Source organism: Chlorocebus sabaeus, chromosome 22 (assembly GCF_047675955.1).
Source record: "Chlorocebus sabaeus isolate Y175 chromosome 22, mChlSab1.0.hap1, whole genome shotgun sequence".
Classification (NCBI taxonomy): Eukaryota; Metazoa; Chordata; class Mammalia; order Primates; family Cercopithecidae; genus Chlorocebus; species Chlorocebus sabaeus.
The window spans coordinates 68,029,232-68,173,410 of NC_132925.1; the positions used below are offsets into that span (position 1 = coordinate 68,029,232).

General features: G+C 41.8%; 3 protein-coding genes and 1 long non-coding RNA gene across 8 annotated transcripts; 2 read left to right on the forward strand and 2 right to left on the reverse strand.

Moving 5' to 3' along the window:
• Positions 1 to 9,042: 9,042 nt before the first annotated feature.
• LOC140709779 (uncharacterized) lies at positions 9,043 to 10,094 on the reverse strand. Its single transcript, XR_012090502.1, has 4 exons — positions 9,947 to 10,094; positions 9,616 to 9,834; positions 9,436 to 9,532; positions 9,043 to 9,252 (listed from the first exon to the last, which is right to left on the reverse strand). It is a non-coding gene; the product is annotated as an uncharacterized lncRNA (long non-coding RNA).
• A 215-nt stretch (positions 10,095 to 10,309) lies between these two features.
• On the forward strand, positions 10,310 to 23,857 carry PROK2 (prokineticin 2). Its single transcript, XM_007984995.3, has 3 exons — positions 10,310 to 10,513; positions 13,920 to 14,045; positions 22,700 to 23,857. The coding sequence occupies exons 1-3, from the start codon at positions 10,418 to 10,420 to the stop codon at positions 22,802 to 22,804; spliced, it is 327 nt and encodes a 108-aa protein (XP_007983186.1). The 5' UTR covers positions 10,310 to 10,417; the 3' UTR covers positions 22,805 to 23,857.
• Positions 23,858 to 38,687: 14,830 nt separating this feature from the next.
• On the reverse strand, positions 38,688 to 41,534 carry GPR27 (G protein-coupled receptor 27). The gene has a single exon (XM_007984982.3). It carries the CDS (start codon positions 41,149 to 41,151, stop codon positions 40,021 to 40,023), a length of 1,131 nt encoding a protein of 376 aa, XP_007983173.1. The 5' UTR covers positions 41,152 to 41,534; the 3' UTR covers positions 38,688 to 40,020.
• On the forward strand, positions 40,847 to 114,510 carry EIF4E3 (eukaryotic translation initiation factor 4E family member 3). Of its 5 annotated transcripts, none has more exons than XM_007984986.3 (8): positions 40,847 to 40,986; positions 66,492 to 66,639; positions 83,674 to 83,746; positions 94,363 to 94,457; positions 97,296 to 97,356; positions 99,854 to 99,920; positions 103,623 to 103,778; positions 109,055 to 114,510. In XM_007984986.3, exons 4-8 carry the CDS (start codon positions 94,432 to 94,434, stop codon positions 109,099 to 109,101), a joined length of 357 nt encoding a protein of 118 aa, XP_007983177.1. In that variant the 5' UTR covers positions 40,847 to 40,986; positions 66,492 to 66,639; positions 83,674 to 83,746; positions 94,363 to 94,431; the 3' UTR covers positions 109,102 to 114,510. The 5 variants fall into 5 exon arrangements, with proteins under 5 accessions (XP_007983177.1, XP_072866030.1, XP_007983178.1 ...); XM_007984987.3 differs by lacking the exon at positions 40,847 to 40,986 and adding an exon at positions 41,613 to 41,743; XM_073009929.1 differs by lacking the exon at positions 83,674 to 83,746 and having other exon boundaries at positions 40,881 to 40,986.
• The last annotated feature ends 29,669 nt before the right edge of the window (positions 114,511 to 144,179 follow it).

A 144,179-nucleotide genomic window follows, 5' to 3' on the forward strand; every position in this document is an offset into this window, starting at 1 on the left:
AATTAATTTTTCAGCCCCCTCCTGCTCAAACCTACACTATCTTTTTTGCTAATTAGTGAGCCAAGGGTTGATAATACTTACGTATACATTTAGCAAACCCAAACTCTGCCAAACTGTGTGAAAAAAATAAATGACTTCAGTGGATAGAGATCCAGGATGCAACCACACACTCCATGGCCATTTCTAACTGTGAGGACAGTGGAACAAGTGATCACAATGACTTGATATATATGGCAGAGACCTTCCTAAAAGTAGTCTCCTGTGTTTTGGAAAGTGTATTTATAACTGTTTCGTAGAGGGGTCCCCACACCTCAAAGAGGAGCCAGTATGGTTGGAAAAAACTAGAACTTCGAGGCAGGAGACCAGTGACCTATTTCCTGCTCTGTCTCCTGGTTCCTATGAGATGAAATCTTTTGGATTATCAGTTTCCTCATCTGTAAAGCGAGTTAGATGAATTAGATTATCTCAGCATTTTCTGTATTTGATTAATGAGTTTATTTGAGATTGGCTACATATTCAAAATGTACCCGATTCCTCTAAATTTCTCTACATTTAGTGGGGTTTTTTTCATTAAGGCTTGGATGTGGTCAAGATAAGGGATTGAGATTTGCCTAGCATTTTATCCCTGGCACATGCAAAAAGTGCTCTGTAATCAAATATTTTGGAAATGCTGAGTTGTACCAAGTTGGTACAACTAGTTTCTTTCTGCAGGACCTCTTGGAGTCTTTAATGTGTTAATACAAATTATGGCTCCTAAGAGGTCTCTATCTGATCACCAAAAAAATCACAATTTTTCTAAGATGAAACACTCCGTGGCAGATGCTATACTAGAGTCCTCAACCTCCAGTGTTAGGCTCACTCTAATTGATCCTGCCACCGAAAAAAAGCAGGCAGGATGCCTTTGATAGACAATTCACCTTATGAGAGCAAAGACACCCAGTCCCCACTTAGAACTCTGACAAATGAACCTGCAGAGCACAAACACGAATGGCCCACTTTCTTACCACTCACAAAAATAGCATCTCTTCTGAACTTGCTCTTAGGGGGATTCCTCTGCGGGTAAACATACCTCCAAACAAAAAGTCACATGTGTAGAATTGTACCTGTTCTCTGCCATTTTGTTTTTAAGTCTTGATCTCTGAGTTGTAAAGAGACAGAGAACAAAGAAAGAGAGAAAGCAACAAAGAGAAAGAGGTGAGAGGGAGGGAGAGAGGCAGGTTTTAAGATAAGTTTGAGGAAAATTCACATCATAGTCATTGTTTCTTCCTTTTGGTTATTGGCTATCTACATGTTTTATGACAATATTTAAATAAAGCATATAAATTCAAGGAGAAGCTGTAATAGTTAAGTATTTGGCGTAAGACCCAACTGGGTGTAAACCCAGCTCTACTACTTAGAAGTTACTGTGATTCTGTATGACATAGTTAATCTCTGTGAATCTTACTCCCTTCCTTTGTAAAATAGGAATTGTGGTAGTAGCTACCCCATAGGGTAACTGGAGGTATTATATAAGATGTATTGAGATTTACTGAGTACTTACCATATGCAATGCACAGAACGAGGCAGCCTTTACATTTAGAAATGGAGATCTTTGTAATTGGTTTGTGCCTATAAATTCCTATACCCAGATGTCTTATTATTTCTTCCAAGTCGTTTCCCTCAGGAAAAAAAAATATAGATATATTGATATATATATAGATAGATAGATATACATATATACATACATATATATACACACACACACAATTCAAATTCAGGGGAGAAAAAAATTAGTAAATAAAATTTGTGTGGACTAACTAATAAATGTTGACCTAAACTAATAAAGAAGTAATTACCTAGCCCTGGTTTTTCCTCTTAAGAAAATTATTTTCTTTCTTTTATTTTTTTGGACAGAGTCTTACCCTGTCACCCAGGCTGGAGTGCAGTGGCACGCTCTTGGCTCACTGCAACATTTGCCTCCCGGGTTCAAGTGATTTTCCTGCCTCAGCCTCCCAGGTAGCTGGGATTACAGGCGCCTGCCACCAGGCTCGGATAAATTTTTTCTTGTATTTTTAGTAGAGACGGGGTTTCACCATGTTGGCCAAGCTGGTTTCGAACTCCTAACCTTAGGAGGTCCACCCATCTCAGCCTCCCAAAGTGCTGGGATTACAGGCATGAGCCACTGCGCCTGGCCGAGAAAGTTATTTTCTGTATGAGACTTTCTGTCTGGAAAGTTAACAAATGTGCTACAGATTTGCATAACAATCTCTTCCTTTTAATGAAGTACATGATACATAGCCTTAAGGCTCATCTTCAATGCTAAAAATAAATATTAAATGCAGTCAACACTGTAATGAATAAAACCTACATCTTTTAGAACCAAATGTTCATCCTGATCCCTCATATTATTTCAAACACATTTTGTACTAATTATTTTTTTAAAAAACGTCTTTCTCTTGAATTAATATTTCAACTATTTAAAAATAGGTAAACTTTATTATACATTATCACTTGAATAGACCAAATAATTTTTAGTGCCTCCGTAGACAATTGGCTTTCAAATTGAATCCTGATGATTTATTTTTAAATATAAAGAGAAATCATCAGATTAAAATAGATGTCTTATTTAGAATTATAAAAGCAATTCATTTTTCACATCACATTTAAAGCATGGTTATTATATTTAAAAGATATTTCAGACTGATATTATGGGTTTGTTAACAAGAAAAGCCACCATGTAATAGTACAGTGATAAAAGATGAAGGGTGAAAAAATAAGGAGAATATCTATTTTACTTTTTTGGAACCCTTCTAAATGAAAAATCATTTAAACAAAGACAAACGGGACCTAGCTAGGAAATTACCAGGCCCACCTATTATGTGAAAATAATCAGAAGTCACATGAAGAACACACATACAAAGTAAGCCCTCAGACAAGCTAGAATCATTTTTAAAACCAGAGCAGGCCAGGCACAGTGGCTCACACTTGTAATCCCAGCACTTTGGGAGGCCAAAGCAGGAGGATTGCTTGAACCCGGGAATTCGAGACCAGCCTGGGGAACAGACCCATCTCTATTAAGAAATTTTTAAAAATTAGCCAGATGTGGTGGTAAGCACACCTGTAGTCCCAGCTACTCGGGAGGCTGAGGTGGGCAGATCGCTTGAGTCTGGGAGGAAGAAGCTGCAGTGAGCCGTGGTTGTGCCACTGCACTCCAGCCTGGGTGACAGAGAAAGACCTTGTCTCAAAATAAATACATAAATTTAAAAATAAATAAATAAAAAATAAAGCTAGAGCTTCATGTAAAAGAGTAACAGAAGTTCTTCTCCTTTATATAGCTGAGATTGTGTCAGGCTTTCACTGCAAGATGGCAGATGGAAGACCCATTTGCTGCCTTTCCCCAATTCCACCAATAGATTTATTGAGCACCTACTATATAACTGGCCATTGAGATGAAAGCACATATAACAAGGTGAACATGCAAGGGGTCCACCAGTGAGCCAGAACTTTGGGCAATTCCCACAACTCAGAAAGCAGATGAATTGCACCGGTAAACAGAGCCTCAAAAGGACAGCCCAGAATAGACCTAGGAAAAGGAGGTGGGAAACAATTTACTCGAGGGGCAATAATGAAACTCCAGGCTCTTTATGATCTAATGCATGAGTCAGCAAACTTTCTGTAAAGGGCCAGAGAGTAAATATTTTCAACTTTGCAGGTCATATAGTCTCTCTTGCAAATACTGCACTCAGCCCTCATGGTGTGAAGGCAGCCTTAGACAAAACATTGGCAAGTCTAGCTGGGTCCCACTCAAACTTTCTTTACAGGAACAGGCAGTAAGTATCAGTCTGCCAGCGCCTGATCTAAATTCTTACCACTGTGGCTACATTACATGAAATCTAAAAATTTTAAGGGGAAAATTGCCTGAGTTTTAGCTCTAGCCACCATCTTCTCTGTACCCCAGGTCTGTCTGATTGCCTTTCCCACACCCAGAGGTTGCCAACACCCGAGCATCCATCTGCACTGTCAATCAGTTATACAAGGTGAATCTTGACGTTTCCTTGTCCAGCCTTTATTTTAACCAATGGTAAACTCTACTTGCTCTACTTTGGGTTTTTTTTGCTAGTTTTTTTTTTTTTTTTTTTTTTTTAGAAAGAGTCTTGCTCTATCACCCAGGATGGAGTGCAGTGGCTCTATCTCAGCTTACTGCAACCTCCCATGTTTAAGTGATTCTCCTGCCTCAGCCTCCTGAGTAGATGGGATTACAGGCATGAGCCACTAGGCCCAGCTAATTTTTGTATTTTAGTACAGGCGGGGTTTTACCATGTTGGCCAGGCTTGTCTCGAACTCCTGATCTCAAGTGATCTGCCCACCTTGATCTCCCAAAGTGCTGGGATTACAGGTGTGAACCACCACATCCAGCTCTCTACCTGTTCTACTTTTTAAGTGAGTCAGTTCACCTCTCTCCTTCTTTGCTGCCAACACAGGTAGCAGAAGCCACCTGGACTGCTGCCGTGGCCTCCCATCAGGCCTGCTCTCAGACACTCTCCAATCTCTTCTCTATATTTTTTGTAATTTGTTCAATAAATATTTATCAAGTGCCTACTATGTGCCAGGCATCTTTCTAGGTACTAGAGATAAATTAGTGAACAGAACAAAGTTTTTGAACATCCCTCATCCTGTGGAGCTTAGATTCTGGTGTATGTGTGGGGAGGCGGGGGCAGTAAGGCAACCAAGAGAAAACATGATATGTAATAGAATATGCTAGAAGGTCTTAGTGCTAGGGAAAAGTGAAATATAAAAGGACTAAAAGGCATCTGGAGTGCTGGGGCAGTTGCAAATGTAAATAACGGTGGTTAGGATAGGCCTCCTTGCAAAGGTGAGATTTGAACAAACATTTGAAAGTGACAGGAGAGTCTGCCATGTTGCTGTCTATTTGGGGAAAGAGCAATCTGAAAAGGAGAAGATCCAGGACAAAGTTCCCAAGGTGGGAGCATGCCCTGTGTGTTCTAGAAACCTCCAGGGGAGCAGTGTGGCAGGAGCGGAGCTGGCAGGAAGACAAGAGGTAGGAGTAGTAAACAAAGTCAAAGATCTGAAGGTCTCTGTGAGAGAAACGAGAAACCACTGCAGGGTTTAGAGCAAAGAGTCTGACTTACTTTAATAAAAAATTAAAAAACAAAAAAAAGGTGTTGATGATAGAATGTAGAGGGCAAGGGTGAATCTGGGAGGCCAGTCTTGAGGCAATGATGGTGACAGTACTCCAGGCTAGAGGTGACAGGGGCTCAGAACAAGAAGGATAGCATGACAGAGCGCAAACTAGCTGGATATATTTTATTAAAATATATTTTTTATTTTATTTTGTATTTACATTTTACTATAATATAAAATATTATATTATCACTAATATAACAAAAATCTACAATATCATATATAAATTTTGAAGGCAAAGTAGATTTGCCTTCAAAAGGCAACAAGATTTTCAGACAGATGGGCCTTAGATGTGAGAGAATGAGAAGGGTCAAAGATGACTCCAGGGCCATCTTTGGAAGGATAGAGTTGCCTTCAACAAAAGGGGTTTGGGGGTTGCCAGAAGGTGTTGGAATGTGGACAGATTGAGTCACACCACAGTGAGGTCTTCCTTATGAAAGCTGCTCATGTCACACTTGCCCTGTTCTTATGATTTTTCTCCTTCCCCAACGAACCATGAAGACCAAAATCTTTAGTGTGGCCTATATAAGATCCTGCAAAGGGTCCCTGTCATCCCTCTGGCTCCATATTTGTTCCAGACTTTGCTTTAGGCACATTCCTTGGGCCACATTGGCTACCCTTTTGTCTGCACTGTCTGGAATGCCCAGCCATCCTCCACATCTGCTGTTTTATTCTTTTCTTTCTTTCTTTTTTTCTGAGACAGGATCTCACCGTCACCCAGGTTGGAGTGCAGTGGTACAATAACAGCTTACTGAAGCCTTGACCTCCAAGGCTCAAGTGATCCTCCTACCTTGATTCTTCAGGTAGCTGGGATTACAGTCACTTGTCACCACTCCTGGCTAATTTAAAAAAATTTTTTTTGTAGAGACGGGGTCTCTCTGTTTGTCCAGGCTGGTTTGGAACTCCTGGGCTCAAGCAATCCTCCTCTCTAGCCTTCCAAAGTGTTGGGATTACAGGCATGAGCCACTGCACCCAGCCCTGTTTCATTCTTCAATTAAATTGTGCATAACCTTCAGCTCTCATCCCAGATTCCAGTATTTGGGTTTCCTCATATGCTCTCTCATAGTGACCCTAAATTTATCTTCTATAATTATAAATTTTTATAATTATTTGATTCATGTGCATCTTCCCATGAGACCCAGGGGGCTGGGTTCATGTCTGTTTTGCTCACCCTTGTACCCCCTATGCTGCACACAGTATCTGGAATGTAGTAAGTCTCAGTTAATACCTGTTGAATGAATAAATTATGGTTTACTACCTACCTAAAAGAAAATATTAGCTTACACATTTACTCACTTTCAGAGTCTTTGTATAATTCTGGTATAAAGAATGCTGTACTAGAAAAAACATAAAGGAAATTACACATCATTATTTATAATAGCAATTACTAATATAATTCAAAGTTCATTATGCTCATTAAGGAGTCCGAGCCATGAATGATTCATTTCCTGTAGAATATAGCACTGCTCACCTGATACCTTGTCTTCAGAAACCAGTGACAGACTTGCACTGTCTGTCCCCTTGAAGACAGACTGTCATGTGGCTTGTTTTGGTCACTAAAAAGTGAGCAAAATTGACAGGCATCAATTCCAGGCAGAGAAAACTGGTGTACAAGCCTCTGGCTGCTCCCTACTATGTTAGTTTCCTGTGTCTGCCATAATAAAATTACCACAACTGGGTGGTTTAAAACAATAGAAACGTATTCTCTCGTGGTTCTAGAGGCTAAAAGTCCAAAATCAAGGGGTCGACAATGCCATGCTCCCTGTGAAGGATCTGGGGAAGAATCCTTCCTTGCTCTTTCAGATCTTGATGGCTGCTGGCAATCCTTGGTGTTCCTTGCCTTGTAGAAACATCGCTCCAATTTCTGCCCCCATCTTCACTTGGTATTCTCCTGTGTGTCGGGGGGGGGGGGTCGGGGGTGGGGGAGTCTCTCCTGTGTCTCTGTATCCAGCTCTCCCTCCCTTTTCTCTTATGAAGACACCAGTCATTGAATTTACAACCCGCCCTAATATAGCATGACCTCATCTTAAGTTGATTACATCCTCAAAGACCCTATTTCCAAATAAGGTCACATCCACAGGTACCAAGGCTTAGGCCTTGAAAATAGCTTTCTAGGGGACACAGTATAGGCCACTACACTGGAAATCATGAAGCACATGTTGAAATGGAGCCTTATTAGTCAGCCCGAGTCCCAAACTGACTGCTGTGAGACAGGCCTGTGTCTCCCAGCTCACCTCATTTCAGTCACGTGGCTCCCAAGTAAAGGGATAGGCTGAATCATCTGCACCAGGTAAAGCTTCCATCTCTCTTGCTTTTTGGTGACCACCTTTAATGGATTCATATACATGACATGAGTCTGTACTGTATATGATCTTCTTGTAACTATCTCTGGACTGTCCTTCATAGGACATATTCCTGTTGCTGGTCACTTACTGAATGCCTGCCATATGCCTATTATTGTGCTGTGTGCCAAAAGGGATGCATAGAAAATTAGACACAAAGATCCTAACCCCAAAAAGTATACAATCTAATATAGTGGGCGGGACAGAAAAGATCTATATCAGCGCTGGCTGAAATTGTCAGGGGAGACCAAATAATGAGACTTAATAAGAGGTAACCCTGACAGAGCTCCCAGTCTGTTCTAGGCACTGTGATAAGCATTTTGCAAGTATTATTAAATTCCATAGGGGTTGTACCCCATGAGGTTGGTATTTTATACCCATTTTATAGAAGAGGAAATAGAGGCTTCAAAAGGTTGTGTAACTTGCCCAGTGGTCACACAGGATTCCAATCCTGATCAGCCTATCTCGCAAACATGGGGTTCTACAGACACTCCTAGATTGCATTTTCATTTAAGCTAAGCCTTGATGGTCTGCTGGAACATGGTAGGCTACACTTTACACACACAAGGCTCATTTCACCTGATACAGTTATGCCTGGGCAGAATTGATCATGTGGCAATATCAACAGTTACAGTAATAGAACAGAAACAATAAACTACTGTTTCATTTCTATTTCATTGTTGCTAAGTTGTCCCTCCTGCCTTTTTTAACAAACTAATCCAAATTTTTCTTTTTCTTTTTTTTTTTTTTTTTCATTTTTCCCTTTATAACAATTGAAGTCAGACTTCAGTTTTCAAACTTGGCCTCAGATACAAATGTGGCATATCAAGAGTCTTCATTTCTCTGCTAAAGCATTAAAACAATTAAAATTTCCAAAAGAAACAACATGAATCTAAACCAACCCTATTTTTAAGTGTTTCCAAACTTGTTTCTTTTTTTTTAAAACTTGTTTCAAAACAGCCTTATGAGGATTGTTTCCCAAACAGCTGTGTAAGAAGCCAGCCACTTTTGAAATCTGATTTTTCCTATGTAGACATATCATATTTTCTATGCTTGAAGAAGCAGGGAATACCCAAGCTGGCATTCAATAGTAGCGAATATGAAATAGACCATTAAAAGAAAGTCATAGGAATGTTAAAATCCATGTTGACTGGTTTTTACATTTACCCGGCAGCATTCCCGAGCTAGCGTTGGCATGGAGACTGGAAAAGGAAACTTTCCACAAGTCTGTCACTTGCTACTGTTTCTACTTAGTCCACTGTGAGTCCAATTTTAACATTTTTTTTTAAGTTGAAAAAAAGCGTTTAACTCCTTTTGTGTTTTCTGTTCATGACGTTTTTTAAACATGAGAACACGTGTGAAAAAGATTTTTAAAAAGCAGCCAAAGAGTGGGGTTTCCAAATATTCAGCTGTTTAACATTCAGATAATTGCCTGCCTTCCCCCCTGCTAGCCCCCACATTTCGTCTGCATGCTTTGGCATAGGGGAGCCCCACAGTCTGAAAGTAACTCTGTCCCAACTCTCCTTACTGCATTTATTAAAGAGGCTGAAAGACGCATCTGCTTTTCAATAGTTTGTGGTTCTTAAGAGACCAGGAAAGCCAGAGGTTCTGACTGTTCACGAAGAAAGTTGATTTCCCAAAACGGGCAAGCAAATTTGGTGTGGTCACATCTAGGTATCCTTGACATCATTTTTGTTGAGGGAAACAGGCTGCAATTCTTGGAGCCAGGCTAGGGTCAGAGATGGAGGGTAAATCTGCCACTTGTTCTTTCCTGGTGTGCCTGGAACCCACTAGACACTCAATTCATGTTTACATGAATGAACGAATCACAATAATGCCCTGTCGCATCTGTAAAACTGAAGGGTGATTTTCCTGGTCTGGAAAGTTAAAGAAAGAAGAGAGAGCTGCGTACCTAGGGCTTACGGGGCCTCAGGCTGGCACTTGAAACCAGGCGTTCTCATTTTCCTTTGGCATCACCCTGAACGGCTGTGCCTGGAGCCGGCGCGGGGCTGAAGAGGGGAGGAAATACATGTGAGGAAAATCAGAGGAGAGGGTCGGGAACAGATGTGGGCATAAAGGGAAGCCATCTGACATGAAAGAAACAAATAGGAGTTCTGCGGTTGGAAGGACAAATCCTTCCACGTCGTCGGGGATGTGGGATTGGGGCGATTTTGCTCTCCCTTTGTTCTTTTCCTCTGCCTTCCACGTTTCCAGGGTATGTGATTGATGTCTGTCTTCTCTGTTAAGTTATTCCACCGTGAGGACAGAGCCGGTGGCAGTACCTGGCACACAGCGGGCGCCCAGTACAGACCTGCTGAGCAAACGAATGGATTCAGGGGCTGCTGTGTCTCCCTCACCCACCCCCCGCCTCCTATGTGCCTGTAGCGCTGGGCACGTAGTAGGCGCCCCCTAAACATCTGTACAGCAAATGAGTTGCAAGTTTTCGGCGCAGAGCACGTGGAGTTTTGGAAACCAGGACAGCAAATGAGTGACTTGGAGACCACAAAAGCGATTCCGGCGCGTGCGAAAGGCGGCGGCTGGGCGACGGCGGAGGGAACGGCGCGGAGCGGGGCGCCCCGCGAAGAGCGCTGCCTGCGTGGCGCCCGAGGCGGGGGCGCGGGGGGCCGCGCGCAGCACGTGCTCGTCTGGGAACCTGCCGGGCCCAGGCGGGCGCGCGTGTGCGCTTGGGGCGTGGGGTGTGTGCCCGCGCCGTGCCCCCCGCGTGTGCTGCCGGGCGGGCGCCGGCGTGAGTCACGGCGGGGCTAGCCTTTATAACGGCCCCGAGGCTCGCGGGAGCCGCCGCGCCCGTCCGCCTGCCGCTCCGCGCTCCACCCAGCGCGCCCCGGCCCCGAGCCCCCAACCGCCTCCGGCGGCCGCCCAGTCCCAAGGGCGCCATGAGAAGCCCGCGCTGCGCCCCACTCCTGCTCCTCCTGCTGCTGCCGCCGCTGCTGCTCACACCCCGCGTCGGGGACGCCGCCGTGATCACCGGGGTAAGCGGCCCTGGCGCACCTGTCTGCCCCTGATGCGCGCCTGCGATGTGCCCAGGGGTCTTGGGACGGGGACCCTGAAGGGCAGGCTAGAGGCAAAGGGAGGGTCGCCCTGGGTGGGGACACCTGCCCCAGTCGCCCCTTGGTGCGCTTGGGAAAATGCCCAGATCCAAAAGCAGCAGACGGCTGGGGACACTGGGCGCGTCCTGGAAGAAAAAGTGACAAGGATGTCGCCCACCACCTTTATTACCACCTTCTCCCACTTACTTCTCCCTCATCACCCACAGCCTCACTCCTCGCATTTTTCTTCTGTTAGGCTGAAAGAAGTTTCTCTCTGAGTCTTCTCAAGTACTTTTGGAGGCGCTCCAGCGTCGAACCTTAAAATTTGACGGCCCCTTCCTGAAATGCGAAGGACCAAGACGAATTCCCCAAGTGCCCAGAGTCTTAATCCTACAATCAAAGAGTTTGCTCCCGATGCGTCCTCCGCAGAAACCCTTTGAAATCGCTTGGTCCAGGGCCATGTGAGCGCTTTGAAAAGCAATTGTGGGCGCTTCCTTCTGGGTTCCGGGGCTTTTCCCCACCAGGGTCTTGAGGTCTCCCCATAAAAGTTTTAAATTTCTAATTCCTGGCAAAGCACCTCCAGTGCTCCAGCATAATGATGGAGTAGGTTGCTGTGTAGATGTTTAAACTTAGAGATGTCTTCGTCTTTTTTGTAAGCAGGAACTAGTTCGGTTCTCTCCCACTCCCAACAATTTTGTGTGGATCTGAAGAATTGGGTTTGCAGTACAATAGTAAATAGTCTGGTTTACATTAACAAGGCGAAACTGCTATCATTTCCTGGTTGTTCAACTTCTTTACTGTTTTTTTTAAGCGAGGAATTATTTCACACCTTCATTAAATTACTTCAAATATTTAAGTGCACATAATAGGATTTACATAAAATGTCTATGTTTGAACTGTTGATACCTAGATAATAAAATAACATTTGATTTTAAAGGAAATGTCATTGTCTTGAGAAAATCAGGTCCTATTTTCTCTATATTAGTTATTAGGTTTATAGAATTTTGGAAGTCTTTATGCTATGACAGCATTTGTATATATCCAACAGATTTTTAACTGTAAGCTCTGTGATATTTATTAGAAAAGAGGTTTTTAAAAAAATTACTTGCATAGCTTTGCCAGTCCATGTGGTTGAAAAAAAGTTTTTGCAGGTCTTTCTAATAAATGAGAATTGAAACATGATTGAATTTTTTTCTCCCTCTTCTCCTGCTGGCTCATTTAAAGTTTCTCCTAATCCTCTGAGCCCAAGATCCCTTTGCAATATAAGTATCTTTTTGTTCCATTCACAGGACAACACTATCTGAATAGATTTGCAATGGGTTAAGGATGAAGGGCATTAGGAAACAGCTGTCTAATTAAAAATATATAAACCTGTGCAACTCTTTGTAAATTTTCCAAGAACTGAAGCTTTTGTTACAAAATAAAATTTTATCACATTGGCTGTCTATCTGTTAGAGAGGCTTAGACTGGGCTTATTATATAGTTATGTGTGCTGTTTTTGTTGTTGTTATTTTAACTCAGTGTTACAAAAAGAGAATTTTTTAAAATGTCTCTAAAGCAACAGGGCAATAAACTGCAGTTATGTCTCTATGACAGAAATCATCTGGATTCAAATGAAAAATTCAGTAACTTATCAAGATATATTGTATATAGCATGTTAAACATCCAGGTGATTGAATTTTAAAGGATTTTGGCTAGATGTTTGATTGTCTCATTAAAAAAACTCATGGGGCCTCAAAATTCAGGGTATTGAGCATCTGTTGAAATAAAATACTGGCTAAAACTTCCATCTTACATCTACAGTTTTTTGGATAGTGTATGTAGGTATTTTGAAATTGATTTGTATGCCCACATAGATTTGTTAAAACTATATTGTAAAAGATCATTGACTAGACATCTTATTTATGGGATGCAATGGCTACATTTACATGATTTCTGGCATGCAGATAAAAATTGGAAAGTTGAAACATTTATATATTGTCCTGTAAAATCCAAACACCTCATGATGAATCCAAAAACTCAAGGTGAAATTTTTACCTTTTATCCAGATACTTGTTTTAGATAGACTGAGAGATATATTCCAATAAGGGAAGTAAATGAACTTTAAAGTAAAATGGTTGGTTACTTTTAATGAGAAATAATGTTAAGAATGTGCCCATGTTTTTATGTCTTGAGAAGTTATGACTGTACTCAAAACTAAGAATTTTGAAGGACTGTTTTAGTTGTTTCCACTAATTATACATTTAAATTTGTGCCTAAATGATAGAGGTTTTAGTTTCTTACATATATAGTACAGGATGTTTTTATCTTATCACTACCAAAACAGATTACTGCCCACGGTTCAAACAAAGCATTCTATTTTTTGTTGGTTCTAGGAAAGAATAATAGTTCTTCAGATCTATTTTCATGCAAATAAATTTAGGCTTCATTATTTATTTCTATTTAGTAGAGTATGGAAATTCCTCCATAGTTGTTTCATTCCATTGTTTCCTCCATTGTTTCATTGTATGTATTTACAACTTTTACATTGAAAGCAGGTGCCTTGAGTAATTACTATTGACAATTGCACCTGTCACTTGCATTTCTTAAACTGATGGATCTTACAGGATTGTTAGCTGGTTTTGTAATGTGCATATATGTTTATCCTAAGCCAGTAATTTACTCTTTGCAGCTTATTCACCTGAAGGAAGAGTAACATAAGGCAAGCATCTTGGTCTGTCCATTCTCAACCTATGAGACTTCTTTAAAGAGAAAATAATGAAAAAGCAAGTCAGTGGTGTGAGAAACGTCAAGTCTCATGAACCAAAATGCAAATATTTGAAAGGGAAAATGAGCACTTCTAAAATTTACCTCAGTGCCTTTATGGGTCTGGAGTGTTTCATGCCAGATTTAGAGACTATTTAAATCTCTTTTTTAAAATTGGCCCCAATGTATTCTGCAGTTAATAGTCATAAAATCTTGTGATTGGATTTATGTAGTTCTTAATGGCCATGTGTAGTGTAAGACTGATATAGTCTTGTTCTTCAAGTTCAAAGCCAATTCAGCCATAAAGCGCTGGAAAAAGAGAGCTGATTTCATTTTTTAAAAACATCTTATGTTTATTTAAGATTTTCATAATCTAGGGGCTAGAATTTAGCCCAATTTCAAAAAAATAAGAAATAACTATTCTGATCAGATTGTATTGTAGATATATACAAGTAAATGAAGGTTATCATTTTTTAAAATATATGTGATTATTAAAGTTGAAGTGTTTAGATATTTAAAGGGCATTTTCACTGCCAATTTTTTATTTCCTTAGCCTGAGTCTTTCCTGTTATCTATATTTATCTGTTTGTTTATTACATTTCAGGCTTGTGACAAGGACTCCCAATGTGGTGGAGGCATGTGCTGTGCTGTCAGTATCTGGGTTAAGAGCATAAGGATTTGCACACCTATGGGCAAACTGGGAGACAGCTGCCATCCACTGACTCGTAAAGTTAGTATATATATGTGTGTATATATATATATATATATATATTTGTATTCATGGTGATTCTACTGTGATAGCTGCAAGCAAGGTCTGTATGACATGAAGGACCGGGTGATGTACTCGACAAACAAATGAATATTGGACGTTAACAAGGATAACAGTGGAAAACTAACCCCTCTCCTCTCCCCTTTCATTTCAAAGAATTGTATCCTCTGTCTTTCTTATTCCAGTGATAATTTTCATGTTATTGCTCTCATAGTGTTAGAAGCATTTTACCAACATAATTTCCAACACATGAATTTGCTTAAAATTTATTTAGAACAAAAATACGTATTATACTTTAGTATGCATCTTTGCAGAAATCGGAGTATAGAAGTTGTTGAAAAGACTGCTTTTAATATTAGATCTACTGATAAGGCATAAGCTCTGCGTTTTGGGTTTTTTTTAAGAAAATCGATTATACAATTACTCTTGTATGTTAGTTTAAACATTCTATATTTTGACTCTACCTACAGGATACGTTGTTCACAATTTTAGAGATTGATGATATTTAATTTTCCAACTTGCTGTATTATCTGTCAACTCAATATCACAGTGACCTAAACAATACTTTTGAAAAGTTAGTAACAATAATGGCATGATCATAGGATGGCAGGATTGGACAGGGCTTGAGAGGTTGTGTCCCCAAGGGTTGCAGACCCACCTGTCTACAGGGGTCGGGAAGGTTTACATTATATGAGGAAGCGGGTGGGTGGGAGGCAGAAGGCATGTGGAACTGGAGAGTTCTTGGCCTTCTGATTAAAAACCTTTGAAACACAGTGAGGCCTCAACAGAGCCCCCCAGGAATGCCAGGTTGCGTTGCCTTCCTCTGGTTCCACCTCCGCATTTTTCCCATCAGTAAAGTGCCTCCAGAGGCATTGCAAGTCCTAGGCCAGGTGGTTTGCAAGAGGTTGAGCTCAGTCTCTTCAGAGAGTTCTTTCTACACATTGTATACTTTCTTTTAAAAACAAGTAGAATGTTTTCAAAGCAAACCAAATTCCGTTTTCTGTCTTATTTTTTCACATGTGATTTAGGGTTTTAAAATGTAATACAGCCAAACATCTTTCCTGTACTCCACAGTCCCAGAGAATAGTTAATATTTTGACCTCCTCGGAGTGAACAGAATGAAAGAAATTGTGGCCCCTTGACCCAGGTTTAGCTCTGCAAGCCGTAATGTGGATTCCAGCTGTTTGGGCCTATCTAAAGACTGAATTTGCTTTTGGCTTTCCTGTGGTTGCCTTGTGAAATGCTTCCTGTTACATTTAAACCATCCCTCCTGTGGTTTTACCATGCAAGACTGCACTGTCATTAAAAAACATGACATGCATTGTTTATTCTTGGACAGAAGAGGTTTAAAGTGTTAGTTGTGTGTCTCAATGCCAAACTTCCCTAGAAGAGGGGCCACTGGCCCAGCTGCCTTTAGCATTGATCTTGTTATTTTCAACACCCTTATTGAATTATGAGTTATCTTTTGTACACTTAAGTCATTGTCTCTGAAACATTTACTCTTCACTTTCTCCTTTAAGAATTACATTGTTTTTGGCTTGCATAGTGGCTCACACTGTAATCCCAGCAATTTGGGAGTCTGAGGCAGGCAGTTTGCTTGAGCCCAGGAATTTGAGACCAGCCTGGGCAATATAGTGAGACTCCGTCTCTATAGAAACATTTTTTAAAATTAGCTGGGCATGGTGGCACATACCTGTAGTCCTAGTTACCAGGAAGGCTGAGATGGCGGGCCAGGGGGGATCAGTTGAGTCCAGGATGTTCAGGCTGCAGTGAGCATGATTGTATCACTACACTCCAGCAAGACTCTGTCTGGAAAAAGAAAAATTGTGTTGTTTTTATACAGTATTAGTATAGTTTCACATGCCCTAGATGTTAGAATCACATAGCCTGTTTACTAAAACAAGGGAAAAGTGACACTTCCCGTGGAACTATGTTTGTGTTAATAACAATCATAATTGCACCTTGTTAAATACTGTGACATACCGGATCCTCTATATTAAATGTTGTATATATACTTCTTATTTAATACAACAAGCCTATACACAACATTAAGCCTCAGAGGGGTTCAGCAACACAGGCCGTGAGTAAACAAGAGACACTCAACTTTATTCTTTGTGACACTCTATTGTTTATGTGGTCTTAATCATTACACGCTTCTACCTCCATGAAAGTAGTCGTTGAGTTTAATTTGAACACTTTTTAGTCTAATTAACCAAAACTGGTTTGTTTGGATAATAGAGACAAAATGATCACTGGAATGAGTGATAACAGTTCAGACTGGGAATTTGTGCCATCCGATAGTTTTGAGTGTTCCAGTCCTCTGCAATATTTAAAAGAGAACCGAATTCTTTCTCCCCAGTTCCTAGATAACTTCAGTTTCAGGTTTAGTCCAAGATTAATTTTGAAAGTAAACAAATGCAGTCTTCTTTCATAAGCCTGGCTACATCTCTTTGATTTTGTTTTTTTCATGGATCCAATAATGAAATCTTTAAATAACAGAGTATGGTTTTCAGATGCTCACTTGAAATGTATTTCTGGAATTTTATTTTCTAACTTTTCATATTGGTTGCTTTTTTGTCTTCAAATACATTTTCAAATGTTATTTTGACGACCTATTTTAAGAGTAGGTCCCAGAGTTGCTACTTGTTCCAGATGAAATTTACCTATTGTAGAAAAAAAATCTAGTTTCTTCCAGAATATCTCTCAGCTGTGTAGTCTTTTCAAAACAACGCAAGGAAAAAAAGTCTTTCCTCAATACATTCTGATGAACATTATGTACAGTATTCAATTGTGCTCTGAAGTTTAATGGCTCATTAATAGACAGTAAAAATGTTGACACTATATAGATTGTTTTTTCATTTTGTTTCAGCTTAGTCATTAGCCACCAAAAATCTGTTTATTTGGGTCAAGTGAACAGTATTTGATGAATGAAACTGAGAACCATAGGTAGGAGTTGATAGCTACTGAGGTCAGTTTACTGTTTTATTTAAGATGTACCAATTAACTTGTAGAGTTTACAGTCCCTGACAGGCTATTGTTTTATAATCGTATAGTTTTGAACTTTATATTTGATAATTTTAAGATAGAATAAAATATATGAGTTCACCTAGGAAACACAGTATGCATATTTTCTAAACACATTTTAAAGCAAATAATAGCTTTAACAGGTATTCATTTTTCTCAATTTTTTTTTTTTTTTTTTGAGACGGAGTCTCACTCTGTCACCCACGCTGGAGTACAGTGGCGTGATCTCAGCTCACTGCAAGCTTTGCCTCCCGGGTTCACACCATTCTCTCACCTCAGCCTCCCGAGTACCTGGGACTACAGGTGCCTGCCACCATGCCCGGCTAATTTTTTTTATGTGTGTGTATTTTTAGTAGAGGCAGGGTTTCACTGTATTATCCAGGATGGTTTCGATCTCCTGACCTTGTGATCCACCCGCCTCGGCCTCCCAAAGTGCTGGGATTACAGGTGCATTTTTGACAATTTTTTAACAGTTAAGAATGACTTACTGAATCATGCCTATAGAAGAAACTTTCTGTTTAAAAAAAAAAACAAAACAAAACAACAACGTTTCTATTAATGCCTCTACTTTCCAAAGTTTACATAGAAGATTAGCCATTTCCTTCCCATTTTGACTAATGTTTAGGTTTGAAAGCTTTGAACACTTTTTAGTGTTCAGTAATTATGCGACTAATACTTTAATTTTTACTGCATGTTGTTTTCTGAATTTGTTCAGTTTGAACAACTATGTTTCCTTCAAACAATCTTGTTTTAAATTTTGCTGCACTTTTTATGTGAACATTTTTAGCACCAGGATTTTTTAAAAACTTCACTTTAAAAGTTGATCAATATATTTTCCTTTTCTGAAGGAAGAAAATTCAAATAAAAACCTGGTACTTGTTTGTTTTTTTAACTTAATATTTTAAAAATTATTAGTGATTTCTATTTTAGAACCAGCCTATAACAAAACATTGTAAACATAATTATAATTTCAGAATATGAAGTTATTAAAATTTTAATATATTTTTAAGTAAAAAAATTTTAAAACATGAAAATATAACTAATGCAACTAAAAATTTGCAACAGATGGGGAAGAAAGCATAATATGCTAATTTTCTCATCTTTCCTATCATGATGTCAAGAGCTACTGTCTATTATTATTTCTTGGGATAGCATCATAGCTGTGTTTTATAGGTTCAATTCAGCAAAAGGGCTTACAAGACAGAAATAGGCTTTAGTCTAATACAGGTTTTCTCAACTTTGGTACTACATACTCTTTGCCCAGTTTCTCCCAGTGGTGACATCTTGCAAAACTATAGTACAATATTATAAGCAGGATATTGACATTGATACAGTTAAGGCACAAAACATTTCCACACTATAATGATCCCCCATGTTGCCCTTTTATAAGTGCTAATTTCTCTTTAAAAGTGCTGTAAAAGAGTAAAAATCATGCTTTCTCAAAGTGCTGGATGTTCTGCCTCGGTAACTTCTAGAATTTGCTGTTTGGAATTCTAGGCTATTGGAAACTTTGCATTGAGTGTTGGTTGATTCTAAAGTAAACCATGAAGTTTGGACTAAGGGGTTCCGGTGTGCATCTTCCGTAAGCACTTTCTCATGCATTTGTGATTATGAGACACGCCTGTTAGCTTTGTCACTCAGTGTCTGTAAATCTAGAAGTGAATGGGCCAGTCAAGAAATTGACAAGCATCTACTGAGTGTATAATATCAGAAATCATGGCTTTTGGCCAGGCACAGTGGCTTATGCCTGTAACCCCCAGACTTTGGGAGGCCGAGATGGGCGGATCACTCGAGGCCAGGAGTTCAAGACCAACCTGGGCAACATGGCAAAACCCTTTCTCGACTAAAAATACAAAAATTAGCTGGGCGTGGGTGCACGTTCCTGTAGTCCCAGCTACTCGGAAGGCTGAGATGGGAGAATCTCTAGAACCTGGGAGGCGGAGGCTACAGTGAGCTAAGATCACGCCATTACACTCCAGTCTGGGCGCAACAACAGAGCAAGACTCTGACTCACCAAAAAAAAAAAAAAAAAAGGAAAGAAAGAAAGAAAAAAGAAAAGAAGAGAAGAGAGAAAAGAAAAGAGAAAAGGAATCATGGTTTTTGTCATTAGGAGCTCACAGATCTGAGTGAACTGGGTTTGAATGAGAAAAAAGCACCTCAGTATCAAAGACCCTGCAGTTCAGTGTAATCATTATGTTAGGGTCAGTCAAGGCAGATCCAGATTGATGTTCATACGGTCTCGGTGTCCTTGATTTAAAGATTACAAAGTATTTTTTGAAAGTTTCACAAAAACAGATGACCTCGTGAACACACTACCAGGGTCCCTCCTCTAGGTCCTGGACTAGAGGCCTAAACATGAGAGGGGCTTTGGCCTCTTGGGCTTCATGGTGAGTCCATCTCTGAGTTTGGTGGTGTGAGTTACGTTTTGCCTGCTCAGAGCTGGGCAGGGTAGTGAGGGGAGCCTCGGGATCTGAGACGGTCATCTCACTTCTGCCCTTTGGGGAGTTTCTAGTCTCTGTTGGGCATTGCAGGGCATGTGATTGGCACAGAGCAAGTATTTCCTGAGTGTTTTCTGTGTACAAGACTAAGAGCTATATGCTCATGAGTAAAACGGATATGGTCCCCTCTTTAGAGAGTCTGGTGTCTGGGCTTGGTGGTGTTTGAGAAGAGAGCAAATTCTGGAAGAAAGCAGGACCGTGTTTGACTATAAGCATTGTCCCCTCCTAGCTGAGTAACCTCAGTCCAGGACCTTTGTTTCACCTCAGAAGGAAGTCACTTACCTCTGTCTCAGACAAAGCAAAAATCTGGTGCTGAGGTTTGGGATGACATTCATAAATGATGCCTTCTGAGAACTGACCCATGGCACATAATCCACGTGATTTTTCTTTTCTACCAGGCCCAAGGTACTGCCCACCCCATGTGACAGTCCAGAGAGTGATCATAGTGTCATGATGCAGAAAGCAGAAGGCTGTGGGCACCCGTAAGCAGCTGAAACAATTTTACTGGTGTTCTGTCTTGTATTATTAAGAGGGAAGCACCACGATGATGTACACCCTCACCTGTTTTGCTCATCGTTGTATGCTCAGCACTTAAGATAGGGCCTGGTATGTAGGTGGCACTTAGTATCTGTCGAATGGGTAAATGAAAGAAACATACTTGGTGATCTCCGTTTATAACAGTTTAACATGCTCATTATAGGTGTATTTCACTGACACATTTCAGGCTCCTTTTACTTGGATATAGCTCTCTGTGTCTGTTTTTCTCAGCCTCAGCACTATTGACATCTTGTGCCAGATAATTCTTTGTTGTAGGGGTTGTCCTGTGCCTTGTAAAGTGTTTAGCAACATCCTTGGCCTCTACCCACTAGATGCCTAGAGCATCCCCCTCCCTGCCCTTAGTTGTGACAAATGAAGACATTTGCAGACATTGCCAAATGTCCCCTGGGGACACAATCATCCCTAGTTGAGAATCACTGGCCCGTGCACCAGTTTTAGGCTTGGCAGAAAGGAAACTTAAGGTCTCAGGGTCAGAATGGGCTATAAAGGTAATTGATGATCACTTCTCATGCTATCCACTTATAATTGTCTAAGCCAGTCCAGCTGTACTCACCTCCTCTGATGTGTTCTTGGTGGCAGCAAAAGAGCCAGCCCTCAGTGTTCCCTTTGACACACAGTGACAGAACCATTCTGAGCGCAAGTCTCTATTAATCCAGTGGCGAACATGTCTGCATGTAGATGCTGTCATTAGAACCTGGGAAGTCATGACACAGCAGGAGGACAGAGGAACTGGGATGGCTTGGCTGTATCTTGCTCCACTAGTTCACTACATACATACCCTGCCCTCCCATTGCCTCTTTTTCTTCCCTTTGTATTTATTGATCTCAATCATCTCCCTGGCCCTTCCAGAACAATTTTGGAAATGGAAGGCAGGAAAGAAGAAAGAGGAAGAGAAGAAAAAGGAAACAGGAGGTAAGAAGAATGCGAGTGTGGTACCACCGAAAGACATGCCCAGAAGAATTAGCCTTTACATTGTTGCACTACCATAGAGTTGGGTCTGTCCTATCAGTTCAGCGCCGATATAAGGTTGGAATGGTTCTGCCACTGTCTGTAGACAGCTTTGGTAATCTATGTCGATATCTATATGATATATACAAAGAAATCTATCTGGAAGGCATCTAAACAATGCATTTCAGCTTTTCTCATAAGGACAGATCATTGATGTGGGGTGGCCCGTTTTGGTGGAACAGAATAAGAAACACACTAGAATGATGTTGAATAAAGCATTTGAGTTTGGAAGCAGGAAGAACACATCCCCTGCCATGTTTAAACTATGGAAACATCTCTGAGATATGAGTCTGTAGTCACTCGTCTCTCTCACTTTAGCCTGAATCAGAGTCACTTGCCATCTGATTTCACAGACGCTCCAGGCCTGGGATTAAACTTTCTCCATATAACTTGTAAGACAGGCAGATTCTCAGGAAGGTGCTGTTCCTTAGGGGAGGGAAAATAACATTTGCTGTCTTTATTCTAGAAAGCATACATATTTGGAGTGTACACCATTTGCCGCTGACACAGACAACCACCATGCTCGCTGTCGGTTGACCCTCCTCAACCCAGCTTGGCGGGTGACATGGGCTGGGTTCTTAGAGTGACTCTCAAATGAAGCAGACCTTTCACTGCTACGTGGTTTGTTCCATTTATGCAAATTGAGCTTGCCTTCTTCCCTGATTTTCCTCTGTTCCTTTTAAAGTTTTTTCCCAGCATTTTGACTCCTGGCATCTGTGTGCACATGTATGAATTTATATATTGCTCATTGATGGTGAGTTTATATTTGCTTATTGCATAGACATGGTCATGCCCATGATACCAGCTTCAAGCTTAAGGAGCTTCAGTGATAGGATACCATAAAAAGAAAGAAATGAGAAAAAGTGAAAGGCAGTACAACTTGAGGACTAAAAGCTTGGTCTCTTGGGCCCACTCACTGCTGGCCAAGCTTCAAGTTTTAGATAAGTGCCCTTGGCCAATATACCAGTCTCTCTTTGCCTCATTCTCTCATCTGTAAAATGGGTACAATTAAAGTGCTTGCCATCTTTACAAGGTGATTGTAAGAATGGGAAAGGATAATATATAAAAAGTACTGAACAGGCCGGGTGTGGTAACTCACACCTGTAATCCCAGCAGTTTGAGAGGCTGAGGCAGGCAGCTCACTTGAGGTTGGTAGTTCCAGACCCGCCTGGCCAACATGGTGAAACCCTGTTTCTACTAAAGACTACAAAAATTAGCTGGCCGTGGTGGCATGCACCTGTAGTCCCAGCTACTCGGGAGCCTGAGGCAGAAGAATCACTTGAGCACGGGAGGCAGAGGTTGCAGTGAGCCAAAATTGTGCCACTGCCCTCCAGCCTGGGTGACAGAGCAAGACTCTGTCTCAAAAGTAATAAATAATAAATAAAAAAAAGTACTGAGCGTATTGCCTAGTGGGTAGTTAATGCTCAGTAAACACTAGTTGTTATTTAAATAACTATCTCAAGAATGGTTTGGTGTGTTTGTTTTTGAAACCTTTCCAGCTCTGACTCCGTTTTCTTTTTTATTTAGGTTCCATTTGTTGGGCGGAGGATGCATCACACTTGCCCATGTCTGCCAGGCTTGGCCTGTTTACGGACTTCATTTAACCGATTTATTTGTTTAGCCCGAAAGTAATCGCTTTAGAGTAGAAACCAAATGTGAATAGCCACATCTTATCTGTAAAGTCTTACTTGTGATTGTGCCAAACAAAAAATGTGCCAGAAAGAAATGCTCTTGCTTCCTCAACTTTCCAAGTAACTTTTTTATCTTTGAGTTTTAAATGATTTTTTTTTTTTAATCGGGAATTTTACTTTTGGATAGAAATATAAAGTGTAAGGCATTGTGGAACTGGTTCTCATTTCCCTGTTTGTGTTTTGGTTTGGTTTGGCTTTTTTCTTAAATGTCAAAAACATACCCATTTTCACAAAAATGAGGAAAATAGGAATTTGATATTTTGTTAGAGAAACTTTTTTTTTCCTCACCATCCCAAGCCCCATTTGTGCCCCGCCACACATACACACACACATACATACATACATACATACATACATACAACTTTTGGTCCCTTGCCTCTTCCACCTCAAAGAATTTCAAGGCCCTTACCTTACTTTATTTTTCTCCATTTCTCTTTCCTGCTCTTGCATTTTAAAGTGGTAGGTTTATCTCTTTGAGTTTGATGGCAGAATCGCTGATGGGAATCCAGCTTTTTGCCGGCTATTTAAATAGTGAAAAGAGTTTATATGTGAACTTGACACTCCAAACTCCTCTCATGGCGTGGACGCTGGGAGTGCTGCCGGACCCTTCCTAAACCTGTCACTCAAGAGGACTTCGGCTCTGCTGTTGGGCTGGTGTGTGGACAGAAGGAATGGAAAGCTAAATTAATTTAGTCCAGATTTCTAGGTTTGGGTTTTTCTAAAAATAAAAGATTATGTTTACTTCTTTTTCTTTTTATAAAGTTTTTTTTCTTAGTCTCCTACTTAGAGATTCTAGAAAATGTCACTTGAAGAGGAAGTATTTATTTTAATCTGGCACAACACTGATTACCATTTTTCAATCGGTATTAAGTTGTAATTTAAACGTTGTTTGTAACCGAAAGGTCGATTGTAATGGATTGCCGTTTGTACCTATATCAATATTGCTGTGTAAAAATTCTGTATCAGAATAATGACAGTACTGTATATCATTTTATTTTAATGGTATATCCTTATTTTTGTCATGGGTGTTGTCAGTTTTTATTATAAGCAGATTTCTAAATAGGCTATGTCCTAACATGGAGAAAGACCCCAAGGTTGGTAAAATAGCCCCAGAGATATGTGCATTTTCATCTTACATACAGCAGAATTCTGTTTGCATGGATTTTAAGGTAGTTCAAAAAATAAACAAGGTGTAAATCAGTGGGGTTTTGGAGCGTGAAGGAAAAGGATGCCATGCAAAACTGATGGTAATCAGGAATGGACTCATGGGAGTTAAGTGTATTGACTTGGCAAAGAGTGATGGGAGTGTGTGCCTCGGGTGGTTAGGCAGGGTGCTAGGTGCTACCACATGGTGATGCCAATGTAGGCTGGCCTTGAAAAGCCACCAAGTATTGTAAATGGTTTCAACGTCGCAAGTAAACAGTTTATGAAATGTGTTCAACTGACTAAACTTGCCCATGCCAACCCACCAACCATTTCCAAACACAGAAACTGTCCGTTTTGTAGTTATTGACTCAGCCAGGGTTTATGATTGCACATTGTGTGTAATTTTACCCCTTGAGCTAATGTGTCCCATAAATGTATGGGATTTTGCTGTGCTAATTACCAAACTTGATCAGAAAAGTATTACTTTTGGTTGTTTAGTTTGTGTTCAAGAAACATTCCTCTGCAAGTTTGCTGAAGAAAATTCAACTTCAACAAGGGGAATTATGAGTAAAGAAATGCACTCTGGCAATTTTGTTCTTTGTTTTCATATAATGTTCAAGACTTTCGAGGCTGCATTGGCCAGGTGCAGTGGCTCACACCTGTAATCCCAGCACTTTGGGAGGCCAAGGCGAGAGGATCGTTTGAACTCAGGAGTTTGAAACCAGCTTGGGCAACATGGAGAAACCCCATCTCTACAAAAAAAAAAAGAAAAAAAGAAAAATTGGCTGGGCACAGTGGCATGCACCGTTAGTCCCAGCTACCCCGGAGGCTGAGGTGGGAGGATCACCTGAGCCTGGGAGGTCAAGGCTGCAGTGAACCGTGATACTGTGTTACTGCACTCCAGCCTGGGTAGCAGAGCAAGACCCTGTATATATTAAAAAAAAAAAAAAAAAAAAAAAAAAAGAGGCTATAATGTTGTTTCTTCCAGTTCCTAGGATCGTCTCACACACTTGCTGGGACTTCATAGACCAGAATTTCCACAAAGTAAGGCAAGATGAAAATTTACACGAGAAAACCTAAATCCGCAGTCTACTTTGAAAATATGAATTCCCTTCATTCTAAGGTAGACAGAAATCTTATGCTAGAAGATGATGCCCAAACCCTATTGGACCTTTGGATTTCTTTGCGAACGTTGACTTTCGTGAAAACTATCATTTCTGACTTTATTCTGCCTTTTATCAAAAGCAACATTTTTTTAAACCATAGAAAAGCTTATGCCAAAACTATTTCCTGTAAACCCTCCTATCTCGCTGAGAACCTTCATTCTTCTCAGTATTTCCATGTAGTTCTTTTGTTAGAGCCTTTTATAAAGTCAGTTCAGTGATAGATCAAACACATAACCTGGTTTTCCTCTTCATTGGTTTCAATATTAGAAATCTCATCACCCTTTTCTAGCTTCATTTTTAGAAGGTTAAAGGTGGGGGCCATTTTAATTTTAAAAGCCGGACACTTCTGGTATTCAGTAAGGGTCCCTGTGCAATTCACCGACAACCTTTTATGGTGTTTCCATCTCCGTGTTGCTATGTCTTTCTGATAATATCCTCGGAATTAGTATTTCATCTTCTGATATCTTCCCCAAAGTTGTCAATTCTCAGTACTTCCTTTTGTGTTAAAGAGAACTCAGTTTCTTCCAGCATTTTCACAAATTTTAATTGACAAAAATTGTATTTATTTGTGGTATACAACATGATGTTTTGAAATATGGATGCATTGTGGAATGCTAAATTGAGCTAATTAATGTATGGACTACCTCACACATCTTTTTTTTTTGCATTGAGAAGAGTTAATATCTCTCTCAGTGATTTTCAAGTATACAATATTAACTACAGTCACTGTGTTGTATGATGGATCTTCGTTCCAGGATTTTTTAATATATTTCAAAGATGACAGTCTGTAACAACATGATCTTTAAATAAACTTTATTATCCCCCACTATATATATATATATATATGCATATGTGTATATATTTTTAGGGTACTTTCAGAGTACACATTTCCCAAAATTAGAGATGCAATTATGATGTTGTTCTTGAAGTACGGTTCCCATTTTTTCCATCACCCACCACTCTGAAAAATTTTGATTTGATTTTTATAGGATGAGGCCTAAGTGTTGGGATTTTTTTTAAAGCTCCCTAATTAATTTCAAGGTGCATCCATAGTTGAGTGCCGCTGAGAACCAGTAGAGGACTGTACTCCTATAGAAAGGTTACTGGTACCCAGTGACACTATTTGATGAGACACCTTTCTAGTTGAATTAGAAATGAGGATAGTAGCTGAGTGGCTTTGATTTTCTTACCACCCTCAAAAGTTCCTGTGGTCCTCAGCACCAGTTCCCTTTCATTCTAGAGGGAAACACACAGAGGGGTCCCACTGGAGAATCCCCAGTAGCAATTAGCCCATTTGAAGAATTCACGTGAAGTTCCCCAGGGAAGCAGGCCCCAGTCCAACCTGGCTAGCCTCACAGCTCCCTGGGTTTCATGAGCTCTCACATCCTTTAGTGCATCCTCCCGGGTGACCCAGCTTCAAAACTCCCCAGCAGGCACACCCCTTTCCCAGCCCCTTCCCCATACATCTCACTATTTCATTCTATTTTACTGGGTCCATAAATCATCTAACTGCTTTAGAGAGCCCAATATTGCACTGCAGTGTAACTGAATAAATCAGAATGGTAAGCATTTCAATAAAATACATATTTGTCACAAAAGATTAAAAGCAAAAAAATAGAAAATTGTGCTATAGGTGACACGATTGCTGGCAACAAAATGCAGAGGCTAATGCATATTACGTGCTTACGGGGTATGCATTCTTGTGCCCCTGTGGGGATTCCCTCATCATAAAGCCTGGAACACTGACTCATGCAGTTGTGCCAGCTGGGCAAAACGATGGCCTTCTCCATAGAGTGACAACCATAGTGAATAGTTTCAGGCACTCTCATGTTACTTCAGAGTTTCTCCATCTCAACACTAGTGACTTTCTGAGCCACTTTTTTTTTTTTTTTTTTTTTTTTTTTTTTTTTTTTTTTTTTTTTTTTTTTGAGACAGAATTTTGCTGTCACCTAGCCTGGAATGCAGTGGCACGATCTCTGCTCACTGCAACCTCTGCCTCCTGAGTTCAAGCGGTTCGCCTGCCTCAGTCTCCCGGGTAGCTGGGACTACAGGCGCCTGCCACCACGCCTGGATAATTTTTGTGTTTTTAGTGGAGACAGTGTTTCACCATATTGGCCATGGTTGGTCTTGAACTCCTGGCCTCAAGGAATCTGCCCACCTCAGCCTCCCAGTGTGCTGGGATTACAGGCATGAGCCACTGCTCCTGGCCCTGGTCCACATCATTTATTGTTGTGGAGGACTCTCCTGTGCGTTGTAGGATGTTTAGTAGCATCCCTGGCTACTAGTTCCAGTAACACTCTCCAAGTTTTGACAACCAAAAATGTCTCTAGACATTGCCAAGTGTCCTCTGTGGTTGCAGGTGGGGATAAATTGTCCCCTTTGAAAACTACTGCTTTAGTCTGAAGCTATTTTGTGTCTGCTTGACTTCACTTAATAATAATATGTTTTTATTTCAGTATAAAAAGTTGAAAAGACGGTATTTGAAAAGTTAAACCTCCAAATGTGACAATACAAAATAAGTATCCTAAAAAACAAACAAAGTATTTTGTATCCAAAATAGCGGAATGGGGCCGGGCATGCCAGTGGCTTACACCTGTAATCCCAGCACTTTGGGAGGCTAATCTCTTGAGGCCAGGAGTTCAAGACCAGCCTGGCCAACATGGCAAAACAGGTAGCTGGGATTACAGGTGTACTGGTGCATGCCTATAATCCCAACTACTCAGGAGGCTGAGGCATAAGATTTGCTTAAAGCCAGGAGGTGGAGGTTGCCTTGAGCCAAGATCAAGCCACTGCACTCCAGTTTGGGTGACAGCAAGACTGTATCTCAAAAAAAAAAAAAAAAAAAAAGGTAGTGGAATGGTAACCATTTGATATAATTTACATATTCAATAAAAAATCAGTTATCTGTCAGCTCTATAGTTTACTGTGTTTCAAGGAAGAAATTTTTAGAGTCACTCTTTAAAGTTTAAGATGAAGGGTTCTTTGGAAGACCAAGATGGGTGGATCACAAGGTCAGGAGTTCAAGACCAGCCTGGCCAAGATAGTGGAAACCCCATCTCTACTAAATACAAAAATACTAAATACAAAAATTAGCCGGACTTGGTGGCGGGCACCTGTAATCCCAGCTACTCGGGAGGCTGAGGGAGGAGAACTGCTTGAATCCAGGAGGCAGAGGTTGCAGTGAGCCAAGATCGCACCACTGCACTCCAGCCTGGGTGATAGGGTGTGACTCTGTCTCAAAAAAAAAAAAAAAAAAAAAAAAGATGCTATATAATTCATCTAATATTCATCTAATTTTTCTATGATTGAATTAACCTGAGACCTTGATCTTTTTTTTTTTTTTTTAGGAAATGTGTCTCAGTGTCACCCAGGCTTGTCTTGAACTTCTCGGCTCAAGTGATCCTCCCACCTTGGCCTCCCAAAGTGCTGGGATTACAGATGTGAGCCACCACACCGGGCCAACTTCACATCTTCAGAGTACACTTCTAACACATTTCCACATTGTTTAAATCTAAATTTTAATCATCTTGATTAAAATGTGATATAACTAATGGAAAATTCTTTTGCAGAAATGTATAAGCTTTACAAGAAAAATTGGGGGAAATTGTGCTTTATTAAGTTAAACAGTTGAATAACTGCTGAGAAGTTCACAAATAGAGTTTTCCTACAAACAAGATTGAGGCTGGCAGGAATGCATTTGGTTCATTCTTAAAAACAAACAAGCAAACCAACAAAAACTTTGTATTATTGAAAATTTTAAACATTAAAGGAAGTGTAAAGAAGTCTCATATATCCATCATCTAGTGTCTCATCAGCATTTATCATCTTGATGCTAAGCTGCTTCTACCTCTACTGCCCCACCTACCTCCACCTCTTGTGTTGAAGCAAATCAGTTTTGTCCTTTCTTGACAAGATCCACTGGTCACTATTTCATATGGAAAAGACAGCCAGTCACATTCTGTGTGTTATCAATAACATCTTCAGCCAGTACTCTTAAATATTTGTTCGAGGTATATTTTTGAGATCCAAAGTAGGTGTTTGCAATGGAGGAGCAAAATATTTCAGGCCCAGAATGTGTATGTGAATGAACGTTTGCTCCTGTGTAGAAATTTAGAAGAAAATATTTTGTGACTCAAAAAATTAGAGACCTAGAGAAGTATATGTCTAACTGTGGTGCTGTGATTGGTTTATAGGAGCTGAATGGTGTCTGAAATTATTAGTCCTTTAAACATCAAATGTGAATATTATGTATTAATTTATTTGAATGTGGTTAGAAGAGGAAAAATTTCTACATGGAAGATATTTAATAAAAGTAGTAGACTTTTAATGTCTTCCACAGTTCATTTATTCTCACATTTATTAATTACTTCTCATATTCTCTCTCTCTCTCTCTCTCTCTCTCTGTTTTAGCAGGGTACATGACCACCCATCTAGACATCTAGAGACTGGAGACTGCATTTACCAGCTGCCCAAGTGTGGCCATGTACGTAAATTCTTAGTGATGAAACGTGAACAGAAGTGATCTGCCACATTTTCTTAAAAGAAAACTCCACTTCCTCTCCAATGAGGAGATGCAATAATGATTCTGTCTGCTTTGCAGAGTATAAAGGCAATTGGGGAAGATAGTAGAGCTGACCCATCAACGTGGGTCCCTGGATAACCAAACGGCAGTCACCCCATATCAGAGAGAGACAATTATGTCACCGTTGTGGCTTTGTTAAAGCACTCCCACCTTTACTCTAACCAATAAGTGGGATCATTCTCTTCAAAAGTGCATCATGTTGTTATACTTTATACTTCATTTTGTTATTTTTTTATTTTTTTTGAGATTGAGTCTTGCTCTGTTGCTAGGCTGGAGTGCAGTGGTGCAATCTAGGCTCACTGCAACCTCTGCCTCCTGGGTTCAAGTGATTCTCCTGCCTCAGCCTCCCGAGTAGCTGGGACTATAGGCACACACTGCGGTGCCCAGCTAATTTTTGTATTTTTAATAGAGATGGTGTTTCACCCTGTTAGCTAGGATGGTCTCGATCTCTGGACCTCATGATCCGCCCTCCTCAGCCTCCCAAAGTTCTGAGATTACAGGCGTGACCCACCGCTCCCAGCCCATTTTATTATTATTTTTATTATTATTATTATTACTATTATTTTGAGATGGAGTCTCGCTCTGTCGCCCAGGCTGGAGTGCAGTGGCACGATCTCGGCTCACTGCAAGCTCTGCCTCCCGGGTTCACCCCATTCTCCTGCCTCAGCCTCCCGAGTAGCTGGGACTACAGGCGCCCGCCACCATGCCCGGCTAATTTTTTGTATTTTTAGTCAAGACGGAGTTTCACTGTGTTAGTCAGGGTGGTCTCGATCTGACCTCTTGATCTGCCCACCTTGGCCTCCCAAAGTGCTGGGATGACAGGCATGAGCCACCACCCCTGGCCTTTGTTATGTTTTAAAAATCGTTTTTGTGTTCCTGTTCAGTGGTTGCCATGCAAAGAGTGGGATCAGCTGGCACACTCACCCATCCAAAACCGGTTTGGATGTTGGGACTGATGACAGGAGGATGTGACAACACTTATTACTCACATAATGGAATGTTCTGGTGAGAACAGGGCAAGCACAGGTTGGCCCAGGTGGCAATGGCAAGGCACTGAGGTTGATTTTCAGTTTTATTGTGACTAGGAAGCAGAGCTGAGCTGAGGGTTCTTAGCAGGGTGGGCTAGCTCAGGTGTAGGGCAAAGGAGAGAGAGAAAAAGAGAGAGAGAATTATGGGGTTTGAGAGCTGTCAGTGTTCCAATGTCAAAATGAATTTTCTTCTTAACTATGGTCCTGATATCTTAATGAGAACTTGCTAACCAAATAGAGAATCTTCAAATGAGAAATGGTTAAACTTACTTAAAAATTTTGGTCACGAGAGCTTCATATTCCAAACCCTAAGAAAATATGTGAACCCATCTTCTTGCAGCCGATGTTTTAAACTCTGAAAGCTGTCGCCTGCCCATGGATTAAGACATTTCAGAGATAGGGAAAGTCACTGAGGCCCATCACAACTGTAAATTTTCTTATGATGCTGAAATGAATTTTAATCTGGCCAAAAGATACCAGGAAAGAAAGAAAAAAAAAGACCAAACTTTAAATGACAAATTTAGAGTGAACAAAGCTGCTTTTCAAACTAGCAAAAGCAAATTAATATACAATTAACAGAAAACTAATTATATCTTTATATAATTGTGTTTCTTTCAATACAGGCAGGTCATTAAATGTGTATCCAAAGGTATTAAATTCTAATATATTTATAAAACTTATGAGGTAACTTACAAAGTAAGAAAAAAATCCTTTGTTAGACCACGTGTCACAATACTCATAAAGGATTAGAGCAATTATGCAAATTAAGTTCTAGAAATAGCTCTGGGTATCCCATAATTCCTCAACACAGATATGCAAATTAAACTGATCGTGACTGCGGGTTAAAAGAATTACACACTGTACATTTACACTCCTTCTGTCACTTTGCAGAATGAGTTCCTGTGACAGGCTTTTTCCTGTCTCTTCTCTTTCTCTTCTGTGTAGGACATTGCCATGCTTATTGGTCAATATTAAGGAAATATATGGAGAATTTACAAGGAATAAAAGGGAAAATAAATCTGTTAAATGAAAAGACAAGAAAAAGTTTCATCTCATGCATTTTAAGCTTAATGATTCCTATATAATTTTTTAATAAGACATGTATTAGGTGGCATTGAAATGTAAATGCTTTTTCAAAGTCCTTCAAAATTATAGCACTTCTTTATCTTCAAGAAAACGAAACCCTTTACTGTTCCCTTCAGGTTCAAAGCAAAAAACAATGTATACTTCTCAGATATCATTTTCTGGCAGAAAATAAGATTTCCATCCCACAAAGCTAGTCAGATTGGCATAGTTTAGATAATACACATTTATCAGGGAAATGTTTAAATATACACTTTTCCAACAGTTTACATGCTTTCCACATAGAGTGGGCTGGCCACTTAAAACTTAATTTATAAATGACTAAATTATTTCTCCTAGAAGCCAAGTAGTGATAGCTTTAATTTATCTATCTCCTAAATGTAACTGAGAAATACAAATATTGCATTTATGCCTTGACGTTGCAACTTAAAATGTTTTTGCATGATTTCTCTATGTAATTTGAAATGACATCAAAACTTCAGGCTTTCAGATATAAAATTTGAGCTGTTTATTTATCTTACATTCTCCGACTAGGATACAGAGTTGGTTGGGTACCTACTGAGCCTTTTCCCTGCCCTCTTTTCTCCTAAACCAAAGCACAAAATACCCTTCCCTGTAGGATAAACCTGCCATTTCCCCCACCCCTCCTTTGGGAAGGGGTTGGAGTGGCACTTTTCAGGGCTACCTGTTTGATTTTTACTCACTTCTGACATTTCTGGTCAATGGCGTCTTTGCTGGCTCTCCTCACAGCATGATTTTATGTAACAAACTTCCTCCAATAAAATGGCCACATTCCTTACCAGCACTTAAACATTTGGATAGAATTGGAAGAAAAACCTTTGAAGAAGAAATTCTGTGTTTTCATTTTGCTTAGAGAAATGTATTTTGGAAAATGGATTCCAGAATGTGGAGAGTACAGAAGGAGTCAGAAAGAAATGTAAGAACCCGGGAGGAGGGAGAGATGGAACCTGTACAATTTCTGTTTCAGTCTTCGGGTGTTTCTTTTTCTTTCCATTGAGTAACCAGAGATAGAATGCCTAGGGATCTTTCTGGACAATCGATGATGATGTCTGATCTCTTCAGTATTCCCAAGCTCTTCATCTAGATCCCTCTTTTGGCATCTACTATGTTCTGCCTTGCTTTATGGTTTTGGGTGTATTTGCCAAGTTTTCCCAATTAGCCTGCTAACTCTTTTTTTGTTGTTGTTGGTTTGAAATGGAGTCTCACTGTGTCACCCAGGCTAGAGTACAGTGGTATGATCTCAGCTCACTACAACCTCCACCTCCTGGGCTTAATTGATCCTCCCACATCAGCCTCCTGAGTAGCTGGGACTACAGGCATGCACCACCATGCCCAACTAATTTTTGTATTTCTAGTAGAGATGGGGTTTCGCCATGTTGGCCAGGTTGGTCTCAAACTCCTGGCCTCAAGTGATCTGCCTGCCTCGGCCTCCCAAAGTGCGGGGATTACAGGCATGAGCCAATGCACCTGCTCTCTCTTTAGCAAGAGTGCGTCCCCTTCCTTATCCCTGTGTCCTCCACTGCCCAACACAGAAACTGGCTTCTTATTAGCTTTCAATATCTATTGGTTAGATGGATTAATTCAGATGGTTTTCTAGATTCCTGTAATTAGATTTATGATATCAAAAAAGTTTGGGCTACATGTGATGGCTCACACCTATAATCCTAGCACGTTGGGAGATCAAAGCAGGAAGATCACTTAACGCCAGAAGTTAGAGCCCAGTCTGGGAAACATATACACCATCTCTACAAAAAAAAAGTTTTTAATTATCCAGGTGTGGTAGCATATGCCTGTGGGTCCAGCTACTCAGGAGGCTGTAGCAGGAGGATCACTTGAGTCCAGGAATTGGAGGCTGCATTGAGCTACCGTGGTGCCACTGCATTCCAGCCTCAGAGACAGAGTGAGATCTGGTCTCAAATAAATAAATAAACAAATAAACGTGCATGGATCAAAAAGGTATCATAGACCAGGCATGGTGACTCATGCCTGTAATCCCAGCACTTTGGGAAGCTGAGGCAGGCAGATCACTTGAGGCCAGGAATTTAAGACCAGCCTGGCCAACATGGCGAAACCCTGTCTCTACTAAAAATACAAAAATTAGCTGGGTGTGGTGGCACATGCCTGTAGTCCCAGCTACTTGGGAGGCTGAGGTGGGAGGATCAATTAAGCCCAGGAGGTGGAGGTTGCAGTGAGCCAAGATCATACCGCTGTACTCTAGCCTGGGCGACAGAGCAAGAGTCTGTCCCAGAAAAAAAAAAAAAAAAAAAAAACGCCTGGCAGGTGGCTCACACCTGTAATCTCAGCACTTTGGGAGGCTGAGGCGGGATCACCTGAGGTCAGGAGTTGGAGACCAGCCTAGCCAACATGGTGAAACCCCGTCTGTACTAAAAATATAAAAATTAGCTGGGTGTCATGGCGGGTGCCTATAATCCCAGCTACTCGGGAGGCTGAGGTTGGAGAATCACTTGAACGTGGGAGGCGAAGGTTGCGGTGAGCCAAAATCGCACCATTGCACTCCAGCCTGGGTGACAAGAGTGAAACTTCATCTCAAAAAAAAAAGGATCATAAAGTGCAATTAAACAGAACTGGCCTAGTAATCTTTTTAATTTAGGTATCTTTTTAATCTTCTGGATTTATTTCAGTTTAAGAAATCATGTCAAATATATCTCATTTTTCTAGAACCAGGTTAAACAGCAGCAGACAAAACAATCAGATAGTTGAAAAATATTAATAAGCCTAATTTTTTAAAACTGTGTGGATCCAGCTCTAGAATATCAGGCATACCTAGCAAAGGCGCCAAGGGGATGCAGTAGTTTCAAGTATTGTTGCAGTTTCTTGTCACTCCAACTAACAAGCTTCCTGACTATTAATGGCTGAAACAATAGGAGTTTTAATTTCAAAACCAGAAGTCTAGAGATAGGAGGTTGCTAATCTACTTAAGCAACTCAAGAATGTTAAAATGGGTGCTTGCACTTTTTATCTTTCTGTTCTGCTATCTTCATTGTCTTGACAGTGTCTCCCCTCATGGTTGAAGGATGGCTGTTGTGGCTCCAAGCATCACATCCTAACACCCCAAAAGGAATAAAGAGGGAAGGGAAAAGAGTTCTCTTCATGGGCTGAGTTAGGCCTGAAAAGTCTTGTCCAAGTTGGGGGAAAAGCATAAAGAAGTTTGCTTTTACTTATATTTACTCCTGAAGCAGCTAATGGGACTCAGATGTGGGTGGGTGGAGGTGGTTTCCCATCGCCTTCCTTGCCCCTCAGGGAGAGAGGGTTCTGAAGTTCAGTGGTCTTGGCAGCCCACACAGGGTGCACATCTGAAGAACAGTACCTTGGGTCAGCTGCATTTTATAACCCCAGCCACCTCGGTGCACACAGAAAACCTAAAATACCAGTAAGACAGTAAGTCTGCCACTTAGCTAGCTGTGTGCTTGGATCTAATGACTTAGTTTGGAGCCTTGAAAATCTTGCAGGGCCTGCGCCAGGCCCATCACCCTCTTTCTGTAGAGGCTAGGAATTCATTCTTTGTGTCTAGTTCTCTCTTTATGCCTGAAAGTTCAAGAGGCAGTTGACGGGGGACAAGGAACAATGGCTTTGGCCCTGAGGAACACTGTATGCAAAGGAGTGGTGGTGTGATGTGGCGTGGTTTGTTTAGGCACTGCTGGCAACTAGGAGTGACTGAAGCATGTCGCAGGGCCTGAGGAGAGAGTGGGAAGAAGTGAGACTGGAGAAGGAGCAGCAGCTGATGGGGTGCACCAGACACAGGAGTGCAGACTGCAGGGAGGTAAAGCATGCACTCTGGGAGCCCAGAGGAGGCGTGACTGAGCCAAGAAGGGCTTCCAAAAGCCTTGGACCTGGATCCAAGATCCCACGTTCAGCCAGGACCTGGAGGTACGGTGGTACAGATTAGTTATGCCTGTGCCATTCCAGTTGTTAAATATTGTGAATTTACCCCCTGCTCTAGAGGAGTTGGTGAGGAATTGTCAGGCAGAAAAGTGGGAATGGGCTTTCCAGGAAGAGTGGAGAGCTGGTATAAGTAATCCAAGAAGGGAGAGATGAGAATCCAAGGGAAGGATGAGGCCAGGGTGGTAGAGGGCCTGACTGTGAAAGGTCTGTGGCAGACAAAGAGGTTTCTCCTCCATCCTGCAGGGCTTGGGAAGACAGGGTGGACTCTAGCCCATCGACCCAGTGATCCATCTGTAAAAGGATAACCCTGAGTCAGCCCTAGGACCTGGGACCCTGTCACCTGTTAGGGAGCAGGGCATTTGAGAATATAGAGGGCTGATGGTGAGACCAAAGACTCGAGAGAAATAATTGTGCCGTTTTATTTCTTTTTAAAAAAGAAAGAGAAGAAAGAGAGGGAGGGAAGGAGGGAAGAAGGAAGGGAAAACAGAACAGGAACAGTAGAAACCAATATGGCATTTGGTAAGGCTGAATAGTGGACACAGAGATTATTATTATTGTTACTGATTTGTTACATGCTCCCCAACTTTGCTTAAAATATTTCATTTAAAAAATGAGTATGTCACACCTGTAACCTCGGCACTTTGGGAGGCCAAGGCTGGTAAACCACTTGAGACCAAGAGTTAGAGACCAGCCTGGCCAACATAGCGAAACCTTGACTCTGCTAAAAATACAAAAATTAGTTGGGCCTGGTGGCAGGTGCCTGTAATCCCAGCTACTTGAACCCAGAGGTGGAGGTTGCAGTGAGCTGAGATCACGCCACTGCAATCCAGGCTGGGCGACAGAGTGAGACTCTGTCTCAAAAGAAAAAAAAAGAATATGTCAGGTGTACATTTAAACAGATACATAGATATATGGTCCTTCTACAAAACTATTTGACAAGATATCAAAAGTCCTAAAAATGCTTTTTTTGACCTAATAATTCTATGCTAGAACATACAGACAAAGATGTATGTACAGGAAGTCTATTTTCTATTGCTTCAAGTATAGTGACAACTGCGTGGGAGGGTGGGGAAGTTGTGCTAAATTAATTTCCCAAATAAAATGAGCAATGTTAATGAAATCTTCCCTAAATACATGGTGCCTGTGCTGGTACAGTAAGTAGAGTACTCTGGACACAACTAACCTTTTTTTTTTTTTTTGGATAATTTTTGATTAATGTAATTAACAATCAAAGTACATATTAATAGATTCACCGATCCTAAAAGCTGTTAGGGTGGCCCTTTGCACCTCCCCGCTTTCTCCTACATAGATTATTTTCTCTGGCCCTTTTGGTTCTCGTTTCCTTTAGCTGGCTGTTATTTCTTGCTACTTTCACCTGAACTCTCACTAGAACTCTTGCCTTCCCCCATCTAATCAGGACTTTAAAACATAAAAACAAAAAACCCAGGTAGCCAAGTTTGAATGCATCATGTCTGAAGTAAATCATGTCTGAACAAAATCCTGGAGGTCTGTCTCCAACCACTTGAGGAACTTGTTGAAACGCTTTTCCCCAGAACCCAACTCAACACGTCCTCATAAGACTCTGGATCACACAAACACTTAAGGTAATATGTACGAATGTTAGAATTGGAGAACCTCTGGTTTATGCATTCTCATATGACAAAACATCCCTTCAGTTCAAGACTATGTCAGGCCAATGGGTCATCTGTGGTGCAGCTGAGCTGCTGCCCAAAGCTGGAGTGGCTCAGGAGTCAGCCGTGATGGGCTGGTTCCTGTGCCATGCCAGGTGTGAAAATCACAGAGACTTGGTGATCTCTGTTTTGGGGTCTTTTTTGAGACAGGGTCTCGAGAGCTCTGTCATCCAGGTTAGAGTGCTGTGGCACAGTCATGGCCCACTGCAGTCTTGACCTCATGGGCTTAAGCCATCCTCTCACCTCAGCCTCCCCAGTAGCTGTGACCACAGGTGCACATTACCATACCCAACTAAGTTTTTGATATTTTGTAGAGACAAGGTCTTGCTATGCTGCTTAGGCTGGCCTCAAACTCCTGGTCTCAAGCAATTCTCCTGCCTCGGCCTCCCAAAGTTCTGGGGTTACATGCATGAGTCATCACGGTCTGGTCCAACTTCTGTTTTCTGAACTGAGATCACTTGGGCAGGTGGAGGGTTAGATGAGGAGAGAGGTACTTCTGGGCTCCTCTGTCTTTGGGTTGGCCGAGGTTTCTGATCAGTGGCCCTTGGATGATTGAGGCCAACCTGGACTCATGATGTGGGGAGAAATAGGGTAACTGTCTCATATTTTCCAAGTATCAGACTGTCTTCACAGACTAACTTCCACAACAAAATAAAATCATGCGGCCTATTTACCAGAGATCAATTAAATTGGCCACACTCTTTTTATAACTTGTCCCCATTGGACTGAACATTTAATAGTTTATATTATGCTCAAATTTCAGTATCTACCAGCCCCACTTGACTGAACATTTAATAGTTTCAATATTTCTACCACCCCCACTTTTACTTAGTGCTTTTATCAAAATGATTTCTTGTACTCGAATTTGATGTTTATTTAAAAGCTTTTTTATGTCATTTAACGAATAGTCATTAAAATGTTCTGTCATCCAAATAAAAAAACAGTTTTAAAGCAATATATATGTCTACTGCTTCTCCCCTTTAAGAAAAGATTAGCAGATTTTATCTTGCATTTTAAATTAAGCCTCCACAAGTCTTGGATATGCTGATGGTCAAACTATGAAACCTGTAACTAAAGAACACGTGCTAAAAGGATCATAGTGCATGTTATCCTTAGGTAACATACTTAGAGGCATGTAACATACTTCGACGCATGTATCATTACAGCCTCAAACAACACCACCACCACAACAAAACAACCACTCCAGAATGAAAATACTGGTATATTTGTATAATGCAAAGAGAAATACAGATATAAATCCTCAAAACGGAAGGTACATTAATAAAAATGTAGCATTATAAGCCAAAAATATTATATAGTACTTGCAGAATTTAGTCTTTCAGTTTAACATTATAATGTCTAACAAAGAAATATTATTTAAATTATAGTTCTCATTATTAATTTAAAACAACCATCAGTAGAACAGCACAGCTTAACCTAGCAAACGTTTTAAGGAAATGCTTTGTTTCCTAGAAGGAGGGTATCATTATATTCCATTCATTTATACCATGAACAACAGAAGAACAATTTTCAAAGTGGAAATTAGTTTCATAAGACAGAATAAAACTGGGCTTCTCAAAGCACAAGCCATTTCCATAAAATTAATTTTTTATTGGCAAAATATACTTAAAACAATTTTGATGTAGTACTCTGCTTCTCAGAGCCCTCCCAATCCTCGAACCACAATCTGTACACACGAACACATGCAATACTGTATTTTTCTCCACATCATTACTAACCAAAACACTTTACTCTTTTAAAACTTACAACTTGACAGAAATGTTTCCATTCAAGATTGCTATAATACAGAGAGCAGTTGTCACTGACTTGGTTTTCAGCAGTAGAAAGTAAACTGGGAATCAAATCTTACTTGTTACTTACTGCTTTTAAAAAATGACCGCCTTGCTACTGACCTCCATCTCTGCTCTTTAAGTTCAATATCAACACTGACACTTTCAAAGAATCGGCGCAGCACAAAGACCCTGCAGCCGGCAATTCAGAGGGCATTTCAGACAACTTTCCCCCCCACTTTCTCCTGCTTCCAACAGAAGATCCTCAAGAAATCTAACTTGTGAAGAAGTCCCCCTAGGTTCCTCTACTTCACTGCAAAATGTAATGCCACTTGAGGTTGTCAAAAATAGCTTCTGTAGAAAACTGGCCATGGTCTTTAGGAAACGTTGCATGAAGAAAATTAGTATAGCCTTTATAGAAAAAGAAAAAAAAAAGGAACCACGCATGGAATAAAAGACGTCAGTACCGGTACAAAAAGACTGCAGGGCCTATTGTCAGGAAGAAAGTCGAGTTAGGAGGACGAATGTGCGGAGCTGGAGTGGGCTGAGCATTCCACTCCTCACCCACCCCACCCACCCCACCCCCAAACCCCCAAAAGGAGTCAGTACAATCCAAGTGTCTGTCCACTTCGAGTCATTTTGAAGGCAGCTTAGAAAATTAAACAGGGGCCAGAAGGAAAAGAAACGACGTCACCGTCCAAGCCAAAGGGAAAGGCTGGGTTGGGGGTGTATGTGGTGGGGCCTCCCTCATAAACCAATGCCTTTCAGGTCGCAGGGATGGGTCGCCTGGGTGGTCCGGGGGCTCTGGCAGCAGGGGAACTGGGCCCTGAAGCAGTCCCTCAGCTCCCTGTTGAAGAGGAAGCACACGACGGGGTTGATGCCGGCCTGCGCGAAGGTCAGCCACACGGAAGCCGTCAGGTAGGCCTGGGGGACGGCGCCGGGCCGCACCAGGACCCGCAGGTAGCTGGCCACGACGTAGGGCCCCCAGAGGAGCAGAAAGAGCAGCGTGACGGCGTAGAACATCTTGCACAGCCTCTTCTCTGTCTTGAATTCTTCCAGCACGAGGAGGCGGCGCGCGCCACGGCCCGGCCCTGCAGGCCGGATGCCCACAAGCGCGGGCGGCGTGGGCCCGCGGCCGAAGCCCGCCGTCCAGTTGGCGGCCGCCTGGCCGGTGGCGCCCGGGCCGTGGAAGGTCCAGTCGTGGCTGACGGCGGGCACCAGGCGCGCGGGCCGCATCTTGCGGCGGTCGTGGATGAAGAAGAGCAGACGGAGGTAGACGAGGTGCGTGGCGCCCACCACCACAGCCAGCAGCAGCAGGAAGCCCAGCGCGCCGGGGGCGCCGTCGGGCCGCTGCTCCAGGGCGCACGGCGCGTCCTCGTCGTCGCCGCCGCCGCCGTCCAGCACGGGCGGGAAGGCCGCTGCCAGCGCCAGCGCCCAGGCGGCACACACCAGCATGGCGGCGCACGGCCAGCCGGCCAGGCGCTCGGCGTAGAAACGGTGGTGCGCGATGGCCAGGTAGCGGGTGACGCCCACGCCCAGCAGCAGGAAGGCGGCGTGGAAACAGAAGAGCGCGGCCAGGAAGGCAAGCAGCTTGCAGCCCAGCGCGCCCGGCGGCGCCCCCGCCGCGGCCGCCGCACGCCGCGCAGCCAGCATGACGGCCGGGAGGCAGGCGAGCGCGCGCAGCCCGTCGGCCAGGCACAGGTCGAGCAGCAGGTAGTACGGGGCGCGGTGTAGGCTGCGCTCCCGCACGATCAGCAGCGCAAACAGCACGTTGCCCGCTAGGCTCACGCACAGCAGCAGGCTGAGCGTGGCCAGCTTGAGGCCCAGGGCGGCCGCCTCGCCGCCGCCGCCGCCACCCGGCTCGCTCGCGTTCGCCATCGCGGCCTCACCAGGCCGTGCGCTCCGCCCCGGGGCCGTCCCCGGCCTCGCCGCTCCCGCAGGCCGCCCGGCCGGCCCTCCGCCGCCCTGCCGGCCCTGGGCGAGCTCCCCGTCCTGCGGGGCTCAGCCCGCTCCCGGCCGGCCCCTCCTGGGCTCCCCGAGCCTCCGCTGCGCCGCCGCCGCCGCCATCTCAGGAATGGTGCGCGCAGGAGGAGGCGGCCACTCCCTGCGCCCTGGGCGCCGCGGGCTTCACTGCGGACAGGGCCGCGCCGCCGCCCGCAGCCCCCCGCATCCTCCTCCGTCTCCTCCTACTTCTCCGCTGCCGCCGCCGCGCCTCTTGGCTCTGCCCCCCGCCGGGCCCGCCGCAGCCGCCGCCGCCGCCGCCGCTGCTGCCGCCGCCGCCGCCGCGGAGCCCCCTCCCCTCCGCCGGAGCGCGCAGCGCGGCCGCCGCCGCCAGCCCCGCCGAGGCATCCCGCACCGCCTGGGCCCGGCTGGGCTGGGGGCGCCGCCGCAGCAGCCGCGGGGTCGGGAGGCGGCCGGGAGGGAGGCAGGGCCCAGGACGCAAGGTGGCGACAGTCGCGTTTGGCCCCAGGTAACGGGGGTCCGGCGGCGGCGCCCGCGCTGGGGTCACGGCGGCCGTGCGCGAGGGAGGTTGCCTGGGCTGGCAGGGTCGGGAGGCCTCAGAGGGGACAGGAATATCTGGAATGAGCCTTCTGCCCGAAGGCTAGGAGTAATTTACGATAGTAATAGTCATCGTAGTCCTAAAACCGCTGATACTCAGGTGCGCACTGATGTGGGTGGCAGTGTGCTGGGGAGCTTGGCAAGCATTATCTCCCTCAACAGTGATAACGAAGTTGGTTCCATCCTTAACCCCACTTTGTACCTCAGGAAGCAGAGGCTTGGAGGTCAAGGGAGTTGAGAGCCGGGAAGTGGCAGAGCTGGGATTCAAATTTCCCTTGGTCTGATTTCCAGTGCTGGACTCACAGCAACTCTGCAGCATCCCCTACTCGCTAACTCATCAGTGATCCCGGTGAAGGACCTATATCAGGGAAAAGAAATGTAGCATTTCATCTTTAAGTGTTTTGGAAGGTGAACCCTATGCCACCTTCCTCCCAGGGTATCTATTTTCTGGGTAAGCCTGAAAGGGCAGCCCCTGTTGTGATTCTCAGACACACTGCATTTGTCTCACAGGACCTTGCACGTGCTGGTGCCTCTGCCTGGACCAACCCCACAACAGGCTTTCTCTCCTTAGGGTCTCCTTCTGACCAGTCTGTCTTATTCTGTATCCCTGCCCTCTAGTCATTTCCTTCTTAGCACTTATAGTTTGTCATTATATACTTTCATTTCTTTTTAAAAATCATGCTCTTCTAACTAGTCTCTAAGCTCTTTGAAGGCAAGGGATCATGCCTCGTTTTTGGTACCACTGTGTCCCCAGTGCTTAGCATGGTAAAGCCAGAATTAGGCAACGCGTTGTTTCTCACCCACACTCATATTTTTTTTCTTCTGTGTGGAAAATTATTTATTGCCTACTGATTACATGCAAGGCAGGCACCTTGATGGGCATTTTCAGGATAGTGCAACATCATAGAGGGCCTTAATGATCAGGCTGAGGAGTCAAAACTTTAGTCTGCAGGCAGTCAGGAGCCCCTGAAAGCTTTTGAGAAGGGGAGCGATATGACTAGGTGTGCTCCAGGAACATTATTCTGGCAGCAGTGTTTAGGAGGGATGACAGAGCAGAGCCGGTAAACCTAGTACAGAGCCTCAAACTTTACTATGTGCAGAAATCACTGGGGACCCTGTTAAAATGGAGATTCTGATTTAGTAGTTCTGGAATGGGGCCAGAGGTTCTGCATTTCTAACAAGCTCCTGGGTGAGACTAATGCTGTTGGTCTGCTGACCTTACTTTGAATAGTAAAGCCCTTGGGGACAGTTTGGATATTTTTTTTAAAAAACTAAGTGATTTTTCAAGAAAATCAGCTATTGAGCACCTGACTTGGGACTCTAAGTAGCCAGCAGCAAGTGGCTGACCAGGCACATCTGTAAATGTATGTTGATAGAAAATAGATTTTGGAGGGTGTATGGGTTAGGAATTGCAGTTTGATATTAGTAGCAAAAAACGTGTACATGAGTTTATTTTATGAAAGAAGAAGTCTGGAGGTCAGTGGTTGCTGATACTGATTTATTGGTTCAAGGACTGAATCTCTGAAAGTCTTTTAGCCCTTCCCTCGTGATCACAGTAGGCTGCTGACACCCCAACCATCATTTCTTCATTCCAGGCAGAAGAGAAGGGAAAAGCAGAACTATTCCAGCCATCTAAGTAGGCCTCTCCAAAGAAGAGCTTTCTAGAAGCCCTACATTATAAACAAACACTTAAACATATCATTGGTTATCATTTGAGAGTGAGCACTTGAGCAAGGGAGGGTAGGAAATGGTTTCTTAGTTCTTTAAAATTAGACCCGCAGCTGTAGAGAATTGGATCCTGCCTTGCTGTGGCCCTTAGCTCTTGGGCTGCCTCTGCCTAGAGGAGGGAATGCCTTCTTAATAACCCACACAAATTCACCAACTCTGGTTGCTTTATGGTAATACTGATGGCAGCCACCTTTTACTGAGCATTTGCTATGTGCCAAGCATTGTGCTAAATTCTTGACATGTGTTATTTAATGTAATCAGTGTAATGGCCAGATATAGTATGTACTGTTACTATCTTCATTTTGCAGAGGAGGCACAGAGGAGTTAATTTGTTCAGGCTTTCACCACTTACACTTACTTTACACTTACTTGAAAGTAAGTGTAAGAGCTGGAAGTCTGACTTAATTTTATTTATTTTTTTATTTTGAGACAGGGTCTCACTCTGTCACCTAGACTGGAGTCAGTGGCATCATCATGGCTCACTGCAGCCTCAACCTCCCAGGCTCAGGCAGTCCTCCTACCTCAGACTCCTGAGTAGCTGGGACCACAGGCTTATACCTCCATGCCCCGCTAATTCTTAAAAAATTATTTGTAGAGGCTAGGCTGGTGGCTCACGCCTGTAATCCCAGCACTTTGGGAGGCCAAGGCGGGCGGATCACGAGGTCAGGAGATCGAGACTATCCTGGCTAACACAGTGAAACCCCGTCTCTATTAAAAAACAAAAAATTAGCCGGGCATGGTGGCAGGCGCCTCTAGTCCCAGCTACTTGGGAGGCTGCGGCAGGAGAATGGCATGAACCTGGGACATGGAGCTTGCAGTGAGCTGAGATCGTGCCACTGCACTTCAGCTTGAGCGACAGAGCGAGACTCCGTCTCAAAAAAAAAAAAAAAAAAAAAAAAAATTTTTGTAGAGATGTGGTCTCCTTATGTTGCCCAGGCTGGTCTAGAACTCCTGGGCTCAAGTGATCCTCCCACCTTAGCCTCCCAAAGTGCTGGGATTACAGGCATGAGCCACCACACCCAGCTGAGGAACTCTGTGTTTAGAATCCATCCTCGTGATCTCCACAAACACTACCTCTTTGTTATAACTGTGAAGAAGGCTTTTGAGTTTATAAAAGCAGTAAACTAACATACACAAAATACTGATGCTCCCGTGCACAGAATTATAACCCCTTTCAAGAGGGAAGGATTTTTCAAAACCATCTAATCCTAACACTTGAATTTTACTAACAGAGAGGCTCATGAGTAGCTGAGTGGGAGGGAGAACCCAGGTCCTCCCACTCCTAGGTCACTACCTTCCACTTAAAATCTTCATATTTTTTGTTCTAATGAGCACATGATGTTCGACAAGTCACTTAACCTCTTGGAATCTCAAATGCGCCCATATATGAAATGGGACATTGGACCAAATGATTTCTGAGAGTCCTGGGCTCTGAAGTTGAGTTTTGGTATAAGGAAATGGAAGTTAAGTGATTATGTCTCCCAAATGGGGAGAGATTTATTTTTCAGAAAAGGACACGAAAGAAGAGACAGTATTAGTTCCTTATAATTTAAAATTTTCTGTGTTTTCTGTTTCTATCTACAGTTGAAAATGCTGCTCTTCAGATTTGATTTAGTCATTTTCCCAGGCTCAAATGGCAGAAGCAGCAGTAGAAAATATATAAATCATGGTTCTCTCGCAGCATTTATATGCCTACTTCTTTCATTATCAACATTTGTTCAGTAGATTAATACTTAAGGAAAAACTAGTAACATTTCATTGGCCAGGATCAATGTATTTTCCTTTTACTGTTTCTAGGAAGCTACAGGCAAGAATTTTAAATACCTTCTTAGGCACCAAATTGCATGCCTTCATCTCAAAGCAAAACAGCTCTACGAGATTTTTTCCTGCAAGAAAATTTCCATTATTCTTATATAATCAAATTACTCCTTTTGGACATGGATCGAAACATAAGTATTTCCCACCCCCACTCTCCAAACCATTTATGTCCCTTCTTTGATGTACATATAGATGGTGTGATTGGTACTAGAAATTCTGACTGTTCAGAGAAACTGGTTGGCACCCTTTGGTAGATACAGTCAAGGTCTTGGGTTCCCCAATCATGAGGACCAGTCTGGCCAGTGTATCCTGTTTAACCTCAGGCTTCTGGCCAGTCACCTGCCAATAGGTACATTAAACACCAAGTTAGAGAAGGTTGATGTGACTTAATTCCATCCCAACTCTTAGAAAAAATGAGCCAAAGTCTAGGCCCAGTGGGTGTTGGATTATCAAAGGACAGCACTCAAGTTGACCTGTTCATGGGACGAAGTCATAACTTTGATGATGAAAATGGGCCTTGTGGTGAGGACCACTCTGGTTCATGTCCAAGTTCCACCAATGACTAGCTGTGCATTGGTGGTAGTGGTACATGAATCAGATTGTACCTAACTGTAAAGAGCCTAGACTGTGGCTCATTGGGCAAGTCTCTTGCCTACTCTGAACATCTGAATATCAAAAGCCCATTGTGGGAAGACTCAATTAAATGAGATTCATTTACAAAGAGTGTAGCACAAGGTGTGCACACAGGTCGTGTGCAATAAATGGCTAACTACACTTATGCATATTTGTTCTTACTGAACTATATAAATGTCTTGGCTAACCATGATTTAATTGACTTTTATATTTCCCACCTCAGCTTAACCTAGCAGGATGCCCTGTACACAATAGGTTCTCAATATGTATGTGGCACATATGAGTGTCAGACTGTATAATCAAGAGTGCAAAAAGTACAGCTGCTTTCTAGAAACCTAATTTCTGACTCTGTGTTGCCATTTTGTCTTGCTGGTGGGGAAAAAAAGGTAGCCTTAGTGCATCTTGGGTTTCATCATGGGTCCTTGCTTTCTCGGAATATACTGTAGTTTCAGGCAAGTGCCTAAATTGCCTAGTATATGGTCATTCAGGATAGTGCGTGCATGTGTGTGGTGGGTATCCCTTCTGATATTTCATCAGTTGTTGGCATATTGTTCCTGTTCTTCCAAGCCACTGTGGTTTGGTGACTCTTAGCTGCCTTGTGCCATACTTGTGGTGTGAGAATCTGGGCTAAGGATGCATTTGATATTAGATGCATCCACAGGCATTCTTCTCAGCAGTATGCCTGAGAAACTGGGTGCAACTCCCCTCTCTCTGAGTACCCTTTTCTTGTCTTCTCCTACCTTCATCTCCAAGGACTCCCTATCTATTCTGGAAGAGGGTGAAAACCTAGTTCTTCTTTGTTCTTTTGTAAAATGTAATTACAGACATCCCTCAGTATAAACAGAATTCGTTCCAGGGCCTCCGTGTGCACCCGAATCCATGTATACTCAAGTCCCATAGCCAGCCCTGCAGAACCTACATAAATGAGAAGTCAGCTCTTCATATGTGCAGGTTTCACATCTCTCAAATACTGTATTTTCCATCCTATTTTGATTGAAAAAAAAAATCACATGTAAACCAACCCATGCAGTTCAAACCCATGTTGTTCAAGGGTCAACTGGAATCAATTTCCCTGGGAAGCTGTGTTCCCCAAATTCAGGTGTTTGGAAAAAACAAAAGCCAGGAAGCCACCTTGCCATAAACCTCTCCTAGTCAAGGAAGCTCAGAGCCTGCTATCCACTTGAATGTTGAGAAGGAAAGGGAAAAATAGAGGAAGAAAAATTATCACTGCATATCTCAAAATATTGTGCTTGCTATCTGTATTTGTTGAATGAATAACTGAATATCTTTATGTGTATATGTATAGCATATTGTCACACTTCATTTAAGCAAAATATGTTTAGTGAAAACTCTTTAACAGTTGGTTTTTTTTCTCCACATGCAAGAGAATGAAGTTGCGCCCCAACCCCACACCATATATTTAAAAAAATTCAAAATGGAGTATAGACCCAAGAGTCGGGGCTAAAACTATAACAACTCTTAGAAGAAAATATAGGAGTAAATTTTCATGACTTTACATTAGGAAGTAGTTTCTTGGATATGTTCCCAAAAGGACAGGTGACAAAAGAAAAAAAATACATAAATTAGATTTCATTAAAATTTTTAAAGTTTGTGCTTCAATAGACACCATCAAGAAAATGAAAGGCCCGCCTTCAGAATGGGAGAAAATGTCTTCAGATAATGTGTCTGATGGGGGACTTGTATCCAGAATATATAAAGAACTCATAACTCAAAAAAGACAACCCAATTTTAAAAATGGGCAAAGACTTTAAATACACATTTCTCTAAAAAGATATGTAAATGGCCAGTAAGCACATGGAAAGGTACTTTGCATCATTAGTCAATAGGACAATGCAATTCCAACCATCTGAGATACCACTTCATATCTACTATGGTGGCTATTACAAAAATGTAGACGGTAACAGGTGTTGGTGATGACATAAAGGATTTGGAACCCTCAGATGATGCTGTTGGGAATGGAAAGTGATACAGCTGCTTTGGAAAATCATTTGGCAATTCCTCAAAAAGTTAAACATAGTTACCTTATGATCTAGCCATTTCACACCTAGGCATTTACCCAAGAGAAATGAAAACATATCCACATGAAAACCCATATGTAAATGTTCATAACAGCATCATTCCTAATAACCAAAAGGAGAAAGCAACACAAAGGTCCATGAATGAATGGATGAATAAATAAAATGTCATATATCCCTACAGTGGAATGCTATTCACTCATAATAACAAGTGCTGGTACGTGACGCTCCAACATGGATGAACCTTGAAAACACTGTACTCAATGAAAGAAGCCAAACACAAAAGACCACATATTTTACAAATCCATTTATATGAAATGCCCAGAACAGGTAAATCCATAGTGATAGAAAGTTGGTTAGTAGTTGCTGGGAACTGGGGGGAAGGATTGGAGAGTGTCCGCTAATGGGTCCAGAGTTTTTTGGGGGTGATGAAAATGTTCTAAATTTAGGTAATAGTGATAGTTCCACAACTCTGGATATCCTAAGAAAACAGAGTTATTAAAAAAATTCATATGAAAGTGAGGTCACCTCTGTGACCTTTGGAGGTGTCTTTATTAAAAGATGGATAGGAACCTGGCAAGTAACATGAACTCCTAGTTATGAACTCCTGGCAAGTAACATGAACTCCTAGCTTTCTGAGTAAGTGCAGATTCTTAAGGTGTGATTTCTTGTGCTCTTACCTGAGGCTGGCCACAGAAATAAGTCATGCCTTGCCATATGATCATGTGCACAAGGATTGCCCCCTTTGGTAGGCCTTAGCATTTACGTGCTTTGGGGCTTTGATGTTTAGGTAAACCTGGGAAGAGAGACTAAGAAAGTTTTATTTAATCAATAGCTTTATATTGCAGCATAGCCTCTGGAAAAGCTGCCATTTTTTAGATCAAAAAATGCACTAAGCTATTTTGCATATATGATTACTAATTTACTCCTACAAAATCCCCTACCCCAGTTTTACAGATGAGGAGCCCTGAGTTTTAAAGCAGTTAACCATAGTCTGTGGTCACACGGCACAAAGTAGAAGAGCAAGGTAAAATTCCAGTCTGTCTGGACCGAAAGCCTGAATTTTTTTTTTTTTTCTTTGAGACAGAATCTCGCTCTGTCGCCCAGGCTGGAGTGCAGTGGCGTGATCTCAGCTCACTGCAAGCTCCGCCTCCCGGGTTCACCCCATTCTCCTGCCTCAGCCTCCCGAGTAGCTGGGACTACAGGTGCCCGCCACCACGCCCGGCTAATTTTTTGTATTTTTTAGTAGAGACAGGGTTTCACCGTGTTAGCCAGGATGGTCTGGATCTCCTGACCTTGTGATTCGCCCGCCTTGGCCTCCCAAAGTGCTGGGATTACAAGCGTGAGCCACCGCGCCCGGCTGAATTCTTAATAAATGTGTACAGAGAGCTTTGTCGACTAATATATAATTGAAGGAAAACCTATCGGGATGATAGAAGTATTAAACTGGGATTGTATCTGCTAGTACAGAATTGAGGAAAACCATTATGCTAACGGTATAGGTGGCAGTATTTTAACCACCTGAAAATAAACACTTTCAATATTGAAAAGAAACAAGGAGTCTACACTAATACGTTATTACTGTTTAAAATGCCATTATTGATATTTCTATAATGGTTTTCTAAGCAAGTCATAGCAACGGCTCCAAGTGAGAAAAGGCCTTTGTAAAAAATGTGGCCCCTCTCTTTTGCATTATATTTACTAGCTGTTTAAACTCCCTCTAGTGGTTAAGTCATGTTGTGATCCTAAATTTTGCATTGACAGACTCAATGCAGCCACCAGGACTAGGGTGCTACTGGGAGTGCCAAAGATAACAGGATCAAACCTATTTCTTAAGCATTCTTTTCATGTGCATGGAATCATGGTATAAATATTGTATATCAAAGCTACTACTGCTATAATCCTTGCCTTCGTCTCCTTTCTCTCTTATTTAATCGAAAATCAAATAGTGCATCGATTATTGATACTTTCTACTCTAAATAATTACAGTGAATATACTTTATAAGGTGGAGATTTTGGGGGTATGTCCATATAAAATGTTCTGAAATATGGAACAGGGGCCTGTAAGACACATCTTTAAGGATGTACCTACTGTTTCTTGAATTGCTAGTTTACCTATTACCTATTTACAATGACTTCCTTGTAATAAAATATGAATGTTTGGCTCTTTTAAATGCCCACCCTCTATATACATACACCTCCCATGTCTCACACTCATATAAATTCTTCCTATGCCACCAGCACCAAGCTTTGCATTGGGTTTTTATTTAGATGAGGTAGATACTCTTTCATTTGCAGAATTGTAACAGTTGTTGAGGAGAGCATCTGTAAAAATAAATCTTAGAGATAAGGCAGACAGATTTTTATGATAAAACAAATCATATAAAAAGTAAGACTTGGACTCGATTCTCCTTAGACCCATGTGAACTTGCAGAGATCTGATTTCCATATCTCAAACATTTGGGATAAACAGCTGCATTTCTCAGAAAAACCCCTGCTACCACCCTTCCTTCATTCTCTTACTTCATCTGGTCTGGACAACTCCCTGCACAGCTTCCGAAGCACGCTCTTCTCTTCTCTCCCTGTGAGACTTCCTGTTCCCTGGAATGAACCCACATCTTTCTCTTTCTCGTTTTATTCTTTTGTTTCATTTCAAGTGGTGTACATACATCAGTAGCTTCCTGAGAAAGCTGCTTTGGACATAAATTTTTTATTTTTTATTTTATTTTATTTTTTTGAGATGGAGTCTCGCTCTGTCACCCAGACTGGAGTGCAGTGGCGCAATCTCGGTTCGCTGCAACCTCCACCTCTCGGGTTCAAGCAATTCTCCTGCCTCAGCCTCCTGAGTAGGTGGGACTACAGGTGCGTGACACCATGACCAACTAATTTTTCTACTTTTAGTACAGATGGGGTTTCACCATGTTTGTCAGGCTGGCCTCAAACTCCTGACCTTGTGATCCACCCGCCTTGGCCTCCCAAAGGGCTGGGATTACACGCATGAGCCACTGTGCCCAGTCAGAATTGAATATTTTAAGACTTTTTACATATCTGAAAATGCTCTTACTTTACTTTCTTCATACTTGATAGTTTGGCTGGGAATAGAATTCTACTGGTTTGGCAATTATGATCAATGATATTGGACATTTTTTCATGTGCTTATTTGCCATCCACCTATCTTCTTTGCTGATGAACCTGCCATATTTTTTCAATAAATCATTTATTTTTCTTATTACTGACTTTTGGGAGTTCTTTATGCATCCTGGAAAGAAGTTCTTTTTCAGATATAAGATTTGGAAATCCCTTTTGCCCCTGGTTTGTGGCTTGTCTTTTTATTCTTTTAATAGTGTCTTTTGAAGAGCAGAGATTTTAATTTTGTTGAAGTTCAGTTTATCAATTTGAATTATTTTATGAATGACGCTTTTAGGTCATATCTAAGAAATTCTTGCCTAAACCATGGTCATGAAAATTTTCTCCTATGTTTTCTTCTAGAAGTTTTATGATTTTAGGTTTTTTATAGTTAGTTTTATGTTCCAGATTAATATTGTAAATGGTATGAGGTGGATTGACTTTCAATGGATTGAAATTCATTTTTTTAATATATGGATATTCAACTGTTCCAGCACCCCTTGTTGAAAAACTTATTGCACCTTTGTCAAAAAAAAATTGTCCATATACGTGTGGGTCTCTTCATGGACTCTATTCTGTTGAATTTATGTGTTTGTCTATCTTGATGTCACACTGTATTCATTATTGTGGCTTTATAATAAACCTTAAAATCAGGGAGCATTATTCTTCAAAATTGTTCTTCTTTTTCTAGTTGTTTTGGCTGGTCTCAGTCATGAGCATATAGATATGTGTTTTAGAATCAAGTTATCTAATTCTATGATAAGGCCTACTGGGATATTAATTGGGGTTGTGTCTAAATCAGTTTGGGGAGAATTGATGTCTTAACAATACTGCATCTTCCTATACAAAAACAAGGTATATCTCTTCATTTCTTTAACTCTTCTTTTATTTCTCTCAGCAGTCTTTTGTACTTCCCAGTGTATAGTTCTTGTATATCTGGTGTCAGAATTATCTGTCAACATTTTTTGTTTTTGATACATTTATGAATGGTATTTTTAAAAATTTTAATTGTTCACTACTACCATAAAAGGAATATAATTGATTTTTGTATATTGACCTCATATTTTGAAACTTTGCTAAACTCACTTATTTCAGTTTTTTGGGGGTAAATTCCATCAGGTTTTCTACATAGATGTGCATCTGGTCTAGAATAGACAATGTTACCTTTTTTTCAGTCTAGATACTTTTTTATTTCTTTTTCTTGCCTTGTTGCACTGGCTAGAACCTTTAATACAATGTTAAATAGAAGTGACAAGAGCTAACCTTACCGGTCTCTTCTCTGATATTAAAAGGAAAGCATTAAGTTTTTATTCAGTTTTTCACCATGAAGCGTGATGCTAGCTGTGGATTTTTATAGGTGCCTATAGATGAGGAAGTTCCCTTCCATTCCTACTTTACTGAGAGGTTTTTGTTTGTTTGCTTGTTTTAAAATCAGCAGTGAATATTGGATTTTGACAAATGCTTTCCATGCATCTGTTGAGATAACCACACTGATTTACATTTTTAGTTTGTTAAATAGAAAATTATATTGATTGACTTTCACATATTAAGCCAACCTTGCATTCCTTAGATAAATATGACTTGGTCATGAACTACTATCCTTTTTGTATATTCTTGTGTTATACTTGCTAAAATTTTGTTTTGAATTTTTACATCTATATTCATGAGGGTTATTGATCTCTAGCTGTTTTTCTTTTTTTCTTGTACTGGCTTTGTCTGGTTTTTACTTCAGGATGAAGGTGATCTAAAAGAATGACTTGGAATGTATTCTCTCCTTTTCAATTGTTTTTTAAAAGTTTATGTAGAATTTTTTTCTTTAATGTTTGGTGGAATTTACTAGTAAAACTATTTGAGCATGGAGTTTTCTTTGGGGGAATGTTTTTAAATATATATTTCATTTCTTTTATAGATATATGGCTGTTCAAGTTATATATTTTACCAAGTACATTTTGGTGGTTTATGTCTTTAAAGGAATTTGTCATCTCATCTGTGTTACAAGTTCATTGGCATGAGTTGTTAATAGCATTCCCTTGTTATCTTCTACATAGCTATAATATAAAATAGTATTGATATCTTCTGTGTCATTTCTGATATTGGTACATTTTTCCCTGAATAGTTGTGCCAGAAGTTTATCATTTTTTTCAGTCTCAAATAACCAGATTTTTACTTTCATTGATATTCTCTACTGTTTTTCTGTTTTCTATTTCATTGGTTTCTGCTCCGATATTTATTATCTCCTTTGATCTATTTAATTTGCATCCTATTTGCTTTATTTTCTAGTTTCTTAACACAGAAGCTGAGTTTATCTATTTGAGATCTTTATTTGGGCATTTGTGATAGAAATTTTCCCCTAAAAACTGTTTTGGTAGAATTCCATGAATTTGATAGATGTTTTTTTATATTCATTCATTTCAGAATACTTCCTAATGTTCCTTTTGACTTCTTTTTTGATCCATGAGTTATAGAGAAGTGTGTTATTTAGTTTATAAGTATTTGGGGGATTCCCAGAGATCTTGCTATTATTAATTTCTAATTAAATTCCACTGTATCAGAGAACATACTTGCATGACTTGAATTCTGTTATGTTTATTAAGACGTTTTGACCCAGAATATGGTCTATCTTGGTAAACATTCCGTGTACCCTTGAAAAGAATGTGTTTTGTATGGTTGTTGGGTGAAATGTTTCATAAATGTCAGTTGGGTCAAGATAGTTGATAGTGTTGAAATCTTCTATATTCTTACTAAATTTCTGTCTGCTTGTTCTAGCAATTATTGAGAGATGAGTGTTGAAATCTCTTGACTAAAATTCTGGATTTGTATTTCTCCTTGCCATTCTAACAGTATTTGTTTCATGTATCTTGGGGCTCTGTTATCAGGAGTAAAAAATATTTAGAATGATTATATCCTCTTGATGAATTGACTCATTTATATTACTAATCGACCTTCTTCATTCCAAATAATATTCTTTGCTCTGGAATTTACTTAGTGTGATATTAATATAGCCTCTCCAGCTTTCTTTTGATTAGAATTAGCAAAATGTACCTTCTTTTTTTACTTTAAAAATTATTTCATTGTAGGATATGCTCATAACATCAAGCTAAGGATCAATGTAACTTCTAATTTTGCTTACAATCTATGCCTGGGATTCTAGGATATATGTGTGTGTGTGTGTGTGTGCGCGCGCGCATGTGTATGTGCATGGATGTGTTTTTTTAATTTTTATTTTATTTTATTTAAGATGGAGTCTCACTCTATTGCCCAGGCTTGAGTGCAGTGGCGCAATCACACCCACTGCAATTTCCGCCTCCTGGTTTCAAGCCATTCTCCTGGCTCAGCCTCCCAAGTAGCTGGGACTACAGGTGAATGCCACCACACCTGGCTAATTTTTTGTATTTTTAGTAGAGATGGGGTTTCACCATGTTAGCCAGGATAGTCTTGATATCCTGACCTCATGATCTGCCCAGCTCAGTCTCCCATAGTGCTGGGATTACAGGCGTGAGCCACCGTGGCTGGCCGGGATGTGTGGTTTTTAATGAATTTTCACAATTCTTTTGTTCCTTTAACAAGTTTTCTCGTATATTCCTGGATAATAGTAGGTGCTCAGTAAATATTTGGTTGTTTTGTTTTGTTGTTTTTTGAGACAGGGTCTTGCTTTATCATCCAGGCTGGAGTGTAGTGGCACAATCTCAGCTCATTGTAACCTCCACCTCCTGGGCTCAGGTGATCCTCCCATCATAGCTTCCCAAGTAGCTGTGGCTACAGGTACGCACCACCATGCCCGGCTAATTTTTGTATTTTTTGTGGAGACGGTGTTTTGCCATGTTGCCCAGGCTGATCGCAAACTCCTGGACTCAAGCGATCCACCTGCCTTGTCCTCCCAAAGTGCTGGGATTGCAGGCAGGAGCCACCATGACTGGCCAATATCTGTTAAATGGAATGTTTGTGTCTACTACATGCAGAAAGAAAAATGCACACTCTGTCCTTTACTTTAATCTATTGTTGCCTTTATATTTAAAGTGCATTTCTTGTAGGCAGCATTATTGTTGGTTCTTGCTTTTATATTCAACCAAATAATGGCTGAAATTCAATTGGGAATATTTAAACTGTACATTTAATGTGAAAATATGGTAAGATTTAAATCTGTCATCTTGCTCTTTGTTTTCTATTTGTCTTAATTGCTCTTTGCTTCCTTTTTCCTATTTTTATGCTTTCTTTTAGATTAATTAAATATTACTTATGATTTCTTTTTATCTCTTTTGTTGGATTATTAGCTATAATTCTTTGCTTTGTTATTTTAGTGCTTTATTTAGGATTTGCAGTGTACATTTTTAACTTACCACAGTCTACCTTCAAGTGATATTATACCTGTTCATATACAGTATAACAATTTACAGTTGCATATTCTCACTTCTCCCTCCCAACTTCTGTGCTATTATTGTCATAGATTTTTCATTTATTCATGTTATAAAGTCCATAGTACATTGTTGTTGTTTTTATTTAAACAGTCCATTATTTTTAAAAGAGATTTTAAAAATACTAAAATTATCTTATGTTTTACCCATGTGGTTATCATGTCCAGTGCCCTTTCTTTCTTTCCGTAAATCTACGTTCCCTTCTGGCATCATGTTCCTTCTTCTTGAAGGAATTCCCATGACATTTCTTTTTTTTTTTTTCAGACAGGGTCTCACTCTGTCACCCAGGCTAGAGTGTAGTGGTGCCATCATGGCTCACTGCAGCCTCAACCTCCCACGCTCAGGTGATCCTTGCACCTCAGCCTCTTGAGTAGCTGGGACTACAGCCATGCGCCACCATACCTGGCTAATTTTTTAATTTTTTGGTAGAGACAGGGTTTCACCATGTTGCCTATACTGGTCTGGGGCTCATGGCCTTAGGCGATCCTCTGGCCTTGGCCTCCCAAAGTACTGGGATTACAGGCATGAGCAACTACTCCCAGACTGTGACATTTCTTATAGTGTTGATTTCCTGGTAGTGGATACTTTCAGCTCTTGCATATCTGAAAACATCTATATTTCTGGGGGTTTTTTTTTGTTTGTTTCATTGATTTTCTCTATTATTTTTCTGTTTTGATTTTATTGATTTCTGCTCTTTATTTTTCTCTTCCTTATGCTTGCTTTGGGTTTACTTTGCATTTCTTTTCCTAGTTCCTTAATGTAGGAATTTCGGCTGTTGATTTGAGACCTTTCCTCTTTTCTAATGTAAGCATTTAGTGCTGTAAGTTTCCCTCTCAGTAGTGCTTTAGCTGCATCTGACATGCTTTAATATGTTGTATTTTCATTTTCATTCCAGGTCTATGTATCTTTGAATTTTCTTTGAGACTTCCTTTTTAACTCATATATATATACTGTTTAATTTTCAGGCATTTGGAAATTTTCTCGTTCTTTTTTTGGCATTGATTTATTTTACATTTGTTAAGTTTTGTTTTATGGTTCAGAATGGTGAATATTCCATGAACTCTTGAAAAAAAATTGTGCTCTGCTAAAGTGCTATATATGACAAATAGATCCTGTTGTCTGATTTTATTGTTCATTTCTTATATACCCTTGCTGATGTTTTATCTAGCAGTTCTATCCATTGTTGAGAGTGGGCTGTTGAAGTTCCCAGCTATAATTTTCTATTGCCTGTCTCCTTTCAGGTCTGTGAAGTTTTTCTTCGTGTATTTTGAGGCTCTGTTGTTTGGTGCACACATATGTAGGATCATTATGTCTTCCTGGAGGGTTCTTTTGTAATTATGTAATGTCCTTTTCTGTCTCTGGTTAACTTTACTCTAAAATCTGCTTTATTTACTATTAATATAGCTACTCTTAACTTTGTTGGGTTATTGTTACATGATATCTCTTTTTTCATTTTTTTCCCTTTCCACCTACCCACATTGTTGTATTTGAAGTGAGTTTTTATAAATAGTGTTTTGTTGCATCACTTTTTTTTTTGCTGTTGTGTATTTGCTTGCTGTTTAATCCACTCTACCTGGTGAAGGTAAAAGTCTAAGCTTCTCACTTGGCCTTGCTGGCTTAGGTAGGGGAAGGATCACAGTTTTTCCTGTTGCATTTGGCTGGCATAGTTATGTCTAAGAGTTTTCTGTCTTGCAAGGCTGCTCCTTTGGCTAGAGAAACCAGACTTTTCTTGTCTATGCTTATTAGCATTTTCAGGTTGCCAGCTTCTCCATCTCTGAGTCTAAGAGATATGAGACAAAAAGAAAACCCAGGGAACTTATTGCTGTGTTGTTCCTTAACCTAACTGCTATGCTGCCTTTTGGCCTCTTTCAGAGTCTTCTTATGTTTGTTTTATATAATGTTCAGGGTTTTTCACTATACTTTGTGGGAGGAATTGAGAAAGCATGTCTTATTCCATCTTCCTGGCAGAGAATCTTCTCCATCATTTTTGAATAGATATTTCACTGAGTATAGAATTCTAGGTTGACAGGTTTTCTTCTTTCAGTACTTTAAAGAGTTTGTTCTGTTATCATCTTGGTTGTATCATTTCCTATGAAAAAATATCTCTGTTTTGTGTTTTTTTTTTTTTTTTTTGGTAGAGATGAGAGTTCTCGCTATGCTACCCAGGCTGGTCTTGAACTCCTGGCCTCAAGCAATCCCCCTGCTTTAGCCACCCAAAGTGCTGGGTTTATAGATGTGAGCCGCCACACCCAGCCTAATTCTTACTTTGTTCCTCTGTATATAATGTATCTTTTTGTCTGCACTGTAGCAGTTTGAGTATGCCCTGCCTTGGTGTGATTTTCTTCATGTTTTTTTGTGATAAGAGTTCATTGAGAGTCTTGAATCCAAGGGTTTATTCCTCTTGAACAGCCACTCTCCAAAAGCAGGTGACTCAACCAACTTTACGGTAAAAATTAGAGAGCTATTAATTTATAGTTGATTTATGATATTTTCCAGGTTCTAAATTGTTCTAAATTGTTTAGTAGGTAGTCATATGTTTTGTACACCAGATATTCAAGCACCTTCTGCCACAGTGCTCTGTTTTGAACATTTAGGGCATAACTTGAATATTTTCATAAGTCAAAGACTCACCTCATTTTCCAGATGATAGAGATGACTTCGGAGAAGTGAAACGTTTCCTGAAGTGCAACTATTAGGAGCACAGGCAGACTTAGGGTTTGAACTCCATACCTCTTGCTGGGTGATGATGGGAATGTTATTTAACCATTTTGAGCCTCCAGTGTGTAAAGTGGGAGATGATAATCATACTTACTAATACTTCATCAAGTTGATATGTGGATTAGATGAGAATAGTTAATGATTCATTCACAAAATGGTAGCTGCTGTTGCTGTTGATTTTTTCTTTAATAGACTTCCTTTTGTAGAGCAGTTTCAGGTTCACAGCAAAATTGAGTGGAGGGTACAAGGAGTTTTCCATGTATCCCATCCTCACATATGCATAGCCTTCTCCATTATCAACATCCCACACCAGATGGGTGCATTTTTTATAATCAAGGAGCCTACATTGACACATCATTATCAACCAAAGTCCGTAGTTTACATTAGGGCTCACTCTTGGATTTGTACATTCTATGGGTTTTGACGAGTGTCCAATGACATGTATCTGCCATTAGAGTATCATTTAGAATAGTTTTATTTTCATAAAAATCTTTGCTCTGCCTATTCATTCCTTCCTCTTCTACACCTGAACCCCTGACAACCACTGATCCTTTAACTGTCTCCATAGTTTTGCCTTTTCTAGAATGTTGTGTTAGTTGGAATCATACAGTATGTAGCTTTTCAGATTGGCTTCTTTCACATAGTAATATGCATTAAAGTTTCCCCGATGTCTTTTCGTGGCATAATAGCTCATTGCTTTTTAGCAGTGAATAATATTATTCCATTATCTGGAGGTACCATGGTTTACTGATCTACTCACTGCTAAAGGACATCTGGTCTCCTTTCAAGTTATGGCATTTATGAATGGAGCTGCTATAACCATCTCTGTGTGGAGTTTTTTTTGTGGACATAAGTTTTCAACTCAATTGGGTAAATATCAAGGAGTATAATTGCTGGATTGTATGGTAAAAGTATGTTTAGTTTTGTAATAAACTGCCAAACTGTCTTTCAAAGTGGCTGTACTATTTTGCATTCTTATTAGCAATGAATGAGCGTTCCTGTTGCTCCACATCCTCACCAGCATTTGGTGTTGCCAACGTTTTAGGATTCAGACATTCTGATAGGTGTATAGTGGCATCTCATTGTTTTAATTTGCAGTCTCCAGTGATATATGATATTAATCATCTTTTTGTGGTGCTTATTTGCCATCTGTATATCCTCAGCAAGATGTTTGCTCAGGTCTTTTGTCCAATTTTAAAATCACGCTGTTCATTTTCTTATTGTTGAATTAAAAAATTTCTTTGTAGATTTTGGAGCTATTGGTATTTTTATTTGAATTATTATTATCTTAAGTGCTTGGACAAGAGTTTCATTGAAACCTCAGCATTTTAACCAGCAAAACATGAAAATGTTTTCTTCTTATTTTTTGGAGGGTGGTGGAGAAATGATCTTCACTTGAAAAAATAAAAATGAAAAGATGTTCTCCTAGGTTACTTTGATTCAGAAAGAACTTCAGGCTGCCTCTTAAGTAGAGCTGTGACTTCATGGGCTCTCCATGCTGTAATACCCTCCCCACAAAATTAGTTTGTGCCATGTGTTTTTCAACGGTTGCCTTATTGAGGAGTGGGAAGTACCTGCTTAGCACAGTATTGCCTTTCTTTGTTAGGAATCTGTGGATTCACAGGGTGCTCTGCTGTTATCAGGGTGGTGACATTACACCTATTAGCAAGTCTCCTCAACTTACAGAGAACTGCTCTGGCCTGGATCATTCTGTAGAAAAACTAGTTACTAATGCTATTGAAGAAAAATATGTCCCATGATAGATGGAGGTATTATATTATCTGATTTCCATTCTCCCACCCTTCACTATGCGTCAATAGATTTACATCATGGGATTCATTTTCATTTTATGTCTTTTTATTTACGCACCAATTCTTTTGCAAGTAATTTTAATTCTTCATTTTATGAGAGTGAGGCTCTGTGCCTGTGTACTCCTATATAAAATAAAGGAAATGATTGTTCTTAATGCAGATTTGAAAGAAATATAATGGATTTCAGCTACACCAATTTCTCCCCATTTAGATGAGATGAACACCTAGTTAGATGAGGAACGTCATTCCTCATATAATTTGAATACATCCTGTTTCCATGACAACTTGTACTTACCAGCTTGCCTGGTAAAAGAAGTGTTTGAATTCTTCCTTTGATAAAAGATTTGACCAAACACTGGGGCCCCAGTTTCTTAATTCCAATAATTTCATTCCAGCCTAGGGCCAGTTTTCTTTTTAACATGGGATGATGTTGAGGATTAGAAACCAAAAAACGATTTTAGAGGTGAATTCATCTTCAAAATAAAAGGAGAGGACTCATAGGCCGAATACTAATGAGCACGAGAAATGAAGATACTTGTGCAGGTCATAGTCATGTTCTGATATCTTCCAGTTAAATTGAATCAACAGAGATGATGCAACAACTTATGAAGATGCTATTTGATTTGACAAAGAATGATTCAGTTACTCATTTCCATCCGGACGTTATAATCAGTTGGCTTGTTTTTTTCACTGCTAATTTATATCTTGCCATTATGGGTGGCTTGTGCCCTCTTACTGCTGAATTTCAATTCTAATAAGGAGTACGGTTTTATTAATGATTTTCCCTCAGAATGAAAAATAGGAAATTATTTGCATCATTAACTGTGCTTTTGCAAACTATGAAAAACACGATACTGCATTTAATTGACAAATTTATGTTTCATATGTTATAAAATATTTCAGTCCAATAAGGCAAGCAGACATGAGCCTTAGGCACTTTAGGAATGATAGGGACTCATCCCAAATTTAGGATAATTTACAGTGTATTTTTGAGTGACCTGGTAGGGTTTGAAAGGACAAAAGTGACTCAGCTATCTCCAAGATCATTGTCAACCACAGTATATATTTGTGACATCAAATACTTGCATAAAGTCATCTGAGGGGTACCATGTTCATCATAGCCTTCATGAGAGCTCATCTTTTGTAATGATGACGTAGTATGATCAATGTGTGCATATTTTTAGCCTCTGGGAATAAGATACTATCTTTCCACAAACACTAAGAAAATTTTAAAGCAAATACCATAAGGTGCAACATGACATTATGTAGATAATATGTAACTAATAAGAATGAACAGGAAAACGCTGAAAAATTAACAGGATCTTTCTGTATTGTGAGTATGCAATTCCTGCTGATGGTAAAAGAAAAGAGATTCGGTAACTGAAGGGATCTCATTGGCCTAAACACTGCACGTGTCCTCATGTTTCCTAATGGATCATTTTGCACAGTAGTTACAGTTCTAAAAATGTCATGCAATTATGATTTTTTTTTAGAAAACAAATAATGCAGCTTCATTTCAAAAATTGCTTTATTTTCCTTTACTAATTGTTCATCAGTTGATAATGGCTTCTCAAACTTTAGTGTACTTAGCTCTTAAGAAGTAAATGACTTATAAAATATTTCAGGCTATACTTTAATGAATGTTTTTAAATCACAGAAGGATTCATTATTCAGATATTTATTGAGTTTCCAGCACATGAGCAGTACTTTATAACAGTCTCTGAGGACCTCAAAGGTGAGCTCCCAACCCCTCAGGAAGCTTGGGTTTTATATGGTACAGGGAAAGATGGTACAGGTGGTCTTTTTGCAGCCTGACTTATCACGTCCTAATATTTTGCCAAGTCAGCTTATATTTTCTGTATCAGGATTTCTTGTGTCATAAATATGATTATTTCAGCTTAAAATAAAGCTTTGGAAAGCACAATACACTTCCTCAGAGAACTGGCTTACAAAATGTTCCCCTAAATGATCTATGAACCATAACTGAAAGCCCCAAACAATATTTTATCCTTAAAGCAGCTTCTTAGATGTAAAGAAATGACTTGCTTGCTGTTGATTTGTCCCACTAGGCTAGCTGTTATCAGCCCACAGTGGGGATTAGAGGCCTCCAGGATGGTTGCTGAAATCCTGTGGAACAGGCAGTGCTCCAGGACCTGCTCCTTGCGTATCTACCACGCGCACATTCAAGCATATGTTTTTGGACTTTCCTCTGATCACTCGCCTCTCTACTGCTCATTGTTTCCTCTCTTAAAAATTGCTGAAGACAAATTTGAGGCCTGCCAGTTCACCCCTTCAGTACAGTTTCTGATGTAAGCCATCTTTGTATCTCTGATTGATTGGCTGGCCAGTAATATTCAGAACAACTCTTTGATAAGAAGCCAGTGATTGACAGTGTTTATTACGGGTTGCACATGATAGCCACAATCATTGGTAATAATCTAAGTGCCCAACAGGAGGAGTTGGTTATATGAATCATTACTCCTCCAATCAGCAGAATTCTGTGTGACTACAACAGAGGTCCTTTAATCAGAGCTCTTAGACTAGCCACAAATCCTATATATTTGAAATCATTGGGACTTTTTTTAAATCACGGAAGAGCTTGGTTACTTCCCAGTGCTCTTTTTGCCAGGATAAGGGATTTCCTCCTGGGAAAGTAGTTTGGGCACTGCCCAGCTGTATCTCTGGGACTCTGTGAATCTCCTGTCCCTATCTGGAGTGTGTTTGGTGACTTACTTGCTGTGAGGGAACTTGGCCTGGCCCTTGAAGGATGGTTAGACAATTTAGATGGTCAGAGGAGAGAAGAAAGGTCTAAGGCAAAAGTGTGAAGATATGAGTACATACGGTGTGTTTACCAAGTGGGAAGTAAGACCGTCATTGATTCAGTAAAGCTGGATCTCCCATGTGCCAGACACTGTGCTAGGAACCCAGAAGACAGTGGTGGAGGGGGTGGGCCCAGGCCTGTCTTCGGGAGCTCATGTTGTGGCAGAGCTGAAAATGCACCAAGAAATAGGGACAAATCTGTTTGGAATATACGTATTTCCATGTATAGCTATATCTCCAAATATATAGATTTAACATATATATTCCAAGTATATGTAAATATAGTGTATAATTATATCTCTCTAAATATATTTGGAAATATACTTGCAAATGCATTTGGAAAAGGGGGTCAAGGTGTAGACGATTTCAAAGGCTAGATTCCAGATTTCAGTCCTCAGCCTATGAGAAACAGGCAGTGCTTTACAGCTTTTGAACAAAGAAGTAATAGGACAAAAGTGCTTTTTAGGAAGACCAATATGCTGTCCATAAGAAAGCTACACTGGCAGAGGAGAAAGACAAGAAATTAGGAGACAAAGCCACAGACTCTTCCTTTCAACCAATATCTGCTGTATACCCAGTTTGTTTCCTTAATAGATGTTGCTGGTGTGCCAGCCTTGGACAGTCCCTGCACTAGGCACTGGGTGGACAAAGGTGGACAAGAGAGGCCTGGCCCTCTCCACTTGGACTGGATATTCTGGTTTGGAAGATCGGCAGTAGATGTGTGCAGCTGACACATGCCCTGAAAAAAATAATGAGGAAGGGGAGAAGACCTGCTTTAGAGTGGAGGCCTAAGGCAGGAGAAGGAGTCAGCCATGCCAAGCAGAGGGACTAGCAGTTCAGGAGAAAGAACAGCATGTGCAGATGCCCTGTGGCCACAGAGAAGCCTTGAGGCAGGGGGAGAGCTCAGCCACGGGTTTGGAAAGGCAGGAAGGATCCAGAAGATGCCTAGTACTGTTGGTCATCAGAAAGTCTGGGTTTTTTTCTGAGAGCAGGCAGAAGCAAACCAGTGTTTGAGGGCTGTTGGTCAGGCTGCTGTCTGGCAGGAGATGAGAGGGTCGGGTGTTAGAAGCAGGGAGACCCGTTAGGAGGTTGTTGCAGTCCTCCAGACCATGCTTGGCTGACTCAGGAGTAAGGACTGGGAGTGGCTGGCACCAGTGGGAATAAAGAAGGAAGAGCAGGCTGGGCACGGTGGCTCACGTCTGTAATTCCAGCACTTCGGGAGGCTGATGCGGGAGGATCACTTGAGGCCAGGAGTTCAAGACCAGCCTGAGCAACATGGCGAAACTCTGTCTCTACAAAAAATTTTCAGATTAGCAGGGCATGGTGGCGTGTGCCTGTAGCTACTGGGGAAGCCGAGATGGGAGGATCGCTTGAGCCTGGGAGGTCGAGGCTGCAGTGAGCCAAGATTGTGCTACTCCACTCCAGCCTGGGCAACAGAGCAAGACTCTGTCTCAAAAAAATAGCAATAATGATTATAGAGAACCAGAAAAGAAGAAGGAAGACCAACACATGGAGTGCAGGCAGATCAGGACGAGAGAACTCAATGTCTGATAGGTGGATGGATGTGGAGAGTGGGACAACCAAACCTCAAGGCCACATTTTCCAGGCTTAGCGACCACATGGACCTCAGTGTCCTCACTGCAAATGCTTAGCACATGCCATTTCCTTTACTCCTTTCTCTTTATTAGCAGCTCTGAACAAGAGAGGCCTGGCCTGGCCCCTAAAAGACCTTCAGAGGTCTTTTGGAATCTAGAGATTAATAACACTAGTTGAGCTTTTTCTATGCGCAACTTGCAAGGTGCTTTATAGACAATGTTTTCTTATACATGGCTTAGAGCAGTCCCTTAACAAGTCCCGCTCTTGTTATCTCTGTACCCCAGATGAGGAATCTGGAGCTCAGCAAGATTAACTTCCCAGAGTCACAGGGTTTACCCATGGCAGGATCTTGGTTAGAGCAGGGATCAGTCTCACTCAGAAGCAATCATCTTGAACCACACCGCAGCCTCCCCTGACCCGTGAGTATCCCAGAATAGTTTCAAGTCTCCCCTACCTCTCAAAGCCATTGCTCTAGGATTGACCAGCTGCAACACACCTTTGTTGGAAGCTTCAGTCAGGGCCTGTGCCCCAGGCCAGACCCTTCCTGTACCCTGTACCTACGGGAACTGAAGACTGCCATCTAGTGGCCATTGCCTTCTTTTTTCTTTTGCTGTTAAAAGAAAGGAAAACGGAGTTCCCACATAAAAGACAGGCCTGCATATTTATAGTATCACACCCTGTAAACAGGAAACTTCTCAGTCTTAGAGAAGGAGCCCAGCAACATAAACAGCATATTGCCAATGAGTTCCCCCATCCATTCAACAAACACTTAAATACACACACACACATTCTACTGGAATGTAGGCTCCCTGAGACAGGAATTTCTTTTGTCTGTATTGCTAATGAACCTGGAGAGCTTAGAGCAGTGGCATTTGCACAGCAGACATGCAACAAATATTTATTGAGTGTGGAATGAATGAATGCCTGACATTTAGTATATCTTTACTATATACCAGACACTTGACATGTACATTTTCTCATTTAGTCCTAATGATAACTCAAGAGATAGAGACCATTAGCATGTCCAGTCCTCAGATGTGGAGACTGAGGCACAGAGAGGATAGGAAGCTTGCCAGCTTTAGGGAGAACTAGCTTTGACCCAGGTTTTCTGACATTAGATACCGTTGTGTTCCCTCCTTTCGAGGGAACCACTGGCCAGTTCCCTCCCATGTTCTGCCTTTATTGAGTGGAAGGCTCCCTTCCCAAAGTGTTGAGACAGAGGCCATCAGTGGAGGGAATGGCACTAGCTAACTCTGGCTGTGTGACTTCCAGTGTCCCTGAACCTCAGGTTCCTCATTGAGTAAAGGAGGAGACTAAGTTAGGACCCCTGCCTTCCCTTCCAGCGTCATCATTCTGCTGTTCCTGTGACTCCCAGGGAGCGGATGTGAGTAGAAGAGAGAGGACCACTTGTTGCTAGGCAACCAGCACCCACCTCACCCATGTTGCCATGGTGATGATGAAGTTGGGCTGATGGGATTACCAGCTCCTTCTAATTGCATATGAGCGCTCAGGTTTCTGTCTCTTTCTTGCCTGCTTCCTTGCTCTGACTTTCTCATTCTTCTGGGAACTGTAGAGAGATTTCCCCCTCTCCTCCATCTGCAGCCTCCCTGAGGCAGCCTTAGTGCAATGGAAAGCAACTGGGAATGGAGCCTGTCTGTGTGTCTGAATAGCTGTGTGACCTTGGGCAGGTTACCCAGCTTCTCTGGGCCTTTCTTTTCTCATTTGGAAAATGAAGGTGTTGGAACAGTGATCCCTGTCTAAGGTTCTTCCCCGCTCTCAAATCCTTTGATGCCTAGGGAGCATGTCAGGGGAGCAGACCACACTGTTACTAGGCAACCAGCAGGCACCCTGCCCAAGTTGCCTTGGTGACTGGATGCTGGAGGGGAAGGGAGTAGCTGCTGCAGCTAATTGCTTAATTATTTATGAGTGCCTCAAGTCCTTCTTGTTGTTTTCATTGCTAGGGGCTGTGGGGTCACCTTCTCTTCCTCTCTTCTGCCACCCCAAGTCGTCTGTGTTGCGTGTCATGCAGTGGGAGAGCACGTTGGTCCGGACCTCAAGCTACCCACGTTCTAGTCCCGCCTCTGTCATTTCCTAGAGCTGTGGCCTCGGGTAAGTCACCTCACCTCTCTGGGCCTCAGTTTCCTCATTTGTAAAGTGATGTGTTTGCTTAGATGATTGCTGAATCCCCTTTCTACCTTGAAATTCTAGTTCCTGCCGTCCAGTTCCCAGATGAGGGAAATTTCCCTAATTTATTATCTTCTAAGAATGATTCTGAAGAGCAATAAAAATAATTAAGTCTCTTACATATTTCAAATAGGAAAGGAATGAAGATTGTGCCCATTGTTCCCTCCTTAGCCATTTTGTATTATCTCTTTTATTAATCTTAAGGTCATTTAAATTTTATCTATTCATATATACCACCTACTTCCAAAAGAAATTTGAGGGATTCAGTGTAAGGTGCATATATGCTATTAGGTCTTTAAAATAGAAGTAGGAATAAATATAAAAATAGTGATGCTTCTTCATTGGCTAATATTGGTGGTGTGATTGAGCACCAAATGTAATTATGAGCGGCCTGGAAGCCAAAGCAAAAAGAGAGAAAGGTATATAATTGCTATTCAGTAAAGAAAAACTGCCAGACTGTTCCTAGTTCTAAATTCTGGAGGGAATTTTTTCATGTGGTACACATTCCTTTTACAGAAACTGCAGATAAAAATTCTTGACTAGCCCTTTTTTTGCTGAGGATATTGTTAAAGGACATAAGGAAGGAGCTAAACTTGACAGTTTGACTAGTTTTAATCATTAGAAAGCAAAACTTCCTCTCTACCCATGCCTTGGAATTTTATATAGATATGTGTCACTTCGTAAATATAAATTTTCAGAATCAACCATTATTTATAAATCAGCTATATATAAATTCATGTAACCACTTTGCAAAGCAATTTGGCAATGTGTATCAAATTTTTAAATGCAGCCAACAATTCTTCTCCAAACTTATTTTGAGATTAGCTTGTGCAGATGAAGAAAGACATAAATATAAAAATACTTATGGTAGGATTATTTATATAAGAAAATGTCTAGAAACCACATAAATGTTGGAGGCTAGTGAATTAAATTATATTACTTCTTTACAATGAATTACTTTGCAGCCCTTAAGATAAAGTAGATCTATATGTTTTGATATGGAAAAATCTTCAAGGATATAATGTTAAGTAAAATAAGGTGCAGTATTGGTATTGAATGCTTCTATTTCAGTTATAAAAAAAATACAGATTTATAACTTAATTAATCTAGATATATGCTTGCATGTGCATACTTGCATTTTTCTGGAAGGAAACTGTTGCCAGTGGTTTCCTCTGGGAATGAAGATTGATAGTCTCGGGAGGGAGGGAGACCTACCAGTCACAGCTTGTTTTTACTATGTGGACTTGTTAGTGTTCCATGTAGAGAGGCAGGAGAGTCTGGCAGTTGAAAGTCTAGACTCTGGAGTGGGAATACCTATGTTCAAATCCCAGCTCTCCCACTTACTAGCTCTGTGACCTTGGGGTTATCTTATGTCTGTTCCTCATCTGTAAAATGGGTTAATAGTATCTTCCTCATTGGCTTATTGTAAGGATTAAATGAGTTATTAAGGGTAAAGTGCTCAGAGTAGTTTAAACAATGCCATATACCACCCTTCTTGGAAAAATGAAAGGAGATATTAATAGCAACAAGATAAATGCATCTAACCAAAAGCACTCTCCTCCGTTTTAGTGTTGGACAGATTTAATAAAATCTGTCATTGCTTCGTATGTTGTATAGAAGCTAAATTTAAAGCACGGGTCACAAAGCAGCAGTCTTGTTTTTTTTTATTGTCACTTTGTGTGACCTTGATTACCTTTTAGGGAGGGCATCTACTCTGGGATTCATGACAGTCTGTTATGATGCTGTGAAGTCCCTGAACTCGTCTTGTTTTGTAGCTCTTCCATCCCAGCGAATGCTCAAGGCATGAACAGAACACATGCTAGGCCAGGTAGAAAGTCAGTGAGGAGATGGAACCCTATGCCCTTCACTGCTCAAGGCCAGAGAGGAACTATCTAGAAATTCAAGTGTAAAGAGGATGTCCATGTTGGTTGCGACATGTGTGTTCACATGCCTCATGCCTTTGCTTTTCTTTTGAAAAAGAAAGTGACAGAGACCTGGGGAGAGGCAGTGTTAGGAGGGTCCCTCCTACTTTGGGCTCAGGAATCTCACCGCCTAAGGGACTTCCTGAGTGCTCAGAGGTACAGGAAGCAGAGCGCTGTGTTCAGAGCTGCCCACTTTCCTCCTTCCTACTCGCAGGTGCTTTAGGGCAGATCTGGATACTTCAGCTGATTTTGGGAAATGTTCTCTGAAGGTAGCCACACGTTAAGCCGGCTTGAGGCCCTCACTGTGGTCACATGGTAGCTCCAGAGGTTGGGATGGGGGCTCTGGCCCCTTCAAATCAGCGGAGTTCGGAAGTATGCTCTCACTAAAAGGAATGCAAAGCCCACCTGCTCCAGCCTCATGCCCCAGTCAGTGGTTCTCCTGTTCATTCTTCTGTCTCGCCCTTTGTTCTGTACTCGCGGGCACTGGAGTCTCTTTATCCATTTGGCCATCGGTTCCCCTCTCCATCTATCTGTCACACCCAACTGTGCTTCCATCTGCCCTCCATCCCTCCTTCCCTCCTCCTGCCATCTGCCAGCCTTCCCTCCATCCTTTTGACTGCTGGTATGTCTGTCCATCCCTCCTTCCCTTGCACCACGTGGGTCTGGAGCTCCATCCCCTGGCCCATCCATCCCTCCATCTGTCCCTAGCCTGCCGCTCCATCCCGCTGCCCTTTTGCATGGCTGCAGAGCCCGCCCGCAGACCGTTCCCAGGTCCCTCTCACCCCCGTGGGCCCTCTAGTCCGTCCCCGGCCGCCACTCCAGGCCGGGCCGTCGGTCCCCTACGCGGGTCCCGCGCCTGTACGGGATCGGCCCTCCATCCCTTCGTGGGCCTGTCTTTGTTCGGCGGCCCCGGCCCGGTCGTGCCTCCCACGGCCCCTACGCGCGGCTCCCAGGCCCTGAAGGCTGCGAGCGGCTGGCGGCAGGCAGCGGGCCCGGGGCGGGGCGGGGCGGGGCGCGCGGGGCGGCGCGGGGCGGGGTGGGGCGGGGCGGGGCGGGGCGGGGGCCGGGGGTGACTCAGGCGCGCTCGCCCCGCGGTCCGCGCGTCCGCCGGCCTGGCAGGCGGGGCGGAGAAAATGGCGCTGCCCCCGGCCGCCGCGCCCCCCGCCGGGGCCCGGGAGCCGCAGGGGTCCCGCGCAGCCGCCGCCGCCGCCGCCCCCGAGCCGCCGCTCGGCCTGCAGCAGCTGTCGGCGCTGCACCCCGAGCCGGGCGCGGTCCCTCTGCACTCGCCCTGGACCTTCTGGCTCGACAGGTGAGGGGGCGCGGGGCTTGCTGCGCACGGCCCCGACCCGGGTCCTGCTGCCACCGCCGCTTTGTCTCGGCGCGGCCCTTCGCCCCGGCCCCGCTCCGCTGCGGTGCAGACCCCGGCCCCGCCGCGCGTCCGCCTGCGCGTCCCGGGACTCGCCCCGCCGGGTCGGAAGCCAGCTTCGGGCCGCGCCGGGCGGCTGTTGGGCGGCCTCGCCTCCGGGCCGGGGGAGGACCGCGCAGCCCGAAAAGTTTCGGCAACACTTTCTACCCCTTGTTCCCTTCCGAGCGGAACGCGGCGTGCTGGCCGGGCCGTGGGAGAGGGTGGGCGAGCTGGGTGGGGGTGGCTGCGTCCCCACTGCAGGGAGAGGGCTGTCCTGCTTACCCCGCGGGGCGCCTGGGAGCTCAGGACACGACCTCAGCTGTGACAGCGCTCGGAAAAGTTGCCCATCCCTTGGGAGGTGTGCGGCGGTGCAATGATTACTGCAAGTCGGGCGCCCCCACCCCGTGTCCGGCCGCTGCTGCCGTGGACTCCTCTTCCAGTTCTTCCTCATCCACTGGGCAGGTATTTCCTGAACACGTACGGTGGAGCCACACACCTGCTATGCGGTGGAGATTCAGTAATGAACAGCAGCTCACCTTGTCAGGAAGGGGGTGAATTATGGCTTTCTCAGGGTACAACCCAGGTGCCATCTTTTCAGAAAGGCCCCCTGACTACCGTATCTAAGATAGAAACCTTGCTCCATCGTTTTGTATTCTCCTGCCCTTCCTTCTTTTTCTTCCTAATGCTTAATGCAGCCGGATTCTATTATATATGAATTTGTTTACTTTCCATCTGTCTCCCCAGCTCCTCAACACTTCCCTCAGTTAAGGATAAAAGAGCAGTGGCTTTTTGTGTTTGGACATTTTGGACCTAGAACTGTGCCTGGTCTCTAGTAAGAATACCAGAAATTGTTGATGAATGAATACACGAATGAATGCAAAGCCCCTTCTTAGTGTCTGCCCTGCAGTGGGTGCCCAATGATGACACCTCAAGGTTGTCCCAAGAGCATTTGGAAATTTTGATGAAACCGTGTCTGCTCTAAGTGTTAGGAAGAAATGTGTGACTGTTCTGAGAAGTTTGCTTGGTACACACAAACGTAGTTTGAAAAGGCTTTGCGTAAAATGATTGCTAGATTTTTTTTAAAAAGTGGTATCTTTTTTTGGTGGAGATAATCTCGTTTCTTTTTTCCTTTTGGGTTCTTATAACACCCGTCTATAAGAATTGTCACTTGCTGCCATTTTCTTTGCCGGAGACCCAAAAAAGTTGAGGGTGGGGGAGATGGAGTGAGTCTTTCAAAACATTTTCACTTTCATTATGGGATGTGAAGAGAGCGTTATACTGTCATAACAGGAGTGCTTTTGGCAGACGTTAGCAGAATGAAATCATGTGTCTGTTTTCATAGGTGTGCTGCAACTGTGCTATTGTTACCTGGTATCTGTTTTCAAGGTGTTAAACCTGGACCTGTGGTCTAAATTATGAATACTGCAGACTGGTGGAAACAGTATCAAGAGAGTTTCTTTTTAACAGGTCTAAAATTAGTTTACATTTAGGAACAACACTTTTAAGGACTCGTCTAAAATATCAATACTACCGATAACGCAGTCTTTTAAGACTAGTAGCTTAAGATTATAGTAACTTTAATGAAGACACAAACTATATCTTACTATTGATTTACACATTTTTGTTCTCTGAAGGTCGATCATCAAATGAAACACATTATTGCCACAGTGTCCAGATCTTTAATAGAAATGGCTGTTAATTTAGAAATTATAATGAGTTCCAATATTGTACATATGAATTCATTTTGCCCGATCAATCATCTCATAATTTTTATTGAACTTTTTCTACTTCTCTGGGAATCCATTACCTTTATGTAAGGTGCCCCTCTCTCCCTTGAGGTTATGAACACATTGTGTTCTAGAAGTTCATTAGTAACTTTTCCCCCCAGGTAAGCAACATTCTAGAGACTGGTGAGGTGGTCAGGAGAGCCCTCCAAGGCAGCCTTCCCTGCAGCATAGCCAGTGTCCACCTGGCAGGAGGACATTCGTTTTTGAGTTCCATAGCATGCAAAGGCCTCTTGCTACTTAAAACTCTCCTTTGGCATCCTACCTTCTGGCCTGTCCTACCTTCCAGCCTACTGTGTGCTGATGAGCAAGTCACCTAGCTGCGCCAAGCCTCACTTTCATTGTAAAATGGGATAGTCATAGGCTATATCTCACGGGGTGGTTCTGAGGATTAAATGAGAGACATGATGTGCAACACCTAACAGGTGCCAGCTGGTATAAGGAGCTTCCTAAGTGTAAACTACTAATACTGTCATTACCATGCTCCCCAGCTACCAACCCCTCCCCATTCCCACACCCCAACAAACAGTCTCTGGAGCAGCTTGTCTGAATTCCATGTTGGGAAGCCAGAAACCTAAATTCATTCCCCCCACTGGATGAGTTGGAGAACTACTCAGTAAAGTTATTAGTATTTTTAATAGTCAGCTCCAATAAGTCCTTATTTGGTTAAAAAATTAGACTGTATGGCTAAGGATTTCAGCATTTGAGGGAGGTAATTTTAGATTGGGGGTACAGGCTGAAGAGTTTTTCTCCCCTTTTCTGGATATTTAAAACTATCCTGTCTTGATTCTTGGAAGCCACTCTGGGTTATATGTCTCTAACTGCTTCCTTTTGATCTTATGGTGACCCCCTTCCCTCTGAGTTTTTTTCCCACAAGACTCAGGCCTCAGGCCTCTTCTTTGCTCCATTTACACCAGGAGTCTCGTCCAGTCACAGTGCTTTCACGTCCACCTGAATTTTGGTGGCTCCCAAAACCTTACACTCTTAGATCCAGTGCTCCTTCCCCTTTGTCTCCATGGATGTCCAGTGTAATACACAACCAGACTCAACGTGTACTGAACTACCTCCTCAACTGCCTTCCCAAACTTGCTTCCTTCTATCTGTGTCTCAGATAAGAGCAGTTAAGAGCAAGTCTATCCTTGCAGTTGCCCGGCCCAAAAATCTTGGAGTCATCTGTAACCACCTCCCACCCCCGTCCCCAGAGCAAAAGCCAGCGGGCTTACAGTAACCCATAAAGCTTTGCAGCTCTTCCTGCCCCACCCAGGATCCTTGTCTCCCTTGTCACTCTCCCTCCTGCCATGCCCTTTCTGCTCATCAGTCCCCTCGCTCTTTCGCCATCATCCCAAGCAGGGACCTTAGCCACTGACGCCCCCTACTGCATGGAGTGCTCTCGCCTCCATCAGTGCTTGCCCTGCTCTTTGCTGTCCTTCAGGCCTCTGCTCACATGTCACCTTCTCAGACCTTCATATTAGTCTGTTCTCACACTGCTACGAAGAGTTACCCAAGACTTGGTAACTTATAAAGGAAAGAGGTTTAGTTGACTCACAGTTCCACATTGCTGTGGAGGCCTCAGGAAACTTACGATCATGGTGGAAGCCAAAGGAGAAGCAGGCACCTTCTTCACAGGGCAGCAGGACCAAGTGAGTGCAAGCAGGGGACATGCCAGAAGCTTATAAAGTCATCAGATCTCATGAGACTCACTCACTATTATGAAAACAGTGTGGGGGAAGCCACCCCTATGATCCAGTTACCTCCACCTGATCCTGCCCTTGACAGATGTGGGGATTATGGAGATCACAATTCAAGATGAGATTTTGGGTGGAGACACATCCAAACCATCTTATGTTCCCTGACCACTGTTATGAAATGGCACAAGCGACCTGACACACACACCCCGAGCCCCTGACCCTGTTTTATTTTCTCCATAGCATTACCACAATTGGCTTATCTTCTCCCACTAGGATGTAAACTTCATGAGGGTAGAGTTTTCGTCCCAGATGCCTTATCCTTAGCTCCTGGGTTGGAGCCTAGCACAAGTCAGCCTGCACTGAATACCATGAACAGGGTGCTGTTGAATTCTGCCTGCAGCGACTTCACCTTCTTCTGTGGTGGCTCCATTACTCTGCTAATCATTTGCAAGTCTCCACCTCCAGCCTTCAGCTCTCTTCTGAGTTCTGGACACATATCTGAAAGCTCAGGAAGTCCACAGGCACTTGAAATGCAGTACTGATTCTTCAGTGACTGAGCCGATTTCTCTCCATTCTCTTTCTTTTCTGCTGACCACGTGTTGGTTAACCATCCCACCATTCAGTTTTTCAGAATTGGAATTTCCATTTGATCCTTGAATCTTCTTTCTCTCAAGCACCCTACTCCACCCAGTTGTGTATCGCATACTGTTAATTCCCCTGGGAAAACTTGCTCCAAGTCTGAGCCATTTTCCCCTCTCCATGCCCTCTCTCTGTGGGTTCTGGCTGTGTCTAATTCCAGTTACCTCCTAGCTGGCTCTTAGCTTCCTGCCTGCTCCCAAGCTCTGCCCCTCTCCAGGCATCCTCCTCTTGGGCTGGCATGGTTAGCCTCCTAAACATACACCTTGTTTTATTCCAAAACTCCTTCGCCATGTGCTTCTGCCATGGCAGCGGATTTTTACTTTATGTCTCTTACCACCTAAGAGGGCCTCTGCTGTGAGGTTATGTGATCCAGACAGTAGGGATTCTGGATCTCCACCACCACTTCTACCAGAGCAGCTTTGAGAGGTGGTGAAGTGGTGGTTGGTTTGTTTTTAGAAGTGGGCCCCTTTAGGCTGGATGTGGTAGTTCATCCGTGCGGTCGCAGCACTGTAGGAGGCTGAGGAGGGAGAATCTCCTGAGGCCAGGAGTTTGAGACCAGCCTAGGCAACAATAGAGACGAGCAATACCTTGTCTCTATTAAAAAAAAATTAGCCAGGCACGGTGGCAAGAACCCGTAGTCCCAGCTACTTGGGAGGCTGAGGCTGGAGGATCCTTTAAGCCTACGCATTTGCTTGAGCCTGAATTTGAGGATTTGGTGAACTATGGTCATATCACTACACTCCAGCCTAGTTGACAGAGTGAGACCTGGCCTTTACAAATACATATGTATGTACATACATATATATATATAAAAAGACCCCTTTAGTTTCAGTAAAAGATTCCCTACCTTTTTTTTTTTTAAGGAAAACTGTGGACTTACAGATTATGGTATACATTCATATATTGCTTTTTAGAAGTGGAACCCACCTCTTAAAATATATAAATATATGTATAAATATATATAAATATGTATATATATAAAAATGTGTGTGTGTGTGTGTGTGTGTATATATATATATTTTTTTTTTTTAGATAGGCTCTCTCTGTTCCCGAGGCTGGAGTGCAGTGGTGCAAGTATGGCTCACTGTAGCTTCTATCTCCTGGGCTTAAGCAATCCCTCCACCTCAGCCTCCCAAGTAGCTGGGACAACAGGCATGTGCCACTACACCCAGCTAATTTTTGTATTTTTTGTAGAGACAGGATCTCACTATGTTGCCCAGGCTGGTCTCAAACTCTTGGGCTCACATAATTATCCCACCTCAGCCTCCCAAAGTGCTGGGATTAGAGGCGCCCTGCCCAGACCCACCTCTTCTTTAACCTTATCACCTACCACTCTTCAGCTCTGCAGTACCACTCAGTCTGTTCACTCTTCCTGGTCACATCAGACTACTGGCCCTTTCCTTGGATGGATCTAACTGCCTCATATCTGTGACTCTGGGGAGTGCACATTACGGTGCCTGGTGCACAGTAGGTGCTGAGTGAGTATTTGCAGACTTTTTTTTTTTTTCTTCTCATTAGAAAGGTGAACCATCATATACAACTGGCACCAACTCCACCCAATCATGGTTTAGCTCCACCAAGCCTGTGTTTCTCAAAGTATATTCCCTTATCCACCCATCAGAATCACCTGGCTGTGCTTGTTACAGTACAGGCTTCCCACTCTCCCCCAGACCTACTTATTCAGACCTCAGTGGTGAAAGGTAGATTTGTAACAAATGCTATAGCTATCCAAACTTGAGAGTTACCGCTCTATGTATTGATCATATCAATTGAGTGTATTATTTACCAGTCACCATTCCAGGTTATAAGATTGCAAACATGACTACACCTTGGGCCTTGTCCTCGCAGGAGGGATATCTCACATGCTGAATGTTTCAGTAGTATCAATGAAGAATTCTGAGAGGTGTTGAGTTCTAGAGGGACCAAAGGGTGCAGTACTTCAAAATACATTTCAATGGTGTGGTCCATAATAACAAATCTGATATGGGAAGGTAGGGCCTAGCTTGACAAAAGGGACCCCCAAAGTCATCCTTATTCATTGAGTTGCCTCCTGGGACTAGGTTGGGGAGGAGACTGGATGGAAGGGCCATGACTGACAGGTGGAGAGTGGCTGGCATCTGAACTCTTCTTGTCTTTTTCCCACTCTTGCCCTCCTGAACCTGTAGGCTCTAAATGGCCCAAGATTTTACTTTTTGTGAGGGGTAAAGGTCCTCTGAGAAATCTGGCAGGGCAAGGCGCTGACGTAAGAGTACTTCCAGCCTTTTCACCTCAGGTCAGTGGTTGCTTCTTGCAGAAAGGTGTGAGGACCTTTCACATCGACACTCAGAAAAATTTCTGGTCCTTACCTGGCACTAGCTGCTCAAAAACATTTCTGCTTTTAATGTTACAGAGACCATTAACTTACTTCCAAACCCAGGGCACGTGGCAACCATTTAGTGATCTGTCATGGGAATGGTTCACAGCTTGGTCTTTCTGAATTTTGTTGTAAACTCTAACACTGTTGTACTGCTCCAACCATCCTCTGTGTACTAAAGGATTAATATATCTCAAGAAAAGAGCCCCAGTTGCTACTGTCAAAGAGCTGTAAGATAGACTAGGAATGACCATAGGAAAGCAGGGAGAAATCAAAATCAAATAAACGTACAGAAATAAAACCTTTAAATGATGTAGATATTTTCAGTAAATGCATTATTAACTGTCAGTAATAGGGCTTGGGCCATTTTTGTATGCGACTCTTGATCAGACAGGAAGCTGGTGTAGCCACAAGCCACAGATCTATCTAAAAGTGATTAAAATGAAATCATCTTTAATGGAGTGAATGGCATACGAGGGGCATACTTAATCATGTAACTGGGCTGTGCAAATTTTCCCTCTGACAGCTGAGCCCGATATTGTAAATCCAACAGGAAGACTAGCATTTAGAAGTTATAGCTCTGCCTTTAAAGTCTTCCCCTTTAAGGTGGGTTCTCTTGGCTGAAACGAAATTATCTCTCATGTAAGATGAAATATGGTCATCACTGGTTTTTTCAGCAAACATTTGTTGTGTGCCTGTGTATTGGGCATGTGTATCCAGTAATTGGATATACTGTACCACTTACTGTTTCAGACAGTTTTTCCCACTTTAACTTGTTAATATGAACTACAGTTTACTCATTTGTGTTAAGCACTGGACTGGATACTGTACATAATTATCCACAAAATGTTCACATTATTGAAGTAGGATATATCAGCAACATTTTACAGATGAGAAAAATGAGGCCCAGAGAAGTAACTTGCCTGAGGTCACACAGCAATATAGAACAGAAACAGGATTTGAATTAGGGCTGTATGACTCCAAGCCCTGGTGTCCCTAACCCCACTGCACACTGCTTTCTTGTGAACGTGAACACAGATGGGACACAATTCTCTCATATCCTAAAATATGGGAGCTGGACAGGACTTAAGAGGTTATCTGGCTCTACCTCTTAATTTTACAAATAAGGAAACCAAGAGCCAGTTTCATGGGAGATGATTAAGCCAAGGACTCCCTGCTTCAGAATTTGCTGAGAAAAGAAGAGAGGCCTTGCCTGAAAACCCGTATTTAAGTGCTTTTACAGAACTGTCCTTCACATTTAAGGATAACTTCTTCTTGATGTCTTTGGGTGATGACAAATGCGTTTGTGACAATAGTGATTTTACATTTGTCTTGTGATGCTGTAGTTCATTAGATTTTACTTTCCAAGTTAGCATTTCTTATGGTAACTTGATTTAGATGACATAGGCCAGCATGTCTCAAACTCTAATGTACATACAAATCACCTAGGATTTAGCAGGTCTCATGGGGACCTGAAGACTGCCACTCTAATAAGCTCCCAGGTGATGCTACCCATTGCCTGGTTGCACTTTGAGTGGCAAAGATGCAGGCAGGGTTCGAAGAAACCTTTTTAGCTTCTTTGCTTTTTAAGAAGCATCTCTGGGTATACATATGGATTGCAAGTGGTGCTATGGCCTGATAAAAGATAGCCAGCTAATGATTAAGATAATTTCCTTAGGTATTTACAGAGGCATCTGTCCCCATGAACTTTCTTAATGAGCTTAGGCTGCAGCAATTATATCCTTAAAAGTGGGGTTTAATGGGGAAGGCATATTTGGGAAGTCTGAATGGAGGATTGTAAGCTGCAGACAGCGGGGGCCATGCTTGGTGCAGTGTGTTTATGACGGTGCCAGGCTGAATATTGGTCATGTAGGAGCTTTTTAGTTTAGGCTAATGACTAAGGGCGTAGTTGTCAGGTAACCTTTGGTGCAAGTCCCACATCTGCCACTAACCAGTGGTGTATATTTGGGCAAGTTACCTTACCACCTTCAGACTTAGTTTGCTTAGCTTTAAAGTGGCGTTGCAACTATTATTTACCTAAGGTGTTTTAATGAGGATAAAAGGAGATCATGTATGCATGTACAGCATGATATGTGGTCTTTCAGTTATTGGCGGCCCAGCATTTCTGGAATAAGAAAAAGGATAAAATGCTTTCAAGCACTTCACTTCTTCCTGGATTGTGTTATTTATGTTACATTTGGGGATATTTTTATTGCCAGGGATTCTAGTGGCATCTAGCCCTCTCCTGCACCTCTGCCTCTGTGCTTTGCCAGCAGTGTGGCTAGATGTATGGTGGGCAGGCAAGAATGACAGGCAGGAACAGTTGGTGGGCCTAAGGAGGGATATGACATAAGATGTGCTATGGGACACCTATGCTGACAATGACTGCTCAGTTATTATTGGGAGTCAGCCTAGTTTAAGGGGAAGGTCATGGGCCTCAGAGCCAGATAGACCAGGAGAAGAACCTAGTCCTGCTACTTAAAAACAAGTTCACTGAGCCTCAGTTTCATCATCTGTGAAGTGGGGATAATAAAACCAACCTGACAGGATTGCTGTAAGAATTAGACATAATATCTGCAAAACCCATTCATATAATAAATGCTTAATAAAAGGGAGCCATTATTACATTAATATTATTAAATAAACAGGAAACCCCTGGTGGAACTATTCAAATTCTTAACCTGATCCATCAAGGGGCATTTATTGTTCCATTGCTGTGTTCTCAGCTCTAGCTATATACCATGGGAGGGCGGCGTATGATTCAGAAAATTCCAAACCAGGGTCCTGATTCCTGGGTTCTGTGATTTTCCACAGCTCTGCCTGTATCTTCTACTAGGAATGGTCATTATCAGCATGTATAGTCCTCTCTCAGCTTTCTTTCCCACCTCCTCCCTCCCAGGAGAATAAAAACATTTGAACATTGTTTCTTTGCCTTTGGGAGCCTGGGGAATTCCGAGAGGAGGGGTGTTAGTTCTAAAACATAAACTATGGGAAAAGGCCTTTTTCTAGAATGTTCACCATTGTATCCCCAGCGGCCATAAAAGGTGTGCAAAACATTTTTGTTGATTAAATAAATGTTAAAGCCCCTGAGACTATTTGTTACATATTGCCAGGAGAGTTTCTTTACGTGGGCACCATGGACTTTCTGGCCAGGGCAATTCTCTCTTGTGAGGGCTGTCCCGTGCACTGTAGGATGTTCAGCAGCAGCGTTGGCTTCTACCCATGACATGCCAGTAGCACATCCTCAGTTGTGACAACCAAAAATGTCTTCAGATATTGCCAAATCTCTTCTGGGGTGCGACATCACCCTCAGATGAGCACCCCTGGTCTGTGGAGACAGGGTTTGGACCAGGAGTCTATTGGGAAGGGAAGGTTTATAACATGAATGAAAGAAAAAGATTTTTAAATCTATGAGAATATACTGTATATATGATACCAGTAAAAATGTTTCCTTCCTTGACATCCATTACAAACATTTACCTTCAGCTGCTATAAGTGTCTACTCAGGTGACAGGGAAGAGAGGTGTGGCTGCTGGCTGCCCAGGCTGCAGCGTTGCCATGAACAGCTTGCACTGCTACTTTAAGAAACAGTAACCGTAGGCCTGGTGCGGTGGCTGACGCCTGTAATCCTAGCACTTTGGGAGGCTGAGACAGGTGGATCACGAGGTCAGGAGACCAAGACCATCCTGGTCAATATGGTGAAACCCCGTCTCTACTAAAAATACAAAAAAAAAAAAAAAATAGCCAGGTGTAGTGGCAGGAGCCTGTAGTCCCAGCTACTCGGGAGACTGAGGCAGGAGAATGGCATGAACCCGGGAGGCGGAGCTTGAAGTGAGCCGAGTGCCACTGCACTCCAGCCTGGGCGACAGAGCGAGACTCCATCTCAAAAAAAAAAAAAAAAAAAAAAAAGAAAAGAAACAGTAACCGTAGATGATACAGCTGCAGTTGAATTTTGAATCAGCAAGTCCAGTACAGACTGACCTGTTTACAGGGCAGATCGTTTAAAAATCTCGGGTTATTTGCTCTTCTGAAATTGATTCTGTGGATATGGCCCAATTTTGCTTGTTAAACAAGTATGAAGTTCAGGCATGAGGTTTAGGCACATTGGTGTTTTTCGGTGACTGTTGGAATCACATTTGACTCACAAAAGGACGCCTTGCCTTCTGCTGGCCAGCCAAGTACTTACTACCATTAGTACTTTCGACAACACTGTTTTATTACTTTGAAGCCTGAATATTCAGAAAGGTGCCCAGCAGCTGGAAAGAATCTTTAAGATCACAGAATCACCCTCCCCCATGAAGAAATTAGGAAACTGAGTTTCTTTGGAGCCTAATATATCTCCTTTCTTTTCTTTTCTTTTTTTTTTTTTTTTTTTTTTTTGAGATGGAGTTTTGCTCTTGTTGCCGAGGCTGGAGTTCAGTGGCACAATCTTGGCTCACTGCAACCTCTACCTCCCAGGTTCAAATGATTCTCCTGCCTCAGACTCCTGAGTAGCTGGGATTACAGGCGTGCACCACCAGGTCCAGCTATTTTTTGTATTTTTGGTAGAGATGGCGTTTCATCGTGTTAGCCAAGCTGATCTCAAATTCCTGACCTCAAGTGATCCAACTGCCTCAGCCTCCCAGAGTGCAGGGATTACAGGCATGAACCACTGCGTGCAGCCCATACCTCCTTTCAAAACTGAGGGGACCTATGTAACTTGCTACAATTATCTCCTGCACTGGAATACGAGTAAAAGACCAGACTGTGGAGACAGAGGCATTTAAAAAGAACCATATAAAGAACCATATATAGTAAATTTTCATCAGTGATTTTTATTTTTCTGTCTAGGTTAAATGGTATTATCCTCACATTGTATTTGGTTAAAATTGACATCATACTATATGAAGCAACATTCAAATTATACTCATTCTAAACCGTTTCAAATTGAAGTGAACTTTAAAAATTAGTTAAAAAAATTTTTTTTTGAATATACAGTTTTTTGAATGAAAAAAAAAATACAAAGTATATTTCCTCCCTTTGCCCCTAGAATCCCACCCCCCAACACACACAGAGGCAAGAAGCCTTGTGTATACTCTCCTGTGTGCTTTGGGGGATCCAGGAATGTGTTTACTGGGCATATGTAGCAGAGCAGTCAGTTAAAGGAAGAAAAGTTGTATTTTAATGTTAAAATGATAGATTTTTCATGCTAACAGTCTATTCAGAAAAAGTTGAGTTTAAAAATTTTTTTCCCCTCATTTAAAAAATAATTAAAGCTGAAAAAGACATAAAATCTATGTTAAATAGCCAACTTAGTATCTATCCAAGTTGATACTTCAGTAACTACAGCCCAGTCAATCCATGTGGACTGATGTATTTCATCAGGGGCCCAGGCATGAACTGTCATTAGCAAGGTATTGATTGAGTACTTCATTCTTTGCCACACTCTTAGACATAGTTATTTTAGGCTTAAAGTCTGACAACAACAAAATGCAGTCATGGTGTTTAATGTGGATTTGCTTTTCTAAAACAATGTCCAGCAAATTGAGTTGTAAATTCAGTGCTTTACGGTAGATTTCTTTATGGGACCACACCTTCCCAGTGCAGGTCCCTTGTTTTCCCCCAAACTAGTCCGTGATTGTGCTTCCTTAGTGACCTTCTGATAAGGAAGCGGTATTCAGAATTGCATTTTTTGTTTTTTTCAGACAGAGCCTCACTCTGTCACCCAGGCTGGAGTGCAGTGGCCCGACCTCGGCGCACTGCAACCTCCACCTCCTGGGTTCAAGTGATTCTCATGTCTCAGCCTCCCAAGTAGCTGGGACTGCAGGTGAGCACCACCACTTCCGGCTACTTTTTGTATTAATATTGTTAGTAGAAGTGGGCTTTCACTGTGTTGGCCTTGCTGGTCTCAACTCCTGTCCTCAAGTGATTTACCTGCCTCAGCCTCCCAAAGTACTTGGATTATAGTCATGGGCCACTGCGGCTGGCCATAAATGCATTTTTGATATTGAGGTTCGACTCTTAGGGAACATTCACTGGTTCATAGTTCAAAGACTGTAGTCCTTGCTGTGCTTATCCTAACCCGGGCATGGGCCTTTGGCTTTGCCTCCACCTCTGAGCTCCTGTGAGTTTTGTCTCTAGTGTGCAGCAGTTTAGCAACTGTCCAGGAAGTACAACATACTGAGGGTCCTTGGGGGCAGTGTCTCTGGGGTCAGTGTCTGGTAAAGAGCATTGCTTTTATAGATTCCAGATCCCAGTGGGTCAGCTGTGATTGAGGTACTTTATCCTCTCAGCAAGCTTCTTATTTCTCACCAACAACCAGATGCAGGCTTTCATGCATTATTTGTGTGATGAAACATAAGCTTAGGCTGATATAATTGTACCCCAACATTTTTGAGCGTGAACTGCTAATTCAATATAGAGAGAAAGAAAAGGTGGCAGGAATTGAGAGTCTTGAACTCCTAAGGTTTGATGGGACTGGTCATTTTACCATCCCAGGCAATGGTGCTTGGTAAAACCAGTTAAATTGCAGTGTTTCTGGTGACTAAACCTGTAGTATGTTGCCATCTAGTGGAACATATAGCAAACTAAAGATTAATGCAGTCTGACCATAAAGTTCCCCTGAGCTAATTAAATCAGCCAGAGAAAAGAACTGAAAGTATTTTCTAAAGGCAAGTGTTTTGGTAACATGCAAATTCATATGAAACCAGAATTGACTTTTCTTAAAGTAGGCAAATGGTCACTCTGTTTCTCAAGAGTGCTTGAATACCACCCAGTTACTAACAAGTTTTCAAACATATCACCAGGCCAGGACACTGCATTTTCATTGTCATCTGTACAATATACAGTTTCTCTTCTAAAGTCCTGGAGAAAATGCTTGGTTATCAGTAGGTTATTTTGGTATGTTTTAAAATGTGATTTTAAGATGTCCATTCCCTTTCTTATTAATACATACTTATCCTTTTTTTCTATTAAATTTCCAAGAATAAATCTGCAGATTTTTAGGAGAAGCAAACACATGACTTCACAAAGTAGGGATTTCACATTTTAAATTCTAACTAGCATCCCCAAAATGTCCAGTCTTGTGGTTTGAGACCTGATTTTTAGGAAGACCTGAAAGATTCTACTGTGGGCTGTTTTGTGAGCACTGACTGCTTGTTTTGTCTTTGTCCTGCTCCTGCTTGCCTAGATCCCTCCCTGGTGCCACAGCAGCTGAGTGCGCATCAAATCTGAAGAAAATCTACACAGTACAGACAGTACAGGTAAGAGCAAGAGAGGGACTAACTGGATTAACACGGCACACATCGGACACTTAATCACCCACCTTGAAATCTGTTGCTGTGCTGGCAGCCCCTGTCCAGGGTTCTGCTCTGGAGTTGGCTCTCGGGTCCAGGTTGGCACAACTGCCCTTGACCAAGTCCACCCCAGGGCCAGCTGAGCACACAGTCAGGTGGCCTGCTCTTCTCTTGGCCACCTGCTGAACCTTTACTACCTAAACCTTTCATAGACCCACACAAAAGACAGACTGCAGTGTGGTTAAGAGCAAAGGTTTTCAAGATCTTTATCTGTGTTCCTGTTCAAACTCCAGCTCTGCCACTGCCTCGCTGTGCCTCTGTTCCCCATCAGTGAGAGGCAGTGGCGCCTTCCCTGCAGGGTTATTAAAGGTTTAGAGGTCACATAGGGAGAGCAGGATAGTGTGGAGCATGAAGATGGAGAGTCTCTGCTTGGTTTCCTACTTCACTTTGCAGTTCCATCATCCTAAATTAGGCATGGATCATCCCCTTTCATCTCTGTAAAATTGGTCTAATGGTAGCACCTACCTCCATGGGTTACTGTGAAGATTGACTAAGATTATGTTTATGCCATGCTTAGTGGAATACCTAATACGTAGCAGATTCTCAATGAGTGCAAGCTCTTAGTTCTATTAGTTCTTTCTCTATCTAACTCTGATGGTGGAGTTGGAAAAACACAACTGAAAAAACACAGCTGGCCAGGCACAGTGGCTCACGCCTGAAATCCCAGGAGTTTGGGAGGCTGAGGTGGGAGGATTGCTTGAGCCTAGGAGTTCCAGAGCAGCCTGGGCAACATAGACCCCCATCTCTACAAACAATTTCCTTCAGAATTAACTGGGCATGGTGGCACACACCTGTGGTCCCAGCTGCTTGGGAGGCTGAGGCACAATGATCACTTGAGCCCAGGATTTCAACACTGCAGTGAGCTGTATTCACACCACTGCACTTCAGCCTGGGCAACAGAGCAAGACCTTGTCTCAAAAAAGAAAAAACCTGATTGACTTAATTGATCCCATTTCTATTTTCTTCAATAGCAGATTCTATCCAGTTTCTCCTGTCTTCTAGTTTAATGGGCTGGTGCAGGTAGAATAAGGCTTTTGAGGCTGCTTCAGAGTTGCATTTTCTAGAAGGGATAGATTTTAAATAGCTTTCCTGTTGTATCCCTAAATCTTTTAATGTCTTAGAAATTGCAATAGATCAACATCTAAATTGTGTCTCTTAGGCAGCCTCTTACATGCAGAAGTAGCACAGAGATCCATTTTTTTTTCAGGCTGTGGTCCCAGTATCTGGTTCAAACTGGTTCAAAAAAGTTGGCATGCATAATTACAAAGTGCCATAAATCTGATTGTAAGGTGCTGTGTGTGGCTACCAACGGCAGTGAGCTGGTTGTGAAGACACTGTCCTGACTGTGGGCCATTTCTGGTGTAGTTGGGGAAGTGACATAAACGTGTGGGAAGCAGAGCAGCAGTGCTGCTGTGCAGTGCCAAGTACAGACGGCACCGCAAGGCAGCACGAGGACCACTGTCCAGAGACATCAGTGTGTTCAGAATCTGGGAGGCCTCCCTGCACGTCTCCTCTTCTGTGGATTTAGGGACTTCTGTTACCTTTTCCCAGCGCCATTTTATAATCCTCAGAGCGCTTGATTTGAAGGCCTGTCCTCATGTAAAGGCTCTCAGAGTCTCATTAGACTTTTCCCAATCCACATGACATTAGATCATCAGGGCTATGTAAGAGATTCCAGGGCTGACACTAGTCAGATGAGGGGATTGGCTTGGTTTTCCTGACCCTGCGAGATAACCCAGAGTATTTGGTAGAGCCCTTGAATCCACAGCATTTTAGGGTCTTCAGGGAGCAATTTAAAGCACCCGGGCAGGCACATACTAGGAAATGCTTTCTTTAAAACTACTTTATTGGGATATAATTTGTATACAGTAAATGTAGATTTCTTAAGTATAACTTTTGACAAGGGTACGTATGTACAACCATCATGCAGATCAAGACAAAAAAAATCTTTCCCATACACCAGAAAGTCTCTTTGTGCCCCTTCCAGCCTCCATCCCCCAAAGCAACCACTGTTCTCATTTCTACCACATTACATTCATTCTGTTACTGAACTTTATGTGAATGGAATCATGCAGTACCATATTATTGTGTCTGGTCCTTTGCACTCAATGAATATTGAAGAATTGAATGAATGAATGAATGAGGCTGAGCATGGTGGCTTACGCCTGTAATCCCCACACTTTGGGAGGCCGCGACGGGCGGATCACTTGAGTTCAGGAGTTCAAGACCAGCCTGAGCAACATGGTGAAATCGTGTCTCTACTAAAGATACAAAAATTAGCCTGGAGTGGTGACACCCGCCCGTAGTCCCAGCTACTGGGGAGGCTGAGACAGGAGAATCGCTTTAACCCGGGAGGTGGAGGTTGCAGTGAGCTGAGATTGTACTGCCCTCTAGCCTGGGTGACAGAGTGAGACTCTGTCTCTTACATGTACACGCACTCAAAAAAAAAAAAGAATGAGTTAGAAGTTAATAAATGAACCACTTTCCTGTAAGGATTCTGTAGGCTGCACATTCTCAGTGGGGGCCAAAGTTGATTCTTGCAGGGGAAGTACATCAGTGAACAAATCTCGCTCTTTTTATGTGCAAAGCATAGATGTCCATGCAGTCCATAAACATATATGATGTCTCTGTGCTATTAAAATTTTGTCATAGGTGATTAGGATAAAGGGCTCTTTTAGGGCCTAAGGGAGCAACAGTGAAAAAATGGCTGATAAACACTGCCTTAAGGATCAGGAAATTCCTTTCTGTCTCAGCTGTGTGTGCTCCCTCAGTTTCTCATCTGTAAAACTGAGGTAATATTAGTGCTTACTCCCTAAGGTTGAGTGGAAGTTAGATGAGATGGGTATATAGTTCTTAGTAATGCTTGGCACTTAGCCCTCAGATGTGGCCGGCTTTTACTTGTGTTACTGGATTCTGTTCCTCAGCTCTATCAGTTATCTGGTTAGGGTAGTCACAGTGCCTTGGTTGATGTCTCATATGTGACACTTACTAGCTTGGACAAGTTATATAACCTGTCTGAATCTCATTTTACTCATCTGTAAGATGGGAATAATTGTGATGGTAATTTTATCATGCTGTCATGAGACTTAAATGACACAATGACGTAAAAAGCCATAGTTAAGTATCCAGTCATCTGCCATAATTTGTCTGTTTCTACTGAGATATCTTTTTATGCTTTCTTCAGTCATATTTTATATCAGAAAACTATACACCACTGCTTCTAGATTATTTATTTAAAGTGATTATACTCTGGATTGCACCACCACTAACAGGTGTATGTGAAGATATTTAACTTATCAGTAACTTTTGAGATTTCAGCCTGCGAGTGTCCTTAACGTCTAATCAATTGTCTTTAGTATTTAAGAGCTGGCCAGGATATTATCTTGCAAGTCATTTGAGGATATGCTTTTGTCGCACTGTTTTTTTAATTTATTCTAGGATTGTATATCAATTATTTTTTCTTCAGAAGCAGGATCTCACTCTGTCACCCAGGCAGGAGTGCAGTGGTGCAATCATAGCTCACTGCAGCCTCAAACTCCTGCTCTCAAGAGATCCTCCCACCCCATCCTCCTCCCAAGTATCTAGGACTACAGCCATGTGCTACCACACCCAGCTAAATTATTTTATTTTTTTGTAGAGATGGGGTCTTGCTATGTTGCTCAGTCTAGTCTCAAATTTCTGACCTCAAGCTGTGTTCCCTCCTTGATATCTCAAAGTGCTGAGATTATTCTCACTCCATTAGCACTAAAAAAACCGCTTCTCCAATTATGTCTATATTTTCCTCCCACATGTGTTTAGATGAAAGGTAAAAATCATGTGATATTAAGGATTGCCTTATTAAAGACATATGTGTCTTTTTACACTTTGAGGCCCTTTAGCAAATCAAAGTAGATGGGTTTGGGAGAGGAATTGTTACCCCATCTGTTAGCTGAGGAGCCTGAGGCTGGAGATAAGTGGCCCAAACATTCAGTGGAAAGAGCCAATCATGCCGTGTCTCTAGGACTGGAACTCCCTCCACTTCCAGTTCAGTTCTTTTACTCCCCCTGATTGAGGAGTCGGGGAGGCTCAGCCTCCAAAGGACCTGGGAACCCCTGCTGAGGACACTTTGATCATACCCAACAATAATTCTCTCTGCCTGGACTTAAGTTCATTTCTACTTTCCTGCCTTTCTTGGAAAATTCCATTTTACATCTAGGCATGTTTTCCAGATGCTTATTGATTCTCTTACTCTTTTGTGAACCTGTCCAAATTTTCCACAGTTCTCATGTGGTTTTGCATCCTCAGGGGTTGCAGTGCAGAATAGAAAATGGCTTTTAGCCAGGTGCATTGGCTCATGCCTGTGATCCCAGCTACTCAGGAAGCTGAGGTGGGAGGATTGCGTGAGCCCAGGAGTTCGAGTTCAGCCTGGGCAACATGACAAGACCCACATCTCTAGAGGGAAAAAATAATAGAATGCGGCTTTTGAACAAGCCTTATTTTACCTGTTGGAGAATGAAGAGCTACCTGCCAGATGTGATTTGCAAGAGAAGTCTCCCTTGTCCAGTTTATTTCGACCTTACCTGCTATAAGATTAAAAATTCCACCCCTGAAAACTCATTCCTGTACAGCACTCTGTCTCGAACCTCAGTTATTTGAAGTTATCACCTTCAAGATTTTGCCACACTTAATCTCACTTGTAGTATATTCTACCCGGTATTTCTTATAAATTGACTTCTTATTTAAATTTGCATAAAACAGAAACTATATTTCCTCTATAAGTGGAAATTCAACATCGTTTATCATAAACAAAGTCTTCATAAAGGGTATATATAACCTATTGAAATTAAGAAAATGTTTCCCCTGCATATGCCAAACTTATCCTGTGTACTGTCGATAATATCAAGACTTCATTTCATTTCAAGCCTCCTGACTGTGGAGTTGTGCAGTTATGGATCATTAAGTTAGGGCTGCAGCTTGCTTTCCAAACCCTTGGGAAATGAGGGCTCTTCGTTCAGAAGAAGAGGTTTTCTAGGTCAGTATTGATCATGGAGGATGATGGAAAGATTGATTCCCAGTACTTACTGCCCTGGACACAGCAGAACAGCCCATGGTGGGTGGTGTCTTGCAATAGAATGACCTGGAGTGAACCCCTTGGGAGAAGGGAGGGGCCTGAGGGGAGAGAGGAAGAAAGCCAACACTGAAAAGAGAAAAAGAGAAGGACCTGCAGCCAGGTCCACTTCATAGTTCTGTCTAGCGCAGACTTCGAATCAAGTATAACAAGATTCTTTATCCATCATTTAGTTTATCCATTATATGCATAATAGGATCAACATCTATAGCTACAATCCAGTTATGAAGAAATATAACTGAAGTTAAATTGCTCGTGTTCCTCCACATTCTCAGTGGAGGCCATTGTGTCTGTGTATTGCGGTGGGGCGAGATTTGACCTTGTTAATTAAAAGTAATTTAGTCACTTCAACTGTGAAACTGGATCTCTTCCAATTTAAGTCTCTTTTGGGGAAAATGACCACCCTCTTCTTCTCCAAATGAACAGGCATATGCAGAAATACCCCTGACCCCTCCTGACCTTGGGCCATGCCTACCACTTCTGGCCCTGCTGTAACCTCGTGTCATGAAGACCCCTGCTATGTACACACACGTCCAGACCCCAGGCCCTGCTGTCTGTAGGCTTTCTAGCAATTTCAAGCTCCAGATTGGAGATTTAGGAAATGTTGTCTGCCTTCCCCCTACCCCAACAGAATGAGGGGAACCTATGAGGTTGTGGCAGGCCCTTCTGGCAAAAATAACCCCTCCTGCCTTCCCAGCTGTTCTCAGACCTGACCGCCATGTTGCTCAGCACTGTAGGAATGAGGACCTTTTCTGGGAGTCTTGGAGCCTCTTGGGCTATGCCAGAAAGCAGGTTCCACACTGCTCTGCTCTAGGCATCCTCAAACTTTGCGTGGGGCTCTCTCCCATCCTTTCAGGGTTTTAACCTCACTCTCCTCTCACTCCAAGCTTTTAACTCCCCAACTCAGAGTTCATTTTTTCCTAACTGACTTTCTATGTGGTGGGAGATTACCCTCACATCCTGTCATATCTCGTTTATGATCACAACTCCACACTTGGGCTCTCTCTTTAAATCAAGTCCTTTTTGGAATTCAAAGGAAAACCCATTTCTCTCTCAGGTACCTACTTTTGTAAATCAGAAGCACTCTGCTTTCAGCCTTTGTGTCTGCTGTGAGTTAAAAACATCCATTAAACTCTTCAGTTGCCTATTTGGTTCAGATGCCTATTGGCCCTGCCCATAAATACCACTGATTCAGTTGGTGGGAAGCCCCAGGCAACTAGTAATACCTAATGAGCAAAAATATTTGTTTTATTTTTTTGAAAATACTCTCCTGCTACACATGCCACAACCTGGAATAAATCCTGTATTTTTTTATTTTATTTTATTTTATTTTTGAGGTGTGTTGGCTGGGTGGTTTTGTTTCTGGTTTGTTTTACAAAACAGACATATCACTTTGTTGTCTGTCAACACATGACATCTTTTCTTCTGAAGAATTTCCAAGTGCATTATTTTTCTTCAGAACATTCCAGTAGGAAATCGAGGAGGAAATTTGCCAGTTTTCTTGGTAATGAATGATTATCTATTTGGCAGAAGACTGTCAGGTGGTACATAGTTGCTCCAATCCAGTACTAATAGATTGGGGATTTATCAAGTGGTCAGCATATTAATGGGTCTAACCGTACTTTGCTTCCTTCCTTAGGCCTTGCAAGTGCTTTCACTTTGCATTTCATCATTACATTTTCCAATGAAGTAGCTGTATCCTTATACAGAGGAGGCAACTTGGGTTTCAAGGGCTACATGACCTGTGAAGGTTATCCTGAGAACCTAGGTCTTAAATCCAGGTATTAGACTCCATTGGACAGGTGTCTTCCTTGCCTCAGTTTCTCAAGATTCTCAGATTGGTGTTCCAGAACATACCTCCTAAGGAGTGGATTGCTGTGGTCAAAAGCTGACCCTCCTGCATTCAACTCAGTTCCCAAGGACTCTTCACTGTGCCCTGTTCACAACTGATGCTCACAGATGTTGACTGAATGAAAGATGTTCAACTTTTATACCTCTCCTAGTCCTAGGGTGATTCTCAAGGCTTTTGGGGAAAAAAAGCATTTAACCATCATTAATAAACATTGTGCTTAGTTTTACTTTTACTGCAATCTTTGATTTGCAAGTCCAACAAAATTAATTATAAACCTAATGGCTTTTGAAATCTATTTGCAAGATTTTATGTATAGTCAAATTCAAGTGTTTCCATTTTCAAAATGTGTTACAGAGAGTATAATCTCAAATTACCAGGCTTCCACTGTAGCAGACCTTTCACTTCTGCAAGGGTGGAAGAGATTTTCAGGAGCTGAATAATGGTAGATTCCTTCCTGTAGGTATTTCACCAGCAGACATACTTCAAAAATATTCTACACATTGGATGAGGTTTGCAACAGGGAAACAGACCAGTTTAATGACACATGTTTTTTAAAATGGGCTTTTTTTTTTTTTTAATGGTGTGACCGGATATTTTGCTCCTATTTTACGCTCAGCACAAATGTACAAATACGTGCTTTAATGAATATGTTAAGTCTATCACTGATCTTCTTGGGCTGTAATCTCTTCCTGTCAAATTTGCCAAGCCAAGCAGAATCAGTTGTCTCTTTTTGTTTTCAAGAGAAGCTTCTAAAGCTCCAATTCTTAGCGTGATCTTTAGTGTTTTTCTGATCTTTGAAATGGAAGAGGTGTTTTGTTGTATTTTTTCAATGCGCTTCAAGTACTAGGTTAAAAAGTCAAGCTTTGACAACTTTTGACAGGGGCATGACGGCAGGAACTTTGGTTTGTGATGCCTTTGAGGAGACTTAAAGTTTGCCAGCACCAAAGTCCTCTTGGTTTTACCTTAGGCAGGAGTTTTCATCTTAATGTTATTTTGTGCATAAATTCTACAGAGGACATTGCCACATCATAACTGGGTTCTCAGGCTGGAGTTGACAACCACCAGCCTCTTGGGAATTATGGGCATCTTACTGGTGGGAAAACATCTTCAACATGTGTCCCTCTTTCTGTGGCTTCATGACCTCATTCCTGGCTGCTAAGATTGGAGAAAGATGTGTCAAAAACATATAGTAATGTCTTAAAAGAAAATAGCTGAGTAGTTAGGAACAGAGGTTTGGGAATCAAATTGTCTGGATTCAGATTCCAGCCCTACCTACCCACCCTCATACCGCAGACAGTCTGAAATGTTGGAATAGTCTTATTTGTACAAAAAGCAAAGCATTTATAGGATAGGTACCTCCATAAAGAGAGATGTGTGTTTGAGGAGCTACTGTTATTACAGTAGCTTTTAGCTCCTCCCTACACTAGCACCGTTTTAGTAGGAGGGAGCCAAGGTGGATTCTCAGTTAATACATCTATCATCCTGTAGTTTTTTGTCTTCAGTTTGATCTTAGAGTTCATCATTGCCACCTTTGCAGTTAATTCAGTGTTATTATTTTTTTAACGCAAAACAGGCTTGAACAACCCAGCAGGATTATCATTCAACATAGATAAAATTCCATTCCACCCGTGTGACTCAATTCATGAGCCCTAGGATTGATTTTTCCAATTGCTCTTTTACTTGTGCTGCTTTCCTCAGACCTACTGGGAGACCCAGATGATCACCCTATGCTTACCTCACCACACAGAACAATATTTCTTATTTACACAGTAATTTGGTGCATAGCATTCATAGCATAGTAATTCTATGACCTACTCCAAACAAATGGGGAAGCATTTTCTTCTTCATAGCCTCAATCCTTGTCCTAATCCTAATGGTCATACCAAACAGTGACTTTTGGGCAGGTTCATCTCTGCCTGATGTCCTTATCTTTAAAAAAAAAAGGATAATAATCGTACCTCCTCCTAAGACTGTCATTAGGATAAATTGCATAAACATGTAAATGTTCATAGAACAAAGCCTGGCACAGAGAACAGCTCCAGTCTTTGCCAAGACTTCCTGTTTTTCTATTACTTTATTATTTTTGTATAAACTATTTCTGTTTACCAGTTGCCCTGTGTCTTAGTTCAGGCTACTATAACCAAATACCATAGACTGGGCAGTTTTTTTTTATTTATGCAACAAACCCTTTTTTCTCACAGTTCTAGAGTCTGGAAGTCTGAAATTAGGGTGTGAGCATGGGCACACCAAGGTGAGGGCCCTCTTCCTGGTTTGTGCATGGCCATCCTTTCCTTGTGTCTTCACACAGCAGAGGGAGGGCCGGCTCTCTTCATCTTCTCATAGGGACACCAAGCCTGTCATGGTGGCTATACCCTCATGACCTGATTACTTCCCAGAGGCTCCATCTGCTAACACCATCCTATTGGTAGTTAGAGTTTCAGCATATGAATTTGGGGAAGACACAGATGCAGTCCATAACACTGTGTATCTTGCGCAGCTTGTTGCTTCAGCATCTGAGCTGTTCCCTGTTCCTTTAGCAGGGGAGAGATAAGGGGCAAACAGAGTGTCTAAGGTGGTTTCTCTTTGCCATCTCCTTTATCCCTCAACTCCCAAGCCATAGCATCACAGACTTAGAAGACAGGGTCTATTTTTTTTTTTTTTAAACGGAGTCTCGCCCTGTTGGCCAGGCTGGAGTACAATAGCGTGACCTCGGCTCACTGCAACCTCTGCCTCCCAGGTTCAAGTGATTCTCCTGCCTCAGCCTCCCGAGTAGCTGGGATTACAGGCGTCTGCCACCACGCCTGGCTAATTTTTTGTATTTTTAGTAGAGATGGGGTTTCACCATGTTGAAGACAGGGTCTGTTATAACAAGATAGTTACAAATATGTTCAGTACATATATTCAGTACTAAAGGCTTTAGTAGATACTACCTAGCTGTCAGAAAAATCATTAGCAAAGTGCTTTCCAGTTTTATGTGTAGACATGTTGCATAGGAATGTTTGCTTAATAACCATAGCTTCATGAAACATAGAACTTAGCACAGCATCAGCAAGGAACATCTTTTCTGCTTCTTGTTGTGTTTTTGTTTTTGTTTTTTTGAGGCAGAGTCTCACTCCTGTTGCCCAAGTTGGAATGCAGTGGTGCCATCTTAGCTCACCTGCAGCCTTGACTTCCCAGGCTCAAGCTATCCTCCCACCTCAACCTCCTGGGTAGCTGGGACTACAGACGTCTGCCACCATGCCAAGCTAATTTTTTGTATTTTTTGTAGAGATGGGATCTCGCCACATTGCCCAGGCTGGTCTCGAACTCCTGGGCTCAAGTGATCCACCTGCCTCGGCTTCCCAAAGTGCTGGGATTACAGGTGTGAGCCACCAAACCCAGCATTCTTTAACGTTATATTACATTTTCTAGCAGATAATTAGAAGGGATACTGAGAAAAACCTATTTTGAATGGATAAAACAATGAGAATCAAAATTTTTCTTTAATGCACTAATTTGATAATCTGGCAGCATAATAAATCGATACTGGGTATATTAAACAAAGTGTTTGTTTTTCTTTTAAAGATATTCTGGAGTGTATACAATAATATCCCTCCTGTGACTAGCCTGCCTTTGAGATGCAGTTATCATTTAATGAGAGGAGAGAGGCGTCCACTTTGGTAAGTGTCTAATGTGTAATTTAAGGTCAAGGTGGGAGGGAAATGTTTGTGAATCTCATAAAATATCATATCACCTGAGATGTGTATCTCACATGGACAACATAGAAAGTCTATGATACCGATCATGACCCAGGGTCTAGGACTAAGTGTCCTCCTTCTTTAATAGCTTGATGTGGTGATGAAGATGGACAGTAAGTTAGTTTGCCCAAGCTGGAGTCCCAATTAGTAATAAATCCTTATGTCATTCAGTCTTTCTGCATTATTTACTCATTAATAAAATGTAAATGTATCTCATCTTGAGTAGTAGCAAATGACAGAAACCTAATTTTTTTTTGTGGGTTTTTTGTTACTGTTGTTGTTCGGTTGGTTTCTTTTTTTTTCTTTTCTTTTTTTTTTTTTTTTTTTTTTTGAGACTGGGTCTTACTCTATCACCCAGGCTGGAGTGCAGTGGCACCATCACGGCTCACCACAGCCTTGACCTCCCAGGCTCAGGTGAACCTCCCGCCTCAGCCTCCCAAGTAGCTGAGACTACAGGTGTTGCCACCACCCCCAACTAATTTTTTATTTTGGGTCGAGATGGGGTTTCACCTTGTTGCCCAGGCTGGTCTTGAACTCCTGGGCTTAAGTGATCTGTGCGTCTCAGCCTTCCAAAGTGCTGGGATTACAGGCATGAGCCGCCAGGCCCAGCCACCAGAAACCTAATTTGAGCAAAAAAAAATTGAATATGTTTTTAACCTGTGACTGGGAAGTTCACTGGTAGGGATAATTTCTGGCAAATCCGGCTCCAGTGTTATCAGGAATCTGATGGTCCCCACCAGAATTATTCTGCTTTATTCTACATTGGTTTAATTTTCGGTTTTATTTTCTCCCATCTGAGGTGGCAAAGTGGCCATCGTATGCTCTGGTCTTACACCCTGCAAGTTTACTAATGTCAGTACTCAGCAGCCCAGATAAAATCCTAGGGCTGGCTCTCATTGTCTCACTTTGGATCCCCTTTCAATTTCTGGCCAATCACAAAGACTAGGAAGAGGCAGTACTCTCATAGGCTAGCCTGAATCAGAAACCCATCTTTGAAGCTAGGACGTGGAGTCAACCCTGCCTGAGTGGATCTCACAGAAGAGTAGGGGGCAGGTGGCTCTTTAGGGGGAAACTGGGATGCTCTTACCAGAAAGGGAGCAGATATTAAACAGTGACACACAGCAGGTGTCCTTCACAGGGATACCTATGAGGCCTTGATACATGGTTGATAGGAGAATCACATGAGACAGTGTCATGACTATGACTTTGAAGTGTCAGGGCCTTCCCTTGTATGAAGCAGTTGTATTCGTTGTCCATCCCCAGAGTCAAGCAGGCCTGTCTACACCAGCCCTTTGAGGATGAGGATCTCAAGTCCTATCACCTTCCCTGCCCATGTAGCCACTGAGTGCCACTTTCTTGCCTCTCCATCCCTAGCTCCTTCCTTTTGCATTCATCTGCTTCTGTTTCCAACAAAAGGACTGAGGAAGAGTTTATTGAAAAATGCCCAATCTTACCCCTGTTAAAATGGCTGTTATCCAAAAGACAGCAATGCTGGTGAGGGTGTGGAGAAAGGGGAGCCCTCGAACACTGTTGGTGGAAAGGTAGATTAGCACAGTCAACTATAGAGAACAGTATGGAGGTTCCTCAAAAGACTAAACGTAGAATTGTCACGTGATCCAGCAGCCCCACTGCCAGATACATACCCCAAAGAAAGGAAATCAGTATGTCAAAGAGATATCTACACTTCCATGTTTATTGCAGTGCCATTCACAAGAGCCAAGATATGGAATCAGCCCAAGTGTCCATCAACAGATGAATGACTAAAGAAAATATGGTACATGTATACCATGGAACAGTATTCAGCCATCAAAAAAATGAAATTCCGCCATTTGCAACAACATGGATGGAATTGGAGAACATATTAAGTGAGATAAACCAGGCATGGAAAGGCAAATATCTCATGCTCTCATTCATATGTAGGAGCTAAAAGAACAAAACAAAACAAAACAAAAAAAACAGCTGAACTGATGGAGAAAGAGAGTAGAATGATGGTTGCCAGAGGCTGGGAAGTTGCGGGGGTGATAAAGAGAGGATCGTTAATGGGTACAAAAATACAGTTAGAATAAATGAGGTCTTGGAGCACAACAGGGTAACTATAGTTAACAATAATTTGTTATGTATTTCAAAATAACTAAGAGTGGAATTGGAATGTTCCTAACACAAGGAAATGATAAAGACTTGAGGTGTTGGATAGATAATCCTAAATACCCTGATTCAGTCATTATACCTTGTATGCATGTATCAAAATATCACATGTAGGCCAGATGTGGTGGCTCATGCCTGTAATCCCAGCACTTTGGGAGGCAAAGGTGGGAGGATTGCTTGAGGCCAGGAGTTCAAGACGAGCCTGAGCAGCAAAATGAGGGAGACTCCGTCTATAAAAAAAATTTTTAAAAATTAGCCAGGTGTGATGGCACATGCCTGTAATCCCAGTTGCTTGGGAGGCTGAGTGGGGAGGATTGCTTGAGCCCAGGAATTCAAGGCTACAGTGAACTATGATCATGCCACTGCACTCCAGCCTGGGTGACAAAGTGAGACCTAGTCTTTAAAAAAAAAAAAAATTCAGATATACCCCATAAATAGGTGCAACTATTACGTATCCATAATAAAAAATAAAAAACAAAAACAAGAAAAATGCCCAACTATTTTGTTTTTAAGGTCGTCTATTGTTAAACTAAATGTACTTAGAGATATTTAATCTAAATGTATGTAGAATCACTTAGTCCTGAGTGTAACTTTAAACGTTGGTCTTTGGCCCAGGGAAGAGGAGAGTAATGCAAAGGGCGGCGTATGGAAGATGAAAGTCCCCAAGGACAGCACGGTAGGTTCCTTCTGATCCTCTTCTAGAACCGACAAGGCTTGGGGTTGTTGACTGCCTGTCATCAACATGTTGTGCTTTGCAGACAGCCTGTTTACCTGGCAGTCCCCAAACAGGCTGGGGGTGAGAAATTCTGTTCTGACCTTAATTTTCCGCCTCACACTGTCACCTTGAAAGTGTATAATTGTGCTTCTCCATAGACATGGTGTAATATGTGACTGTATGATGCAGTCTGCAGGAGTAAATGCCTGTGAACTTCACAGAAAAGCTGGGTGAATGTCTTTATGGTAGTCATTCCTTTGACAGCCATGACTAACATGTGGCATATGGTTTTACAAAGTCGGAAGTAGGATCTTTCTTTCCAAAGGCTCATCCCTCCTCTATAGGGGGAACAAAAGCAGTTCTGAGAATGTCCATGGCACAGAGAATAGGGAGGCTTGGCATTTCACCATCCTTTGGGGTTTCATGAGAGACTATGCTCCATCTCCCTCTGGGGCTGATGAGAACCTGGATGATGTGACGACCTAGTGGGATGCTGGTTTGCAATGATCAAGTCTCAGAAACCCAGATTTCCCAGAGCGAGCTCTAATTAATCATATTGACTGGAAATGAACGTGAACATTAAAATCGGTTATCTTAAGCCCTGGGAAACCAAAAACTTCTTTGAAAATGGACAAAGGGGAAATGCTACCCAGTTTCACCTTTTCATGATTTCTTTCATGTGGATAAGCTCAAAGAACTGAAATGTCTCCAGGGACCCATATACTTGAGCTGGAGTCATTTTCCTATAAGCACATACCCAAAGATATGACCAGATTTATTTGTCAAAGGTGCAAACTATTCGTCAAGATGTGAAGCTCCAGCGTTTTCCTGTTATTTGGTATACATAATGAAAACTATCAGGGGAGCAGAGAATATAAGAGAATGAGGGAATATAAGGTGTTTTTAAAATTTCATTATGAACACTTTTTGCCTTTCCATGTTATTTACTCGCACTAGACTTTGAACTCTAGTAGAAGTAGTCATGATGTCAACATTCCTTGAAAAGCGGCTGAAAGGCAGTTTTGTCCTCTCCTTGTTAGCTCACTTGGCTGTGTTGGGTTACAAATAATAACTCTTTCATATCCGTGCAAATGCCTTCATCCCAGGTAGTTTAGCCTACTTTTCGTCATCAGCCAGTGGGAGTCTTGTGGGCCAACCTTGTCTGAATTCAAAGCAGAAGGGTGAAGTCTCCCTTCCCCTAATGGCATCTCCCAGCTCTCAACTTCATCACTAACAGCTTGAAGGACTGTAGCTGGACAGAGTAAATGGAAGCAATGATTCCTAGGTGGGAGACTCATAGACCAGAAGGGACTGGCTAGGAAAGACAAAAGAAAAGGATGAAAGGTCACTTCTCAGTTCCCTGGCTAACTGCCATGGCCTTGGTTAAAGATTCAGTGAGACTGCTTTAAGCTTGTGAGGACATAATAATAAACACTATTACTATAGTTAATATGCATTGAGCACTTGGAATATAGCAAACACACAGCTGTTTATGGCATGGATCTTAAATGTTAAGCCCTTTTATTGCAGTCATTGTACTAAGCCCTCTGAGCACATTTGTTGACTAATTTCATACCCACAACAGCCCTGGAAGGTCAGACCTATTATTTTTTCCTTGTTCACCTAAAGAAACTGATGATCAGAGAGGTTGTTAACCCACCTGGTTTGCAGATAGCAAGCAGCCTCTCAGGATTCAAACCTAGTTTGGGGGCAATTTGGAGCCTGTGAATCACAGGAAGGAGGATAAATAGGACCAAGAACTTTTCAAAGGAAGTAATGTGAGTGGAAATAATCTGGCTGTCTATTGGATGCCACTAGTAGATTACGAGGAGAAAGAAACTCCAGTGTTTCTCATTGGTAGGAGGCAGACCACAGCAGGCACTGAATCTTCCAGGGAAATTACATACATTCTTACATAAAGTTCTATCGCCTGCCATAAACAGTCTGCCTCAAGTGAATGGAATTTCCCAAGACTCTAGTACTAAATAAACAAGAAATGTCCTTAAGTGTTCTTTACTTGTGTAACCTTTGAAGTACCTTATAAGTAGTAAGAAAAACAGAAAAAGGATTTTGAAGAGAAAGATTTTACTAATAGCATCCACATATAATTAGCTTCTGTGTTTTGAATCAGTGAGAGGTAAAGAAATTGGAAATTTTTTAGTCGTTTGAATGCGTTTTGCCTAGAAATTCTTCTGAATTTCACCAGGGGTTTCACTAGGGATTAGCTTTTATCAGACTTTGGCTCACTTGTATCTGTGTAAAGTTATTTGTAAACCACTGAAAAATATGCCACGGTGATAAATGTTTGCACCTAGGCTTTGGAGGTGTCTGTGGACTCCAAATATGGGCACAGAAAGTGCATGTGAAGTTGAAGAAAACATAATTTGTTTAGCTCCTGAGTATAATTTTCTAAAAATATGTGTATTTTGTTTTGTTTTTTATTATCTTCCCATATCAGTCCACAGTTTGGAAAGAGTTGCTGTTAGCAACCATCGGGGAACAGTTCACAGACTGTGCTGCAGCAGGTAAAGCAGCCCACGGCTCTGGCCGGCCCTGCCTCTTGTGCTCCTGGCTTGTACTTGTTTCTTGCAGCAGTTTGTTATCACGTGTTTGACTTTTTACATGTTTTGAAGTTGTTTATTTTGGAACTACAAAGTTACTCAGTTTTTTTTCATGTGATTTTGGTGTTTAGTGTTAGATGTGTGTGTCTATGTCCATACGCGTATTTACGTATGTGCATATTATATTAATATATGTATGTATATATTCATGTATGTTTTTCCTTCTTAGCTTAACTTAATAGTATCTGTAATCATCTGTCCAAAATAAACAGGCAGAAAAGAAAAATCTGACATTAACTGGGCCCTTAACACAGTTGGTAGTAGGTTCCCTTTATCTCTTCCAGTTTTTCCAGAAGGGGAAAGTGCCTTCGGTGTCCAGTGAAGTTTGTATGTGGGCAGGCACAATCCTCTCTGTCCCTCTCAACCGCTAACCCCTTCCTCTTGTTCTCTCGGTCCCCTGCTCAAAAAGGACTAGAGTGGTAGGTGGGGACATGCTCACTGTTATGTCCCGGGATCTCACGGTGGAGGATAAGACAGAAGTTCTTCAGGGCTTTTCTTTGGAGACCGTTTTCAAATACTCAGGGTATTTCTGAGAGCAAAACAAAAAGCTTTTGTTTTGCTTTGTGTTTATCATGAACCCACTCAGAGAGCAGAATTTAATTGCTTGTTTAAAGTTTTGTTTTCTTTTGGGGGTAGTTCCTTCTGAATGCTCCTGAAGTAACATTTAGAATACTATTTTTCCTACCCAGCTTTCAGTTAAGATTTTCTTTTTAGCTAATGACAATGATGAGTTGTCCCTCCGATGTCTTAGATGGGGCCATGTTTGAGAGCCCTGTAGGCCTTGCCAGTCCCGGGGCATGTTTCGGATTCATCTCATGAGCAGTTCCTATCATTCCACTTTTGTTTTGCTTACTTCTTACACCACTTTTTATTCACTTAAGACAAAACCTGCGCTGGGCATGGTGGCCCAAGACTGTAATCCCAGCACTTTGGGAGGCCAAGATGGAAGGATCACTCGAGGCCAGGAGTTCGAAACCACCCTATGTAACATAGAAAGACCCTCTCTACAAAAAATGCAAAAATTAGCTGGGCATAGTGGCATACACCCATAGCCCCAGCATCTTTGGAGGCTGCAGTGGGAGGATCACTTGAGCCCAGGAGGTAGAGGCTGCAATGAGCTGTGATCACTACTGCACTGCAGCCTGGGTAACAGAGTGAGACCCTCTTTCAAAAAAAAAAAAAGACCCCGGTTAAGATAAAATTGTCTGTAAGTACAGATTCCTTCTGTTTTAATAGGGAGTATTTAGCAACTTGATAATATACAGCCAAAAATGTATCCTGTGTATAATTATAAACACATAAATCCCTGGGAGAGGAAGTTTTCTGCATGAATTATTCCTGTTTCCAGAACCAGGGAAAAATAGTCTAAGTAGTAATAGCCAGGATTGAATAAAGAAGACCAATTGTTTTGTGGTTGACTTGAGACATGAGAGCACCATTAGCTATTAACCATTAGCTCTTCCATTAACCAGCTATGCCACTTTTAGCAAGTCAACTAATCTCTCTGGGCCTCACTCCCCTCATCTTTAAGCAGTGGCTCCTCCCAGCTCTAATGTCTTATGCTGCCAGTACCCTAAAATAATCAAGGTTTTGCTGGTTGATTCTACTTATGAATATTACATGTTTGCTGATGGATCTGCCTTTGGATAAGAGTTGCAGCCTTTTTTTACCAAACCATTTGTGAAAGTGCTGTGCTAGTAACTATGCTTGGTTACCAAGAGCAAAACCAAACTGAAATATTGACAGTTCGGCATCCATCTGTTACGTCACGCTTTGACCAATAGGGTAGAAATTGGCAACACCAAAAGACAGGAAACATGAACATTTCCTCAAAAGGGTGACCTTGTGACTTCATGGCCACTCTTGAAACTGGTAAACTGCAAAGCTTCCCTTTGTAGTTGATGATTTTTATTTTCATATAAAATATAACATTGAGATCTGGCAAGACTATTTTTAAAGTGTAAATTAAAAAGTAAAGAATCTGTATCTAAGAATATTTTCTTGATGGGATAATAAGTTTCTGTGAATGGCCATGATAAGGTACTGTGTTTTTTGACTCTTTTGTTTAAATGTGGCATATATACAGAAGAGTGCACACGTCATATGTGTACAGTTTGATAAATATTCACAAAGTAAGCATATAACTGTAACTAGCATCCAGATATATAAGCAGGATATTACCAGCCCGCCAGGATCCCTCTCTGCTGTCTTTCCTTCTTTCAAAGGTAACCTGCAGTCTAACTTCTAACATCATAGTCTAATTTTTGCTGGTTTTGAGTATTTATATAAATGGACTCATTTAGTGTCAAGTCATACACATTTAGCCAGGATCAAATTCATTTTAAAAAAGAAAAGAAGGAAGAGGGGGAGAAAGAGAAGGGAAGAATGGAGAAAAGAAAGGAATTACTTTACTGCCAATTATTTCTTTTAGTAAATTGGATATGTTTTAATTTAAATTATATCCTAATACTGAAACGTTTTAACTTCCGGAAGACAATTGGAAAAACTGATGGCATGAATATTTAGATTTACAGAGGCCAGCAAATTAGGTAAAGCATACTAACTAAAGCAAAGTTTTCTTATATTGATAATGCTTATCTCTCACATATTACATATTGATGCTGTTTATGAAAGTGCAGAGAGCTGACCGTATTGCGTTACTGTGTCATGAACAAGGAGAACCAAGAATCAAAAGTTTGTATTCTTTTCATTTTGCTGCAAATTTGTGTAAACAAAGTGGCTGCAAGGGAGGATAAAACAGTATAACACCTTACTATCCATCCGCTGTTCTCAACTGTGTACAAAAGACAGCCCTAATCTGGAATTTTGTTTTTTTGAAAAAGTCCACCTTAATCAATGTAGATAAATGCCTTAACGTTCATTCATTGAAGGACGATCCTGTAATAGCAGAGCTGTACTCAGAAGATTTACTCTCACTCTATACGCAGGGCTAACAGATGGTCATTGGCTCACTAGCCCACAGTATATAATGCCCAAAACCAGAAAAGGGATTTCTAGAGGGAGGCATCAGGAAGCAGGAAGAATTCGTAGGAAAGGAGCAGACAAGCAAACCGCAGAAAGCAGATGAGCAGCAGAGAATGCACAATCTGGGTCCAGTTAGTGTTGGGGCAGATAGCGCTGACCACTCCAAGGTCCCTGAAAGCTTGGCAGGAAGTCAGGAGAAATTCTTGCTCTCCTTAACAAAGACAGCAAGACATCAAGGAAAAGTTCATTTCAGTTCACTTGGCTTTCAGAGGGCAGGGAATTATGCAACCCATTTTAGAAAAAGTCTCATCAAAACAGAGTAAGAAATAGTCACAAAGCTTTCCTAAAGTTAAAAAGGGTAAATTACTTATCTGGAAAATGCATTCGGCTGGAACACTTTATCTAAGTCCCTGGATAAATGTGATGTGACTGCTACAACTTTTGTGCACTGACTTGCTTTCCTCCAGTGATTCCCCGTAGAAACAATTATTTCTTACAAGTTGCCTTGTGCCACCTTTTTTCCATCTTATCCTTAATTTTCAGATAAAAAGACGAAGTTCTTAGAAACAGACTGACTTGAAAGTATCACTCATTTTTTTTTTTTTCCTGTCTTCCCCTCAGATGATGAAGTAATAGGAGTTAGTGTCAGTGTTCGGGACCGAGAAGACGTCGTCCAAGTCTGGAATGTAAATGCGTCTTTAGTGGGTGAAGCGACTGTTTTAGAAAAGATCTATGAACTTCTGCCCCACATAACTTTTAAAGCAGTATTTTATAAACGTAAGTGCTTCATTTCCAGTTATTACTTTCTAACTTACTCTATCATACTTTTAAAGATAGCAACTGTTTTGCAAATGCGATGAAGGCAGACTCACTTGAAATTTGATAATTCAGAAAAGAATTCAACAAAATACATTTAAGGGTTTAAAAAAAAAACCAAACATAGTCTCAGAAATTAAAATGATATTTTATTCTTGCCTAACTGCGTGGATCAGAAAAGGAAATAACAAATACCGTGTTTGTTATTTCAGAAATTTGTACCTGAACTCAAATTTGTAATTCTTAGAAAAAAATTTACATTCTGTTGGAAACAACAGTAACAAAAATGTCATTATATGAACTGGCAGGTAGATATTCAATGATCCCTTCATAAACAGGAATTTATAATGTATAACATCTGTATTTGTGGAAGCAATGCATTCTGAGCATAGGCATGATTGAATGTTCTACTGAAATGCTAATACTTCCTCATTATGAATGACTGTGACACAGAACCGAGAGAGAATTCACGCCTAGTGGTGAAATGTTAACAGTATGAATAGGTGTGTGGACCCATTGTTTCCATCATGATTCATGTTCATTGCTTTTGTGTGCTCTTTTGAAAAAGTCTTCTTTTTCATAATGAAACATCTTAGTGCTATTAAACCAATGTTTGGTAGATCAAACTGCAGGTCACACATTTAACAAAGAGTTAGAGAAAAGGACGACAGCCCTACACATGTATGATAAATTTCCTATGTCCAAAACTGTTCCTAGAGTCAATAACCCATTTTTTAACTACTGTATTTCATTGAATCTAAGATGCTCTTGAAGATAAAATGCTCCATTATTTTTAGTATTACTAAAAAAGAAAAATAAAAGGCTCCCAATTAAACTGTAACACATTATTGGTACCAGAGGTCTTCAAATATATGTGTGGTAGTTGTGAGGAGTGCATCTTAGAATTGCTGAAATACAGTTTATTATTGCTTCACTTTTTCCAACTGTTTGCCAAAAAGGATAAAAAAATCAAATTTTGTTTTGTGAGTATCCTAGTATAACAGGGGATATTAACAACACTAAGGCCTCCTTGTAAGGAATCTCATAATTACAGGCCAAATGACTTAGATGTTAAGCAGTGGGACTGATCTGGCACTACAGATATTCTGCATTTTAAATGGAAGTTTAAAAGAGACAGAAAAATGTCACTGCAGAAGTTGCTTATTGGCTGTGCAGTGTAGAAGTTGCAAATTTGCCGATGCCATTTTTATTCTTTAGGGATACTTTAATTATGTTTTCACCCCAGATATTAATTGAAAGGTCATCAAGGATTTTTTCTTTTTTTTTTTTATTTCACAAGACTAGCAGAAACTCTATAGATGGAAGTGTATTTCATTGACATTTACGTATGGGGCTAAAACATTTTTTCCCACCTTTGAACCAGCTCCACACTTGACTCTAAAGAGGAGAACACCAATTTGGGGTCGTTAAGTCAGGCACTTTGGATTTTTGTCCAGCTTCACCAGTGTGACCTTGAGCAAGTCACAACTTCTCATTCTTTTACTTTCTCATCTGAGTATCGAGGAGGTTGGTCTTAGATGATCTCCAAGGTTCCTTCTACTTCAAAGTTCTATGATTAAGTTTCCAGGTAACACATTGGTTAGCAGCAGGCTCAACACAGATAATAAGATACCTGTTTTATCAGATAATAAGGCCACAGAGTGATTAATTACTTTTTAGGGCCATGGCAATAATCAAGTAAGATTGACAAAGGGCAGGATGATTCACTGCTTAGCTGTTGTGATGGCTCTGGGAAAGAAAAAAGCCAAACAAAGGGAAAGAAAACTGCAACTTGGCCAGTTAAATCGAATAGATACCTAAAGGTAGAGGCCATTGCAAAGTGTGTGATACACAACTGAGGAAGGGTCTCAGCAGAAATCCATATTTTAAGGTCATAAATTAACATTTAAAAACTCAAAGATCGTTCAAATAAAAACGTGAATTTGAAAAAACAAGCAGTTTTCTTTATTGTAAACAAAGCAGGCAGTCCTTTACTCAGCAGGGTATATACCACTTGCTGCAGAAGTGATTTGGAAAAATGAGGTTTGGGCTGAAATCTTTTTCACAGCAGGGTGAGCTAAGTTAGAAATGGCCAATTTATGCTTTTACTCTGGTTTAGTTAATAGGATCCTAGTGTAAGTATTCCCAAGTTTACAGAAGCCAGGTGACTGTAAATTTTCCATGTAGAAAGAACCCAAGCATATTCAGTCGTGGCCTCTAGTGGGTAGATGGGCATTGGGCCATTGATAACTTACATTTGATATGGATACACATTATTTGACTGAGAAATTCACAATGCAGACTCCACTCCCTGACCAGCCCCACCCTGGCCAATTCTGCTAAGTTCTTCAGAGCAGCTGAGTGACAAAGATCTTTTCTGCTGTGAGAATTGTTTAGAGCAGGAAGCTGGAGCCCAAATCTGCCCCCCGTCTTCCCCTCCCCTCTCCTGTTTCTGTATAGGTGTAGCTGAGAATGCTTTTTACATTTTTCAGTGGTTGGAAAAAATCAAAAGAAAAAGTATATTTTGTGACACATGAAAATTATATGAATACAAATTGTAGTGTCCATAAATAAAGTTTTATCAGCATAGAGCAATACCCATTTGTTTCCGTGTTACCTATAGCTGCTTTAGTGCTACAGTGGCAGAGTTAATAATTGAGACAGAGGTCAGACCTGGTGGCTCACGCCTGTAATCCCAGCACTTTGGGAGGCCCAGGCAGGCAGATCATCTGAGGTCAGGAGTTCAAGACCAGGCTGGCCAACATGGCGAAACCCCATCTCTACTAAAAATATAAAAAGTTAGCCGGGTGTGGTGGCAGGCGCCTGTAATCCCAGCTACTTAGGAGGCTGAGGCAGGAGAATTGCTTGAACCCAGGAGGTGAAGGTTGCAGTGAACCAAGATCACACTATTGCACTCTACCCTGGGTGACAAGAGAAAAACTCCGTCTCAAAAACAACAACAATAAATAATAATAATTGGGACAGAGACCGTATGGCCCATAAAGACAAACATTTATTCTCTTCCTTTTCCTGAAAAAGTTTGCCAACTCCAGGCTTAGGGCAATTCTATAATCCCTTTCTACCCAAAGTAACCTAAGGCTGACAGAACTCCTGTTCACTAGGCACTCCCAGTTCTGAATGTTCTGTTTTACTGTCTCCTTAACCCATCAACATTGTAGTATGCAACTATGACCACCCCAGACTGCCCCTCACACCTAGAAGTAACACAGATCTTTGGATAGTCTGTATATCTGGATTTATTGTTTGGAAACCAGGTCACTATAGTTCTATGGTACCTCTATTTGACCCTGAAGAATAGTATAATTTCCTTGCAGATCAAACCATGTTTTCTTTGGTGTCTTCCTTAAATATCTTTCTTAAAAAGAAAACACACACACACCATGTGAAATATTTGTAAAGTTAAAGCTGTGAGAAATGTTCTATTAAATTAGTTCAGATTTCAGGCTGCCCTTAGGAGTATGGCCAACCTGAGGTGACCTGGGAAGTATAAAGTGCGTCTCTCCCAAAGTTTTTTCCAAGTGCGGAGTAGGTTGGGGTGAATGTCCAAGATGATGTTGAAGGGAAAATAGACCCATTCCACCCACCCCCTCAGCAACAGTCTGAAGAATTTAGTCCTTATGAAAAACACAGAGGCCAGGTACAGTGGTTCATGCCTGTAATCCCAGCACTTTGGGCGGCTGAGGTGGGTGGATCACTTGAGCTCAGGAGTTCAAGACCTGCCTGGGCAACATGGCAAAACCCTGTCTCTGTCAAAAGGACAAAACTTAGCCGGGCATGGTGGCATATACCTGTAATCCCAGCTACTCAGGAGGCTGAGGTGGAAGGATTGCTTGAGCCCGAGAAGTTGAGGCTGCAGTGAGCCGAGTAGCATGATGCTACTGTACTCCAGCCTGGGTGACAGAGCAGCAAGACCCTGTCTTAAAAAAAAAGAAAAAGAAAAAAAGAAAAACAGAATTGGAAGGGGCTTAAAAGGTGCAATGGGGCAGCCTGTCTGCCTCCCTGGAACCCCATTCACTGCTAGTGTGGGTAGCTGTTGGGGATCAAAGCGCCCAGAGTCCTGAATTGCCCCACCTTTATCAGACCTTGCTTCCTGGTAATGGTTAGCCAGATCCAGGAGGTAGATTGTCACACTCAGTCTTTTGCCTTAGAGAAAATGTTATGTATTTCGTAGGTTTCCCTGTGCCATCTTCTACTTTAAACAACGTTAAGTGTTTGAAAGTATTTTTGGTAGCATAATTTTTTTCAATTCCTGAATTCCGACTGGGCCTGGTGGCTTACGCCTGTAATCCCAGTACTTTGGGAGGCCGAGGCAGGTGGTTCACTTGAGGTCAGGAGTTCGAGACCAGCCTGTCCAACATGGTGAGACCCCGTTTCTACCAAAAATACGAAAATTAGCTGGGCGTGGTGGCATGCACCTGTATGCCAGCTACTCGGGAGGCTGAGGCAGGAGAATTGGTTGAACCTGGGAGGCAGAGGTGGTTGCAGTGAGCCAAGATTGCACCACTGCACTCCAGCCGGGGCTACAGAGCAGAACTCCGTCTCAAAAAAAAAAAAAAAAAAAAAAAAAAAAAAAAAAAAAAAAAATTCTAGAGTTCCTAATTAAAATTAGTAATTTTGCAAGCCAGATGATAGGGCTGAATATCTATTGGCAGGGGGAAACATGATTTGGAAAAATAAGACTTAACAATTTTGTGAAACTTCATTTCCCATGGAGAGTGTTGAGAGGTAGGGAGCAGGGGCACCTAGGTATATTGGCTGTCACCCTGGTGTGGTTCTTTGTTTTGTTTTATTTTTAGTTTATTGTTCAAGATAGGCTTGTGAGTGGCTCTGTCTCGGGTTGTGTCAGGCACTCCCCCGCACCCCCCGCAATGCATTTTGTGGGGCACATTTTCCCCTGCGGCATTTGCTTGCAGCCCAACATACTCTCGTCATCGGCTTGCCGAGATGACTCATCCTCCCGGGCACAGCAAGAAGAAACAGGCAGCGTGCCCATTGCTTGTTTATTCCTTGTTTTAATTTTCATTATTACGTTTCTCAGGAAATGCACGCCTTAGCTAACAGTTACTGGCAAAAAAATAAATAAATAAAAAATAAGGTGTTTGAGTTGTTGCCAACATTTGGGGAAGCTGAATGAGATGCCTAGAGGAGGGTTGGCCCATCCTTTGCTTAAAGTTTTCTTTCCTTTTTTTCTTTTTTGTTTTTTTTCTGTCCTTTAGCCCATGAAGAGCATCATGCTTTTGAAGGTGGACGTGGAAAACACTAATTGCACTCTGTAAAGAATTCTTTGTCCTTTGCTGATTGGTTTTGGAAACGGTCTTAACAGGAGGGAGAGTGAAGAGAAGACTTGCCGAAGCCGATGCTGGTCAATTTAGAGTGGGTTTCTGTCCTTGCAGATGGGCAATTAGGACTCAAAGTGGCAGGTGGGGTGGGGGGAGATTGTGTGGGTTTCTACCGTCACGTTACTTGCTTTTTTAAAAACAAAAAAACAACAAAAAAACCATTTTTTTTTTGGCTTTCTAAATTCTCTGTTCTTTTCACTCTGAATTTTTTTTTGTGCCCTTTAAAATTCCTTATTCAGCCTAATTATTGTTTTCTACACTCCCCTTTCATTGAGGCACAAGAAATTGGTTTCCTTTTAAGTAGCTCTGCTGTACCTAGTTAATGAGAATATGCATAATCGTGACAATACTGCTTTTGAATACCACACTGTACAAGGAGGAATACTAGCTTGGAGAAACCTGTCTTCTGATTATGTGTTGTGACACATTCCTATGTGCTGTGAGCTGGGCATTGTTTTTTTCTGTCCCAGGGAAAAGAAAAACCATACTTAATCTGATTTTGCACTGACTGCACTCAAATCTTTAATTTTCCTTTTTAAAACTTTTTTTTAGTGATAAAAGGAAAATAGTAGTTGGATTGCCTAACATGAAAACTATAATCACAATTCAGTATCAGGATATAGATCAAGCTCTAAGTCTTTGGACCCTTTGTAGAAACATTTCTAACCCGAATTTTAATTTGGCCTTTCCAACCAAAGGCTTAGAGTGGTAGCAAGGGATTTCTCCCAATAGGAAACCTGATGTTTCTGATTTGAAGAGAAGGTGATATTTTAATTGTTTGGATTAAGCTCCTTGCAAAGTTCGGGTGTGTTTACCCACTTAGGGCTTTCCCAGTCAACGCTAACACATTTTGTTAAATGATCCCTTTCCCTGCTCACGTTGTGTGTCATTTCTCATCATCAGTAGTCCTCCAGCCTGGGCAGCTGTCCCCACCCTTTTTCATATAGGTGCAGGAAGTTACATCTCATTTCCAGGATGCATGTGAACATTTACAAAGTTGAACTTTGAGTGCATTCAGCTCATATTAGTTATTGGGATTGTTGATATATATTGTATTATCCTACCAAAGAAATATTGGCTTTATCAGAAGGAAATGGTCATCCTCTGGACCATGGAGACTTGCTCAGAATATGCCGATTTCCCTCTCCTGACTTTGCCAAGCCTTGGGCTGCTTTTGCCTGATAAAAGGCAGGGCCATTCAAAGACACTTCCCCCAGTCGACTTGTTTGTGGAGTCACAGGAGCTAGTGTCTGCTCACACATTTTTCAAAAGGGCAGTGCACTCAGAACTTCACTGTACCTGGGATTTTTAATTCCTCTTGCAGTGTTGACCAGCAGAGAGACTCGAGGCTACTTTAAGCCTCCACTATGTGTTTGTAGATAAAAATCTCCATTCAAACATTTTAGAGGACTTTGAACATTATCTGTTTATAGAAGTCGTGCCCTTCACTTGGTTAGTAACCACCTCAGCCGTAATACTTATCATCATAGGTTTTTTAAAATGCTTTTTTTTTTTTTCCTAAACTTGAGTTTCCTTAGTGATTTCAAAATGAAGTATGAGAATATCAGATCCCATTAGCAAAAGCCTGGGACTTGTTTCTCCAAACATTGTGCTAACATTCAACTTGTTTTAAAATTGTGACTCAAGAATTTTAAAAAATTATTCTGGACATGAATTAAAACTCTTTTTTATAATATAAGTATTTTTCTGATAGATTAGAAAAAAGGATATAATTGACTTCACTATAATTGTCGTATATATTTCCATAAGTAAATGGATTTTGAAGTATTTTTATTTTTTGAACTTTATTTAAAGCATGTGTGATGACATGTTCAACTTTTGCATGTATGTAGCCTTTGAAGTAAAAATAAAATAAATAGGAATGTTAGGCTCACGTTAATATTTCTAGTTTCTGTTTATGATCATGGAACATGACTAGCACACAAAGTCGATTTTTGCCCCGGTGAACTTCTGCAACTGTTTCTGACCCTTTAGAAAATACCAACTGTGAGAAGGATTTAATTTGCCTAATGTTAAAAACCTATCATCTAAATTACTTTCAGAGAGGATTTTGTCAGATTTTGGTTTGGAAATTGTTTTAATTGAATATTTAGTCATAATAGACTTTGTATGAACTAAGCTGATTTAATCAGTTTAAAAACCTCTCATTACCTTCTTAGATTAAAGAAGCTAATACTCTTTTAAGATAGAAGGAAATATTTTGTGGGACATGTGACTTTTGTGTTAAGGCAGTTTACCCATCTTGGCCATGTGGAGAAAGTGCAAACTTCAGTAGAATCCCGGTCTTTTCATCCAAGTGCTTGCAGGTGCAGCGTTGTACTCTGCAAGGAACCATACAGAAACCAAAGAGCTCGCTGCTTTGTCTTTGTAATTCCTTAGGGTCTGTGATATATGCCAGGAAATCTGATTGAAACTAATATGCTTTTTATTCTCCCATTATTCCCTAAATTGTTATATCACAGGCACCTGCCTACACTGGGAAAGTAAGAACAAATAATGCCCATTTAATGTAACTTGCCTGTATTTTGACTGTCTTTTGTAAGCACTTGCTGAACTGCTGACTTAACTCAGTTTTAAGATTTCCTCTTTCCCCCCAGCTTCTCCACATTTCTTAAATGAGGGTACAATTTACTGCAAACATGTACATTTAATATAATATTGCTGTTAGATTCATGGTACACTTCATGAAGCAAAAACATGAAAAGGAAAACACAACTCTAATAAACTTTAAATTACAGATTGACTCTCTCTCACCCCTCTTCTTGAATTTAGCCCACGTCTACACCATGCACACAGGCACAGGACTTTATGGCTTAGAAACTTTAGATATAATTGGGTCCTATAGACATAACATGCAATCCACCAACTGAGCCTTGGCCGAACTTGTCCCCTGTTAAAGATGTAGGGCTAGCCAGCCATAGAGCTGGGCATTGAAGTCAGCAAAGTGTATCCTGGTGCAAGCGTCCTTAAATGGAGAGTACTCAGGATCTGCCAGCCTTAACCTGCCCACTGGCCACCCTAATCAAGCACTAAATATCTGATCCAATCTGGCCACTGGTGTGACTCCGTAATCAGACATCTTCTTTGTAAACAGCTCCTCCTTCTCTCCCTCTCCCTCTAAGAGACAGAAGTGGTGCTGGGGTTTGGAGTTTGAAAATAACCTTCCTATGACAGGAAGTGGGCTTTTGCTGTTAGTTGCCCAACTCTTAGAGGATCCCAACTTGTGTCTTTAGACAAAACTGACAGCCCTTGGAACGATCACATGGTGGCGCTGCCTTCCAGCCAACAGTTCTGGCTCAGCAGCAGAATTTATCCAGCTATGTTTGTGGAATTCTTTTACGATCCTACTGCATTTTGCTCCTATGCTTTTATAAAAATTTGACGAGAAAATGTAAAAATCATACTTGGCAATAAGACATTTAGCTTTCACGCACCTAATAAAAATGTGTCAAAGCTAGATCGCTCCAGATGTGCTTAAAATATCTCAAATCCTAGGCTCTCATTGGACTTATAAGTGGTTGGGAAGAAAAAGAATAAAATAAACTTACATATAGGAGATATGGAAAATATTTCATCAAATATTATGCCCAAAGAGAGAAAATTAGGAGTTGATTTTTTTTTTTTTTAGCTCTCTGAATATGGAAGTTCCCTTTAAAAATGTAATTCTACCCTTCACCTTCCCCACATTGTATGTTTCTGTAAGATTTTACTCATTACAAATGAAAGTAGAGGACTGCCTGTGAATTGTTTATTTCTGAAAAGAATATATTGAGATCAGTTAAAATTACTCAAGAGTTTGGTGACTCAGGATGGTAAAAAGCCTGGATCTCAACAGCTGGGAGGAGTCAGAGGGTGACGTGGAAAAAAAATAGGGACTGAGGGGCAATGAAAAGTCCCTTTGAATCTGTGGTCATGTATAGCAATTAGAGTGGGTTGCCTTTCTACTTCTCCCGAGAAGAAATCCCAAATAGATTCCTTTCATGTCAGATTATACTGTTCTGATTTTCTTTTCTATTATTTTTACATATATATCCAAATCTAATAATACTTATTCAGATTGACCCACTGAGACCAAAAGTCACTGTCTTGTGTTCTAGAAATTCTTTCATGTTGCTGACATGAATCCATTTTTAAAAGAAAACTCAGGGACTCTTAGAATTTTAGAGTGGAAGGGACCTTTGAGATCATCTACCAGTGCTTCTCACCCCTTAGCATTCAGCAAAATCACTCAGATACTTACTTATTATGCACAATTCTTGACCCCAGCACTAGAAATCTGGGAGGATATCTGCATATTTAACAAGTACCCTAGTGATTCTAATGCTGATGGTGCTCAGATCACTCTTGGAGAACCTCTGATTTTATCCAACTCCCACATATGACAAATGAGGAAAGCCTCCCAACCCTAAGCTCTGTCAGGTGGCCTGATTCCAATATATGATACCAACAATCTTATGAAGGCTGGAGAAAGCCATTAATACTGAGACTTGAGTAGATGATGCTCGTAAATAAGAACTTTATGGCTGGGACCACAGCAGTCATAGGAGCCCATCCCTGGAAGTCCATAATATAAAGCCTTTAATACAGAGTGGTGGTTTTTCTCTTTTCTAAATACCATTTCAGCCTGTTAAGAGAAAAGAAATTAATGTTCAGAAAAGTAGTTACTCCATATGTGCAGTAACTACTTTTCTATAATGTCTTATGGCATCTGGGGTTCAGCATCATTGAACAAGATTAAATGAACGTTATAGAGCTATAAAATTGCATGTAAAATAACGCAAAACTGTTCAAATGACTATCAAAGTAGCCTGGGAATGAATTTCCACTAAAATTAATTGTCACTTTCAAAACGTAGCTTAGCAAAGCTGTTACTAAACGGGAGAGATCCGTTAATACATATAAATGTCAAAAAAAATCAAATAAGTATTCCCTAAACGATGTGAGTGATAAGCAAAAGTCATTGCGAAGTCAGTATTTTTTTGTTCATCATTGCTACTGAAATTTAGAGTTCCATTGTGTATGTGTGTCTTGAGTGTACCTTATTAGAATATCCAATACAATAACTTTTGGATATTCTATGCTTTTGTGTCCTTCAGAAATCGTGAGATTGAAGGAATCTGTGTTAAATGTTTTTGTTTTGGTTGCTGCCTGAAAAAAGTTACCAACTCATTTAGTGAAATGTAAGATTTCTTTATAAAAATTTCAATTTCTAATATCGAGGTCAGATAATTTTTCTTGAACTTTTATTTTGGAACAGATGTTTATTTCGGATTTATTAAAGTGTCAACTTTGCATTATAGAATTGAACATGACGTAAATTGAGTGTTTCTGAGTTTTCTATAGAAAATTTATGCTACCTCTCATCTTTTCACATACAAAGAAGCAACTTTTAATGAAGGCTTGAGGTGAAAATTTTAATTTTAGCATTTTACATTACATGATGAATGGAGAATATTAAAGGACTTTGAACATTTTAATAAACTTACAGTGTTTCTGTTTTCAAATAGAGGTATTAATTTTATGGGTATACATTAAATTCTCCCCAAAATTCTCAGACGTGAATCAGATAATGTGGCTTACAACCATCGTTTTTGTTTTTAAGTTTTAACATTATCTTTTCAGTATTCATTTAAAACAAGTCACCATGACTTTGAATATATTCTCATGGAGAATTTATTTCAATGATTATACAAAAGAATTTCAGAATTTAAACTAGTGAGCATACTTTAGCTTGAGACAGCTAACATTATTTGTCCCAAATTTAAAATCTTATCAGTTGCATTGAAAGTTATTAATTCTTTAGAATAGTCTTACCTGTGTAAGTTGAACCAGGTTTGTTTGATTATGTTTTGGATCTGCTTGTGCCCCCGCCCCCCTATTTTATACCATCTGTGCCCTGTGCAGTTGGGGACCCTTTCACATCTGGCTACAAGCTGGTGTAATGCCCTTCCTTTTGATCTGGCTTCATCTAGTGATTTGCTCAGTATTTTTAAGGTCAGACTGAAAACTTTTCTGTTCTAGTTATTTTTGATTTTATATTGTGTGTTGTGTTTGATGTTCAGATACATGTGAAAGTTGCTTCTATAAGTCAGTATTTTTTATTCCAGCCTTTTGCAGCAATAAGGTAAGACTAGACTATACTTTTCTTACTTGAAAAGGTAGTGATTTATGTGTTTAGTGCAAATGTTTAGACTGTTGCAATTTTCTAATTTGGGACTATATTGCTATGAATTTGTGCTTCTTCATTTTTCAAGGTAGTAGTTCACAGGGTTTGTTTAAGTGTTAGTCTGTAGAACTTTATTTTGAGATCTTTTGTAATCTGTTGCTACTAATTCTTGTTCTGTATTGAGGTTCTTATAGTATAGAAATGTCATTTTCATCCTCCAGTTTAAAAATTTCATGCAGTTTAATCAACCACATCACTTAATCATTATTAGATCCCCAGTGTGTGTGTGTGGTGATTAGCATAACCCTATTTATTCCAACACATATTAAAAGTTTCTGTCCAACAACTCTGATATGTATGATGCTGCTAGCATGGAGTCTGACGCTTAGTAGGTTATCTGGTATTCTGATGGGGAGTAACTATTTTTATTTTTACACTTCCTTGTTGAACACATTGATAATAGGGCTCATCTGGGTCTCTCAGAAAACACATCTTGCTTATTTTAATTCTTTTTCTTTACCCTCTACTAAGAATGGTTTCATTTTAGAATAAGTCAATTACGCTCGTTGCTCTTCTGTGCTGCAATTTGCCTGTGAGATTCAGTTGTCCCCTGTTTCGGCAAGTAAAGTGAGTTTACTCCTCCTTTCTGGCTGTCTCATATATTCCTTTAAAAACAAACAACACGTACCAACAAACTCTTCTTCCTTTCATCTGCAGACTTTCCTATCTCTCCCTGCAGAAACAAGCAATTCAGGATTTCGTGTGTGATGCCTAGTTAATTTTAACACAGCGAATTTAATGAAATCGCTGAAGAGCAGGGCATAACACTGGGAAGGCTTTACAATTTCATAATATTTCCCACTCATATTTGCATCTGATTACTGCCACCGTGCATTCTGTGTGTACTTCATCATCTAGTCATTATTGATGCACTTTTTGGACTGTGTTCTTGGTTGTTCTATTAGCATAGGTTCCTCTGCATTGTCACCTAACGTAGTTTTCCTGGAAGCCAAGACCATGCATGCCTTTTCTTCCTCAGTGATCCTTTTACTGCAGTAACTGCTGTTAAATAACTTTTAACTGCTTTTCATTAATGAATGTATAAAACAATCTCTGGAATCCTACAGGACGATGGTCTTTTGTTATATGAAGAAAAGAAAAAACAGTAGCATTAACAAGGGCCAGCAAGTTAAAATATGTCATTAAAATATGTTTCTATTTGCCATCATCTGGCTAGGCTGTGGTGCTGACTAGCTTATTTCTTGCCAGAGAAAATAAGTTTAAATCATAAGCATATTTAACTAGCAAGCATAAATCATAAATTCTTTATAATCATACGCATGTTGAACTCGAGTATCATTTGTACAGATGGCAGGGCTAAATGTGTGTGCTCCTCTAAGCATTAAGATGTGGACAGGCTCTTACTCCCCAACTTCCTCTTTAATTCAGGAAACTTAAATCATTTGTTTTTTCCACATATAGGATTCTATAAAGTATAGACCTAGAGAAAGGTTTCAGATCTTAGAAAATATTTGAGTTTTGTGATTTCACTCTTACTGGAAAAGAATGATGGAAGTGAAGGTTAAATTCTAAAGCCGTGTCCCCTTTTTAAGGTGAAAATAATTCGTGTTTCATGAAGATAGTCAAGTTATAAAGGACAAGACTGTTTTTCAGATTTTTTTTTTTTTTTTTAAACGAACATCTTGGAATCCACATTTTAACAGAGGTCCATCAGCTTTCAAAGAGTGTTCCCTAGAAGAGTGGTTCTACAGAAACACTTTCGGATATGGCAAACAAAGTTTTCATTGTAAAATATGTTTTAAGAAGTATTTTTAAAAGTGTAATAAAGCAATAACACAACACTGACATGCATCACATGGCCAAATTTTAACATTTTGGAAACCAGTAAGCATAACTTACGTACTCATTGATTTTGTTTTATGAAACAAAACAAAGGTTTAATAAACCTTTTTATTGTAAAATAAAAGAAAGGTACAGAAAACCACACAAAACAAATGTGTAACTTACTGAATTGTTACAAGGAGAACACCCTATAACAGCAGGCCAAGAAATAGAACTTTACCAGTCACCCCAGGGGCTCTTCATATGTCCCCGCCCTCTCCACTAAAATAACCATTATCCTGACCTACAGGAGGCACTTGCATTTTTCTCTAGTTTTATCACAGGTGATAAACATCATTTTACATAAAGAATCTTCTCTATGAACGTTGGTTCAGAAAACTTATTTGTAAGTCTTTTAAATGATAAGTGCAGAGTGACACACTATAAGCAATTGACACCCCTGTAAGTTAGTGACTGGGCAGAATTTAATGTGCTTTTGCTGTAGTGTGTAACTGTGTCCATAGCTATAATGTCCACAATAACAAGAGCATGTATGGAGTTCCATGTCATCTAAGCATAGAGACTAGTTCTCCCCAACACCGTATGACATAGATGCTGTCATTGTTGTCCCCAGTTTGTGTATGTGGAAACATATGCATGAGGTTCAAAGAGGTGAAATAACTTGCCGAAGGTCATACCAGTAGTCGGTTGCAGAACCACGATACATCTAAGGTACTGTGGCTCCAGCCTGTTCTATGATGAGGCTGCCTTGATGGAAGTTGAAGCTATGTTTTGCAAGAATTTTGAGATTCCTTATGAGAGTTCATTTGCAAAGAAAAGGCTTTACGGCTTTAAGAAAAAGATGGAAAAATCATTGGCCTAGTTCAGACTTTTCATTTTACAGATGAAGAAATGACCCAGAAAGTATAAAGAATTTGTTCAAGGTCATACAAGCAGTTGGTGGCAAAGTTGCAGCTGTATCCCACATCTCCTGCCTGTTAAAATCAATGATCTTTTCTTCATTCCATACATTATGCGGAAAAATATGCATGTTTTCTAACCTGCTTCTTTGCATCAACTCCATGTAAGCAGATTTGTCTTGAAACCAGTTTGTAGCTAGAACACACCATCTACTTGTTTATTTTCTCAAGGTTTTAACTGGGAATTAAAAAATTTCTATCTGAAGCTTGCTTTTCTGTCTCACTTATTGAGTGCCCAATCTGCAGACACACATGCCTAACACTCTTCTCCAAAGAATGTACAAGAATAACACATTTGCTGGTGTGGATGGCAGGTGAAAAAGAATTACTGATGTAGCGTGTAGGCCCTTCAACATATTCACGGCCAATTCCGGATTATCCCAGCACAGATGGATCATGCAAAATCCCTCTTCTACTTCTTACTGGTGACCTTTAACTATTTGTGTTTGCAAATGCTTCTACCAGGGATTGGAAAGGAGAAGAGCGGAGAAGATGGAATTTGATTTCTTGACCAGAATGTTAGGTGTCCTGGTAAAAGGTTTGGTGGTTTTGCCACTTAAGAGTACAGGGAGACCGTAGGATTCTCTCTGGATTTGAACTTGTCTGGGATGCCCAATTTAGCCTTGAAATACGAACAATCAGAAAGAAAGCAAACTAATGCAATGCAAAGAACTTAGTTTGGAATTTGCTTTATTGGGTTGAAATTCTATTCACTTGTGCCTTGAGTAAGTCCCTCAACTTATCTGAGCCCCAGTTTCCTCCTTTTTAGAAGGGCAAGGTAGAGCTTCTTCAAAGCCAGTAACATATGAAGCACCTAGCTCAGCCCTTTGGATGCGGTAAAGAGTTAGTAAATGGTACTTCCGTTGGTTGGCTGTATCAGTTTATCCATACAGTGAAGGGAATGAACTGCTTCAAGGAAACTTTCCCGCTTTCCTCTTCAGGTGTTGGCCCAGCTTAACTTGTTTGAGGTCCTACAAGTCTTTGGTGGCAACACTATGGCCAAACCCATTCATCTTCTAACTGCTTGTTTATGATCTTTCTACCTCATTGTACCATATTGGGTAAAAACAAATCTTCCCCATTTACTTGAGTTCTGTGCACTTGACTTCTGAGTTGATTTGCCACAAACCAACTTAAAACCTAAATGAACTTTCCAGTTATTTTCTAAGAGCATTATTGCCATCATAACATAAGAAGGAAGTTCAGGATCAGACGCGGTGGCTCACGCCTATAATCTCAGTACTTTGGGAGGCTGAGGTGGGTGGATCACCTGAGGCCAGAAGTTCAAGACCAGCCTGGCCAACATGGTGAAACCCCATCAATACTAAAAATACAAAAATTAGTTGGGCATGGTGGTGCATGCCTGTAATTCCAGCTACTCAGGAGGCTGAGGCATAAGAATCACTTGAACCTAGGAGGCAGAGGTTGCGGTGAGTCGGGATTATGCCACTGCACTCCAGCCTGGGCGACACAGCGAGGCCCTGCCTCCAAAAAAAAAAAAAAAAAGAAAGTGAAGTTGATGAAAATGTTTTAGAGGCTGAACAAATTCTCACTGAAGCATAAATCTCCTTTTGTCCATCTCAAACTTGCAGACACTCAAACTTGGCACTGAGGGGACAATTAGAAGCTCCCAAGAGTTCCCTGTATGATGTGTATATTATGTTTTATATATGTATTATAATTGTATATTATTATTTTAATCCTGCCTACCTTAAAGGAAAGTTAATAGGCCTTAGTATAGCTGAGATATAGACCATATACAATATTGACTCATTCATTCAGCAAATATTTCTTGAACAACTGATGTGTTAAGCACTAGGGATACAAAAACAAGACATGACATCATTCCTATTTCATAGAGCTGACAATTTAGTGGATTGCTAAATATTAAAACTGAACTACTAGACCATAAGAAATGCAGGAAGTATATCTTAGACATTTTTGAGTTGCACGTACCTGCATTATAAGTATGAATGCAATGCATGTTTGAATGAAGAAATGTTTGAATGTTGTCATAAGCAGTGTTTTTTTTAAAGTCAAAAACGCCTTAGATTTCTAAAGCTGAGTGTTTTTGCTAATCTCATTATTGTTTTCAAATTCTCTAATAATAATAATAGCTTAGACACTGAATTCAGTAACCGCAGAGGCTGTTTATAATTTGTTGGTGCTTTTTAAACATCTTTGAAAGCCAAACAAGCCCTTGACTTCTGGCCAGTAATTCACTGTGTCTTTATGTATATACCTGAGGGGTAGCAGTCATCAAAAGGCCTATGCACCAGCATGTGAAATATGGGGATCCTTACACTGTGGAATGTATGAAGATTGCTTACTCTGTAATTTTTAAAAGCCCTGTAACTATAAAGCATATATAGCATCTGAACAAGAAATATGACACTAAGTCTAGGATTAAATAATATCTTGGGGCCACTACCTTATGCATTTTCAGCAGTTTGGGAACTCCACTAAGTGCAGGTCAACAAGCCCAGAGCATCATAAATGAGCATCTGTCCCATGACCCAGCTGGAGACCCCTTCCGATTATTCATTCCAGAAGCACGTGCTGACACCAGGTTCAGCCCTCGTGGCTCTCTCACTCACAGTGGTCTTTTAAGATTGTAGAGAGGTCAAATCCTCCCACCCCCATGCCTCGCGGAGTGGCTAAATGTTTTCTGGGTCTTACTTGCTTTGTAGCCCTGATAACTCTATTTTTTAAATTAAAGTAAACAAAAGAGGGCCCTAGCCAGGGAGCAGTCCAACCCAGAAGACATGTGTGGAAAAGGTTTTTTTAAAAAAAAAAAAAGAAAGAAAAAAAAAGTGTTTTAAATGAGAACAGGCAGCTCTGCGGAGAAGAACTTGTTCGATTCGGCACCACTGCTGTTTCGCCCGCTGACCTGGACTTTGCAGCCCAAGTTCATCCTTCCACTTCAAAGGCTGGGCTCTGAGTGGATCACACGTTTTCCTTGATGACAAATTAATCAAACTTGATTTCTTGGATGAGATGGATACAAAAGAACTACAACTCCCCAAGGCCCGAAAGTCAATACAGTCCTTCTGGCTCTGATTAGGGTAACAAAAGGATATCTGAGAGCCATCTTCCTCCCTGCTCAGGCTGTGGGATGGAACTAAAAGCAAGCCGGGCTTGTAAAGGAGAAAGGCCTTATTAAAACACATTTCAGCTGCAACCAAGTGCACGGCGAGCCCTCCTGACAAGAGAAAATTACTTTTTAGTAGATGCTCACCTTCTCTCGAGAGCAAAGTTTCCACTTAGAAGAACCTAGAGGAAGTAGTATATTATGAATCTGAAATGTTTATAGATCTCCCCTTTTATGTTTCTGCTGTGAAGATGAGGTTAAAAAAAAGAAATCGCCCGGTGATATCTGGCAAATGTTAGAGAGAGCCCACGTTTGGTTAAGTAAATTTACTTCTGCTGGGTTAAAAATGAAACTCCCCGACTCCAGGGAATTTATGTACCTGTTAAGGCAGGACTAGGACAAGGTAAAGGAATGACTTCAAAGTGCAACTGCTGTGGGGCCACTCTGGCAGCCCACTCATGTGAGAGAGGGAAATAAGCCTTCTGCTAAATCGGGGAGCGCAGGATTTCAATGCAAAACCCTCTTAGCAGCTTTGTCATCCTCCTGTTCTGCGGAGCATCCAAGGACATCGCTTGCATCCTTCTTGTGATTGCTCTACGGTCTATATTTAGAAGAATTACTGTTGCACAAAATATGGTCCCCTGACTGTTCTGGGGGTGCTTCATGCCCTTCCCAAAAAGGCTTCCAAAAAAAAAAATGGAAGGTTTATACCTTTATAGCACAATTTTTAAAAGAAGGCCCTGATGAGTGTTTCCTTTAATATGTGGGCAGAATGCACAAATCTATATACCGTGGGATCTTATTTTGTAAGTTTGTGGGATCTGCTTCCACGCAGCCACCCCGCCACCCGGAGAGTAGGGAATGAGGCGACGGATGGTTAAGTATGCGGAGTGAAGTTGGGTCACACGGGCCCATCTCTCATTTCTGACACTCAGTTTGAAGATCCTTCCTTCAAGTGTCTTTCTGATCCTGACAGGCAGATTTTTAAATGTTTGTGGCATTCCAGGACGCTTAATAATTTAAAGCTGTATTTTAGATTCCAGCAATGAGCACAGTACCCCCACGAGCGGCTCCAGATGCTGCCATGCTGTCTCACTCTTCTCCAACACGTGTGCACCAAGCCGCGGCCAGCCAAGCCCCTTGTCTCTCTGCAGCCCTCTGCTGGGCCCCCTCCTGCTCACCCCTTAGGGATGCTCTGAGGGTGAGCCAAGGCCCCCTCCTGCACAAAGCCTGTTCTCAGCTCTCCAGCAGAGAAGAGCCTCCTTTCCTGCAACTTAGAGGGCACATGAGTTTTCTTTTAGCCGCCTCTGTGGCCTTCGACTCATTCCACATATACTGTGTGTGGCCATTGTAAGTGTGACACTAGGTTGAGGGTTCCCAGGCCTTCTCCCACCTGTACGTCATACAGAGCTCTGCACACAGAGGTTCAGCTGTTGGATGACATGAAGGAGAAACATCTCCACCAGCTCATCCACGATCCCATCTTAGGAAACCCATTCTCCACTCTTGGGGGATTGCTGTTTTGCTTTGCTAAGTGAGAAGACTGGCTTCCTCGGCCTTACACCCCAACTTGCTAGTCTTGTGACCTTAAGTGAGCCACCTGACTTCTGAGTCTCAGTTTCTTCATCTGAGTCACAGGAATAATGAATTCTCCCATCACAGAGTGTGAAGATTAAATGGGAAAATGCACGTGAAGCCTCTTTCCATGCTATTCAGTGTTTCTCATGGGTAGATCTTGATATTGATGCTTCATGGTACCACAGTGATCTGACCAAGGTGGGCCTGTTCTTCAGATACATGGCCAGTTGTTTTAAAATTACATTCTACAATAGAATCCAGAAACCTTTCAATTTCCACAGAGCCCCCCATTGTTAAGGACAAAAGTAATACCTGCTCATTTTAACAAAAACAATACCAATAGCAAGCTTCCTCTCCCCACCAAAAACTTTTTTTTTGTTCCTAAGTCATACTTGCAGGAAATACAGTGCTTACAGATATCTGAAGACATGGAAGAAAGTTGGGCTGCTTGGGGCTGAGCCCAGGGCCGTGGCTGGGGCCACGGGGGCTGGGGGGGTGCAATGGATGAGATTTAGGAAGGAAGGATACTAAATGGGAAAAGGAGGGGCAAAAGAAATGCAGGGAACCTTGTGAAGAGGCACCTGTCTTACCTCAAGTGGTACAACAGATACTTACTTGCAAAAGCTGTCTCCTTCCCATGTTTAGGAAATTGTCTGAAGGAAATGTAGCCACCATGTTTCATTCGTGTGAGTATCTCCAACACCTGGAAGACTTTGTACCAGGAGGTGAGGTTTGAGGACAGGTAACATCTTCAAGAGCCCCCTGACGTTCTACAGTTTAGAAACCCACCTATAGGTAGTTAAGTAAGTCGCTAGTCACGCTGATAGACTCCTTATCTTCACACAATAAGGCAGAAACAGGTGGGCCTGTAGAAACTTCATTGAAGGTTTGTGGTTTTAAATCCAGTTGTTCTTGTCAGTGTTGTGTCTTGTCCCCAAGGATGGTTTATACCTCTTGTGTTTATGTAGCAGAATTATAGTCTCCAGGACAGGAGCTGTGCACTATGAATGGTTTCTACTGGACATTTTGCTACAATGTATGTGTCAGATTCTAAGAGTTCAAACATGAAAGTTGACTACTTTGATCTTCCCCTTTTTTTGTTCTGCTAAATAATCTATGTCTCTTTGCCCATGTGGAGACTTCAGACAGAGCAGCCCTAGAATGTCATTCAAAATAAAACAGCAAAGGTTGAAGTCATGTTTAGGCCTTCAGCGGGACGTCGAGTAGTTGAGAGTGTTCCCTTGTGTTACCAGAGACTGGGAAGAAGACTTCTGCCCATAAAAACGCATCAGTGACGTGTGATTATAACATGCCCCCACTTCTAACAAATCTCAATAGCCATTTAACATATCCATTTGTATATTTCATTCTAAACACAATTTTAAAATCTCATATGTTGCAGACAAAAATACTTAGTTCAAAAATTCAGTTGTTGGGGGACAAAATGTATTTATTTATCCATAACAATACAGGTTTTAAAAGCAGCTCCTGCTCTTATTAATATTATACTTCAAGTTCTGGGATACATGTGCAGAACATGCAGGTTTGTTACATAGGTATATATGTGCCATGGTGGTTTGCTACACCCATCAACCCGTCATCTACATTAGGTATTTCTCCTAATGCTATCCCTCTCCTTGCCCCCCAGCCCCCAACAGGCCCCGTTGTGTGATAGTCCCTCCCTGTGCCCATATGTTCTCATTGTTCAACTCCCACTTATAAGTGAGAACATGTGGTGGTTGATTTTCCGTTCCTGTGTTAGTTTGCTGAGAATGATGGTTTCCAGCTTCATCCATGTCCCTGCAAAGGACATGAACTTATTCTTTTTTTTATGGCTGCATAGTATTCCATGGTGCATATGTGCCACATTTTCTTAATCCAGTCTATCACTGATGGGCATTTGGGTTGGTACCAAGTCTTTGCTATTGTGAACAGTGCTGCAATAAACATATGTGTGCATGTGTCTTTATAGCAGAGTGATTTATAATCCTTTGGGTATATACCCAATAATGGGATTGCTGGGTCAAATGGTATTTCTAGTTCTAGATCCTTGAGGAATCGCCACACTGTCTTTCACAAAGGTTGAACTAATTTACACTCCCACCAACAGTGTAAAAGTGTTTCTATTTCTCCACACCCTCTCCAGCATCTGTTGTTTCCTGACCTTTTAATGATCACCATTCTAACTGGCGTGAGATGGTATCTCCTTGTGGTTTTGATTTGCATTGCTCTAATGACCAGTGATGATGAGCTTTTTTTCATATGTTTGTTGGCTGCATAAAAAAGTCTTCTTTTGAGAAGTGTCTGTTCATATCCTTTGCCCATTTTTTGATGGGATTTTTTTTTCTTGTAAATTTGTTTAAGTTCCTTGTAGATTCTGGATATTAGCCCTTTGTCAGATGGATAGATTTAAAAATGTCCTCCCATTCTGTAGGTTGCCTGTTCACTCTGATGATAATTTCTTTTGCTGTGCAGCTCTTTAGTTTGATTAGATCCCATTTTGGCTTTTATTGTAATTGCTTTTAGTGTTTTAGTCATGAAGTATTTGCCCATGCCTATGTCCTGAATGGTATTGCCTAGATTTTCTTCTAGGGTTTTTGTGGTTTTAGGTCTTACATGTAAATCTTTAATCTATCTTGAGTTAATTTCTGTATAAGGTGTAAGGAAGGGGTCCAGTTTCAGTTTTCTGCATATGGCTAGCCAGTTTTCGCAACACCATTTATTAAGTAGAGAATCATTTCCCCATTGCTTGTTTTTGTCAGGTTTGTCAAAGATCAGATAGCTGTAGATGTGTGGTGTTATTTCTAAGGCCTCTGTTCTGTTCCATTGGTCTATATATCTGTTTTGGTACTAGTACCATGCTGTTTTGGTTACTGTAGACTTGTAGTATAGTTTGAAGTCAGGTAGCATGATGCCTCCAGCTTTGTTCTTTTTGTTTAGGATTGTCTTGGCTATACAGGCTCTTTTTTGGTTCCATATGAAATTGGAAGCAGTTTTTTCTAATTCTGTGAAGAAAGTCAATGGTAGCTTGATGGGAATAGCATTGAATCTATAAATTACATTGGGCAGTATAGCCATTTTCACTATATTGATTCTTCCTATTCATGAGCATGGAATTTTTTCCATTTGTTTGTGTCCTCTCTTATTTCCTTGAGCAGTGGTTTGTAGTTCTCCTTGAAGAGGCCCTTCACATCCCTTGTAAGTTGGATTTCTAGGTATTTTATTCTCTTTGTGGCAGTTGTGAATGGGATTGGCTCTCCGTTTGTCTATTATTGGTGTATAGGAATGCTTGCCATTTTTGCACATTGATTTTCTATCCTGAGACTTTGCTGAAGTTGCTTATCAGCTAAAGGATTTTTTTGGGCTGAGACGATGGGGTTTTCTAACTATACAATCATGCCATCTGCAAACAGAGATAATTTGATTTCTTCTTTTCCTGTTTAAATACCTTTATTTCCTTCTGTTGCCTAATTGCCCTGGCCAGAGCTTCCAATACTGTGCTGAATAGGAGTGGTGAGAGAGGGCATCCTTGTCTTGTGCCAGTTTTCAATGGGAATGCTTCCAGCTTTTGCCCCTTCAGTATAGTATGATATTGGCTATGGGTCTGTCATAAATAGCTCTTATTATTTTGAGATATGTTCCATCAATACCTAGTTTATTGAGTGTTTTTAGAAGGAAGGGATGTTGAATTTTATTGAAGGCCTTTTCTGCATCTATTGAGATAATCATGTGGTTTTTGTCATTGGTTCTGTTTATGTGATGGATTACATTTATTGATTTGTATATGTTGAACCAGCCTTGCATCCCAGAAATGAAGCCTACTTGATTGTGTTGGATAAGCTTTTAAATGTGCTGCTGGATTTGGTTTGCCAGTATTTTACTGAGGATTTTCACATTGATGTTCATCAGGGATATTGGCCTGAAATTTTCTTTTTCTTTCTTTCCTTTTTTTTTTTTTTTTTTTTTTTTTGAGACCAAGTCTCACTCTGTCATGCAGGCTGGAGTGCAGTGGTGTGTCCTCGGCTCACTGCAACCTCCACCTCCCGAGTTGATGCTGTTCTCCTGCCTCAGCCTCCTGAGTAGCTGGGACTACAGGTGTGCACCACCATGCCCAGCTATTTTTTTTTTGTATTTTTGATAGAGACAGGGTTTCATCATGTTAGCCAGGCTGGTGTTGAACTTCTGACCTCAGGCAATCCACCCACCTCGGCCTCCCAAAGTGCTGGGATTATAGGCATGAGCCACCATGCCGGGCTGAAATTTTCTTTTTTTGTTGTGTCTCTGCCAAGTTTCGGTATCAGGATGATGCTGGCCTCATAAAATGAGTTAGGGAGGAGTCCCTCTTTTTCTATTGTTTGTAATAGATTCAGAAGGAATGGTACCAGCTCCTCTTTGTAACTGGTAGAAGTTGACTGTGAATCGTCTGGTCCTGGGCTTTTTTTGGGTGGTAGGCTGTTAATTACTGCCTCGATTTCAGAACTTATTATTGGTGTATTCAGGTATTTGACTTCTTCCTGATTTAGTCTTGGGAGGGTGTATGTATCCAGGAATTTAGCCATTTCTTCTAGATTTTCTAGTTTATTTGCATAGAGGTGTTTATAGTATTCTCTGATGGTAGTTTGTATTTGTGTGGGATCAGTGCTGATATCCCCTTTACCATTTTTTATTATGTCTATTTGATTCTTCTCTCTTTTCTTCTTTATTAGTCTGGCTAGTGGACTATCTATTTTGTTAATCTTTTCAAAAAACCAGCTTCTGGAGTCATTGAATTTTTTAAAGCGTTTTTCCCGTCTCTATCTCCTTCAGTCCAGGTCTGATATTAGTTATTTCTTGTCTTCTGCTAGCTTTTGAATTTGTTTGCTCTTGCTTCTCTAGTTCTTTTATGATGTTAGGGTGTCAATTTTAGATCTTTCCCACTTTCTCCTGTGGGCATTTAGTGCTATAAATTTCCCTCTAAACACTGCCTTAGCTGTGTCCCAGAGATTCTGGTACATTGTGTCTTTGTTCTCATTGGTTTCAAAGAGCTTACTTATTTCTGCCTTCATTTCGTTATTTACCCAGTAGTCATTCAGGAGCAGGTTGTTCAGTTTCCATGTAGTTGTGTGGTTTTCAGTGAGTTTCTTAATCCTGAGATCTAATTTGATTGCACTGTGGTCCAAGAGACTGTTATGATTTCCGTTCCTTTACATTTGCTGAGGAGTGTTTTACTTCCAATTATGTGATCAATTTTAGAATAAGTGCTATGTGGTGCTGAGAGGAATGTATATTCTGTTGATTTGGGGTGGAGAGTTCTGTAGTTGTCTACTAGGTCTGCTTGGTCCAGAAGGCAGCTCCCGTTGAAAGTATGTTATAGTGACAGACTTTCATGTCTCTAATTCTTAAGGTGTCTTCATTGCAAGACATTCAAAATAGGGGAAAAGTATCTCTTTTTAAAAGTTGGTTGTAGAAATTCTCTAATTTTTAGTAGAATAATTAAATAAAGTACTCAGCGCATTAGATTCTTTTAAAGTCACTACCCATCTGCAACCTGTCAGTGTCAACATTTGTAAACTAACCAGCGTGGCTTTCATGGGATCACTGTGGACTGCCATCCAGCTCACTGGCTGGAGTCATCAAGAGAAAACCAAGACCAGCTGAGCCTTGGAAACTCATACTAAAGGTTTGCTATAGAGCCGTTCTGTGGTGGTTAAAAGTGCACCTGGGGGGCTGGGTGCAGTGGCTCACGCCAGTAATCCCAGCACTTTGGGAGGCTGAGTCAGGCAGATCATGAGGTCAGGAGATCGAGACCATCCTGGCTAACATGGAGACACCCTGCCTCTACTAAAAATACAAAAACAAAATTAGCCAGGCGTGGTGGCAGGTGCCTGTACTCCCAGCTACTTGGGAGGCTGAGGCAGGAGAATGGTGTGAACAGGGAAGGCGGAGCTTGCGGTGAGCCGAGATCGGGCCACTGCTCTCCAGCCTGGGCGACAGAGCGAGACTCCGTCTCAAAACAACAACAACAACAACATAAAACAAAACAAAGAGTGCACCTGGGGAATGTCCTCTCTATCTGTTGACTTTGTCATAAAGTGTTAGCTTGAGCATACTGGGGCTCAAGCCAGGCTGGAGACCCATGGGCCCCTCTGCCACCCACTCACAGGGCTGCCATTGAGATTTCAAGACCCAGTACAAGTTGGGTCCTCTGGAGTTTGTCAGTTACATAATTCCACTTCACTGAACACAAGCCCACTGATGAGCCTTTTTCAGCAGCACCTGCCACATACGATTAGGTGTGGACTTTCTTAGACGGGAGATACACCCCCATTTATGTTTGAATATGAAAGGGCTTTCTAAATCTGTATTAGCCAAAATTGGGGTTTTATTTGTTTGTTTGTTTTTAGAGAGAGAGAGTCTTGCTCTTTTGCCCAGGCTGGAGTACAGTGGCTCAATCATAGGTCACTGCAGCCTTGAACTCATGGGGCCAAGCATTCCTCCTGCCTCAGCCTCCCAAGTAACTGGGACTGTTACCCTGTGTCCAGCTGTATTAGCCAACTTTTGATTCTAAAGCAGCCTAGAAAAAGGTCATGGAACCTGAGTCAGGGTCCCATCTAGCGACACTCCCTTGTTTTACAGTTGAGGGTGCTGTGGCTTAGAGAGGAAAGGCCCCAAGGTCACAGAGCAGGTGAGCCCCAGAGCAAGAGCTGTACTCCAGTCCCCTCACTCTACATCCACTTCCCTTCTTCCTACACAGCTAAAATTTTATCAGTGTTTAAATCACACTTTCCTATATTTTGTACTCTGCTTTTATTTTCAGAGCCCAATTTATTCCATGTTTGAATTTTCACTGGGATAAGTTTTTAAAATAAGAATATAGCAAAACGCCAAATCAATTTTAGTAGCTTATAACATGAGAGGTAAAGTGGGAGAGGGTCACCATGAGCACCATTGCATCAGGGCCACCATGCATCAGGGCTCCCTCATTGCAAGTGAGAGAAACCAGCTAAGATTCTTAGAAGGAAAAATAAAATTATGTCTGATGTAATTGAAAAGTTGTAGAGTAGTGGCTTCAGGCACAGCTTGATCCAGGAGACAACCTCTTAGTTCTTTTTTGTGTCATCTTCATGCTCCAGCTATAGACGTACATCCTCTAGTTTTTTTGTTTGTTTGTTTTTTTGAGATGGAGTCTCGTTCTGTCGCCCAGGCTGGAGTGCAGTGGTGTGATCTTGGCTCGCTGCAACCTCCGCCTCCCAGTCTCAAGCAATTCTCGTGCCTCAGCCTCCCGAGTAGCTGGGATTACAGGCATGCACCACCACACCCAGCTACTTTTTTGTATTTTTAATAGAGATGGGATTTCACCATGTTGGCCAGGCTGGTCTTGGACTCCTGACCTCAAGTGATCCGCCTTGGCTTCTCAGAGTGCTGGGATTACAGGCATGAGCCTGCAGTTTTAACTCCAAAAGAGACAGAATGGGCCTCTCTCTCTCTCTCAACAGTCCCAATAAGCCCCAAGGTTGTGTACCATTGGTTCTACCTGACTCTTTCCTGAGCCAGTCACTGTGGCCAAAGGATGGAAATGCTGTGCTAGGCCAGGCTTAAGTCGCCCATCCCTACAGCTGGGGTGAAATCATGAAGATGATTCCCCCACCACCAAAAAAAAAAAAAAAAAAAAAAAAAAAGGAGGCACTGATTCTGGGTGACAAAACCCAAAAAAATCCACTATAGCATCAGGTTCCAATAGCTAGGTGACCTTAGTCATGCTGCCTAAATCCAAAGCCTCCATTTTTTTTTAACTGGAGAATGAAGATGATGATTCTGCCCTGGTTTTGTGTAGTATCCTAAGTTTTGTATGCAGTCAGGCTCTATCAAGTTGAGTAATTAACATAAAACAAGAAGCCAGTGGACTGGGACTTGGTGATGCAGTGGCTCCCCACTGCCCTGTAGCTAAAGTCCTGATCTTCCATTAGCCCACAAGGAGCTGAGTCTGCAACCTTTTCTGGATCCACTCCCATTACCCCTCCTGCTGCTCCTCCCTGCAGAGGAGGGGCCTTTCCAGGTGCTGTCGAACAGGCTGCCCTGTCTGCTGTAGCACTCTCCTTCTCTCTCCCTCTCCCTGCCCATTTACCTGCCCAATCTTCCTCAGGAAAGCCCCTCCCTACCTCAGAGGGTACCCCTCCTTTGTTGCTTGTAGCCCTGCACTGCTTCAGGTATAGCAGGTGGCACACTGTTTGCCTGTCCCTCACACTAGACTAGATGATGGCGAAGACCATGATGTTCACTCATGTGGCCTCCATGGCTGGCTCCTAGTAAGTGTTCCAAGGACCTTTGTTGCATAAAACAGTGAGGTATGAGCGGCGAACCACAGTCAGGCAGGCGAGACGTCTCCTGGTAAAGGCCTGGATGGCCATGAGAGTGTGGTGATCCAGTGGAGGAAGAAGCTTCACTCTGTTCTGCAGCTGGGGGTCCTCACCCCAATATCTAGGCCACTGCCTTGCAAAGCATCCTGCTGATGCCTGTGGAGACCGTGCTGGGCACCGTCTTCACCCCTGGGAAAAGCCCGAGGGCCCTGCCTTAGGGCCTGGGAGCAGTCATTTTGCCGACGGCACGGACTGTTACCACTCTTTGTAGGTTTGTAGACAGTGTTGTAGTTTTGTAATAAATTCTTATTTTGAAAGGATAAGCTGATTCTTGATTCAAAGAAGCAGATTTTAATCCACAAACAAACTTTCCTGAAAGCAAATATTTACTTTCTGTGTTACAGCTTTAGAGATGCTCAAGGTAAAAAATTTCCCCGACTACATGTTTAGGGAAATTTGCTTTGGAAGGAGAATCAAAAATGTAAAAGAAACACAAATTTGAAAATAACACAACAGGCGAGGAGACCCATCCTTTGCCCAGTGTCCCAATCCCCTCCTGCACCTCCAAGTAGGAGCAGGAGGCCACCCGTTCTTCTCTTCTGATGGGGATGGCGGCTTGCAAGGAGAGGCTTGGCAATAGTGAAGTATTTAATATAATGCTTTCTAATCACGTTCAGTTTTGACTATTCATGGGCTAGAACCCAAGAAATGCTTCCTTGCTGTAAACACTGGAGGTAAGCTGAAGAATTAGCCCCAGCTGCAAATGTGTGCTAAGCATGTGAGAAATGAAGCTCAGGCTACTGCACTCATCATGCTCAGCTTGCAAACCGTCTTCCCTCGGTTTCTGCCCCCAAGTCTTCTTTCATGGAACTGGCTTCTCTCTTATTGGAGTATTTCCCACGTGTTTGCTAAAGGGAAATCACCACCAAGACATCTGCAAAGTCTCCAGGCTTTGAAGTATTCACAGGAAACTCAAGCAAAGAGAAATCCAGTTACTTTGAGTTACTTTTCGTGGGTGGATATATTGTTTGTTTGGTTTGGTTTTACAGCAGCTGGTGGTGAAGCCCAAACCCCATGTGCTGGCACCACCGGAAATTAAAGTGCCTTCTTTCTTCTCCTACCTGAGACAAGAGATTTTTAACATTGCATTTTGTAATTCGAGAGAACGAAACACAGAAGCACACATGTTGAGTTTTCCCCACATTCTAATGAAAATTCAGAGCTTTATATGCTTTTCGAGTATAAGTGTGTCTTTCAGAATTTATAGCACTTTGAATATATGAGGCATTTAAGAGTTTACAAAGTGTGTTTGTGTGCATTAGCTCATGTAATCTTTCTAACAAATCAAGGCAGTGAGCTGGTTACCACTGGTTTGCATATGAGTTGGCCAAGAGAAAGGTGCAGGGACTTGCCCAGCACTCGCTTAGCCCGTGAGTGGCAGACCACAGCCCTGTGTGATTCCAGAGGGAATACTTCCAGCTAAGAGAGGCTTCTTTCAATTTACTGATGGGAAGTGGTTCTATACTGGGACACTCTCCCCTCCACCTTGCCCTTACACTATGGAATAATCTCCTTCCTTGGAGGTGGAGGCCAGTGTTTGTGGTTTATTAAGACAAAATGGAAACAAGAAATTAAGCAATAATTATAATATGATTAATGATAATATTTATCAAGCATAGACCCTGTGCCAGACTCTGTTACAAATTACATGTATTCACTTGCTTAATCCTCTAGGAACTTTCGTTATCCAGCGAGGCAAAGTGACTGTCCAAGGTGACTTAGCTGGAAAGTGGTGAGCCAGGATTCAAATACGGACACTTTGACCCCAGGCTCCTCCTCTTAACCACTTTCTGTATACTTATTGAGGACCTACTCAATGCCAGACTCGTGTTAAGCATTATCTCACCATCCCCCATTTGATATGAGGAAACAGAGGCTCACAGTGGTTAAGTGACCTGTTGAAAGTGATAGGACTTAAAAAGTGCTGGAGCTAAGATCTGAATCAGGCTGTCACACCTGTCCTTGGACTCTCTTGCTCCATGTCCTGCCAAAATGTGCCATTTCTACTGTGAAGCCTAAAACAGCCTCATGCATAAAACTGCAAAGGAGCCCATTGGAGTTGGATTCCAGAGGGTTTGCTACCCTGAAGGAGAGGGCTTGGATCTTTTCTATGCCACATTCCATTCAGGTATCCTCTTTATTTGACGGATGGGAAACGGACGCTCAAGGAGGCTAAATGACTTGCACGAAGTCATGACTTCCTGAGAGGTGACAGCAAGATCTGAATACTAATGCTTTTCACTTAGGGTACTGGCCTAAGCAGTTGCACACTTTGGATGATGATAAACTTGGAAATTGAGGACCCTTTGGGAGCACAGGGCTTCCCAGTTTCCATTTCAGGGTCATCGTTATTTCACTCTGTCCCTTTAACCTTGCTGTGCCTTCCCTCTCCTCCAGAAACGTAGAGAAACTGCCGCCCTCCCAACCCTCTTCTTCACAGGAATGTTGCAAAGATTAATTGGATAACTTCAGAATCGTTCTTTTGAGTTGCTTGAAGGAAAAATGCCATCTAGAAGAACAAAGTAAAATAACAATAATAATTATTATATTTAAACGTATTTATGAGAATCTCTGTGGGGGCAATTAAAAGGAGACCAGCTTGTACTTGTGGAAAATTCACAAGTTGATGAAACACTCGTATCCCTGCCAGTGCCCCCTGATTCTGCTGGGCTGCTGGTGGAAGGATGGTGTTGGGGTACTGGAACTGAAGTGCGGGCATGAGGGGATGGAAGCTTCAGAGCCCCAGCCCCTCATCCTTCACAAAAATAACCAGCCTGCCCCATGTCAGGCCTGTAGGAGATAGCACCTGTGATGGTCCCAGACTGGTTACCACGAAGTGCTCACACAGCTCTTTCCAAAAACGACATCTCCTTGTCATCCGCAAAACAGAACTTATTTTGGGGGGCTTCAGCATCTCTCCTGTAATTAATTACTGCCCATTTACCACAGAGACTGAAAATTCCTACTGCCTCAGCTGGGTGCCTGGAAGGATTTCTTTCACATCTGCTGATAGAACCTGTGTTTGTATTTAGCGGTGGGCCTGGCAGATAATGAGGTTTTGATGCCACAGAGCTATTTAGGTGAGTTTATTCTAGGCTGTAAGGATCCCTCGGCTGTTAACATCTGGTCTATTCAGATGTCGCCCTCTCTCCATTCAGAGGGCCCGGGTTTGGTGGGCAAGATGTTCTCTTTTACAATCGACTTGCCTTTGATCTTCAAGACTGGCTTTCCCGCTTAAACACCTGGCCACGCTCAGCCTCTGTAGCAATTCTGCACTCCTGCACAGTGTTTCTTTTCTTGGCTTTCTTTCTTTCTTTTTTTTTTTCCACTTCACTTTTTGTACACAGATGGTCATCACGCTGTGTGCAACTGCAGCCGCAGCCTGCTCATCATTGGAGAACAGATTTTTTTTTCCCCTCCAGCCGATTCAGACAGGATAACCTCTTAGGCAAACACTTGGGTACCTTCCCATCTCTTACAGCTTCATTTTCTGCTCACACCACCCCCACTAACTCCTACCCACTGAGTGTGAGCAGAGGCTGGGCCCCCTAGAGCAGAGCTTCTCCAGCAGCAGTGAGCATACATACTACCTGGGCATTTGATTAAAATACAGACTCTGATCCTTAGGCCAGGAGTGGGCCTCAGATTCCGACATCTGTCAGGCTCCCAGGCAACACCAATGCCGTTGGTCTGTGAACCACAGGCTGAATAGCAAAGTTCTAGATTACTACTAGAATAATCTACACTTGGGCCTCCTCCCAATGATACACTTGCCTCTTCCCCAGTTCCTTTTTTTTTTTTTTTTTTTTTGAGACGGAGTCTTGCTCTGTCGCCCGGGCTGGAGTGCAGTGGCCGGATCTCAGCTCACTGCAAGCTCCGCCTCCCGGGTTTACGCCATTCTCCTGCCTCAGCCTCCCGAGTAGCTGGGACTACAGGCGCCCGCCACCTCGCCTGGCTAGTTTTTTTTATTTTTAGTAGAGACGGGGTTTCACCGTGTTAGCCAGGATGGTCTCGATCTCCTGACCTCGTGATCCCCCCGTCTTGGCCTCCCAAAGTGCTGGGATTACAGGCTTGAGCCACCGCGCCCGGCCTTCCCCAGTTTCTTAACAAAACTTAACTGCCTTATGTTCTGTTCTCATGAAAGCATTCTCCTGCCCCCAGGTGACTATTTCGTACTCAAATATTAATACCTGACGGAGAAGCAGGATGTAGAATCAGAAGACTGTGGGTATAGGAACTGTGTTGTGACCACAATGTGAGAATTGCATTTCTAATCGGTGAACCTTTATTGTTTTTAACATATCCTGGCAGTACGCTACCCTGATAAAAGTTTTACAGTAATATGTTATTCTCAATATGGAATTAGATCTTGACACACGTTCTCCTTCCACCCCTATCCTCAGAGTTCATGCAGAACCACAGAGGCTCAACTCATGGCCCATTCAGAGTGCCCGAACATACAAATCACATCCTGTCAAGGAGATGATCTGTGCCCCTGTCGCAGTTGATGCCATGGCTGAGACCAGTATGTTCTATGCAGATTTGAGAAAAGCAGTTTCCATGTAAGAAGTCTGATGCCATAATTAAAACATTTAGCAAATGGGTCCATGCTTGCCTTTTACACGAATCCTCAAGGGTGACATTTAGATGAGCATGGACCTCTGAAATCCACTTGACGCAATGGCTCTTTCCAGGAGGGAAGCTCTTTTACGCTGTCATTAAATGGGCACTTATCATTCTCCAATCATACATCAGGGTTGAGAGGCGCAAGGTTGCGAGTCCAACTCACCTAGATTCATATCTTCATTCCGCACATGGCTTTAACCCTGTTGTTTAACCTCGTTTAGCCTAGCTTTCCCTGTCTATATAATGGGCATGACTATGATTATCATGTATTTCAGGCCTGTCACATGATAGTCTTTGTAGACTCCACCTCTGTGACTGTGACAGCCCTGTAAAGCTGGCTAGCGACTGGTATGACATGGGTACCAGTCAATGACAGCGAACCAGCCCTTGCCTCTAGACAGGCCTTCAAGCCTCTTTTAGGCTTGAGTCTCCCTTACTCTCCTGCATAATTGGGGGGTTTCCAGGAACGGGCTGGTTCTGCCAGGGCACTGAGAGTGTGTGTGCTCTCAGGACTCAGGGCAACTGCTCCTGCCCGTGTGAAAGGATTTCAGTATTTTAACTGATCCATCTCCATTTGGCTGATCATATATTGAGGATTAGAGAGATTAAGCAAATTGCCCAAGACGGCCCAATCAGTGAGTGGTGGGGCCCAGGTGTGTCCCACTCTAGACACCTGTGGCCTTAACCGCTGGGCAGCCCTGCTCCATTTGACACGAGTGAGTGTGCATGAAGCTGCCCAGCACAGTATCCGGCATGTGGACGGTAGGTCCTCAGGAAATCCTAGACTCCTCTGCCCTTCCCCTATACTTGATGCCTGTATGTTTCTCCACTGAGTTGAGTGCCATCCTCATTCTAGGGGCTGGGGTGGGGCGGATGGAGCTTCAACGCCTGACCTCCTCGTTACCCAGCAGGGCCTCGTGGGTGCTGTGACTCACAGTTTCCAGTTCTCCCAGCTGCCCCGTTGTACACGGGAGTTTTCTAGCTACAGGTTGGTGAAGTATTCCAGGGCAGGATGTTTACATCCCCTAGAGGAACGGGCACGGAATCAAGCCAGCCCTTGCTTGGCAACCCCTGGCTGTTCTTTCCAGCCTCAGGCGCCCTGCCAAACCGACTCAGGAGAGGAAAACATAACAAGTGCTGATGTGCTTCCATTTCACATAGAACATAATACACGTTTTCAGGATGATTTATTTTCCTAAACAAGAAAATACAATGGACCCCATCCATTATTCAACATGCTAATGATAACCTTTACTCTCTTGTCAAGGATGATCTAAGGTGGTGTTCAATTGAAGTACAAAGAATAAGCGGAGAACACACATACACACTCACACTCCCACGACACTCCATGGCATGACAGTGGGGAAAAAATGGCACAAAAGGATGTGAAACTAAGGGGAAAGACATGTTTCTACCTTTGCAGCTTTCTGAGCATCATAAAGTGGGGGCTTTAAAAATGTTAGGTGATTAACTTGAAAATGACCCCATAGAAAGTGAATATTGATAACTCAATGCATGCTTTGTCGTAACTTTTAGAAAACGGATTTCTTTCAACTGACATTCAAACCACATGAAGCAGAGAGCCTGGAATTGTATCAGTTTTCAAGATCTTTATGCCAGGCCCAGTTAACACCTCTGTGTGTGTGTATGTGGTGGGGAGTACCCTGGAATACCAGGGTTTTCTTTTAGCTGGGAAGGTCTGAATTTCCTGAGAATTAAAGGTAATCAGGAAAATGCGAAAGTTTGTTTTGATTCCAAGCAAGTTCAAGAGTGGCAAAATACTCACTCACTGATGAATGAAGATTTCTTCCAAGTAGAGGATACGTGCTAATTAAAGTTACTAATTTCCTGTATGTTTAGGGATATTATGTATATTCAAATGGATATCAATGAAAAGTAAATCAGTATAAATAACTTATTTTAAAATTAACATTATAACTCAGGTATGGATGTCACCAAATACTAAGTTCATTTCTAAATTTTCCTTGTAAGCATTTTAGGTAGCGTGTAGACCAAATGAGTCTGTTAACAGGAGAGCCTGTGGAGAGCAGCTTGGAACTAAGCATCTGACCCATGGCCATGCCTTCCAGGAGACTGAAGGGAGTTATTTAAGAAATTTAAGGCTGGGTGCAGTGGCTCATGCCTGTAATCCCAGCACTTTGGGAGGCCGAGATGGGAGGATGACTTGAGCCCACGAGTTCAAGAACAGTTGAGGCAACATGGGGAGACCTTGTCTCTATAAAAACTACAAAAATTAGCCAAGTGTGATAGTGTGCGCCTATAGCTGGTTAGTCCCAGCTACCCACGAGGCTGAGGTGGGAAGATCACCTGAGCCCGAGAGGTCGAGGCTATAGTGAGCTGAGATTGCACCACTGCCCTCCAGCCTGGGTGACAGAGCAAGACTCTGCCTCAAACAAGAAAAAGAAAAAAGAAAAGAAATATTTTTAAATGTGAAGGCAAAAGCTTTTTTTCTGATTCCTTTAAATGGTATTTTGGCTATGAAAATGTAACCATCCCTGAAAAATGCTTATGGCCTTAGCTGTTCTCAAAACATTCCCTCCATCTTGGTATTGAGATAAATGAGTAATAAGGAAGGCAGCATTTCTTAATCGGAATCACAGCAGACCCAGCAGCATCTATGGGGCATTTGGGGCTTGGGCTCTACTTGGCTGGGTGACCCTGGACAAGCTGGTTAACCTTTTTCAACCAATAATAACCAGATGATTATTCCACAGTAAAATGTAAAAGATTTTTGGTTGTTGTGAGGTTGAAATGAAGCAACATAGGTTCAAATATTTAGGCCGGGTGTGGTGGCTCACACCTGTAATCCCAGCACTTTGGGAGGCCAAGGAGTACGAGACCAGCCTGGGCAATATGGTGAAACCCCTTCTCTACTAAAAATACAAAAATTAGTCGGGCTTGCTGGTGCGTGCCTGTAATCCCAGGTGCTTGGGGGGCTGAGCTGGGAGGATCGCTTGCTTGAGCCTGGGAGGTTGAGGCTGTGGCTGCAGTGAGCTGTGATCATGCTACTGCACTCCATCCTGGGCAACAGATCGAGACCCTGTCTCAAAAAAACAAAACAAAACAAAAAACAAAAACAAAAAGTATTTAGTATGGTAGCTAGCACAAAGGAATTAATTTTTTTTTTTTTTTTTTTTTTTTTTTTTTTTTTTTTTTTTTGAGACGGAGTCTTGCTCTGTAGCCCGGGCTGGAGTGCAGTGGCCGGATCTCAGCTCACTGCAAGCTCCGCCTCCCGGGTTTACGCCATTCTCCTGCCTCAGCCTCCGGAGTAGCTGGGACTACAGGCGCCTGCCACCTCGCCCGGCTAGTTTTTTGTATTTTTAGTCGAGACGGAGTTTCACCGTGTTAGCCAGGATGGTCTCGATCTCCTGACCTCGTGATCCGCCCGTCTCGGCCTCCCAAAGTGCTGGGATTACAGGCTTGAGCCACCGCGCCCGGCCAGGAATTATTTAAGAAATGTTGCCTCCCCACTCCCACCCCTCCAGAAAAAAAAGAATTTTATATATATATGTCAAAGTTAAAAAAATAAAATAGCTTAAGGAAACTTCCTCATACAATACGTGGTCATATACTTAGCATGATAAAAGGTCTGTTTTTAGTTTTGTGCTTTCAATAAATGTTGGTTTTCTATCGTATGCAAGGCACTAAGAACAATTTTCTTCTTCTCCAAAGCTGGTCACACTTAGCTATGCAAAGCAGTCATGTCAAACTTTAAAGGTTTTTTCAGCAGGGGAAAAAAATGTCTAGGGTCAATGCTACTAAAACCAACAGGATATAAAATTGAACCACATGGTCTGATTCTAGAGATCTCCAAAACATTGTTCTAAAACTCTGCCCTTCTTTTTGAAGGGGCTTCTAACATTCTTTAGGCTTAACTCCACCATTCCCTACTTGCAATACCACGTTCAGGATTATTCTAAATGATTCCGAGACTTTCCACAACTATGTCTATTTCAAGTCTGTTCTCGGAAGATGGAACTCCACAGAAGGCGGTTCACATGATTTTTAGTCCGAATCTATAAATAATTGGTGGATCCATTTTAGCCCCCAAAACTCCCATCTGGTTCTCTGTTCACACAAGACACTAGGCCCAAAGCTTGGAAGGATAGTAATCCTGCGAGGCATGAAGATCGTAGGATAATTGTGATTATAGTAGATGCTCCTTGCTTCTGGTTTTTTGAGGACTGTAACTAGGGCTTTCCCAAGGTGATGTGCACCAGATCCGCAGGCTGGATTGAGGGGGTGGGGCAATCACCTCTAAGTGGACATTTATTTTATCTTCCCTGTTCAATTACCCTGTGTATTTCCAAGCATTAAAACGCTTGTGGTTCAGGACCAAGAAGGTCTGACCTCCTTCCTGCTCCTATTGCAGACTTTTTATACTTCCTGCCTGTGAGAGAAACAGAAGAACACAGCTTGTTTGGGGGATCCCAGATGGAGTTTGCAGGATGGATATTAGAAAAAAATCATCTCTTTTGAGTGGTAGACTGAGAAATTTAAATTGGAACAGCGATGAAAAACCATACACATCGAGAGATGGAGTGGGGGTGAGGCAACCCATGAAGTCAGTTTTGCATCTGTAAAGAGTCATTTTGGAGAGTCGATTTGCACTTTAAGAATTCCTAATGGGTACAGTCAGTTCAGACCCAGCTGAATGTGTTGGAGTCTCTGATAATGTTCTTCTAGTTAAAGGGGGGTGGGGGGTGGAAACAATAACAGACACACAAAAACACACACTCAACCAAAGATGGGGGAAATGTGAGCACCAGGCACGCTCCTGCTGATTTGGGGATGACAGTTGAAGAGACAAGAACATTTTAAGTACAGGGAAGGAAGCAAGAACAGCCCCCCAAAACAGGAAAGAAGGGTCAGCAAAGGTAAGTTTATAAGCAAAACAAAGGGGCGGGGAGGTGGGGGGGAGTACAGGAGAGAATAAAAGAAGCAAAACCAAGTAAACAAAACCCACCACGACTTATCAGCAGTGTTTAACTTGAAATTGTGATCCCTACAATTATTGAAAATGGAGCAGTTAGAAAGGAAGGCATTTCGATTGTGACAGGGCAGGAAGAACCTGAGAAATATCTGACATTCAAATGCCTTTTTTTAAACCGCCTTTGTTCCAAAGTTCCTATTTTGCATCTGGTTAAATGCATATTAATTTCTCTTCCTTCCTAATGAATCACTGTGTGTTCTGTGTCTTCTTTATGAAGACGAAAGGGGTGTCTTCCCTGCTTTGCTCCCTCAGTTCAAACTTTTCATCTTGATCCTATAGGAGTGATGAGACATTAAATGGGGTAATCTGGAAAAGGGGATGGAATGTGAACTGAAGACTTTTGAGTGTAGGAGTTAGAAGTCAATCACTCTGCTAGCTATTAGACTGTTTCATCTTTGAAGAGGAGGCTAGAGCATTTACTTCAGTAAAAAAATAAAAAAATACAATAAAATAACCCTCCCTGACACCCCAGGTCTTCCTAGATCTCTATCTCATAAACTCATTTGATTTACCCAGAACCCCCCAAACAAACCTGGACTTGAAATCATCTTTTTCCTTGTGTGTTCCTGAGAGTGACTGGCAGTGCAGCCACAGAACTGGCAAGTTCTGTTGGAGGAATTATATTCAGGCCCATTCACGATGCACGTTAACTTTGTGGGTGGAAAGAAACCTGGAGGAGAGAGAGGAAACAAGCCTTAAAGCCTCCAAAAATTGGCAGGCAGACTTCCGGAACGAGGCTTCTCCAAGGAATCTTCTCCTAGAATTAAACCTAGGACTGAAATACATTTGCAAATGATTGGGCTTAAAAGTGGGGTTGGGTTTCCTTGTGTCACGCCGGTATGGGCCCAGAGAGGTTTGTGGGTTTTTTTGGAGGTGAGGAGGGAGAAATGATGCACCATGAGAATGCAGAGCCGAAAATTCTGGACCACACATCGTTTACTTAGAACAGACTTTCCCTCTGATATTCTTCCCAAATATGTCATGGCATTCACAAAGAACACTGCTTCTGAAATGTCGGATTATGCAGTAATAGTCACTGAATGAGAACATAAATGTCTTTAAAAATTAATCAGCTGTCTTTAAGGTGTGTAGTGCTGCTCAAAATTCTCTCTGTAGTATCTCATCTTAGCAGACCCCACGTGGAAACAGCCTTCTTATTTACAGACCACCTTATTGACATATTATCTGGTGTGATTAATTAAAGACGATTTTTAAACCCATGTATTTCTTTAAAAGGCGGAAGAGACAGCCCAGTGTTTAAAAAATGGTGGTGATAAACTACCATAAGATGGCACTGTAACATAAATTATGGAAAGAGTCAGCTATCCAGTATAAGGACTGAACAGATTCAGTACGTTGCCAGTAGGTTGCCAGGCTTGCAGGCTGAGCACACAGGAATGATTCCCAGAGAGATACATTCACTAGGAAACATGTTACTTGCCTGTTACATTCTCACTGGACTTTCATCCGTGAGGGGTGAGCCAGGAGTTCAATGTGGACAGGCCCTTTTGCATTTTCAGAGAAAACAAACTCAAATCTAACCTGAAAGAAAAGGTTTAAAAAAAATATTAAAAGAGAGAGATCAGACCAAAACCACAAGTGCAAAACATGGAAAGGTGTTTGCCACTCTTGGTTCTGTTTCAGGTGTAGAATAACTACAGACAAAATGAAAACCTTGTGGACCCATTCTCCTCTCCTTCCCTGCTTTCCCGTCATTACAGGAAGGGGGCTGTAGATATTCTAGTAAAGTGGCCAACCCCACCGGGCCTGGCTGTGGAGTCTGAATTTCAGTGCCAGCACATCTATCTCCTTGTTTGTCACAAAGTGAGCATTGCCTTTTACAGAGGGGCACTGCGGAAAAAAATGTATTCTAGGATATTGAGGCACCAGGGCATTTTTTGTTGTTGTTTTGCTGCCTCTGCCGATGTGGCCTTGGTTTAGTGGCAATTCCTTAGGGATTAAGGAGGAAAGTAGGAAGGAAAACTTCATCCAAATTCCTTTGTAGGGGCTCCATAGCTTCAGGTGCAGTTGAAAACAGCTAACTCGCGAGCATATTCTCTGGCTTTATAGAAAAGCGTTTTAAAATATCACAGTTTCTTGGAGATCTTAGGTTATTGTCATACCAAGTGGGTCCTCTCTTGGGCTTGGCATAGAACCAGGTACATGCTTTTCTCTGCTTAGCAAGCAGGTATCCAGGCCCTGTTCAGTAGCGTACACTCAGGGGAGGGGTAGAGGATGCTGCTGGCACATCCATGAGATGGTTTTCTGAAATGCTTAGCATCCCTGCAAACGGAATGACTACCCTTGGCTAAGAGGAGGACGCTGGGGAGCCTGCCTTTCTGCGGTAACATCAGCCTCCTTTTCTGGATGATGTTTCTCGCCATCACCCTAGTAAAGAAAATAGAACATCAGGCAACTGAGAATACTGGTCAAAGTCCAATCAGAAATGGGCCTGGAGGTGTGGTGGTCTGGAAGGCCCATGCAAGGGTAATGCGGTGTTGGAAGCCTGCAGAGCCTGACTTCTAGTTGACACAAACACAGGCAGGTTATCTCCAGAGTGGGTTAAGCCTCAATTTGTGGGCTTGGTTAGTGTTTTGGGCAAGCCACAAGCCAGAGTCTCTAACAGTCTTACTGTAGCAAGTAGACTTGAGGATGGTTGCAGCTTCTCACCTCCCCTTGTGAGATCACTGTGGTGTAGAGATATCTGTTTCTTGGTATGTGAGGAACATTAAGAGGAGGTTTGTCTGGGGACGGGGAAAAGAGAAGTGACTTGCTTCTTAATAAACTTGTTTGTGTTCTCTGCTTTCTATTGGCAAAAAAAACCAAAAACCAAAACAAAACAAAAAAAACCCTTGTGAAATCACATGCATGCTTTGTTCCTCCAGCTAGTGGTTTGAGAATACTGAATTACACCCCCCACCAAGTATTGCTTATTGTCTTCATAGATGTTGTTTTGAAAATACTGTTTTGGATCTCTCCTTTGTTTCCCAAGAGGGTCTTTTTTCTCCCCCCTCAAATGGCGAAAGTGATCTCTGCGTTTATAAGTATGTGAAAGTTGCTGTTTAAGAGCCCCAGACTCTTACCTGAAACCCTTGGGGCCAGAATTTAGAATTTTCTAAAGGTACTTTGGTGCATAGACTGTATATTATGTATGCCATAACCTATGCGTTAATATTTCTGCGGCAAAATGTGTGAATATTCACACTAAGTGGGCTAACTAAACTCTATAAAGAGCCCCACATCAGCTCAGGTCTTGCCAACGTTGAGTTAGTTTTTAAAAATAAAACT

Bases quoted from the DNA above. Each gene is read 5' to 3' on its own strand.
- PROK2 (XM_007984995.3), top strand. From the start codon at position 10,418: ATGAGAAGCCCGCGCTGCGCCCCACTCCTGCTCCTCCTGCTGCTGCCG. The intron at 10,514-13,919 runs GTAAGCGGCCCT...ATTACATTTCAG, and splicing joins ACGCCGCCGTGATCACCGGG to GCTTGTGACAAGGACTCCCA. The intron at 14,046-22,699 runs GTTAGTATATAT...TTTTTTATTTAG, and splicing joins GCCATCCACTGACTCGTAAA to GTTCCATTTGTTGGGCGGAG.
- GPR27 (XM_007984982.3), bottom strand. From the start codon at position 41,151: ATGGCGAACGCGAGCGAGCCGGGTGGCGGCGGCGGCGGCGAGGCGGCC.
- EIF4E3 (XM_007984983.3), top strand. From the start codon at position 69,770: ATGGCGCTGCCCCCGGCCGCCGCGCCCCCCGCCGGGGCCCGGGAGCCG. The intron at 94,458-97,295 runs GTAAGTGTCTAA...TCTTTGGCCCAG, and splicing joins GGAGAGAGGCGTCCACTTTG to GGAAGAGGAGAGTAATGCAA. The intron at 103,779-109,054 runs GTAAGTGCTTCA...TCTGTCCTTTAG, and splicing joins TAAAGCAGTATTTTATAAAC to CCCATGAAGAGCATCATGCT.